This window comes from Vulpes lagopus, chromosome X, assembly GCF_018345385.1.
Source record: "Vulpes lagopus strain Blue_001 chromosome X, ASM1834538v1, whole genome shotgun sequence".
In the NCBI taxonomy this organism is placed as follows: domain Eukaryota; kingdom Metazoa; phylum Chordata; class Mammalia; order Carnivora; family Canidae; genus Vulpes; species Vulpes lagopus.
In genome coordinates, this window is record NC_054848.1 from 1876123 (window position 1) to 2020301 (window position 144179).

At 48.0% G+C, this 144179-nt stretch overlaps 1 protein-coding gene across 1 annotated transcript; it reads right to left on the reverse strand.

The window, feature by feature from the left end:
• Positions 1-30204: 30204 nt before the first annotated feature.
• Positions 30205-104443, reverse strand: PRKX (protein kinase X-linked). Its single transcript, XM_041741260.1, has 9 exons — positions 104096-104443; positions 73867-74035; positions 61980-62243; positions 50736-50855; positions 44467-44562; positions 41022-41079; positions 38940-39017; positions 37182-37329; positions 30205-34908 (listed from the first exon to the last, which is right to left on the reverse strand). The coding sequence occupies exons 1-8, from the start codon at positions 104259-104261 to the stop codon at positions 37204-37206; spliced, it is 1077 nt and encodes a 358-aa protein (XP_041597194.1). The 5' UTR covers positions 104262-104443; the 3' UTR covers positions 30205-34908; positions 37182-37203.
• Between the last annotated feature and the right edge of the window lie 39736 nt (positions 104444-144179).

A 144179-nucleotide genomic window follows, 5' to 3' on the forward strand; every position in this document is an offset into this window, starting at 1 on the left:
CAGAGGTAAGATAACTTCCCGTTTGTTGAGAACGCCCCACAAGACGAGCAAGCCTAGACTGCTTCTTCCTTCGATGGCATAAGAGAACGTCTTCTCTTCCTTTTAAAAAGTGGTATTGTATGCTGGTGAGCACAGTAACCATGAAATCTCCCCTCCTAACAAATTGTTAGGTGTGTAACGTAGTAGTGTTGACTACGGGCAGCAAATCTCAAACTCAATTTTCTTCCTAGTGTCTCAAAAGTTGGGCGTTTGGAAATCTCATGAAAAGGCCACCAAGGATCCTGTGTTTGAGGTCATCTGGAGCCTGCTTTTCCTGTCTGTGAAAAGCCCAACAAAAACCCAAATGGCATCTTTTATGGCAGCCCTCTCCCAGCTGCATTAATTCTGTATTAGGCACTATGACATTCTTTGCATATAAATGTAGAGAGAGAAAACAATTTTATTGCTCTTATTTTACAGAGAAGTGGTTTGCAGAAAGGAGTGATTTTGCTCACCAGGCGACACTCGGAAATGTCTGGAGATATTTCTGGTTGTGGAAATGGGGGTGTAGGGGATGCTCCCTGCATGTGGTGGGTGGAGACGAAGGATGCCGCTCTGCACCCTATGGTGCACAGGATGTCCCGCCTTAGAGAGCGAGCTGGTCCAAAATGTCAGCATCCCCAGGGCTGAGAAATGCTGAACTAAAGAATATGCACAAATAACTGGAGCATTGGTGTGCACAGAACCAGCTGTAAGACCTGCTTTCTTCTCTTAAGTGCATGTCATGCTCAGACAGACAGCACAGATTTCCCTGCAAATGCATCTGAATTCTGAAGATTTCAAAGTAGGAGCTGGATATCCAAAAGCAAGAAGAACAGGATCATGAAGAGCTGCATGCATTCCCCTGTTGATTGCGGCATTATCTACGACAGCCAAGATACGGAAGCAAGTATCCAAGTATCCATCGACTGATGAATGGATAAAGTTATGTGGTGTAGATACGTAAAAATGGAATATTATTCACACATAAGAAAGGAATGCAATCTTGCCTTTTGCAACAATGTGGACGGAGCTAGAAGGTATGATGCTAAGTGAAATAAGTCCATCAGAGAAAGACAGATGCCATATGATTTCAGTCCTATGAGGAATTTACGAAACAAAACAAATGAACAAAGAAAAAAATAAGAGCCAAATGAAAAACAGACTCTTAACTCTGCAGACCACAGTACAGTGATGGTCACCAGAGGGGACGTGGGGGTTGGGGACATAGGTGATGGGGATGAAGGTGTGCACCTGCCGTGATGAGCATCAGGGTGATGTCTGGAAGGGGTGAATTACTCTACGGTACACCTGAAACTAATATTGCATCTCTATGTTAAGTAGCTGGAATTTAAAAATAAATAAATGAAGAGGAAATAAAGTAGGGGCAAAAGAAAGAAAGAAGGTGAACGTGTATACCTACAAAGCGACATCACTGAGCCATGAGAAGGAAAGACGTCCTTCCATTTGCCCCAACATGGATGCGCCTTGAGAGCATTATGCTTAGAGAACTCAGAGAAACACAAACACTGTATGATCTCGCTTTTATGTGGACTCTAAGCAAAACTCAACTTGTAAAAACACAGTAATTACCATGGGCTGAGCATAGATGTTGGCCGAAGGGTACACATTTGCAACTAGTAGATAAGTCAGTCCTGGAGATCCTGGAGTTCCGATGCATAGGATCAGGATTACGGACAATTTTAGAGTCTCAGGAGCACACCTGCTAAGACACTACATCCTAATTCTTCCCTCCATAAGCAACAAATGACCGTTCTGTGACGTGATGGAGGTCCTGGCGCAGGCGAGGAGGCCGATCATACATGATACACACGTATCATTGAATCAACACGTTTCACACTTGAAATGAACAATGTTGTCTGTCATTGACTTTGCAATTTATTTTTTTGAAGCAGGGGTTGGCAAGGAGAGCTTTGTCACCCCAGTCAGGTGGCCCGCCTGGAATTTTAGGGAAGCTGAGGTGTGGTGCATGCCGGGCAGCAGGTTCCTTTTTAGAGAAACATCGTTGTTCATAGACATTGACCTGTTCATGGCAGGTCCCTCCGAGCCAGGCAGGTCCCCAACACGTTCCAGAAGAGACTTGGAGCTTCTCACCAAGACCCCTTCTGTCTGTCTCATTGGGAACAGCTTGGGGTCTGTCATTGGTTCCAACTCATGGGACTGTCCAGCAATGTCTCTCCACTTTGTACTGCCTTTGACTGACCTCAGGTCCTTATCTCATCATACCTGACCTCAGGTTGGTATCTCATCATACCCAACCTTAGGTTGGTTCTCCAAAAGCCAATTCACCAGCGGATCAAATCCTAGAAATGGTCCATTTTAGTGACTTACCAAAAACATGTTCATGGGGCCCCCAGGGAAGCCAGAGCTGTGGGCTGGGCTGCGTGCTGACTCACCTCCTCGTCTGCCTTTCCATCCATCCATCCATCCATCCATCCATCCATCCTATCTACCTATCCATCCACCCATGCATGTACCCATGCATGAATGCATCTATCCATCCTATCTATCATCTATCTATCTATCTATCTATCTATCTATCTATCTATCTATCCATACATCCATCCACCCATCTATTCTTATCTATTCATCCACCTATTCTCTATCTATCCATCTACTCTTTATCTATCATGTATCCATCCATTCACTCATCCATCTATGCATCCATGCACCTATTCTTTTATCTGTGTATCTATCCATCCATCCTATCAATCTATCTCTTGTCTATGGATCTATGTACTCATTCTATCAATCTATCATCTATCTATATATCTCTGTCCATCATCCTGTCAATCTGTGTATCTCTTACCTATCATCTATCTATGCATTCATTCATGCATGTATTATCTATGTATCTATCATCTAGCTAACTGATATATATCACCTACCTATGTATCTATATCTGTGTATCTAGCAACTACTTATTCTAACTAATCTCATTCATATTTTGTATTACGATCTATCTACTCTTACCTACTTATTATTATATATTAATAGATACATAGATGATAGAGAAGTAGATAGATATTTGCAAATACAGAGTATTTAAGGTGAAACACTTTTGGGGGATAAAGTGGGTACCTTGGTAAATACAGAAATTGCTGTTTCAGGAATTAGCATTCTGTGATGGGCCTGATTCCTTTCATATTGGCTCTCCACATCGAAGCGCACGTAGGGGTCATCTGTGGGGACAGCCTGCCTTGGGCCCTCCACCTTCTTCTTTCTCCAACAGCCCAGAGCCCCTGTTGTCTGAGCCTCGGCCAGCTCCTGAGGTTCATTATGTCCACTGTGAATTCTGGTCAGTTGTCTATCCCATGCACACACATGCACAACCATGGGCACCCAGAGGTTCTCCTCACCCTGTTTCTCCCCATCCCTGACCCATGCTGAAACCAGGACCAAGTGATACACATAACTCAGTAACTGAATGGATGACTCAGTTTCTCTTACGGCTGCCATGGATGGATTTTTAACTCCGGAGACCCAATACACAATAGGAGGAGAGTTTGTTTCCAGCTCCAGAAGGCAGCTGAAAGGACATGGTGAAAGGCGACCTACTCCTGAAATCCCCTTTTGCATAATGTGCAATAAAACTGACATCCCGGAGAGTAACTGTGGCCAGACTTTCTCCCATTGTGGTTCCAATGCATCTGGTCCTATTTCAGGGCAAAGGAAGTTAAATGGACTTCAATCTGATGCTGCGTGGCACACATCTGCAGACATCCAGGCACCCCTGGAGAGTTTTTCTGGTATTTGCAGGTGGTGGGGGGGACCAGTGCTGTGTCTCCCATCCAGCAGCTCCCCACACTGACTCATGTAGAAAGAACTGCATGTAAACTTCTGTGTTCTCCTTAATGTGTTCACTTCCGACCTTCTTACTGAAAGCAACGTGACTAAATGTTCCTGAAAAATCATCACCACGTTTAAATCATATACATCTTGCAAGTACCTCCCTACACCAAGATGCAGAAGGTCAGCATTATCGATGGACTATTTAGCTGTTTTTGAAATGTTTTAATGAGGTTAAATATGATAATAGGATTGGTAGGAAAATCAATGTATCATGTAAAATTGAATCTTACATACATTGACAAAAAAAAAAAAAAGGCGGGAGGCATTTTCTGCAATGCCAGAGAGTTGAAATCTGATTTTCTCCTAAAAAGAAAGAGGGTTGAGAAATTTTTTTTCCAAGTTTAGAAACCATTCAAACTTCATGAATTTGCTGTTTTGATCATAATTTAAATCTTTTCCAGATTTCCACCCTTAGGGGAAAAAATATGGCTTCATGTTTTTAGCACAGAAAGATCAAAATAGTATATTAAATACTCTCAGAAGACTTATTGTACATATAAAAAATATTCACTGAGTTAATATAAAATAAATCAGAAACAGGCTGATTCTCCTTTAGATTACACAAGTATTGAAGCATTAAGAAGATGAGGGATAAAAACTAGATCATTGAATAAAATACCAATTACCCAAACAGAAACATTTAAAGATCTCAATTACAGTTCAGAGTTGCTACTAAAACTCCCAACTCGACTCAAAACGTTCTGTGCAAATAAATGACATCATGTCTGCACACAAGGTGGGGCCTTGACCCTGTAGGTTTTCAGGGCTTTGTTGGAAATTCCAGCAAAGGGGTAATGGTTGAATGGAATGGGTTATGGATGAGGCAGTAAAGACTTACTGCCTCCAAGTCAACTGACCGGCAAACAAAACCCTGTCTGAAACAGGTAAATTGCTTCCACTGTGTCCAACTTTGCCTTTTCTGGGGGAATTTCCCTCAGAAGCCCAAGCTGACCGTGGCCCATGGCCACAATGTAAGCCATGTAGGAAGAATATATCCTCCAGGAGTACATTCCAGCTAAAACCAGCGACCACCTGGTTTTACAGACTCCCCATTACAGCATGTCCCTTCTAGCCCCGCAGACAACCATGAACTTCTCCACCATGTTATATTCATTATAAAATATACGTGAAAGCTTCTACATCTCCATGAAATAAGCTGTTTGCTCATTAAGGACCCATGTCACTTATCTATCGCTGCATAACAAACAACCCCAATACTTGGTAGCTAGGAACGATCGCCATCTTGTTTGCTCACATTTCTGTGGGTCAGAGATTTAGCCTGGGCCCCACTGGGTGGTCCTTTTGCTGTCTAGTCTAGAGTTTGTCATGTGGCAGCAAGCAGTCACCTGGCAGCTTAACCAAAAGGATGGGTGGATGAGCTCAGCTGGGGCCCACTCACATGTATGGCTAGTGGTGCTGCTGTCCCATGGTTGCTCATCTCAAAAGCTATGTTGGCTTCTTCACGTGGAGGTCTCAGCATTCTAGGTTAATGGCCGGGACCACCCGGTAGCTGTGGGAGTAAACTGGCTTCAGACCATCCAGTGTCATGCAAACCAACCTGACAATGGCAGCTGCATGTGTAACCCCACACAAGACCAATGGAAGGACTTTCCAATGGATCCCGGCCCAAGTAGCTGATTCATAGAATTATTAGCAGGGACACTTGGGTGGCTCAGTTGGTTAAGCATCTGGCCCCTGATTTCAGCTCAGGTCCTGGAATAGAGCCCCGCGTTGGGCTCGGCACTCAGGGTGGAGTCTCTCCCTTGTCCCCCTGACCCTCGCTTAGTAGTGCATCCTCCTCTAAAATATACAAATAAATATTTTTTAAGAAGAATTATGAGCAAATACTATGTTTGTCATAGCGAAGCATCAAACGTAAAGTTGACTTGACATGTGGCAGAAAATAACTGGCCCAGAGAGTGTTTGCTGGGGGAGGCCGTTCCTATAACAAGACCTAAAAACATCCTGTATTGGCTTGGAAAGTGAGTGGCGAACAGAGTTTGGAAAAATCATGCTGAAATGGCTCCTGGAAGCCAGACAAAGAAATGATTGCCTATGGTACGTGGTGAAGAAAGAGCACCGACAGCAGCTGGCAGTAACTTCGGAGATAAAGATGTGCCTCAAAAATATCAGATTTGGAGAAGGTCGGGCTTTTCAACCTGAGCACTCTTGACATCTGGGGTCAGAAAATTCTCTGTGTCCAGGGGCTGTTACGTGTGCTAGAGGATTTTTAGCTGCATTCCTGGCTTCTGCCCAGGAGAGTCAATCCAGTGGCCATGAGTATAGAACGTGGCGCCTCTATGTGAGCGAGCTGGTGCTGTGCGGATTTAAGTAACTGGCCCACCATCACCCATACAGCAAGCTGTACGGCCGCTGTAGCCAATGACTCTCAATTCCAGAGGTTAGGAGTCTGGGAAAGATCTCCCTGTACTAACATCCAGGTGTGTGCAGGACTGCGTACGTCCTGCAGGCTCCACTATAGAGTCCATTCCCAATCCAATCCTTGGCTCACGGCCCTCCCTCCATCGTCAAAGCTAGCAATGGTGGATTAAGTGTTTCTCAGACAGAGTTAGTATGATCTGCCCTTGATGTTGAAAGATCCCTGTGCTCACGCGGACCCACCTGGATAACCTAGGCTCCTCTCCCGATGTGAAAGGTCAGCACATTAACAACCTTCATTCCATCTGCAACTTTAATCCCTCCCCCCCGCCCCGACCCTGTAAGCAAAAATATTCACAAGTCCTGGAAATTGGGATGTGGGCACCTTTGTTGGGGAAACCATCGTTCTACCTACGATAAAAGCAAAGGGGTGGAATAAATACCAGGGACACAAGAACAGGAGAGCAACAGAGTGCTGTCTTGTCAGAAAGGTGAACGTTTTTTAAAAACAAAAAATAAGGGAGACTCTTAGCCCTGCCTGGGAAGCCCTGTGTCCCAGGAGTCACGCTGAAGACACAGTGGAACCTTTGGTTTTTCCATTAAAATTTGGGCAGCTCTAATCATGCCAACCTTATTAATTTACAATTGTCGGGATGCTTGGGTGGTTCAGTGGTTGAGCATCTCCCTTCAGCTCAGGGCGTGATCCCAGGGTCCTGGGATTGTGTCCCACATCGGGCCCCCCACAGGGAGCCTGCCTCTCCCTCTACCTGTGTCCCTGCCTCTCTCTCTGTGTCTCTCATGAATAAATAAATAAAATCTTTTTAAAAAACCCATAGATTTATAATTGTCATAAATATAAAGGCACGTGGTTCGCCATGAGGAGTTTTCTCCAGACACTCATTCTAGTCTAGATTTTAGTGTATCTTCTGTAGATCTTCTTGACTCTCACGTGCATCATGCCACAAACAGGGAGAAAGATCTCATCATGAAATCTAACAAAAAAAAAAAAAAAACCTCCCACATGGCCCTTGAAAGAGAAAAGAGAAGGAATATCTTGTATTTTGTCGACAGAAACAGGGATTTCTCTCCCGGAGGCTAGAGGTAAGGCTGCCCCACAAAGAGCCTCCATGCAGCAGGGTAGGATCCAGTGGCTGCCACACGCAATATTCCCTGTCTGGGCTCATGTGTTGGGGGTGGTGTGCATATGTTTAATGAGTTAGGTCATCTCTGTCTATAGTTGGACCCATTTTGTGGGCTATAAACAGGCTCCCCATAAGCTTCCACCATGTGAAAGTTCATTTCTGCAGTGGAAGCAAATTTTAAAAATGGAAGTGCAAGGAATGGATGCATCTGGGCACCACGTGTCTAGAAGAATGTTCTTCGATACGGTTTATGTTGTACATGGCTGCAGTTGGTGTCGCTTGTAGGGCTGTCTGTACTGTTACCCCCGTGCACATAGGGCTTCAGAGTCTGGAGAAAGAGGCAGAAGGGACCACTCCAAGTGGTAGGTGATATGTAGGACACACCATGGCAGCTAAAGAGAGGGTTTTCCTGGGAAGAGAACCCAAGAAATGCCTATGGAGGAGCATCCAACAATGCCTGGCATTGAAAATTGGGTTTAATTTGTCCACAAGGACAAATGGAGAAGCAACAGTATGCATGATGGATTCACGGTGTGAACCAAGCAAGGCATGAGGCAGGTGCACAGAAAAACATTTAATTTGGGTGCTGCAGAGGGTAGGTTACTAGAACAATAATTCGGTAATGATAATTGTAATTCCTGTAGGAAGGGACCCATTGGCAAGGCCTTTGTCCACTAAGGCTAAGAGGCATGTGCCCCATTTTGTTGAAAAACGATGGCCACTGAAGCGTTATCAGCTGAACCCGTGATGTGACCACGTGAACTTCCAAAAAATTAACCCCTTTCCAATGTTTCTGGCACCCGTGTTTTTACATATTAATTCTACACTGGATGTTTACATGTAGTAGGTGGGTTTTGCTTTGTCTTGTGTTTTGACCTCTGCTGGATCTCTTCTGGATGCATGAGACACCGTGTGAAGGAGGCATGCGGTGGCCGCACATCCGGGTCTATGCGGACAGTGTTGTGGGTAAGCGTCATCCTTATGACACTGTGAGGTTCCCCCAAGCGTTTTACGACCGATGCCTATATTCCTAGACAGAATTAGGGGAACGTTTCACCTTTTTTTTTTTTTTATTAATTTTATTTATTTATGATAGTCATACAGAGAGAAAGAGAGAGGCAGAGACACAGGCGGAGGGAGAAGCAGGCTCCATGCGCCGGGAGCTGATGTGGGATTCGATCCCGGGTCTCCAGGATCGCGCCCTGGGCCAAAGGCAGGCGCCAAACCGCTGCGCCACCCAGGGATCCCAACGTTTCACCTTTTGCTGAGATTTTTCTTGGTTCTATTTGTGGCTCTCGAAAGTTATGCAAATATACTCAATTCTATCATTTTAGGGCAAACCAGACTGCAAAGCCACAACTGGAGCCCACGCGATGTCAACTGCAAGTGGCTAGTCCAGGCCCTGCAGGAGGCCTGCCCATATGATCGCACAACTGCCTTCCAGATTGGTGTGTTTGTGAGTCAGTGCATGCATGGCTGGAAATGGGGGCCACTTGTCCTGCATCAGATGCATGTTGCATGCCCCGGGATGTGGAGAATCAGCAGGACGTGTTCTCCGTGAGCTGAGGGGATGTGTCCCCGCACAGCCGTGCTGCGGTTCTGATCGCCACGTCATGAGTCTCGTGGGCCAGCACCTCAAGCAGTGGAGCAGGACGGTTTAGCACACATCCTCCAGCACAACTGGGCTCTCATGGAAATGCTAATGGAAGGCAACACTACTTGCAACAAATCTCCCCTTTCCAACAATATAAGGCCATGTTTGGGTCCACCGTCCCTTTGGAAATCCTTGCCCCCCTTCTGTGTGAGTAGACCAGATAGACCAGCCCCAAAGGCATGCTCTACAGATCACAGGTGTAAAAACTCCCTAAGTATCGGCTTTGAAAAAAATACATTTTTATTTTTATTTTTTTTAAAAGATTTTATTTATTTATTCATGATAGAGAGAGAGAGAGAGAGAGAGAGAGAGAGGCAGAGATACAGGCAGAGGGAGAAGCAGGCTCCATGCAGGGAGCCCAACATGGGATTCGATCCCGGGTCTCCAGGATCGCGCCCTGGGCCAAAGGCAGGAGCTAAACCGCTGTGCCACCCAGGGATCCCAAAAATACATTTTTAATACTTAAAATCTTTAACGATTAAAAGTTTTCCCATAAATAAATAAATAAATAAATAAATAAATAAATATCTTCCCCCAAATGTTGCCTTCTCAAAAGAATGCAGACATGCACTGCTATTGCAAAGTCACTGAGGTCTTCCTTCTCTGAAACAAGGATTATCGATACCGAGTTTGTGGGACCCCAACTACACACGGCCACTAGGACCGTTTTAGGGAACCTTACTCCGTGTCCATAAGGTATCTAGCCATGTGCACTTCTTCCTGCAGAGGAGAGCCCACAGGTCCTGGGGCGCTGGATGCATTGCCGGGTCCTGTGGCATCGTGGGGAGACTCCAGCGGGCTGGGGGCCCTCATGGTGTGGCCGGTGGGGGAACAGATGGTGTGAGTCAAGCCACCCCCGGGACACAAACCACACAGAGAAAAGTGGGGGAAAGACTTGAAATCAGCGTCAGATACTGGGTCTACTTCCATATGGCCTTCGTCCTTCCGCGAGACGCGTTTACAATGAAGTCAGCAGGATGGCTTTTCCTGGACGAACCACACCTAAGATTGCACAGTGATGACCATCGTCCAGCGACTTGCAAGGCACAGCTGTTTGCGGTTAAGGAGGCACCACATTGACACACCCGGAATCCTCTTCCAAGGGCTCCATTCTTGCAGTGGATTTTCCCAGGGTTAGGGGCCAGTCTTTATTTTAACACCCCAGCCCATAAAGGTCACTGAATTTGACATCCAAACTTACATTTATATTGGAGCAATTTGGAGAAGGAAGAAAAGGAAAGAAAAAAAAAAAAAAGAACATTCTTCCAAAACAAAACAAAACAAAAAATTGTTTTTGGTTTTCTTCTTTCCTTAGCAAACTGTCGTTGCCGAAGTGATTTTACTTCTTGTTTTCGTTAGCGTCAGCAACTTTTACCCAGAAGGATCTCATCAAAAACATGCCGTATTTCTCTCTTGAGTAAGAGGGGAATCCTCTCTCGAGGATAAAGGGGAGTATTCTGTTTCTTTTCTCTGTTGTTTACGATTATTGAGGAAAGTTGTGTTTTCTAAGTTGCCTATGCAGAGGAAAATCATCTTTGCCTCTCATCACACCTTGAACACAGGGTAGGATTAACGCAAGGACAGAAAGCAACGTCATGTATATACACACATATATATACACACGAGGGGACATTTGTAAAGAAATACAAATCAAGTGCTCGTTAAATTGGACATGTGAGATGGGGTCAAGTGCACAGATGCTCCAAGGATTGCACAGAGCAGAATGCAAGAACTTTACCAAAATGCTGAGGAATCTATAGCATGGGGAGCTTGGCAGAAAAAGCTCACATGGAGGGGTCACCACAAAGGTGGACACAAGGACTGAGCAGGGTCCCGTGAGCACTCACAAAGCTGCAGGCTGCCAGCGTGGGGTCCACTTTCTAAACAAAGGCAACTCCGGCCCACAAAGCTTCCTTTCCAACCACATCTGCAAACAAGGGTCAAAGTGCCTGTCCACAGAGGGACTTCTGAAGGAGGAGAAGAGACGGCTCTTTCTGAAGCGCGTCTACTGCAAAAAACATGACAAATACTCTGAAATCGGGACAGTGCGTGCAGACACAAACAGCCAGGCCGATGAAGGGATTGGTCCTCAGGACACAGCCAAGCTCCTATCACAACCTGCAAAACATCAACTCCGAGAAGCAGAAGGCAAGGTCGGCGGCGGCAAATTTCAGAGGAAACGGCGAAGGTCCAAGAAAGTGGTGTGTGGTGGTGGTTTTGTTCTCATAGATAGAACAGACCCGGCTGAGCCGTAGAAGATTCATGGCGTCCAAGAAGACAAGCCTAGCCAACCAAAAGAAATCCCAGAAGGAAAAGTCGGGGAGCAACTTTGGGAGTTGACACCAAAGACCTGAGTCAACGGTTGAAAGAGGCCCATTGAATTTAAAGAAATCGCAGATATTCCGGTAACCCCGAACCTTAATTCAAATGACTAAAGTAACCACAACGAAAAAGCCATAGACAAAACATACGTAGAGTTATAAAATAATCAAAACAAACAGAATTTTAAAATAGTAAGCTATGCCTCAGGTATGAGCGTGTCTCACTAAACCTTGGGGTGTGAATGTTAAGACCTGGAGTTGTGTGCTAAGTCACATACGATAGGTTCCGAAAGAGAGTTTGCGTGCTCCAGTGCTGGCTGGAGGTTGCCATTTTATAATCTACATTGCATATTATTATGCAATAATAATTATTGCAATTATTATTTTTAATTAATTATTATTGCAATTATTATGACTTCTAATATAATAATGGAATATAAAATAATAACACAGAGTTATAATGCATAATTGCAATTTTTAAAAAGATTTTCTTTATTTATCCATGAGAGACACCCAGAGAGGCAGAGACACAGGCACAAGGAGAAGCAGGTTCCCTGCGGGAAGCCCAATGTGGGACTCAACCCCAGGACCCCGGGATCACGCCCTGAGCCAAAGGTGGATGCTCAACCACTGAGCCACCCGGGTGTCCTAACTAAATTTCTATAATGCAAAATTTGTTGGTAAACTCGAAGTTAAATGCTCTGGAGGCCACATATACACCCTGGAATGTCCTCTGTCGCACATATGACTGGATCATAATCTCCAATCCAACCACCTGCCTCCTCAAATTTGGCAGATGCTCAGCCCCTTCCCCCAAGCGCATCCCTTGTTCTTCTGTTTCCTCCGTGCCCTGGGTTTTCTCTCCCCCCTTGGCTTCTTCTGTCAGGATCTCCCTGTACCTCCTGAGCTGGTAAGCCCAGGGCCAGCAGAGCGAGCAGCAAGGGGAACAAAGATAAATGTAGGATTTGTACCCCAGTGTCTATGTCAGAAAATGCACAAGGAAGGTGCTAACACGTCCTGTAGAATCAAACCTAAGGGTTTGTACCATGAGTCCGATGTCCGGTGTTGGCTGTCCCCTCATCTCCCCGTGCTCTCCTCACAAGAGCACACACAGATCTCATGCAGGAGGCATGATGAGGAACAACAGGAAGGATGTTATGGGGGCTCTGCCCACTGGTAATATGAAGCAGAAACAGCGGTGGGGTGGCATCCCAAGGGACAGGAATCTGGACAAGACACAACTCAGAGCATGCAACCACCAATGCCGCCAACCTGCACCTCCAGAAATTCTCAGAAACACAGCAAAGAGCACCAAGAACCAAAGTCTTTCTATTTGGGTTTCCAATGGGAAGACGACGTCCCATGTGTGGGGAGCTCAGAGCACCTGCATGAGGCTCCTCAAGACCCCATCTGATGGGCTCCCTTCCTGGGCTCTGCAGAGGACTTCCAGATGACACCATGTGTCGTGTAAGCCACTCACGGACCCTACTCTCCTCTTCGGCCACCTCCTCTCGCACACCAGAAGCCATCCTCAACAAGAGTGATTGTGGCCCCCTCTTCCAGAGGATGGAGGGTGTATGGGGGGGCAACACCTACAGATGTTTTTATGAATGGCACAACTGGGAATCCTACTGGCATCTGTTGAGTGGACACCAGGCACGCTGCCCAACACCCCACAGTGCACAGGACACCCTCTCATAAACAGGGGTCCAGTCCCCAACGGTTGTGCCAAAATGGGGAAATCCTAAATGAAATCCATCATGGCGCCTCAACTTCCAACATCTCTTTGGTTCTTCCATGTTTCCCCATTCCTGTGGGTTTTCCTGCCCAAATTCCAGTTATTCATATATATTTGTTGCTGATATTCTTACTTAGACCTGTGTACCAAGAGGTTACTTGATTGTGGGTTTTACAGCCACCACCACACGTGGCAAGATCTCCCCTTGTTAACATCAATCTTCATTTTCACCCACATCCTCACTCTCGGCACAGCAACCCACATCCCCCGACCCCACCCTGTGCAATCTGTCTCACATCTGCCCTTAACTATCCCTGTGGCTTGTAAAGTACGCCGCATTGCATTGCCCTGCAAGTATGTGTTTTTCATTTGTATGAATAGCACTGTGCTATAAATCGCATGCTGTTTCTGAAACACTCAACAAAAATTTTTAAGACCTAATCATGTTGCCGAATTTCCGACTATTCTGCTGTACATCTCCAGGCGGCATGCGTTTACCATATTTTATGAACTTTACGTGCTGATGGCTACTCTAAGCCACCCTCGATTTCTTAAAGGCATGTGTAATACGCTAGATGTGTCACTTAGGTCCTTCTGTAGGAATTTCTCCGGGATATACACCTAATAACGGATATTGCTGGGTCATGAGTTATCTGCTTCCTTAGCAAAAATCCAAAGTCTGGCTGGAACGCTCTTCACAATGGCAATCCCAATCCTGATCACCATCAGGGCAGGAAAGCTCCCATTTTCTCACACTCTGGAGACAACCAGGTGTGTTCTTGTTTTATGTAGTTTACGATCCCAAAGCATACAAAAATGCCTCTTGCTGTTGCTTTAATTTGCAATTCCCTGATCATGGATAGTCATTTGTTAACAGGGTTTATTTTTTTGTTTTGCATTCCCTATTCTTGTCCGGTACTCATTTCCAGATGTTTTTGTGATTCATTTGTGCTCCTGCAGAGGAGAATTCCTTTTTTAAAAAAAAAATTCGATTTCCTAAATAATTTTTTCCATCCTTTCAATGATTCATTAAACTTGTCCATGATGCCCTTGACTCAAAGCCTTTGTTTCAATGGAGTAAAGTTCCTATTATAATTTTTGCTTTCAGGATGAAAGACATCTTTGTCCACTCCAAGGCCAAAAGGACATTCTCCTGTATTTCATTTTACTTTACTTGATCATCAATATGTAAGAATTTAATCTACGTAGAGGTCATTTTGATGCACTGAGAAGGCATCAGTTTTGCCTAGTTTTGTCTTCCTTCATATAATGAACCAGTTTCTCAAACACTGTCTTTCTAGCAATTTCCCCTTTTCCCTATTAATGCACAAAGTCCTACTTCTCAAGTGTTAAAGGGACATAATGAGAAGGTGCTAATTTGGAGGAATTCCCCTGTGTCCCATTTTTCTTGGGCCACCCCAATACCAGTGCCTACATGTTCTTGCTGCTTTGGCATATAGGGACACCATACTTGTGGGACAAATCCCCACTCTGTGTTTTCCCCACGATGGACCTGGCTTGTCTCAGGTGTGTTTTTCCATGTCCTTAAACTAGTTTAACCATCGCTCACATGTCGGTATCTTCCTTGGTAGCATATTTGGATTATATGTTGATTTGGGAAAGAATGTTCTTTATGGCAGGTTGGGGGTGCCCCAGAAGGACAGCATGAGAAATAAGCCATGTGTGGGTACATTGTTATGGTGAGTGGTCCCAGGTAGATGAAGAACAGAAGGAGCAAAGGAAAGGAGGAAACTATAGTATCAGGATACATTACAGGTTTGCCCATCACCATGACGGGGTCCCTTTGGGGTGGGACATCCTGCAGAATGTAATGGTTTCCACCATGGATTGTACACTTTCTGCCAAATCCAGGTATTTCCTCCTTCCTTTAGTCTCACCCTATCCCACCTGGTCCCTTTCTTAGACAATGGTCTGGATGTAGCGCACACCACTGAATAGATGAATAGAGAGTTCGGGTAGTTTTAGTTGCCTTTCCCTACAAATCTCCCCTACATCACCAAGTACTGCACGTAACCACACTAAACATGACTTTTTAGCTTTTTAATTTTTATTTATTTTTTAAAAGACTTTATTCATTTATTCATGAGAGATACAGAGAGAGAGAGAAGCAGACACACAGGCAGAGGGAGAAGCATGCAGGGAGCCCAACGTGGGATTCGATCCCGGGTCTCCAGGATCACACCCTGAACTAAAGGCAGGCGCTAAACCGCTGAGCCATCCAGGGATTCCCTTTTTAGCTTTTATAAATCACTCTGAAATCCTACATCTTCCTCCAATACATGAACCTAAGGCCTAGGGCATGTTGTCTCCCCTACACTATTCCAAAAACAGCACAAAGATGTAATCTTACTACTACCGTCCCCCTCCAACTAAAGAGGTTCTGAGTAGCTTGTTTTATAAGCATGGCCTTGGCCACAATGGCATCAGCTAAGACCCGAAAAGGAACAGACAGAAAAAGAAAAGCCAGAGCAGAAGGTGACATCCACTGAATTACGGTGGGTAACCCCTCCCACATCTACACTCACGTCTTCCTCAGTAGGATTCACTGATTCCACCTCTTCTCTCTTACGTATACACCTGTTGCCAACACACAGCTGTCTGTGTCTCTAGCACCCAAAACCACCTGGGCACCTTTTAATGTTCCTGTCATCTCCCTCTTTCCTTCGTTCCTCTCCTGTTTCCTTCCTCCATGACCCCACATTGATGAGCCTTCTGATACCTCAGTTGTTTTACAGCTCAAGGCCCCACCTGCCAGTAAAATATTGTACATGAATACTCCAAAACTCAGTGTCCTCTGGCCCAGAAATAGCATAAATCTAAGGTAACCCAAAGAAGGATTTGTACCATCATCACTGGTCCAAACGTTTCTCTTGTTAATGAAAACCATGTCTGTGTGTTGGAGCCACGTAAACCAGAGGTCTCCGTGGTGATCGTAAGAAGGGACATAGTGTGGCTTGTCTTTTCTCTTTCCTAGAATCTCAATAAAAACTCAGTTGTCCTCAATACTCTGCGGATGCACAGGTTGTTATTTGTTGCGACCACTTCATCTGCAACGCACGTTTCGCACACACTTCCTGCCTCATGTGCTATTTCTGCCAGCGCCGGTGCATGCCCACTGAGTCTGCAGAAACCATGCTGGGTGTTTGTCTCAAGCAAAAACAACTTCTCTGAAAGCAGGTACGCCTTTCTCACCTGGGCTACGCTCGGGTTAAATCTAGACTTCTGCCTTCCAGGTCATTGTTTTACCAAAACAAAATGTCACAGCCGCTGGGAAGCCATTGAATTTATTAATTCAAAATGCTTTCCTTTGCTCAGAGAAATAAAGCCCCACCTGTATAAATAGGAGATGGCCAGGAAAGAACTGTTTACTTATTGTCGTAAAGCCTTAAAGATGGTAGGAAGTGAGTGTCGTGTTTATTTTCTCAACACAGATTCATATTTCAATCCACAGCAATGGCAGGATGAGTGCGAGCACTTCAACTGATAGGGGTATAATGAAACATTTACTAAATTGCACAGAATATAGTGTCTGGTAGTTACTCTACTCAATGCCAGAATCATTAAGGGTCCCAAGTGGGCAAGCACGATATGCTTGCAGAGAATGACCAGCTCTTGCAGAAATATAAGTCCAATATATCTTTTTTCTCCAGCATTAAGAGCTTTGCCAAATCTGGGATAAAAGCCAACCCAAAGAGTTTCGCATTGTTAGCAAAAGAACTATTAGGGCATCCTGGGTAGCTTGACGTATGGTGTCATTTTTCAGGCGTTTTTATAGTGCAGCTTGTTTTCCTGCCAATCCCTTCTCTTTAATGAATGACTCTTAAGTCTCGTATTTGTTAAGATTTGTTTTCTTTAAGTCCATCTTATTTAGGCTTCTTTCTGAGTAAAAGCATACGGGGATCACAGGATAACTGTCCATCTGTCGCAAACAATTTGCAACAATGTCCCTTGTGGATGGCTGCTGGTTTAGTGCACAAGAATATGGGGAGCCCACGAGTACCAGTATGTCCCAAATTTTATATGAGACATACTTACCCTTTCCACTAATACATTAACCAGTTAATTTAGAATTTGGGGAGAATGGTGAATGATTTTTATGTATAAGTAAAAGTTTGGGGGGAAAAAGTAATTTTTACAATATAAGTATGTTCCATGTAAATTTGGGATATACTTTTACTTAAAAATCATCCACTATTTTCAAGTAAAAGTAAATAAATTTCTAAGAATGAGTAACTTTTAAAGTAGAAGTATGTCCCACATTTCCATTCAAATGTGGGACATCTACTTTAATATTATTCACGATTTACCCAAATTTAAATTTAAGTTGGGACATACTGGTACTTAAGAAGTTAATCATTATTTAACCAAAATTCAAATAGAACAGTATGTCTAGAAAAGGATGTCTCAAAATTCAAATAGAACAGAGCTCCCTATATTTCATCTGGCAAAGTTACATTTATGAAAGCTGAAAGTACTGCTTTTTTGTTGTTGTTGTTGTTTAAGAAGCAGATGATATTATAGAAATACCAGCGCGGTGTTGGGAGAAATACTTGAACATTGTTCTTCTGAAGCTACATTTGGAATTCAGACATTACGTTGTCTTAACTCTACGTCACTCCCCATCAGGGACATTCTGCTCCACAGGGAGGATTAAAAGTCCATGCCAGTCACCAAAAGTGTGACCATCTCATTGTGCAATATGACATTCAGCCACTGAAATTCTCTAGGATAAAGCTCACGAAGAGAAAGAGGATTAAAAAAAAAATCTCCTAAGGTGGCAAATGGCTGATCTCATGTGTTTGCACTTAGGTCAAGCCCTACACTCCTGATACCTCCTTTCCTAACCCCTCCCTGCTTTGTATTGCCCTGGAAACTTCTTCCCAAGCTTGTCTCAGGCAAGAGCAGGCTCAGGGCCCCACTGTGTTCCATCATCAAAAGATAAAACTCATTGAAAACTCACAGACTAGACCTTAAAAACAAACCCGGTCCTATCCCCACTGATTTAAATTGTGGAAACTGCTATTGGTTCTCTACAATTGGATAAGGGGGCTCATCTGGTTCCCAGCACCATCATGGAGCTCGAGACATTTTCGGAGAGGGTGATTCTGTAGGTGTTGCACATACGCATTGTTTGAAAAAACAGGAAGCAGGGTAAAGAAGCTTCGTGTCTCCTATATTATTCAACAATCTGTTGTTTTTCATTGAATAAAGTTCTAGAAAGTTTGGCCTCCCGATGAGCGTCCAAAGCTCATGTGTTCTGCAGAGGCAAAGAGCCCTGTTGGACTCTGTGCATTGTGGAGGCTCTGGACGCTGGGAGAAATTCTGGATTCTCACTTGTTTGGCAGACCTGAGCTAGAAACAAATTCAGTCTGGAAAACATGCCCAACAATACCCCTACCTGAGTGGTTCCCATGGGATGATATAAGAGAGAAGGATGTGGAGGCCAACTGGTTCCCAGTGAGCCTGGTCGGCACCACTGCCCATTCAGAGCAGATATATGTGAGGAACCAAAGTGGCCAGGGGTCGGCTTGACACAAGCCAGGCACAAATAAGAGTTATATCCATTGTTTCCCCATGTCCTTGGATCCAAACAGACCTTAAATTACTTTTCAGCAGATTTCTGTGGTGGGTCAAGGAAATGGAATAAGATACGTCTACTCGGTTCTCAACAGAAATGGTGGAAATTGCTTTTGGCATTAGAAGGGCCAGCCTTTTGGAACTCTAACCAATGATAAATAGCAGATTCTTGAATAATGTAGGCAACACAAGGCTTATTAACTCTTTGTGTGTATGTGTGACTTGCTAAGAATATAATCGTTAATGGGAAAAATGTGGTTTCTGCCTTTACAGGCCTCCAAAGCATTGGAAAGCCACCACTGAAGAGGCATTCTAGGCGACTATAGGATCTACCGTTGATGTTGAGACTATTTATTTACATCCCGTTGTGCTAGCACAGTTCGGGTCTCTGTGCGTCACCTTCCATGTTTACTGTTTCCCATCCATTCGTGACCGCTGAACAGAGAAGAGAACTGCACAGACGGGCACGTTTGACCTCATCAAAGATGATGCATCAAAGACGCTGTCAGGGACTGTCCAGAACGAGGCTCAGCCCATTCTGTGAGTGGCTCAATACTACCCGGTTGGAGTTGTGCAAATGGTCTCCGAGCTGTGAAGTGGCTCAGCAGTACTTGGCTCTCAAATAAAGCTGAAAATATGGACCCATTTTCTAATGCTAGATGGAACACTGATATTTGTGCAAATCAGGGAATATTAACTCAGAGTTGAATGTGGTTTTTTTACCCTTGATTACAGCTGTTGGCCTTCGTTGAAGGAGGTATACAACAGAGAATAGCCTGAAGCCCCAACACGTGTGGATTTTTATCTCCAATCTCGGTTGCATGGCCCAAATACTACAAAAATAAGAACGCATGGTTTAAGCAATGTGTGAAGACTTGCCATGGGACTGAAATAGATTTTTAATTTTTTTTTTATTTTTTAAAAAAATTTTAAGTAGGCTCCATGTCCAACATGGGGCTTGACTTCACAACCCTGAGACCCTGAGATCAAGACTCGTATGTTCTACTGACTGAGCCGGCAGGGGCGTCCTGACCTAAAACATATTTTAGAAACAAATAATGCTTTCAACTTCTGGCACCTTTCTGCAATAAATTAAAACACATGAGTTTGTCAGATGCCATAGGCACCACCCTATAACCCCAAAATAGATTCTGAAATAATCTGGCTGGAGGCGTTTATGAAATAATGAGCAGACTTTAGATCTGATAGCCGTCTTAAAAAAAAAAAAAAAGAAACCATGAAAACATGCAAATAACGACTATTCTTCCTCTAATGAGCCAAAATTAAAAAGTACATGGCTCCCGATAACCTGTAATTACCTGGTTGGCAGAAGGAAAAAAATGTTGCCAAACAGACACTCAGAATGCATAATTATGTGGATGGAATGTTGGCATAACTGTAATTTTCCAATTACTCGAACTTAAGGGCACTCCTCTACCTGCTTCTGAGAAGTGTAATGAATTGTTTCCCGGCGGTTTCCTTTGGCGTGTGTGATCGCAATGCCTTACACACGGCTGCACCTGCCCCGTGGGGGACACCACGGCTGTTGGGAGTGGGGGTTCGACTTAAGTCTTTAATCATGGGGCTCGTGAACAGCACATGAACTGCTACATGTATAGAGGGAGCCAACATGACCACGGCGAGGGATGTGTAGAGCGCAAGATGTCACCTCCGGAAACGCCCCAGACGCACGGGTCTGCCCAGGTGGCCACTCACACCACAGATGGTGACTGCATTGAACTTGGCTTTGTTGTCAAAGTCCAAACAATGAAGCGGTAACAGAGAATTCCCTCCACTGCCACCTGGTCTGAATGTAGACTTCCCAACCCTTTCTATGGCTCTGAGTCCCACAGATGCATGCTGAGAAATGCAGGTGTGTCTTTTTTAAAACACCCCACAAGCAGGCACACTGTATCCAGAATTTGGCAAGTCGCTTTTTCACATGTCCACGTCATAGAAATCTTCCACTGACCCAAAAGAGTGGTCTTTCCACGTTGTGTCTTCTTTTTTATTTTAACCACGACAGCTTATTCTGCATATTGGACGCACTGTGGTTTAGTTTCAAATACTGCCCTAATTCGGTGGTTATTTCTGAAGCCACCGTATCCTTGTTTTCATTAGTTTCTTAGTACTTGCCATAGAGAGCAGTAAAACAAACCAAAGGATCTGATAATCCCGCCACAGAGAAATTTCTGTTGCCCTTTTGTTTCAAGAAGTGTTGTGTGCCCACGGCAAGAAAACTCAAGCGTTTGGATGTAATCTCTTCATCATACTTGTTTTGCAAATAGAAGTTGGTAAGAAAAGATAACCAATAGGAGTAGCAGACAACATAAATAAAGATTTCACACACTTAAAAGCAACATGTAAAAGTAACATATAAGAGATGGTCATCTTGGTTCATTTAAAAATGCCACAAATAAAAAAAAAAAGCCACAAATTAAGGTGAAATAATTTTTGCCTCCAAAATTGGTCCCCCAAACCCCCCATTTTTTTAAGTATGCTATTCTATCAATGATCTGGGGAAAACCCTTTTAAAAAAAGAGATCAGTTGAGGGGAAAGAAAAGGAATATTTTCTGAATATTTTCTGAAGAGCAGAGGCCTTGTCAATGCTTCCCTGTCCTCCAGGGGACACTAAACCCATCCAGGACCCCTGCCCCTTCTAGCACTTTTACTTCTAGTGCTGGCTTGTTCCAACTCTTGAAAACGAGACTGTGCAGTCTTGCAGGATTGTTGGAGCCAAACTGTTGCCAACCTGCAATCAATCATGGCAGAGATGAGTATTTACACTACAGAAATGGGTAAAAGCTGCAAATCTGGGCATTATTTCCCCCCCAGGGAAACTGGCTGACCAGCACATTGCTACCATAGACCTTCTACACTGATCTAGCCCTGCAACGGAGTTTCAAGCGGGCGTTGATAATGTTGTGTCTGCAAGGCACAAAGTGGTTTTCACAGTGCGATCAGGATGCTGGTGGTGGTATGTGGACATGCCCAAAAATCAATGTGGAGTGGAAATCTGGAATACCTCTACGGAAATAAATTCTTTTTTTTTTAAGATTTTATTTATTTATTCATGAGAGACACAGAGAGAGATACAGAGACACAGGCAGAGGGAGAAGCAGCTCCCTGCGGGGAGTCTGATCCCAGGATTCACAATCTGAGCCGAAGGCAGATGCTCAACCCCTGAGCCACCCAGGCGTCCTGAGAAAAAAATTCTCAGCTACCAGGAGGTTCTGAAAGTAAGCTAGGAGACCCAAAAGCATAAACATAAATTGAGGAGACACATGCCTTCCACCATCAGCTTCTGCTTAGACACAACGCCGAGGGGTAAATCTGGAAATAGGAACATTTGCAATGCGGAAACTCAGCCCACTGCAACCGCCCTGTTGTTCAGAACAATTGCCAAGGACAATAACATTCTCCAGAAAATGTGCTAATTTACTTTCTGTCTTTTTTTTTTTTTAAGATTTCATTTATTTATTTCAGAGAGAAAAAGTGCACACACAGAGGGAAAGGGAGAAGCAGACTCCCTGCTGAGCAGGGATCTCGACTCCATGCTCCATCTCAGGACCCTGAGATCATGACCTGAGCCGAAGGCAGACATTTAACAGCTCAGGCACCACCCAGGTGCCCCTCTACTAATTTACTTTCAAATGCTATAGTGACATGGGCAAAGGCACCTCCCAATGCTACACACAGACTGCACTCAAGATATAAAGCGGCTGGCAATAAAAAATGAAATTAATAAAAGTTTTATTTGGCATTCTTAACCAAAAATAACAAGCAAGCCCCCTGGTAGGGGATCATTGGCCAAGTTCAGAAGTGGAAGGAATGGTGAAGAGTGATTTATAATGACTTCTTTATAACATTGGCTCCACAACGGGACTCCACTTGAGAGCGTGTATTTCAAGAAACGAGAAGCTAACTACAGGGTTGACAGACTCACAGAAGCAAACAGAGTCTGGAGTCAGCCTTGGGTACAGTGGGAAGCTGGAATGTGGAAAACAGCGAGTATTCTATAAACAGGGAAAAAAACAGACTCAGGAAAAAGCAGGGAAAAGGGAAAAAAAAAAAGAGCCAAAGGAAAGGTCCTGTGGCAGGAGTTGCTGTAGGATGTTCTTTTTTTTTTTTTTTTTTTTTTTGCTGTAGGATGTTCTAAATGAGTAAAGAGGCTGGGGAATTTGGATCTGAGTGACCAGAGAAGACAAACAGGGAGTCTGACTCGCTGGAGAGCAGATCACGGACAGCTTTCCACATGTTGTGAGGATATCGTCTTTTGCTTGGAGTGCAATGGGGAACCATTCCAGGGTCTTGAGCAGAAAGACATGCACGGAAAGTTGCCATCACTAATGAGTAAATGGGAGTGCAGGGCAGCTAACTCACCTGCCCCCTTGGCTCCAAGGAGATGCAAACCTGGACTCAAACCCACGTCTCTGACTAATAAGTCTCAGGTTCATCCAACCACCCAGCCTGACTCCTTCTGCTTCTGATTCCCCACACTGGTCTCATAAATATTTTCAGTTCTGCAAGAGATCTAACATTGGTGATATTTAGCAGGAAGTCCAAGGTGGAATCAGAGGTAGGAAATAGCATCCACCGAAAACCACCTTTTGCATGCCCACTGTGAAATGGAGATTCCACGTGAGGATCTTCCACACGGCTTTTCGTCCTACTTAGTTCCTTGCCCGGGGCACTTTCTATCTCCACAGATGGACGTCTCATTGCACAAACGTGTTTGCAATTTTTCTACCTGGTGTCTCTAGTTCCATCCAACTGGAAGGCTGCACGGGTCAAGCTCACCCACTCGGACTGGTGCGTCAACACGACACGTCCTAGCCTTCAAAGTGTTAGGATTCAGACTCTTGCTCTGGCATCAAGATCTTGTTGTAAACGTTGAAGGGAAGCAACTTTCTCTCTTTGCTTTGCTTTTTTAGCAACCCTCAAATGCTCCCCAATATCAAATATTCTCAAGATCGTGGTTTTCCAAAAACTCCAGTCAAGACATGGGCAGAAGACACGAACAGACATTTATCTAAAGGAAGACCTACATGTGGCCAACAGATACATGAAAAAATGCTCCACATCACTTATCATCAGGAAAACACAAATCAAAACCACAATGAGATTATGATGCATTGTTTGCAAAGAAGTCATTTTTATTTGCTTTGAAATACTTCCTCTTTAATAGTCACCTTGGTTGCAAAAATATGCGCATTTCCTCGTGTTGGAAGCAAGTAAAGCAGAAGCAGAGCAGGGCTCTTGCTGTAACTGAGCCCCAAAACGAAACCCAAGAGCCAACTGTGTGTAGCGAGGGGCTGACCTTAACAATAGACTTATTGGAAGCTCTGGAGGTAAAACCAGTGAAAGGTGAGGGTAAAATCAGGAAACTTTAGGGTTTCTTTAGGGAAATCCCAGGGTTTCTCTATGAGATCCACAGCCTCTGTCATTAGCCAAGAGTATTTTTTAATAGGAAGTCTGAGCAAAAACAATAGAAAAGTCTTATCTATGGTTTCATATAGTTTAAGACAATTGTAGAGTCTACCTGGCAATGATCAAAATAGATATTGATAAAGTCTTGTGAATTTATACGTGGCTAAGTAGGTTTTATTTCTGTGCTATGCTTAAGATGTAGGTGCACGGTCTAGAACTATACTATTATTCCTTAATAGTACATTATTTACAATATTAATTAATTAAATATTATGCTACATATATAATACTGAAAACTGTTTTTAAATAATTAATTTTAAATATTCAATATTACCAGTTTGAGGAGTGAATTGAGTGCCTAAGAGAAAGCAGGAATGAACAAATGACCAAACAAGAGAAAGAAACAAAGAAACAAAGATTTTTAAGAAGTGGGTTATCCCCATGTATGTTGCTTGGCTAGAAACTAAATCTACTTCTGTAATGGAACTCTACCATGACGATTATTCATCATTACTTAAAGAATATTTTTTAAAGATTTTATTTATTTACTCATGGAAGACACAGAGAGAGACAGAGAGAGAGAGAGGCAGAGACACAGGCAGAGGGAGAAGCAGGCTCCATGCAGGAAGCCCGATGTGGGACTCGATCCTGGGTCTCCAGGATCACTCCATGGGCTGAAGGCGGTGCTAGACTGCTGAGCCACCTGGGCTGCCCTAAAGAATTTTTTTAAAAGATTTATGTATTCATTTTAGAGAAGGAGGGAGGAGCAGAGGGAGAGAAAGAATCTCAAACAGACTCCGTGCTGAGTCTGAAGCCTGACACGAGACTCAATCTCATGACCCTGAGACTGTGACCTGAGCTGAAATCAAGACTGGGACACTCAACCCACTGAACCCCCCAGGAGCCCCTTAAAGAATGTTCTTAAGGTCAAGTTTCAGTGAAGACCAATGGATAGAAAAGAAGAATCACCAAATGAGATCAAAGAAGGAAAATAAAAGTACGGGCTTCAGATACAGTTGGATGGATAGTATTTTAGGGTCTTCACCACTGACCAGGATGGGCTGGATTCCTAAGCCACAAAATCCAAACCTCTGCTTTGAAATAGTTAAGAGAAACACATGGAAAGCTGTCAGTACCTCTTTCTCCTTGGAAAAAAGAACACACCAGGGTATCAAGAACTCTAAACCCCTTTGCAGATCCTCAACAAGGATTAGGGTAGGTTTGTGCAGGGGCTTGCTGCCCCCATCTACAGCTGCCAACAGATGACAAAGATATTCCACCGTTAGGAAGGGAAATCTGTCCAACTGGATTCCCAAAGCAGACTGTAAAACGTAATGGCAATATCCAACGACCATGGCAATTTTGACCCAAAGTTGTAAAAAAAAAAAAAAAAAGAGAGGAAAAAAATGTAAAAAGCTGGACCAACTTTCTGTCAAAGTCCAAATTTACAGAGATTAGGAATAAGAGTTTCAGAAAAGAAAATATTACATAATGACGGACCATTAATAACTGCCCTGTAAGATGCTCATATATTGGCCAGAAGGCTGGAGTGTGCCATATGGGATAATGGGAATGAAAAATAAAATGGATTCCAGTTTTTGATTCAGAGATGTCATAGGAAAGGTTTCTTCTCCACCCCGGTTGGCTTTCAATCCCTCCTTAATCACCAATACTAAGCTCCAATTTAACATGGAAAAGTAGAGATTCAGAGCAGGCAACTATGGTTCGCGTAGGAAACTATTTTTCTAACTCTAAGCAAGATGCAAGAGTGGGTCATACATTCAATTTGGTGGGTTCCCAGTAGTCCTAAAAATAATGATTTTAGATAAAACGATTCTCTATTTAGACATGAATAAAGATGTATTTGAGAACACTATTTCTACAGTATTAGTATCAGAAGTTAGAAGTGTCTTGCTTGCTCACCTCTGGCTTCAGGTGTGTTTGTGTGTGTGGTTTCTGGATAGTTCTGCCCAATACACCACAGTGAGGGTTTGAAAATCATGGCTCAGAGGATCTCGTGTTAAGCCCCAATGATGTTTAAGATTGTATTCTGTGCCTACAAGTTAAAAAAGAAAAGATTAAAAAAAAACCGAAAAGATAAGAAACAAGTGTTGGCAAGGATGTGGAGAAAAAGGAGCCCCCTCGTGCACTGTTGGTGGGAATGCAAAGTGGTATAGCCGCTCCAGCATGGGGGTTCCTCAAAAAGTTAAAAATACAATTACCATATAATTCAGTGATTCCACTACTGGCTATTTACCCCAAGAAAACAAAGCACAAATGCAAAAAATATATATATATACCTGTATGTTTATGGCAGCATTTACATACAAGAGTCAGGATACGGAAACAACCCAAGTGTCCATCCATAGATGAATGGATAAAGAAGAGGTGGTGTCTGTATACAACGGAGCATTACTCAGCCATCAGGAAGGAGGAGATCTTGCCATCTGAGAGAACGTGGACGGACCTAGAAGTCCATTTCACGTATGTTAAGGGAAATAAGTCCGACACAGAAAAATACTGCAACTGCACTCGTATGTGGAATTTAAATAGGTAAATAATGAAACAACCCCAAAAATGCAGAAAGAGGCCCATAAAAGCAGAGAATTCACTGGTGGTTGCCAGAGAGGAAGGTAGGAGATGGATAAAATGGGAGAAAGGGAGTGGAAGAAACAGGTGTGCAGCTATGGAGTAGGTCACGGGGATAAAAGGTACAGCCCGGGGAATATAGTCAAAGGTATTGCAATAGCGTTGCACGGGGAACGGATGGTACTTACACATGTGGCGACCACCATAGCGTTAATGTACAGACAAGTCGAAGCGCTACTTTGTACACCAGAACGTAATATAACATTGTGTGTCAACTATCCTCAAATACATTAAAAAAAAAAAAAAAAGATTAGATCCTGAAAGAAGCACAGATTTCCCAAATTCGATCTGCAGAGGCGGTTCCCCTTTGGAACGGGGATGGTGTACAGTTGGGTTGGAGAGACAAAGGAACCCAAAAGAAAAGAAAATGCATCTAACCATCTGCCGACGGCGACATGGGTATTTCCGGGCATTATGACGCATCCCTCGTCGTGCCAAATTTGCCGCCCATCCTGGCCTTTCAGACATCTGGGCCATTATTCATCCTCAGCAGAAGTCGGCACAGTGCAGAATAACCGCAAGAACTCCGTTTTCTGCAGGGCAGGTGACCTTTGTCCACTTCGCAGTTACTGGACTGACCTCGCATCTTCATCTTTGCCTTTTGTGGCGCTCCCCCGACCCCTTTTCCAAGGCCCTGATTTTAAGCAGCCTGCACACAGATTCTGATTCATTATGAAGAATTGTTTTCCAGCCAGTGGCTTTCTGAGACATTGCTCCCCAGGGTGCCGTAAGGGCTGACTTTGCACCGGGCTCGGAGCCAGATGCTTATAACGAGATACGAAAGCCCGAGTCTTTTCTCCATTATGTCCTTGAGAACTAAGATCGTTTCGGGTGAAATTCAAGACCCGGGTGGGCAGGTCCCCGCGTTGGCCAATTTTTGGCTGGAGGACACAGAGAGAGATGGGGAGTTGTTGCTCGTTGGGCATGAAGTCCGGGTTCTGCGAGATGATTATGTTTCAGAGATGTGCCGCCCCCAACCGGGCCTGTAGCTAGCTACCCCGGAAAGTGCGCTGAACATTCTGTTGACAGCAGATTTCCTATCATGTGTTCTTTACCATCATCATCATCATAATAATAAAAGTTCATCTCAGCTTATAACCTCAGAGGGTTTATAAGATGGTTTCTTGCATGCACTTCTGGAAGGCGATTTGCCTGTTAAAACAGACGCTCATATCGGCGGACCCAGTAGGGCTTAAGTAGATGATAGTTTTCTGCCTAAAGCAAAAGCAAAGCATCTAACTTCAAATTCTCCCAAGAATAGTCACTGTAGGTCTACAGTGTTCAAGTTTTGTGCAACGTTTTCATCAGAGGGAACACAGAGAATCTGGTTCTTTGGTTTCTTTAACGAGGGTCTTGTTCATTTTTTACAGAAATGTCACATGGTTCCTCGGAGTGAGCAGGAACCAGATGGAGCTTAAAGCTGGGCTGGGCGATGGATTCACAGGGAGGCCTCCAAGGAAGAACTGAGTCTTTTGCGGGCTCACTTCTGCGATCTCTAAAGTGGACAGACACCAGCCTTTGCAGGGTTTGTAAGTGCTGGAGGAATGGCTGGATCATGTGACAGCCCCATCTTTAGTTTTTTGAGGAGCCTCCATACAGTTTTTCCAGAGCAGCTGCGCCAGAGTGCATTCCCGCCAACCGTGCCCGAGGGTTCCGATTTCTTCCCATCCGCGCCAACACCTGCTGTCCTCTCTCGTCTCTTTGATGACGGCCATTCTAACAAGGGTGACGGGACATCTCACTGTGGTTTCAGTTTGCATTTCAACGAGACACCTGCACCTCCATGTTCACAAGAGCCACGATATGCCAAAAATGAGTGAGTGGATAAAGAAGATTGGTTACATACATACAAATGTCTTCCTTAACGTTTTGGGGACAAGGTTATGAGATTTTTTTTTAAATAAAAATGCAAAAGGAGGGATCCCTGGGTGGCGCAGCGGTTTGGCGCCTGCCTTTGGCCCGGGGCGCGATCCTGGAGACCCGGGATCGAATCCCACGTCGGGCTCCCGGTGCATGGAGCCTGCTTCTCCCTCTGCCTATGTCTCTGCTTCTCTCTCTCTCACTGTGTGCCTATCATAAAATAAATAAAATTAAAAAAAAAATGCAAAAGGATGGTGGCTTCCAAGGAAGTAAGAGACCTGCATGAACAGAATATGTGCTTTGAAAAAAAAAAAAAAAAAGGAAAAACCCTATGAAAGCATCTAAAAAGGGCAAGGACATACTCCCCGGATAATTTCTCTCTGTCCTTCAAGAACCCTCTGGTTTTCCCCCCAAAATACATGCACATAAACACTACGCCGTCTCCCAAACCACAATGTCACCACATAAGCACCTACTCTACAGAAATTCTGGAGCATTCCTTGCTCACGAGGTTTGGAATGAGACCCTGTAGTTTTTCCTGAAAGACTCCCTTTTCCAAGGGGTTTCCATGAGGAGGGGAGGACAAGCTCCATCAGCAGGTGAACAGGCTCCTGTGTGACCATCTGTTTGTTGAGATGTTCTGCTACGTGGCTGCAGCAAGTGCAGTCACCATTACTACTGATTCCGGGTTGACCTGAGTGACGAAGGCAGGACTTTTTGGCAAGCAGCAGGTGGTTTGCGGAGCCAGGTGTCAAGCTAGGTGAGTAAAGAGAACGTGCATTATGAACGTGCAAACAACCTATTTATTGATAATGATAATGGCAGCACATTTTTAACTCGCTGCAAAGGCGATATGCCAGGTCACCCTTGGGCACTAGATGAGAATCTGGCCAAGGATGGCCTGAGCAACAAATTCGGCCCCTGACCTGTGTTTTTGTTTTAATAAAACTTTATTGGAACACAGCACGTTCATTTACAGATTGTCTAGGGAAGCTTTTGTGCTGAGACCTGGTGTGTCCTGCAACATTGAAAAAAATGACACAATAATAACATATTGTGTATCATATACTTGAAACTTGCTTAGAAGAAAGAATTTAAAAGTTCTCAGCACAGGGCACCTGGGCGGCTCTGTGGCTGAACATCTGCCTTGGCTCAGGTCCCGGGATCGAGTTTCACATCAGGTTCCCCACAGGGAGCCTGCTTCTCCCTCTGCTTATGTCTCTCATGAATAAATAAAAAACATCCTAAAAAAAAAAACAAATTCTCATCAGAAAAAAAAATATGTTTACGACTCTATGTCATAAACATAGAGATAGATTGTGATAGATTTGATAGATTCTGACTACGTTTATGGTGGTGATCGTTTTGCAATATACAGAGATATCCAATCATTATTGTACGTCCAAAACTAATAGATCATGTCAATTATACCAATAGAAAACTAGAAATTAAATTTAAAAAGAGACACTGCTGACTCTTGAACTAGATGAACCCAGAAAAGCTTGCCCTGTAACCAAAGAAGCAGACCTGAATCAAGTGTCTTAAAAGATACAAAGTTTTTATTAAACAAACCTGGAATGAATAGTATTATTACATAAATTAGGCAGCAGTAAAATTTTCCTAGGGTATATATATATACAAATCACAGTGATTTTCATTGTGCAAGAATTGAAAGAATTAGCAAGACTTTTTTTTTTTTTTTCCACGAGAAGCTGGGATGACCCCACAGGGCTCCCAGTGCTGGCTCGCCGGGGCGCACCGCACCTGCAAAGGCACTCCATCTCGCATCTGCGGCATCCCACGGCCACCCGGGGGCCCCCGACACGTGCACGGGTGACCCGGCCAGGCTGCCCGTAGCACAGCGCAAGGAAGAAGGAAGCTACGACCTCTCTGCAGAGCTGAAAAACCATCTCAGAGGACGAGACGCCCTGAGTGTCAGAAGGCTTGAAATCCCATCTGCTAACACACACACACACACACACACACACACACACACACACACGCGTAATGACTTTTCCTTTAAGTTAACAGTCGTGTCCACCAGGGAAGAGCCAACGAAAGCGTCACAGAATGCGTTACAACATGACAATTGACAGGAAACCGTTACAGCACGTTTGCCTTTGACTGTGTAGGACCTTCCCTTGGATGCAAGCCCATGGGGTCTGCAAAGCAAACTTGACAGGGAAACGTGACGCTTGGTGATATCACCCCTCCTGCACTCCACCCCAACCAAGACACACATGCACACGCGCACACACACATCAAACTACCCCAATACATTATTGACACAACCGTTCATGTGCTTGTCTTCTCGGTTTTGGTAAGTGGACATCGTCCACTGACGGTGAAGCAAAGACAAGGCCTTCTCATCTCCGTAAGAAACGGGGACACGCGGTACAATACCCAGGACCTGCCCAACGCCGATAAAACCCACACTCTCGGTGGATGGACCTCCGGGAAAAAGAACTCAGGCATCATCACATTCTAAATCTGCACCGCGGGACCGTCAGGGGCTTCTGAGAATGTACATCATTTGAGGATGTCAAATCAATTGGTTGGGGGAACAACAACAACAAAAATCCAACCAAGTATTTTTCCTGCACTACAGTAACCAAGAAATGGCAGAACAAGAATGTCGATGTTGTCGTGGGATTGGACGCAGACTGAAGCACTCCCTGGGGCGGGCAACCCTCAGTGCTTAGCGAGTGGGGGCTCTGGGGTCTTCAGTTTATGGCATGGAGCCATAGTTTCACAGTTAAATTGGTCCAAGATCTAGAGGCAGCGTAGGTCATACACAGAAATGGCAAACGCATCCCACACATCCCACGTTCACGCGACGGCCCAGCGGTACCAGCGATCCTGTCGTTGGTGACCAGGGTATGAGTCCTTGAGTGCAGAGCACAGAACGAAACAGAACACTGTACCAGGTGCTCACGGACAGATGGGTGGCGGGTGGTGGGAAGAGGATGTGAGCCGGGCACATCCATCGATCTCCTTGCCGGGCTTTCTTGCGACGCATCGACAGGTCAACAGCAGAAATCGCGCTGTGCTCATTGCCGCAGCAGATACGTTTCTGCCCAGCAGGACCCTCACGTATGTTCTGCAAGAGCTGGAAGTCGCCCAACGCAAATGGAGGATATGCTGTACGGCCCGTGGTGATTTAATTTCCTTCTTAGCTCTGCAGACCGTGTGTCCAACCGGGTTAGTGACAATCCCCTCGGAAAAACAACACCCGCCCCAACACACTTCTTCGCAAAACATGCGTTTCCTGAGGAATTTCTTTTTAATGGTACGTGTATTTGAGGAAAATATTGCCAACTCATAAAATTGCATAGAACAAAAGGAGTCTGTAGTTTTTCCCCCATGCGAATTTTGCGAATATTTCCATGACGTTTCTTCCCGTGACTTCTGCGCACGGATGTTTGACCAGATAACCTGAAAACTGAAGTGTCCCCACCCGAATAAAGTATTTCTCAATTATATACGGTGAGGGTCCCATGTGTTTGGGACTCATTTTGACTGAATCAGTCTTTGCATTACGTCACTCAGTGTAATTTAACAGTCCAGCCACGGGCAGTTAACACACGGCATGTGCCACTTTGAATATTGAAATGGCAAAGACTGAGTTTAACACCATCTGGTATTCTTGGAATCCCCTTTAATTTTTAATTTGTTCTGCATGGCGGATGGCTGATGACAATGTTTTTAAAGAACTGTGTGATCTGTGCATTCCAATGTTGGCGTTTTGTGTGTCTGTGTGTGTGCGTATCTGTCCAAAATTAAGGCAATGTATTTCATGCTTCCTTGAGGCTATTTTCATATCCTATATTAAAACCGGGACAGTGAGAATTAAACCTGAAAATATGCGTATGGGTCAATGTGTATCTATGTACAACGTTTTACCGTGTTCAAGAAAGGTGTTTCATTTACTTTAATTTTTTGAAGCGCGGGGCTCCAAGATAATAATAATTTACTTTTACAAGTCAGAGGACACGAGATCTTTGCTTTCCCTCATGGGTTTGTATCTCAGTGCATAGGTCACTTTGCTGACTTAGCCTTGAAAGAGCCAATGATCAGTTAAGAAACTTCATGGTGAACGTATAGCTGGTTCTGGCACCCGACTTAATGCAAACGGCACGGGCACTGCTCAGTACAGGCTAAAAAACACTGTTCTGTTGGAACATCCAGAAAGCACGCCTTGTGAAAATAATTTTTCTTTGAATTATACATTATAAAGAGTTTATTTTACTAAATCTTGTCGTCACTCTGATCTTACTGGATTTGGATTTGAAGAGCAGCTCATGCATGAGAAAGGAGGAGATACCGAGTGGCTTCGATTTCAGGGTCTTGTAAAGCTTGGATGACTGCACGTGTTCATCACCTCATCTCCCAGCACACAGAGCCCCGGCCTTCCAACTTGAGAGCAGTGTCTGCTCAAAGCTGCTAAACGACTGGATGGCCATCGACATTTTGCTGCTTAAACCTACGTGTGACTCTCCCCCACGGCGGCTCTCTGCTTCCGTAGATGTGCTTGCAGAAGAGAGGTAGGAAAGCTCACACGGAAAGAAAAGGCCTTCCCAGGCCCGGCATTGGAAAACAACGTGTATGATGGTGAAGAATCCACGAGGTGACTCAAGAACGTGGGAGCTGGGGACACCTTGAGAGGGTCCCCACTCTTTCTTCTCCTGCATCCAAGTGCACCAACACATCTCCCAGGGCATGCGCATGCTGACTTTTCCGGACCCAGCATGGAAGAAGAAAGGGTATGCAAAGGGTCTTGGAGGTCTGTGTGGGTGTCCCTCTGCAGTTGTTGAAGGGTCTGGTGCCTACTAGAAAGTCATCCTTGACACCTACTACCAGGCACGTCACAGGTGTGAGCAGCTCTGTTTGTCCAGCTGAGTCATGGTGAGCAGAGAATGGGCCACCTCTTGAGATTCACACAGCAAAGTTCAGAATGAGGAAGAGAAGCACAAGACAGAAGCCAATGGATCATGGACAGCACGGACCTCTTGTCTGTGCACCGTTTTCTGGGAAGACCCACATCTAGCAACACGCTCCCTGGAGCCCGGTCCACAACTACCTTTCATTAAGTCAATCCCAAGGGGAAAACACAGTGCAGGGTGCTCTCCGTGGTATCTTCACGATCAGGTCCAGAGAGGAAAACACAGAATCCCAGCCCTGAGAAGTCTCTACAGGGCCGCCCTACCTATGGTAAGACCAGAGTGTGCAAACTAGTCAAACGCTCTCAAACTGAACATTTATGGGGACAGGAACAAGAGAGGTTAATTTTAACTACGCTGAGAGCTTACATCCTATAGCTCATTCGTGTCTTACTTTTTCCCACAGTGAAAGTTAGAAGAAAACCTTGGCATGAAGGTCATCCATGCCACTGAGGCAACACGGAAAGTCATTTGTTAGCTTCTGCATTTTGTTGAAGCTAGAACTCAACTGGATTTTAAGAGGAAGCCACCCGTCCCCTACCCTCACAATGGAATGTGAAATTTTTGGATATAATGCAGGAAATTTCTGAACTGCGTTCAATTCCTTGAAGAACGTTAATGGCTATTGGCTATTCTCAGACTCAAATTCGAATTGATAGGTCCTCCTCTTCCCCTTTTGGCTTCAAGACCTAAAGTCACTAGACATGAAGTACTAAAGACATGGGATGTGGACCACCCCACGATGTTTTCTCCACAAACTACAAAACGCACATGAGATGATAAAAAATACAACACGTCCTATCTCTTGCAGCTATTGTCGCCAAGAAACACGGATCTGGAAAGGGCAATTTGGAAAATAATCATAGGCTCTGCTGAGTATGAAGATTTACATCACGGCACAATTCCTGTGCACCAGTCAAATGGTCTTTTTACACCCGCACACACACGCACACGCACGCACACGCCACCTGTGGTTATAACTGAACGTGCTCCATTTAAACTTATAAAGTTAAGTCTATGAGGAAAACCAAGATATCACAGTAGGTTCATCACACTAAGAGATAAGAGAAAATCTACAACGAAACAATTTTCCAAAATGTCCTACTGTGCAGTAGATTTCCAGTTGCTTAAAGATGCTTAATTTCCAGTTGCTTAAATAATGCCAGGTCCATGACTTTGTACGGATCTCCAGTCTCTTTATATACATCCTGACGTACAGAATTCGGAAATGTCTTTATCCCACGGACATGACCCTTTTTCAGGACTCGTGTGCAGCTCTTTGTCCCCGGCAGGCTTCAAGCCATCCTGTGTGCCACATGACATAAGAGAAAGGATTTTGTTAGTTTTCAGAATGACAGGGTACGTTTTGTCATAATCATACTCGTAACTCAAAAATGACTCAATAAAACACACACACAAGAAGAAACTTTCCATTGAAATTCTTGCAAAGACCCACAAGCAGGAATTCCAAGGGATAGGAGATGCTTAATAAAATAATTAAGCTGTGGGGCGCCTGGGTGGTGCACCGAGTTTAGCATCCGACTCTTGATTTCAGATTTTGGGATCGTTAGATTGAGCCCTACATCGGGCTTCACAGTCAGTGAGGGGTGTCCTTGAGAGTCTTTGTCCTTCTCCCTCTGCTCTTCTCTAAATAAGTAAATAAATCTCTAATAAAAAATTAAGCAGTATTTTAATGGTGGGTCTCAAATGTGGTATGATGGCATCATGCATATGACTATCCCATGCTCATCTATGCTAAGAGAAGACATTAGGTGGATTGCACAAGCAAAACCAGGTTCTGCTCGATGTGCTTCGCTGCAGACCCTTCCAGCTCGACAGAAAACATTCCATTATGAAGCCAAATAAAAGCCAAAGTGTGAGGTCTTTCCATGCCAGGTGTGCTAACAGCATGCTCCAAGGGCTGGAAAGATGTGAGAATTCACTTTCCAAAGACAAGTGTCTTTCCCTCCTTGGCTCTGGAGGGCAGTGATGAAGCTGCACTTGTGTCTCATCACTGGGAGACATTTTTGCTTCATGAAGGAATATCCTCCTGCACGGGCGGTTGCCCCTGGGCACTTGGTGCTGAAAACTCAGGGCTTTGTGTGTCATCCCTCGACCCCACCACCGTGTACAAAACGCTGAGAACACATGAAAATGTTAACATGTCCTGCTGCTTGAGGGTGAGACTGGGATCCAATGTTGTGGAATAAACAGATCAGGGAAATGACTTCTTGATACCCCAAGGTTCGCCAAGGAGGTCATCGCAGTGTCCCCACCACTGACCCAAGTACGTCCACAATGATTCCAGGTGCAAAAAAATGCCGTTTGTGCATCTGTTCCCAAGGACATGCCCCACCTGGAGGAAGTTATTCCTATGTGCAGAAATGAGCTTTAAGAAAGGTAGCTGGACCAGCTGGAGGCATGATTCTCAACCGTGAATAGAAAACTATCCATTGAATACACGACAAAACCCATCGGACAGCAGCTCTGTGTTTCCCTAAGTCAACTGAACAGTGTGTCTTTTACAAAAAGGCCCCAGCCTCTGACTATCAATGATGAGTCTTCCACTAGAAAGCAATCCACATCTTCCAATCATTGGAATATGCCTGAATGAAAGTAATTCATAAAATATTATGGGCAAATCACTCAAAATTGAAGCAAGCGAACAGAACACACACAAAAAAACAAAACCAAGCTCAGAAGCATCTTTTATCTTTAAAACTCATGAACTGGACTTCACTAGCTTTACAGAAATTGGAAAAGCTAAAAAGAGTCTTCATTTTAAGAGAACCTCAGGAGAACGATGATTATGTGTTGAAAAGACTAAAACCCATCGAGCAGATGTCTTCCTTTGTCATCCACACAGCCATCTCTTTCTCTTATTAATTTTTTTCTTCTATGTTTTAACTTTTAGGCAGGTTTCCTCTCAGTATTGGTGTGGCCATACCAGCCCAGAGCAGGGTTCTGGTGGCACCATGCCTCCCTCCCCACCAAGGCTCTATAGTGCTTTCGTCTGCACATGGTATTGACCAATTATTTCTCCCACTCCTCATAAGCGCTGTTGGGGAGATAAACACAGGAAAAAGCAAGAAAAGTCACGGGTAGACATATCATCGGCAATATGCTCACGAGAAGGAAAACCTGATTTAGGTGGTATATATAACCAAGCTCCTCATGGAATGGGAGTAACTGAAAGATCTTTACTACCCACATTGAAAAATCCTTCAAAGCCATACGTAGATGCCAGACACATAGAGTCATAGACTTTAAAAGGTTCAAAGAAATGAGAGACTCAAAAATCCATTGTTTTCAACGTCCAATCGAGCTTAGAAAATTCCATACAAGGTGTTCCTGGGCAGCATGAGGCCGGAGGCAATGCTGTCTTGGCCATACTGCCCACCGTGAGTAACACACTCCGGAGCGTTGATGAGGCTGCCGCCAAGAAGGCCTCCATCTTGCTCTGCCCCACTGCTCCTGTCCCAGTGGATGAGGAAAGCACCACTTGGCCAACGCAACATCCCCTTGACATGGGGACACTCAACCTCCCTGATGCGTAATTATTGAAACAAAAGATATACCTTCCAGATGTGGGTCCTGCCCTCAGAAATTCTTGAAGACTTCCAAGTCTTTTGGAGACACTGGAGGGGCCGTGTTCCAGTCATTCTCGGGGTATGCTTCAAAGTTGGAGGTATCACCCTCGCCGCACAGCTTGGGCACGATGGGGGGCTGCGGGACCAGGGCAAGACAGAAAGGCACAGTTAGGAAGCAATGTTGCTTCCAACGTTGCACACCTGGGTGGGACGTGCATCCCTTCATGTCTATGCCTTTACATAAAAGTGGAAATGATGGGGGGGGGGCACAAAAAGCCAAAGCTGAATTCCCTTGGTTTATGAACGTGGAAAGCTTTGAATCAGAGACACTGCAAATAAAGTATCCGTCAATGGTGCAGGATGAGGAATGAAGGAACGAAGGATGGTAGCCAACACTTGCTTTTTTTTTTAGACTTGAGACCCACCCAGATGACCTGTGAATGCAGATTCCCAGGCCTTCCCAGGGCTCAGTGATTCTGATGTAGCTAGTCCAGCAACCAGGGTTTGGAAAATCCCAGAAACATGTCAAGAACAACGGGTGCCAGTTTTAGTATCACTGACCCAAGCCTCAATCCTGCATCAGTAATACGAGGTCACTGGCATTGACAAAGAGGTTGGCCAAAGTTTCCCATAGAGGGCCAGTCAGGAAATATTTTTGATTTTGCAGGCTGTCAAATTTCTGTGGGGACTACTCAGCTCTGCCTCGATGGGGGGAAAGCAGCCTCAGACGACATGTAAATGAATGGAGGTGGCCACATGCTAATAAAACTTTATTTATAAAAATTAGCAAGGGGCTTTGGGAGGAAATAGAACAAGGGAGTAATTCTTGGTAATACAGACCTCCTAATATAGATTCGGTTTTTAAACAATGAAAATGTATTATTTATTCAATTAAAAAAATAAATCATTTAATACAAAAAAAATATTTAAAAGTTAAAAGCAGCTTACTGAGACATTAGTGGTCCAGGCTGAACCCAAGATTCTGGGCTAGGGGCTCAGAAAGGCATTAGCATTTCTCAAGTCTTCCCACTGACTCTAAAAAGTGCAAGGTTGAGAACGTCACTATTGACGACTCCTGTCAAAAATAAATTTCAGTTCCGGGTCGCCTGGGTGACTTAGTCGGTCAAGCAGCCAACTCTTGATTTGAGCTCAGGTCACTATCTCAGGGTCATGAGTTCGAGGTTCAAAGCACGTCCCTTGATTGGCTCCACACTCACTGGGGAGTCGGCTTGAGATTCTCCCTCTCTCTGCCTCTCACCCCACTCATGCGCACACACTCTTCTTCTAAAATAAATAAATAAATACATCTTTTAAAATATATTTATATTTACATAGTCCGTTCAAAGAACGGTGATCTAGAAAGCATTCTCCATCTAATCCACCACCATCACTGCACGCTATCTGTAACTGCTGGATGAACACCTAATCTGTGTTATGTCATCTATCATTCCCCATTAGAAGTTGGTGGGATGGGACTTTTCCCGGTCATAGTTCCAGTGAGGGACAGAGCCAAGTCTAAAAAAAAATCTGATGGAAAAAACTGGTTACCTCTAGATGTTTCTGTAGCACTAAGATTTCCTCTAAAAAGGGATCTTGGATTATTGATGATTTGAGATGATCAGTTGTATTCCCCAAATTAATTATGCAACAGCCATAAATAAATGAGTCACAGAGTCAGGCTCTGCCCCTCGCTGAAGACAGGTAAAGGATGCCGAGTCACCCGTCGCCCGCGAACGTATGTTGTACCTTCAGTTTCCTTTGTGGGACCGCCTCCCAATCCACAGTTCGGAACCACCGGTGTCGCTTCACGTCATCTGCTCCATTCTTCAAAAGAAACAGGCATCATCAGGAGACAGAATTTTCATGGGACAGCAAAGAAAATATTCCAGGTAATCTCTACCTTACTTATTATAGCACAAAAAAAGAAAAAAAAAAAAAGAAGAAGAAAAGAAAAAGAAAAAAGAAAAAAGGGCTATGTTTTGATTAATTAATTACCCCTAGGCTGTGAGCTAGGGGGAGATGTATAAGTGAAGGAAACGAAGCTGTTTGTGTTCAGTTTGCTTTCATTCATAGTAGAAACAAATCCGGTCATTACTACCATGAACTGCATATAAGGGTAAGACTACGGCTCAGGCTCCTGAGATAAAACGAGACAGACACATGGTCATTTCTGCATCTGCCACCTATTTTCATGTGGACCGTTTTCTTTGATATTTAGAGTCCTCATCATATAGACATGGAAACCAAGGTTCAGTAAATGATATAATTGGCTCAGGGCTGCGAAGCTAGTCAGTCACATGAGTAGGACTCAAATCCACGATGTGCAACTTTAGAGATGGTAACAGCTACCCAGCAGTACCTTCCAGTTACATTATCAGTATATTCGCGTCACAGTGATGATGTGTTGGGGTCTGTCTGCTTCATTCTCAAGTGTGATGCCAACCGCCCACTTGCAGGGGGCAGTGGCATCATGGTCTCTGAAAATCCTTCCCAAGTGTTCAGCCTCTGACTCTACCCTTCTTCCCCGTTTTTATGGCCCTTGGAGTGACTTTTTTAATCGATTAAATGTTGGGAGTTTTTAAGATAGAAACACATGAATTCTGTGACACAGGAAGAAGCCAATGGATCTGAATGTAACATTAAGTTTGTGAAATATCTCCTGGAACCTGTGAAGAACTTATTTGGAAATAGGGTGTTTGCAAATGTAAGTGAAGGGTCTGAGATGAGCTTGTCCTGGACGAGGGTGGCCCTACATCCAAAGACAGGGGTCCTTGTAAGACACAGAAGAGGAGCCGCAGGCACGGAGGAGTCACATGAGGATGGAGGCAGAGATGGGAGGGATGTGGCCACCAGCCCAGGGACGCTTAGGGCCCCAGACGCTGGAAGAGGCAGGCGGGACCCACTCTGGAGCTCCTGCCCTGGACCTCAGGGGTCCTGCCCAACTTGGATCTCAGACTCTGGTCCTTTGTTATAGCAGCTACAAAACACGCATATGAGCTATCATACCGTTTATGCAACCATCCTTAAATATATTCCCGTCCACATGAGAAGTCTGTGAAAATCATACATGACGTACACATTCTCAAATGATTCATTCACACACAAACGTGCATACCCATGTTTATGGCACTATTCATAACAACCCAAGTGTCCATCAACAGATGGGTAAGCACGACGGGCTCCACCCATGGAGTAGGACACTGCCATGAAAAGGAACGAAGCTCTGACACCTGCTACCATGTGGACGGACCCTGAAAACGTGATGCTCAGTATGAGGAGCCACACATAACACGTTTCCTTAAAAAAAAAAAAAAGTTTCCTTATGGTGTAATTCATTTCCGTGAAAGCCCAGAAGAGGAATTCCACAGAGACAGAAAGTAGGAGGGCAGGAGGGACGGAAGGATCGGGTAACAATACCTAAGGCTATGGGATTTCTTTTTGACATGAAGGAAATGTTGTTTAACATCGACTGTGGGGATGCTTGCACAACTCTGCAAACGTGTTAAAGCCGTTGGCCTGCACCCTTTCAATGGGGATGTGATTTATTTGTAGGTCAATAATGTGATTTGAAAAATCTAAATAAATAAGCAAAATACTGATGTCGTTCAGATCATCGGTGAGTTGTTTAATCGTTTGGAGAGAAGAGGGGATGACCGGTTGGATAGACCCAGTTGGATTTCGCCTACCCAGACCCCGAGAGAACCCGAGATTGGAAATTTGGCCCATAATTAAACACGATCACCGTGACTTTGTTTCTATAAATAGGAATGTATGGTGCCAGGTAATGAGTGTGTCTAGCGGGTGATACACATGGAAACAGACACTGACCTTCATGTTTCCGAGGCGCCTGGTTCTGTCAACAACAAGCAATTTCCTAATGAGGTCTCTGTTTGGAGGAAGGAGACAAGAAGAAGACGCGTCTTGATACGGACCCAAGCAAACACAGCATGTCAACAGCAATAAAATCCACCCAGCACGTTATGCATTTGGAGAGAGGATCGATTTTTCACTTTGCCTCTGCATTTTCCAGCAATTGTTTCTTCACCAATACTGGTTTCTAAATAATTTACCCAAAGCTGGGTTGGCTACACAGAGGGACAGAGCGAAGGGGGAAAGGTGCATTAAATCTTTGGGCAGAAAATGAGCCTTTCAATAGGACACGCGGGAAGATTATGTGCCCGCCCCGAGCGTGGCGACATTTCACTTAAGATACACCTATGAGGCTGTCCCCAAAGGGAAGACATCTGCTTTTCACAAAGTAAATGGCCACGCTCTGCCCTAAGGGTCTACTTATTTATGGGATCCTGGCTGTACGCTGCTTGCTCTCCCACAGCATACAAACGTCTGTGAGTCCCCTGAACTCTGCGGTTCCACTCAATTCTTCCTCCTAAATAGCAGGCCGTGTCGGAATACAGGCCAATTAGGATCAGGCCAGGCCTATTAGGATTTGACGTTTAAGATGAGCGTCAAGACTTTCAGAAGACAGGCTACTTGTAAGAATAAAAGGTAAGGAAATAAAAAGAGTGTGTGAGTGTGTGTTTGTGCATTTGCACATAATCTATTGGATGTATTATGTATCATAATCTCTAGACACTTCAAATAGAAACTGAAATCCCTCAGGCCAATCGAAAGACCCATGGCCCCGCCTCAAAAAGACCCATGACATGACTTCTCATAATTCAGATATACCATGTGCCCCGGGGTCAGGTGCACACACCCAGACTCACCCCATGGCACAGGCATGGGCTGTGAAGGCAGGAAGGCTGAGATCTCAAGGCTCGTGACGATAGATGTGAAGGTCCAGGGTCCCAAGACCCTTGGGTGCCTCATGTCTAGACTGTGAATCACCAAGCACCACTCTCCTCAAACAATCCCAAATAAATGCATTTTTTTTTCTCCTTCTCTTTCCCTACTATTTGCACTCCTGCTGGCCATGTCAGGGCATATACTTAAAGCTGTCCATACTGGGGTTGTAAATAAATGAAATTTTACTTAAAATATAAAATCACAGTCTTACAAGACTTTATGGTCCCGAAAACAAAGGTTATGGGAGTAAAGGGGTCGTCCCATATGGCAAAGCCACGTAGGAACTCTGGAAGTGTGTGAACTCTGGACGTGCCTGGAATCCTGGGATGGGCTCCGTGTCCGCTGGCGATCCCCCGGTTCACGGAGCCTGAAATTCTACATCGTGTTCACCCCCTGCCTGGCTTGTCTCCGACCGCTCCGAGACACGGAGAAACACTGGTTAGGTATTTGTTCTACCGCCATGGCAACAAGTCCTAAAGCTTTTCTGTCCTTTCAACTGTTTAGTGCCTGTAAATAATGTCAGAGTCAATGGAAAGAGACATGTGCCTGGGCAGGAAGGTGACACAGTCAGACGCCAAGCTCGTGTGAGCCAACAACAGGGGCCCGTGAGAAACGGAGTCACAATTCTGCCGTCATGGCGCCCAACGGCAATGGTCTGGATATGCGAGGCTCATCAGGGTCCTGCTTCTCAGCCAACTCACGGAGACCTACCGGATTGTGTGAAACAGTCAAGTTTTCTCAACCGCCATCTGTAGTCAGCGATGCACCCAAGGGTCCCCGCTCACGTTACCCGGGGCAAGCGCAGCAACAGCAACATCTAAGCCACACGTGTGTACTGTGGCCTAGATCCCACCAGGGTGCGTCCATACCAAGGAAGCAGAGGTCTACGCCCCCCTACCTGCCCCAAGATTAATCCAGAATTTCAGGGCTCAATGGTAACCGCCAGCTGGCAGATCCGCCAATGGACATAGGTAGATTTTAATCCAAGCAAACCACTGGGAAATTGTTGGCATATACACGAGTAAATGTTTAAAAAGTCCACATGACATCATGTCACTCAACTCTAATTGGATTTGGACTCCGGGGGGTGAAATGCTCTATAATATTTTTCATTTCTTTCTAGAGAAAATAAGCTTTGGACTGCTTCATCTCCCTTTGCACCTCGCCATCTTGCCATTCACCGGACAAGTGCCCTCCCTTCCGGATGCTTCCTTTTTTTTTTTTTTTTTGGATGCTTCTTTTTAAATGGAATCTCCTTCCCTTGCTCGTCTTCTAAAACTTGCCTGGTGTGTCAAACAACACAATTTTGGCCCAAGCAACCCCGAGAGACACTGCCTTCTCCTTGGACGGTGAGCCTCTGGGTGGAGCAAAACGGCCTCTACCACAAGGAAAAGCAACCAGATGCAGCCAGTGGTCCCAGCAGCTGACCCAGTGTCATGAAATAAGTTTTCTCTGGACTCGCCTCCTACAGGTGGCTTTAAAACATAGCAAAGGGGGCACCTGGGTGGCTCAGTGGTTGAGCATCTGCGTTTGGCTCAGATCGTGATCCTGAGGTCTTGGGATCGAGTCCTGCATCAGGCTCCCCACAGGGATCCTGCTTCTCTCTCTGCCTATGTCTCTGCCTCTCTCTCTGTGTCTCTCTTGAATAAGCTATTTTTTAAAAAAAAATAAGTAAATAAAAATAAAAAATAGCAAAAGGAGAAAAGTTTCGTTGTTGAGTGAACAAAATGACCCCACTTGGGATCAGCAGGGCTTGGTACACCCAGCACGTCACCTGGGAAATGCACTGAAAGAACGAGAAACCATGGAGAAAGAAAAAAAAAATGTCTACCAGGTGACCAGATGGACGAAGATAACTAGACCGCCAAACGCATCCTTAAATTTTAAAAACTTTAGGTTTTCTCCCCACTGTCACCACAAATGTAATGAACTGTGTACCCTACGCTAACATTGAAACCATCGAGAAGTTCTCATAGCAGGTGTTCATCAGTCCCCATGTCAGCATGAAAAAGGAATTTAAGAATGAAAATAATTTAAGACGGAGGAAAAAGATAGACCTGCTAAAGCCATCAACCTTCCTGCCAAATGCAAAACTAGTGAGAGGGGGCGGGGAGGAGGGGATGGGGGTGGGGGACGGACCCTTTTCATCAAATAGCCAAACGGCTCTCTTACTAAATATGATTAACAGATGCCTTGATTGGCTAATTGTAAATGTCATTTCTCTCAAAAGGCATAAAATCTGGCCAAGAGTCACGAAAACGTTAAGTCTCATTACCGTAGAATAACGACAACCTCTTCCCTTTCTGTGGAAAGGTGATGGCCCAAAAGACGAGAGGCACAGCGCGGTCAGAAGGTGATATACCGTCCCACTCGGCAGACGCCTGCCCTGTGATGTCTGGTCCGTGATTTTAAAAATAAACACCCCCCCCCCCTCCGCCCTGGGTGAGGAGGGAAATGGTTTACTTACTTCACACTGAAATCCAAATGTCTGGGGAAATCTATTTTGCCTGCAAGAATTTTTTGGTAAATGCCAAATGGGTTGTCATCAAAAAACGGAGGAAACCTGTAAGAAAAATAAACATCTATTTTTAGTGGAGAGTAAGCATGGAAAAATCTCTGCCTCGCAGCGAGTACTATTTCCGCTCCAAGCGGGCAAGGCATTCAAAACCTCACCCCCTTCAGACCACGAATAAAGTTCTTTATATTCTTTTTTTTTTTTTTAAGTTCTTTATATTCTTCATCCGTACGGCAGAATGGAGTATCTAGCAGGTGCTTAGGAAATGTGAGCAGATCAAACGGAAGAGGACGGGTAACACTGCGCCCTATTTTCCTTTTATTTTTTGGTTCAAGTAGACTACACCTCTATAGCAGCCAGCCTCCAAATCTCCATTCACATAGGTAGCATTAGGGAGCTGGGTGAGGGCAAGGCTGCTTCCTAAATTCTACCTTTTAGGCCACAAAGATCCAGCAAACTGCAGCCGGCACCCCGGTTTCGTAAATAAAGCTTTATTGGCAACACGGCTGTGCTCATTCACTTACGTATCGTCGTCTACGGCAGAGTTATCATAAATAAAGATCGTAGTCCTGGCACGGAAACCAACAGGCGTACCTTCTCTACTATCTTGAAATACAAGAAAAAAAATCTGAAATACGCTAAATAAGAAATATACTCAAAACTGCAAAGAGCAAAAAAAGGAAGAGAGAAGAAGAAGAAGAAGAAAGAAGAAGAAGAAGAAGAAGAAGAAGAAGAAGAAGAAGAAGAAGAAGAAGAAGAAGAAGAAGAAGAAGAAGAAGAAGAAGAAGAAGAAGAAGAAGAAGAAGAAGGAGGAGGAGGAGGAGGAGGAGGAGGAGGAGGAGGAGGAGGAGGAGGAGGAGGAGGAGGAGGAGAAGGAGGAGGAGGAGGAGGAGAAGGAGGAGAAGAAGAAGGAGAAGGAGAAGGAGGAGAAGAAGAAGGAGAAGAAGGAGAAGAAGGAGAAGGAGAAGAAGAAGAAGGAGAAGGAGAAGAAGGAGAAGAAGGAGAAGGAGAAGAAGAAGGAGAAGAGGAGGAAGAAGAAGAAGAAAATATAGAAGTAAATCAATAAATATACGCCAGGGACCTACCTATGCGCCCTGAGGCACACGTTGTACTTTTGATATTTGCTTGGAGGGATGAGGGCAAAGAATCGCAACTCAAAAGGATACTGCTAATTGAATGCTTTAGAAGTAGAACTGAAATAAGCCCTGGAAATAGGTTATAAAATGGAGTTTTTGTGGGGCACCTGGGTGGCTTGGTCCGTTAAGTGTCCGACTCTTGATATTAGCTCAGGTCACGATCTCAGGGTCGTGAGATCTCGCCCCAAGTAGGGCTCCACGCTCAGCACAGCCTGCTCAATATTCTCTCTCTCTTCTTGTGCTCTAACCATATAAAATCTTAAAAAAAAAAAAAACCCAACATAGAGTTTTCATATGACATCTTGATGGAAGATGGCAACTTTCAATAGGCAAAAAAAAAAAATTCCAGTTGATTTCAAATCAATTTCTAAATAAATAAATAAATAAATAAATAAATAACGAGAATATGGGGAGTGGAATGGTGGACTTCAAAAAGATATATCCATGTTCTCACCCTGACAGTCTGTGAACCTCAGCTTCTTTGGAGAAAGAGTCTTTGCAGACGTAACTAAGTGAAAGATCCTGGGATGAGCTCATCCTGGAACAGGACGGCCCTACAACCAACGATAGGGGTGCTTGTAAGAGACCCAAGAGGAGACGCAGACGCAGAGGAGGAGCCCCATGAGGACGGAGGCGGAGACGGAGGGATGCGGCCACCAGCCCTGGGGACGCCTGGGGCCCCAGACGCTGGAAGAGGAGCTCAGATGTCTGGTCTCCAGAGCTGGGACAGGATGGATTCGTATTGTGAGCCACCGTGTTTTTAGCCATTTGTCCTGTCCATATGAAGTCTACACACACCGTACAAAGAAGTAAATGTGAAATGCGCCACGTGTGACAAAGGCGCACCACAACCTTCTTCTCGCGTGACATTTCAGCTCCTCAGGGACACACTTTGGTGTGAGCAGAGGCTCGGTGCTGAGAAGGCCGCAGCCGGATCTCTGAGCCACTGCATATTCGGGTTCCGTCACTACAACTTACTTTGGCCACTGGTGCTTGTAGAGCTACGAGCTACCGCGTCCTGAGAACGTGCCCAGGCCAGGCTGGAGAGGAAAGGTCTCTATGGACACAGAGACTCATCCGGTCCTCGCTGACCGGCTACACCTTCACGTTCATAGCTCCCGAGTCAACCGTCCCGGGTGGACCAGATGCCCTTTCCAGCAACGGCTGGGGGAGTCGGGACTCCTTTCTCGGGTAGCGGCTCCACCTGAGGACGCCCGGCCGTGTGATCTCATTGGGGAAATGGGCACGCTCACAAACGGCACGTTAAACACCAGGAGGGAGTGTGTCATCCATCCCTACCAACATTTATGGACAATTATTAAACAAAGTGTTCTCAGGAAGCAGGCGTTACAGGACTGTATCATGGGGAAGGTATGTGAGCAGTAGTTTAACGAGTGGAAAAAAATGATAATAAATGAGCAGCACCAAACCTTGCCCGAAGGAAGGAACGGAGGGAACGGGGATCTGAGAACGAGCCGTGCCGCAGGCCTGCGGAAAGCACCCTGAGAAATCCTCCAATCGGTCTGGGGTCCAACACAATACTTCCAGTCCTTAATTAAGCTCTGAGTGCGAGTTACGTAAGGAACCTAAAGCTGTCTACGGTGCCAGCAGCGCTCCGAAGGACCATCTGCTCACTGGCATGAAGGAAGGTCAAGAGTTTCCTCTTCCAGCTTCATGCCAGTTTTGCTGCTTTTCCCATCATCTCCCCGTGATGGCTTTCACATATCCGCTCTACCCACCTACACCTTCCAGTAGGACGGAATTGTCCAGAAAGAGGCCCCACGGTCGTGGTAACGTCATGCTCCTGAGCACAGTCCTGGACAACCACAGGAAGGACTGGCCCTGGAAGGCGGGCACTTTGGACGTGGGTTTGAGGAAAAGAAGAAAGCGTTCTTGGACAGAAAACAGAACGGAGAGGTGGCACCAGTTCTGGGCATTTGACTTCTTCCTCAAAGAACCCCTTCCCTGGTACGTGCGCACAAAACGTGAAATGTGTCCCTCAGAAACAGTGCCCAGGGCAAAGAGCCAGGCCGTGCAAGGGTTGGGGGCAGAGCAGAGAGTAGGAAAGAGTCCCAGGGGCACCTGTTGCAAGCGTGACGGCCGTGATGCTCACTCTCATGGGAACCCTGGGGCTCCACAAGTCTCTTTCAGGAGCTTCGTGAGACCTTTCCTTCTGACTACAGGTCTGAATGTGGATGCATTTATTTTTTATACACCTCCAGCAACCGCGGTCTGGTTGGCGTGTGTGCAGGACACCTCCAGCTGCTGCCAGGGAAACGTCCCAAGGGCAGGAGGGGAAGCAGCTGGAGGGGACATCAAGGAAATTCAGAAGTGGTCCAGGGGGCCGCTGAGTGTGGCAGGAATGGAGAGAGAGTCAAGGAACTCACAGGAAGGATCGACTAGGCTTGGGGGACGTGCACGCTCTCGAGTCTCTCAAGAAATCCCTCCAGGAAGCCTGGACCCCCTCCTACTGGAAACGTGAAAAAGGGAAATACGTTCCAGTGAACACACGGGGCCCTGCCTCGTAAGAAATGCAAAGGTCAGGTCATGGGGTTTTGGTTGCGAGTGAGTTTTAACGATTCATCATCAATTATTCTGGAAACAGAGCCTCATGATATATTAGATACTATTTATCTTAAATGCTATGGCTAGAAGAAATGTGCGAAAATTCTAGTAGAATATTAGAAATATCCTATTTCCTAATGTTCTAATACAGCCTTTCTAATATTTGAATGGATTATATCCTAAAAATATTCTAATCATTTTAATAATTGCTTTTACAAGGTAATCCTAATATATTTACTCCATCCTAATATTATACTCTAATTTAATTAGATTTTATTCTATTTTAATTCCGATATTTTGTTATATTCTACCAATATTATTTTTCAAACTTGTATTTGCTAATAATATCTCACATTATTCTATATGTAGAATATATTTACTAGAACCGTACCCCAGTAATACCAAGAAAACAGGGCAGCCCGGGTGGCTCAGCGGTTTAGCGCCGCCTTCAGCCCAGGGTGTGATCCTGGAGACCCGGGATCGAGTCCCACATCAGGCTCCTGCTGACGAGCAGAGGAGCCTGCTTCTCTCTCTGCCTGGATCTCTGCCTCTCTCTCTGTGTGTTTCTCATGAATAAATAAATAAAATCTTAAAAAAAAAAAAAAAAAAACACGAGAAAACAGAGCCAGGGAACCTCAGCCACGAAGCCCTGGCCGCCAGGGTTCATTTACCGTTAATCAATGCTGACCTCTAGTGGTCAATAACATTAAGGAAGGGAAATGTGCTGCTGGGCACGCGACGGGACTCGCCTGAATGCGGGCACATAAATATTCACAACTGTGGTATCTTCTCCACAGATGGACAATGCCTGATTCATTTTAACCTTCCGTTCTCCTTGGGATTTCACGGGCTGGGGTGTCTATAAAAAATCTGGTTCCATGTGATTTGCTAGACACGCTGGGTTAAGAGTAATGGAAAATACAAGAGAACAGATAGATGATGAATGGACAGATGGATGGATAGATACATAGACAGGTAGACAGAATAGATACATGATAGATAGATGGGGGAGTGGGTGGTTAAGTAGACATAAGGATAGATGGATGGATGCATGGATGAATGGATGGATGATGGACAGATGGATCAATAAATATACAGACAGACAGGTGCACAGAATAGATATGATAGATGGGAGAGTGGGTGGAAGGATGGATAGATAGATGGTGGATAAGTAGATATAGGGATGGATGGATGGATGGATGGATGGATGGATGGACAGGTGGATGGATAAATATATGGACAGACATGTAGACAGGATACATGATACATGGGTGACTGGGTAGATGGATGGATAGACGGATGGATAGATAGATGGTGGATGGGTAGATAAGTACATAGATATAGGGATAGACGGATGGATGGGTAGATAGAAAGGATGGATGGATGGATGGATGGATGGATGGATAGACAAGCAGAGACAAGAAACAGACATGATGGATGCCTGAATGGATGGATGGATGGATGGGCAGATGGATCAACAAATATACAGACAGACAGGTACACAGAATAGATATGATAGATGGGAGAGTGGGTGGATGGATGGATAGATAGATGGTGATTAAGTAGATATAGGGATAGATGGATGGATGGATGGATGGACAGGTGGATGGATAAATATATAGACAGACATGTAGACAGAATAGATACATGATATAGATGGGTGAGTGGGTAGATGAATGGATAGACGGATGGATAGATGGTGGATGGGTAGATAAGTACATACATATAGGGATAGATGGATGGATGGACAGAAAGGATGGAGGGATGGATGGAAAGACAAGTAGAGAGAATAAACAGACACGATGGATGCGTGGAGGGATGGATGGATGGATGGATGGATGGATGGATGGATGGGCAGATAGGTAGGTAGGTAGGTGATGGATGGATGGATAGAAGGATCGATGGATGGACAAATGGATGGACAAGGAGAAAGGCAGATGGATGGACTGATATGATAGATATAGAGAGGTGATAAGAGACGACAGACACAGATGAGAGCTAACATGATAGATGCACGGGTAGAGAGTTAATAAATAGAGAGAAAAATAAATACACATTTTCACAACACTCCATTCTGGCCACACCCTCAGCGCACAAACACGTCTGTTTCCATCATTCTTTCCAACTGAAAGGGAAGATTTCTGGGCAAACCCTCTGCTCCTGCCCTGCAGGGAATCAGGTGTGGAAGGGAATGTGGCTTCGGGTCCAACTGGGAATAAGCTCGGAGCGTCTACCAAGCTCGGCAGCGGGAAAGAAGTGAGCTGAAGGAGGTCACACAAGAGGAGGACAGGAGGAGGCAGCGGGCGTCCCTCGCACGCAGGTGCCTGTGGGCTGCCCCGTCCGAGAAGGGCGTTCCCGCCACAGGGCCAGGAGGAGTCCCCACGTCCACGACCTCTACACGAGGGAGGCTTGGGAGAGGAACATCCCGCGTGTGCGGTGCCTCCCGGTGCCACGGGAACGCGCGGTTCTAGGAGCACAGGACGGAGGCCCACGCTGATCCTCCACGGGGGCCCTACTCACCCCGAGTGCATCTCAAATATCAGGATGCCGAGCGCCCACCAGTCGACGGCCCTCCCGTGGCCTTTGCTCTGGATGACTTCGGGGGCCAGGTACTCGGGCGTTCCACAGAGGGTCCACGTCCTGGGGACAGAGAAGGGCGCACACACGTTAGCGGTGCTTGGCGAGCGCACGGCCCGGGAGCGCTGAACATGATGACGACATCGGTGACCACATGGCGCCCGCCGCTCCCGTGGACACGCGTGGGGACATACGCGGACGTGGCCGCAGAGGGCATGTGCCCTTACAAACAGCCGTTAACCCCAACAACCGAAGGCACGTCCTTGCCCTCACCGCCGCCCGCCGTTGCTGCTGCTCACCACTGTTGCTCCAACGCAAAAACGCCGCATGACCCGCTTTCCTACGAAACGACATGGAAAGTCACGCAAGCGCCCACCCACAGGACCCCTCAAGGAGCTACGCGTCTGCTCCACGCGGAAGGCAGGTCCGTCCTCCGGAGCAAAGGCGAAAAAGCTACTGCCGATGTCCTGCCCACCTGCTCTGCAAAGCGTGGGCGTTTGCTGCGATACTGCAGGTTCCTGGTCATTTTAATCTCACCGGTGGCTCCTAGAATCCGTATGTGAAGGGACATAGTTGGTGTTTCAAGGGGGAAGGGGGCTTTTGGAGGGTTGTTTCTGCAGAGGAGCTGAGACTTGCCCAAAAGGTAGCTTGTAGCCTAGAAGACAGCAGGCTGTGAGCAGGGGATGCTGAGCGCCCCCAAACCGGACCAGCTTGGATGCTGGAGCTTCTCGTGGTCGGCTGTGCCGGGTTTTACTCTGGTCACCCCTCGCTGTGCTCGCTCTCACATCTTTCCCCCAACAGGTGAAAATGCACTGCCTTTCCTCTTGTCCTCGCAAGAGAATTCTCCTTATACCGAAAAAAGAGGCACCATGTTTAATCAAAATTCACAGATGTGTCACGTTTCTGCTGAGATCTCCAAATTTTATGCTCTACGGAAAAACGCAAGACCGAGTTTCTTCATTTTCTCCTGGTGTACATGCCTCAGCATGCAGGGTTTTGGTATGAAAAGTCATCTGTATAAAATATTTTTTTTTTAAAAAAAGGTACAGAATTGGGGCACCTGAGTGGTTCACCGGTTGAGCGTCTGCCTTTGGCTCAGGTCATGAGCCCGACATCCCAGGATCGAGTCCCACGTCGGGCTCCCCGCATGGAGCCTGCTTCTCCCTCTGCCTGTGTCTCTACCTCTCTGTGTCTCTCATGAATAATTAAGTAAAATCTTAAAAAAAAAAAAAAAAAGTACACACTTCCAGGTAGAGATGACTGAGTCTTGAGATGGAATAAGACTATTTCACGTTTGAAGTCTACCGAGAGGACAGACCTCCGTGTCCTCACCGTCCGGAAAGAATGGGAGCCAGGTGAGACGATGGGAGGTGTCCGTTCACTTGGGTGTGGTAATCCCACCCTGACCTGTAGTAAATCACGCTATATACCTTCTAAAATCCATACTGTACCTCATAAATACAATTCTTATTTGTTGATCATACCTTATTATGGGTGCAATAAAAAAAAAAACATAAGGACACGGACACGCACGGAGGGAAGACCCGTGGGGGCACAGGGATGGTGTCTACACTCTGGGAACCGCATGAGGTCACCTGAAGCCAGGCCGGAGGCTCAGAGCAGACCCTTCTCTTGGGAGCCTTTGTGGGACCAGAGCCCTGCAAGCACCTCATTCTGGAGCTCTGGCGTCGAGAATCGCGGGAGAGTACCGTTGCCCGAAGCTCCTTGTCGGGTGCTGCTGCGGGACCCTGGGAAGGGCACGGACTGCGCACGCCACCACGCACACGCCTCTCCCTCCGCCTGGAGCACCTGCGGGCTCGGCCGCACACGTTCTGTATGGAACCTGAGCGAACCGACAGCGGGGAATGTGGAAATACAACCCTGGAGGCCAAGAGGACCCCCACGCCGGCCTCTTTAGTGACTGCCCAGGCCGTGGCCCGCTGACACTCTAAGGACACAGGACGTCGGGTCTCTAAGGTGGGCAGCGGCGGCTCAGAGAGGCTGCTACGGGGCTTCCGTGAGCGCCAAGTTGGGACCCTCCTTCTGGGTTTGCTCCCTGGTTACCAGGAAAGAAACGGTCAAACGTGGAGACCACCCCATACCCGTCGGGACGGCCGTTAAAAACCCAGGAGCGTCGGCGAGGACGTGGAGGACAGGGATCCCTTGGGCACTGCAAGGGGATGAGCAAAGGAAACCAAGGCGGGGGGTGAGGAGCTACTGGCACACCCACGGTCAGGCCAGCGTGACTCACAATGGCCAAGAGGCAGGTGCCACCCAAGTGCCCATCAGCGGGCGAATGGATAAAGGAAACGCAGTCCCTTCACACAATGGACCATGATTCAGCCTGAAAAAGGCAAAACCCTGTAACACCTGCTACCACATGGGTGAACCTCGAGGACACGATGCTGAGTGACTGAAGCCAGACCCAGGAAGACAAACACTGTATGATGTCACATGTATGGAGCCCCCAGAGCAGGGAAAGGCAGAGACAGAGGGCAGGTGGCAGCGCCAGGGGCTGGGGGAGGCCAGTGAACAGGGACAAAGTGTCCCTTGGGGAGGATGCCGAGTTCTGCAGGTGGATGGTGCATCTAGTGAACCGTGAGCCTGAAAACGGTGAAGACGGTCAATTTTATCCTAAGCACCTTTTGCAACAATCTTTATAAAAAGTGCAGAGACCGAGGAGACCGGGCGGAGAGGGGTGTCCTCCAAGGAAGAGAGATGCAAGAAGCGTCCGATGAAGTGGCGGGAAGGCAAGCGGGATCTCAGCAGAGGCTGGGCAGAGGCTGGGTTTGGAAAGGGCCTGGGAAATTGTGACCAGAGAGAGAGACAGCTGCGTGCGGTTGGCGCTCTCCCGCCAGGGAGTGTCGCGTGCGGTTCTCCACTTGGCACCTGACACCCCGGGCACACCTGCAGGCCACCTGTGCCCATCTTGCCAACTCAGGGGGGCCCTTCATGCTGGAGGCCCCAGCCGGTGGCGCGCCCAGGGTTGCCTGAAGCTGGCTGGAAATCGAGTTCCTAGCTCCTATTAGAAGCAGGTGGAGGTGGCCGCAGGTCACCGTAGGCATCAGGTACATCAGTTCTCCACTTGCGTTTGGGAAGGTGAGTGTCTTGCAAGCCCCGTCCTCGGGTCAGGGGCACAGGCGGAAGGCTGTTATGACGTTCCAGTTCCTAAGCTGCGTCGGGTAGCCCGATGCTTCTTCCTTCCTGCAAACGGCCCCCAGTGCTGCGTGGACGTGCAGCGAGGTGCGGGTGGCTACAAGGCTTCGGGCTGCGGGGGACACGGGAAGGTGAGACGACCAGCCCCGGGCGTTATTCAGAGCCCGCGGCGCAGCCTGTGAATTATCCATGCGGCCGGTCTTATCTCCTCCTGCTCACTCAGCTCACGGAGAGCAGGCAAGGTGACACCAGTCTGCTCACTGCTACCAGCACCACCGTGACGGGGTAGGAGACCGCATGAACCAGAGAGGGACGGGACTCTGCAAGGGACGTACGTCCACATGCTGGTGTGTTCTGAACCTCCCATTGCCTCCTGGGGCGTCTGTCCAGCGGTGAACCGTGTTCCTCCAAAAGTCCTAAACCCCAGAGCCTACGAATGTGATCTTATTTGGAAACAGGGTCTCACAGATGTAATTAAGATGACGTCATACTGGGTCAAGATGCTAACCCAGTAACTGGTGTCCCTGTAAGGAGACAGGGGACAGAGACCTCTCTGCACACTGCGAGGCCATCCAAAGGTCAGCAGGAATCCTCATCCAGGCCCCAAGCTGTCCGGCACGCAGACCTTGGACTTCCAGCCCCCAGACCTGTGACAAATCAATGCCTATAAGGTTGTCAATCCTCTCAGATTAGAACCCCACGCTCCTGACCTCGTGGAACCTCAATTACCTCTCCAAAGCACTATCTCCAAATACGGTCACCTTGGGAGGGTTGAAGCTTCAACACAGGAATTTTGGAGGGACGGAATTCAGCCCATAGCAGCGGTGATGATGGTGATGCTGGTAATGGTGATGCTGGTGATGACAGTGCTGATGGTGGTGATGGTGGTGATGGCGATGATGAAGCTGGTGGTGATGGTGATGATGGTGATCATGATGGTGATGGTGGTGGTGAGGGTAATGGTGAGGATGGTGATGATGGTGATGATGCTGGTTAGGTTGGTGATGGTGGTGGTGGTGATGGTTGATACTGATGATGGAGAGGATAAAGTCGGAAGCACCTTATGTCTACTCAATGCTTCCTATGTGCCAGGAACTCTCCTAAGGATGTAGTTCCCAATGAGCAGATCCACCCATTCTTACAATCCTACAGAGTGGGAACAATTCTCACTTCACTGATGGCTCGTCTCTTCACTCCTAATCCCTCCTCTAAGGGACTTCCATTAATAGAGGCTGAGGGTGAAAATGAAGGTGTGGGGTCGATGAACACTGCTGCAAAGCACAAGCAGACAGGCTGCGTTGAGGACAGCGTGGCGAAATGGCCCTGGCTACTTCTATTCGACTTCTGACTCCACAATTTGAGTACATCAGGTACCTCGTATATGGGAATTCGACTGGGTCTGGCTCCTTTCAGTCGCGGTAATTGCTCTCAAGGTTCAGTGATGCTGTGGTTTTCTTATTTTTTGCAGCTGAACAACCATCCACGGTATGACTATACCTTCTGGTCAGTTTTAACCAGTTCAGCACATGGTCTTAGTTCAGGGGTCAGTAAACTTTCTGTGGAAATGGCCAGGTGGAGAATATATTGAAAAGATAATATAATTTCATTGTGTAGAAAGTAAACTGGAATTAAGAGGTATGCACTGGGGCAGCCCGGGGGGCTCAGCGGTTCAGCACCTGCCTTCAGTCCAGGGCATGATCCTGGAGACCTGGGATCTAGTCCCACGTCGGGCTCCCTGCATGGAGCCTGCTTCTCCCTCTGCCTGTGTCTCTGCCTCTCTCTCTCTCTCTCTCTCTCTCATGAATAAATAAATAAAATTTTTTTAAAAAAGAGGTATGGGGGATCCCTGGGTGGCGCAGCGGTTTGGCACCTGCCTTTGGCCCAGGGCGCGATCCTGGAGACCCGGGATCGAATCCCACGTTGGGCTCCCGGTGCATGGAGCCTGCTTCTTCCTCTGCCTGTGTCTCTGCCTCTCTCTCTCTCTGTGACTGTCATAAATAAATAAAAATTTAAAAAAATAAAAAATAAATAAATAAATAAAAAAGAGGTATGCACTGCTGTCCACAACAGCCAAAGTATGGAAAGAGCCCAGATGCCCACTGACAGACAAATGGATAAAGAAGATGTGGTCTATATATGCAATGCAATATTACTCAGCCATCAAAAAGAATGAAAGCTCGCCATTTGCAATGACATGGATGCAACAGAAGGTGTTATGCTAAGTGAAACAAATCACTCAAGAAAGACAAATACCATATGATTCCACTCAGATGTGGAATTTGAGAAAGAAAACTGATGAACGTAGGGGAAGGGAGAATAAAATAGGATGAAACCAGAGAGGGAGGCAAACCATGAGGGTCTCTTAGCTCTAGGGAACAAACTGAGGGTCGCTGGAGGGGAGGGGAGTGGAGGGATGGGGTACCTGGGTGATGGGCAAGAAGGAGGGCACATGATGTGATGAGCGCTGCCGGTGATACGCAACTGCTGAGTCACTAAATTCTACCCCTGAAACTAAAAATACACTGTATGTTAATTAAATTGAATTTATTTTTTTTTTTTAAAGTGTGCATTGCCAAGCACCACTCTCTTGGTCTACGTACTCCTAAGACCCTCACTTATTTTATTTATTTATTTATTTATTTATTTATTTATTTATTCCCTCACTTATTTTATAAATAAAGTTTTATTGGCACACAGCACAATTCATTCATTTACATATTGTCTCTGGCCATCTGGTCTCTGCTGCGGACACAGGACTCTGCTCCTGTAGCATGAGAGCTGCTGTAGACAAGACGTAAACAAACTATGCGAACATGTTCTAATAAAACTTTATTTATAAAAACACAAGCGGTGGGCCAGATCTCACGGGCCTCTGTGTGCTGAGTCCTGGTGTAGAGAAAAGAACTAGAGAGAGGGATGGATTTCAAAGCCGGGCTTTCATCTAACACTCAAGCTTTTATGGTTTCAGTTTTCATTTCCCTGAAACAGAAGCCCTCACCAGTTTCACAGTTAGTTGAGCTTCACCTCTGGCTGGTTTTCTAACAGGTTAACACATTGCAACCCACACCTCAGGCCAGAACATTTCAACTCCAGGGTCACGTACCCAGATCAGCTGTGTGCAACACAGCAAGCACTTGCTGCTGCGAATCAGTGCAATAGGTAGGTGAGAGCTTTAGGGTAAGCAAAGAGGAACAAGAATAATTCACAAAAGATATGTAAGAACTCATGGTCTTAAATACAACTAGTAAGGTCTGGAGTCATTGTTTGCTCTTCTGTTTAAAATAAAAATGTATATTTTTAATTCTGTCCCCCCCGCAGAATTCTCTTAGAAGCAATGAAACCCCCACAGCAAAGGGTATCCCTGGGGTGGGGGGAGTTTTTAAATTACTATTTCCCACCAAAAGGGTCCAGAGTTCCTTAAAGAAGTGGCTGACAGCAGGGTAGAGAGGAGACGTGAACAGGGATCCGGGGGGATTTTCTCTAGTCAATGAAAGCAAGGACGTTCTCCAAGCCAGTGAGATTCTGGTAAAAGGGTACAGAGGGCAGCTTGAAGGGGCCATTGTTGCTTATTTAATTATTTATTTATTTTTAAGATTTTATTTATTTATTCACGAGAGACACAGAGAGAGAGAGGCAGAGGGAGAAGCAGGCTCCATGCAGGGAGCCCGATGCAGAACTCGATCCCAGAACACGCCCTGAACCAAAGGCAGATGCTCAACTGCTGAGCCACCCCGGTGCCCCTGTTGCTTTTTTAATTGAGACAAAATTCACAGAACATAAAATCTGCCATTTTACTTTTTAATTTTTTTTAAGTTTATCTCTTTTTTAAAGTAATCTCTATATCCAACAAGAGGCTCAAACTCATGACCCTGAGTTGAAGGGCTGCACTCTTCCAGCTGAGCCAGGCAGGCACCCTGAAATTTCCCATTTTAAAGCAAGCAAAGATAAGCTTTACAGAGAAGAAAAAGACATTTTTCAGACATGGGGGAAATCTGAATATTCACTGGGTCTTCAATGATCTTAAAGAATTTTTCCTTTTATTCTGTAAGATGTGATAATGGCACAGATGTTATTTTATTTTAAATCATTATTTGTTAGAGAGAGCGTGGTATGCACTTGCTTTAAAAATAATACAATGGAAAAAAATAAAAATAATACAAGGAACAAAAATGTGGGAGAGGCAAAAAGTCAAGTGAGGTGACAAAGCTTTGATGCCTACTGAATCTGGGCTTTAAGGTAAATTCTTCTCTCTGCTTTTGTGGCTGTTTGGGAATATTAAGTAACAATTGCAAAAAAATGGCTACAACGTTATTTATCCCTAGCAAGAAGCTAGGCATGAAAATCCAAAGGACAGTATTCAATGTTACCTTTAAATTTTAAAAACTGAAATAGAATAACTAAATGAAATGTATTGGTATTTTTGTTTTAATCATTTTAGAAAATGAAAAATAATAATCCTAGGAGCACCTGGGTGGCTCAGTTGGTTAAGCGTCTGCCTTCGGCTCAGTTCATGATCTCAGGGTCCTGGAATCGAGTGCCCCATCGGGATCCCTGCTCAGAAGGGAGTCTGCTTCTTTCTCTGCCCCTCCCCTGTTCATGCCCGTCCTCTCTCTCCAAAATACATAAAATCTTAAAAAAAAAAAAAGGATCCTAGTGTCCCTTATTCTGTTACACAGTCTACCTGCATAACAGAATGTGTGTGTGCCAATCACTTTCATACAATGAAAGGAAATATCACTGTAATTACACAAGAGTTCCGTAAGATTACGGTAGAAGAGGAAAAATCCATCCATTATTGAGAACCTAAGGAAAGCATGAAAACTGCAGTCACCGTGAGCCAGCGAGCATACAATTCGATTCGTACGTTAAGAAGAATTCCGCAGCACCTCATTGTATGTCACGCCGTAAAAAAAAAAAAAAAAAAAAAATAGGAGAAACATGCTTTCCTGAATTACGTGTTCCTAAACATTATTGAGGATGAAGCTCTGTTTGGCTCCATGTCGTTTGGTGATCCCTGGGGACATTTCTTTCCATATTTGAGCAAAAGTCAGGTCAGCTGTCTGAATGCTGAACTGGAAGACAGACCATGAGCACCATGTCACCAGAGCTGGCCCAGAAGGGAAATACCTCATCCAGCAAACCAACAAAAACACGTAGAAAAACATAAAGGGGGAGAAATGATTTTGCAATCTAAGCCCATGACTAAAAACATAAACATCTTTGAAAAAGCAACGTATCAAAAAATAAGATAAAATGAAAAAACTTTTTAGAAGCAACATACCATGATGGTAATGAGGCCTTCTTTTCCAAAATTCAACATCCTAAGTATGTTAATTGCTTGATGTAGAAAGCCACCAACATGCATTTAATCTGCTGGGTTAACGGCAGAGGAACATGGCTACCCAAACTTAAAATCAAGTGAATTTGTGGAATATTTGATGTGTAGTTGGCTTGAACCAGACTTCCAAATAAAATGACTTAGAAGAGACGCCTGAGTGGCTCAGTGGTTGAGCGTCTGCCGTCGGCTCAGGGCGTGATTCTGGGTCCTGGGATCGAGTCGCGCATCGGGCTCCCTGCATGGACCCTGCTTCTCCCTCTGCCTGTGTCTCTGCCTCTCTCTCTGTGTCTCTCATGAATAAATAAATAAAATCCTTTTTATAAATAAATAAATAAATAAATAGACTTAAAAAAAATAAAGTAAATGTACCATATACCACATGCTGTCAATAGGGGGCAGCCTCCATGTTATAAAATCCAATTATTCTGTTAATAGGGTCTTCATAGGTCTATGCGAAAGTACTTCATTTTTATGTGCTTTATTCTTAGATATGACATAGAATTATATAAGGGAAAATCAGATTGAATTTAACTGCATCACAAAGTGTTCCTGGGATGGCCCCTTTCTTAATAACTGTCAGAGAAGAATCGTTTACTGCAAAACTGCATCCTCCACACAATCAAGTTTCTCATAAATGCAGATGTTTCCATAATACAAGGAATAGAATTATCATGTTAGCCAATCCCACATTATCAAGAAATGGAACAATACAAGTGTATTGTCTTTCTCTTTTAAGTTGTTATTTTTAAGTAATCTCTATACCCAGCGTGGGGCTCAAAGTCACGACCCTGAGACCAAGACCAAAGCTGAGATCAAGAGTTAGATGCTTAGGGACGCCTGGGTGGCTCAGCAGCGGAGCATCTGCCTTTGGCTCAAGGTGTGACCCCGGGGTCCAGGGATCGAGTCCCACATCAGGCTCCCTGCATGGAGCCTGCTTCTCCCTCTGCCTGTGTCTGTGCCTTTCTCTCTGTGTCTCTCATGAATAAATAAATAAAATCTTTTTTAAAAATCTAGAATCATATTCAAAAGCAAATCTTTAGACACCAAGAGAAGCAGGACTTCTGGCTTATATGCATGGGATTGAAAATATTAAGGTTTCCCTGTATTGTCTATGTAAGGGCTGCATTGTTCCTAATGGAGGGAATATATGCTCCTTGTAAACCGTGGCCCCGAAAGACCCACGAACATCAACACACACCAGCTGTGCAAGCACACCAGCCTCACGGAAGCTGGATGCTGTATTTTTATACATTATATATCGCATAATTGCACATATTGGCTGTAAATGTTTTCCCAGGGAAATGAGGCACTCTCGACCATCGGGCGGAGTACGCTAAAAAGGCGTTTTACGCCCAACTCCATTAGGATTTCATTTTATAGGGCTGCTCTTGATGAGATCGATGCCGGTGCAAAGGAGGCTGAGAATGTTTGTTCCGGTGAGTGGGCCATTAGAGACCTAAGGACAGAACTCAGCTGACACATAAATACTTGGCACAGCGGATATCCCGTGCCTTCATTTCCACTGGAAAACACTGGAACTGATTATCTACTTGCTCAGCCAGAGGACTTTCTCCTTGTTTGGTTACCGTCAGAAATAAAAACCAAGATACGAAGTCATTTTCAAAAGACCCCAAGGTGACCTTGTGCATCGTCCCTTCTTGTCAAAGATGATGAACTGATCATGTGCACCTCCACCCCCTCCCAAAAGGCAACAGTGAATGACAGAAAGGAAGCTCTCAAAAGCTTAAAGCATGGGGCGCCCAGGGGTTCTGTCGATGAAGCATTTGCCTTGAGCTCAGGTCATGACCTCAGGGTCCTGGGATCAAGTCTCACATGCTTGGCAGGGAGTCTGCTTCTCCCTCTCCTCCTGCAACTCCCTCCTGCTCGTGCTCTCTAACTCTTGTTCTTTCTCTTAAATAAATAAAATCTTAAAAAAAAAAAAAAGTATGACGCATGAGGATTCAGAGGGGACAAGCAAAATTTTGGAAGGTGCCCCAGGGGTTGGGTCCAAAAAACAGAACAGTCCGACCTGCGTATTATAAGTGGTTTTCAGCGAAGAGAGGAAATGAGCTGAGGGGAAGAGGAGAGAGCTCCTTGATGCACAATATACACACACGTATAATCCCGATAAAAAGAGTAAGTAACGGGAGATATACCACCGCACACCTGCTGGCGGCTAGTAATGAAAAGGCAGGACGTGAGAGGTGTTGGCGAGGATGTGCAGAAAGGGGAGCCCTCGTGCGCGGCTGGTGGGAACGCACGCTGGTGCAGCCGCTCTGGAGAAAAGTGTAGAGGTTCCTCAAAAGAGTTAAAAATAGAGCTACCCTACAACCCAGCAACTCCACATCTGGCTATTTATGGGAAGAAGATGAAGACGCTACCTTAAATACACACTTGCCTCCCCATATTCCCACCCGAGTGTCCACTGACAGATGAACGGATAGAGAATGTGTCTCTACGTGCAATGGGCTATCTCATGCGTCCTGGAAAGAGCAGATCGCGCCATCTGCGGCAACCTGGATGGACCTTGAGGCCATTATGTCAAGGAAGAGGAGTCGGGCACGGAAAGTCAAACAGGGCACGACCCCACTTCCACGTGGAATCCCCAAACAACCCAACTGGCGGGAACAGGGGGCCGAAGGGTGGCTGCCGGACACGGCGGCAGTGAGGGGCGGGGGGCAGTGACCACTTACTTGTCTACCAATTTCTTGGCGAAACCGAAGTCGGTGAGCTTGATGTGACCCTCCCTGTCCAGCAGAATGTTCTCGGGCTTCAAGTCCCTGTAGACAATTTCCTTGGAATGCAGGTACTCAATGGCACAGATGATCTCTGCCGAGTAGAAGAGCCCCGTGCTGCTGGAGAAGCGGCCGCGGTTGCGCAGGTAGCTGAAGAGCTCGCCGCCCGGCACGAACTCCATCAGCATGTAGAGGAAGCGCTCGTCGTGGCACGTCCAGAACCTGCGGGACAGCAGCGCGGAGGGGAGAGCTGAGCCGCGGAGCCACACCAACAGGCGTCAGCTAGACACAGGGCACAGCGTGGGTAAGGGGGGGCATCACGGATGTCGCGTACACAGACGGGAGATGCTCATTCAAACAGGTGCCAAATACGCAGATGGGCGGATGTTAGAACCGGCGAGACATAGATGTGAACAGATGGGCTGTGACGTGTATAGACACACGTTCAGGGGCAGCTGGGTTTGTAGGCAGAGGGGCCCCTGGGTGGCTCAGTGGTTGAGCATCTGCCTGCAGCTCAGGTCATGATCCCAGACTCCTGGGATCGAGTCCCACATCGGGCTCCCTGCTCAGCGGGGAGTCTGCTTCTGCCTCTACCCCTCAACCCCTCTTGGGTTCTCTCTCACACATATAAATAGTAAATAAATAAATAAAAATAAATAAATAAATAAATAAATAAATAAATAAATAAATAAATATTTTTTAAAAAAGAAAAATAAATAAAATTCAAAAAATAAAAAAATAAAAAGATTTGTGTCTAGGCACACGTTACGGTTCAGGTGGATGTTAACATGCGTGTAGATACCCGTCAGGGTGTAGGTATCCTGGGAAATGCACCAGGGTCTCAGAACGGACAAGAGTAAATACCATGTTTTCATAACACGTTGGCCAAGAGGATGAACTGGGCCCCCCAAGATCGTATGTGGAACCCCGAACCCCCAGGATTTCACAATGGGATTATATTAGGAGAAAAGGTGTTTGAAAAAGGGATTAAGGTACAATGAGGTCAGTAGGGTGGGTTCTGATCACATAGGAGTGGGGTCCTTATAGGAAGAGGAGATGAAGACACAAACTCGCACAGACGGATGATCACGTGAGGACACGGGGAGAACATGGGGTCTCCATGCCAGAAGGCCTCAGGGGGAACCAGCCTCGGCCCTGCCTGGATCTCAGGCTCCCGGCCTCCAGGACTATGGGACCTATGTGTTGTTTAAGGCCTGTGATCTGTGGGATTTGTCTTGGCAGCTGAAGGAAACTCATACACACTGGACACATCTTTAGGGGATCATACCCAGTTCGGCCACCCAGCACTGTAATCAAGACCAAAAAACGTAGAGTAGGTGAAGACCATGCCTCCCAAACACCTGCCGGGAAAAGGTGGCCAGTAAAAATGTCCAACGTAAGATTTCTAAGCAGTGATGGATAGGAGACTTCCCGAGAGAGTCAGAAGCGCATCCTCCTTACGAAGGCGGTCCCGAGCTCTGTTACTGGAAGGAGAGGTGGTGATGGGGAAGCCAGGGGGTGGAGGGGGAGACAAAAGACGCCAGGTCCCGACTGTATTGCAGAAGTCTTGGCTGAAGGAAATGAAACAAACCCGTAGGGGGATCGGCAGTGATGGAGGAAAAATGTTTTCTCGTCGAGGAGACGTGGGGAGAAGAGAAACGAGCTTTGGAAGCACGGACTGCGTTTCTGAGAAGATGTAGGAAGCAGAAGCACGCGCTTGGTACCATCCCGGCTATGAGACGACCCCCCGTGAAAGCCACCCCACAGGATGGGGGTGCCCAGGTCGACGTTAACTACGGCCACACTATGCTGTCAACGCCGCAAGGCTTCTGGGATCAGGACAGTCTGGTGCTTCCCTGCAGAGCTGACTCCCCATGAGCTGCGTCCATCTGGGCTTCACCAGAAGTACACTTAGGCCCCAGAGAACCGTCCATCCATCCTCGCAGGAGGATGCTCAGGGCACCTGCTGTACCAGAGGGTCTCACCTGCTGGGGTGGGCCATCCCAATAAAGTAAAATAAAGACAAAGCATTGGGGGGCACAGTTTGCCATGACATGAAGACGGGCTCAAGGGGAAATCATAAAGGGATAATATGCAGAGGTCAGGACACTGTGACACGGGACGCGAGAGAGGACAAAAAATCCCAACCGCAGAAAAGAAAAACTCTGCTATGTCCAAGGAAAGCATTTTAAGAAAGAATGCTTAGTTTGTTCATCACGGTGTTTACGTGCCAGCAAAACCCGGGCTGTACGCACAAAAGGCTCTCCCGAAACGCACGTGGAAACGTGCAGAGCCTTTGCGGTGAGCACGCCGTTCGGGGGGGGGGGCGCGTACCCACACACGGGCTTTGCACAAATGCCGTGCTCTCTCCCAGCTGCTGCGAGCAAGGCAACCCCGGGGCTCGTAGGAGGCCCCTGTTTTCACTTACTGAAAGCTCTGATTTCTGTGTCTTGCTTCCCCTTCTGGTCTCTTGTAGCTCAGAAGGCTCAAGACTGGCAGTATTGAGGCATGAACGGGTACAGGAAGCAGGAACAGTGTTTTGGGGTTTTTCGTTGCTATGGTCATTTCCTGGAGAAATCTTTTACGGTTACATGACTCACTAGCTAGCTATACTCTTTGTATCACTTAAAGCCCAGAGGAGGGTTTTCTTTCAGCCACATGCTCCACTCCTCGATTAATATGGCAGGAACATTCCTTCCCGTGATGCTTCCATATAAACGCTGAGTATTTCAAATGCATATGGCGGCCACACTGGGCTTTCATGGGGGAGCGTGGACTCCAACAACGACGTCAGCACTCTGGTGGGGTAGTATCGCCTAAGGTCCACATAACCCCGGAGTGCTGAGCTTTTACAATGAACCTCTCTCTCTATGTAGTAAGCTGGTGATGTTCTGGGTTTCTCTGGAATGGGATGAGTAGCATATTTAGGTGGAACTCACCAGAAAACGTGTTCCAGAACGTCGGGGCAGCCCTGAGCCCTTGCAAAGTCCCCAAATGGTCAAAGTTTTCCAAGTCAGAGCATTACCATTTTCCACAACCTTGTTGAACTCCATTGAAACGACAGGAAACTATGCAAAACCCTATGTCCCTACCACTCAAATGCATTATGGCCGTGCATGCACTCGCACAACACACACACACACCACCTAGTATGCCCCCATTCTTTAGATATATTCTATACCCACTCCTATTGCTCCACAGCCTGGGTAATAATCTACACAGATCCCTACTCAGCTCTTGAGAACAATGCATCTGCCGTGTCCCAAAGCAACCTAATTTCACCCTCCAAAGGCGTCGGAGATAATTCACAATGGGGGAGATTAGAACAGGGCCCATCCAGAGTCCAAGGTAAGAAAGGAAACAGAACTTTCAGCATCCAGCCAAGTGGAATGTGTCAATCCCCAAGACAGTTTGGGGGGAGATCAGGAGATTCAGGCCGATCTCAGAGTCTACCACCTGGGTGCCAGATGAGTTGTAATTTCGTCCGTGGATAGGCTGAGATATAGATAAGCACATAAAAGTTAGGATTTAAAGTCAATCATCCTGCTGCCAATTCCAACACGTGTTGCTCTTTTTCCCCCACGCCACCAAGTCGTTCTGTGACACCAGCTGGGTGTCCTACGGTTTAACTCAATTCTGACACTGTATACACCTGGAGACAACAGGCGATCCCACAGGGTAAGGGTTAAGCCCTACAACACGCCCCTCAACGCATGCACTTCAGATGCCGATCACAAGTCCAGGTCCTGTGCTTCTGATAGAGCTGCTATAAGGCAGAGGTTCCAAACACTCCTCCTTGGGTTCCATTAAGCTGGAGGAGGGCCTCACAGAGCTCAGAGCAACACCGGGTTGATCGCCGGGTTATCACAGAGACATAACTCAGGAACAGCCGGATGGAAGAGATGCAGGAGAAGCTTCCGAGCCTGCTCCAGGTGTACCAGTCTTCCCAAATCTCCCCAAATTCACCATCCTCGAAGCTCCCCAATTCTGTCCTTCTGTGGTATCATGGAGGCTTCATCACGTAGGCAAGGATGATTAAATCATTGGCCACAGGATTAATTCAGCCTCCAGCCCCTCTGCCCTCCCCGCCGCCGATCTACTGTGGGGCCAAGAATTCCAATCTCCCAATTACAGGATTGGTTCCCTTGGCAACCAGCCGGGCCCCAGGGTGTTGTCCAAAGTCACCTCTTTCACATAACAAAAGCCACCTTTGTCTCTCTTATCACTGAGGAAATTCCAAGGGTTTTAGGAGCTCAGTGCCAGGGATGAAGAGCAAACATGCATTTCTTACAAATCACAACATCACGGTGGCAAATGTCACACACACAAACGGCTGAGTGCGGAGAACTAGACCGGTACTTATTTGTTACACATTTGTTGCACATTCGTTGCACGGATCTCTCAATAAAATCAAACAAAGCATCAACCACAACCCTAAAATAGACTCTATATCAAGCAGGCTGTCCATTCTACGGACACACACATCACATGCATGTGCATGGGTCACCAGCACCCTTGAGAAACAGTGGTTTTCAAATAAAGGGACTGCACAAGGAATCAAAAACCGAGACTATGGGGCAGCCCGGGTGGCTCAGCGGTTTAGCACCTGCCTTCGGCCCAGGGCATGATCCTAGAGACCCAGGATGGAGTCCCGTGTCGGGCTCCCTGCATGGAGCCTGCTTCTCCCTCTGCCTGTGTCTCTGCCCCTCCCTCTCTCCCTCTGTGTGTGTGGGGGGGTTTCTCATGAATAAATAAAAATAAAATCTTAAAAAAAAAAAAAAAAGAGAGAGACTATGAAGAAAAAAACAAATTCCTGAGGGTCCCTGGTTCCTTGGCCTTTCTTCAAGCTAAATAAATATCCTAAGGGAGAAAAAATTCCATGGGCACAAATTTACATTAATAAGACTTTTCTTACATGGAAAGAATGTGAAACGTGTTGCGTGTTATTAATAAAAGCCAAAGTATTCAAAGAGGTGCTGAGACGTTACTATTCTGGAAACATCTGAGGCACTAAGTCATCACTTGGGGCTTGTGGGTGGGGCAGAGGAGTCTAGGCGGCCACAGATGAAATAAAATCTGACTTAAGAAAATGAGAAACAAAGGACTAAAGGCGTCAGTCAGTGCGCTAATTAATTCATTCCCATTCATTGCAGGACTCTGCCCCTGGCGCTGAGTCTATAAACAACAAAACTGCAAGGGGGCAAGAGAAGGAAGCAGGTTTGTCATGAGTGGTATGACAGAAGGAGGCATTTCTGGATCTCAAGCCCAGTATATATTAGAGTCTTGCTTGAGCACCAGGGATCAGAAACTAAGGAAACACAATCCACCTCCACACTCACTTGCACTTTGCTTCATTTACGGATAAATTTTGACCAAGGACCCCCTGTGTGCAAGGCAACAAGCTGGGTACACAGCCCGGCAAGGGGCAGCTCTTGTGCTGACCAGTCCTGAGCCCTGTGGCCTAAGGAGAAACACAGAATGGCAGTGGGGAGTCAAGAAAGCTGGAGGGCAGGCCCTGCAGACAGGATGCACCTGTGGTCAAAGCAGGCTGGGCGTGGGACACTTAAGAAGGTGGGAAATAGAGGCACCAGGCAAACACTGAGATGTGGCAAAGAGCCTGCACTGTATACTACGCACAAAGGACACCCCTCCATGGGATCACACTGCACACGCTGGCACAGGCCAGGGCTCAAGTCAGAAGGAAGCTCCAACCTGGTATCCAGAGTGGACACTGAGAAGAAAGTGGGGCATGTGATGAGCTGCAGTAGCTTCTGTGAAGATGCCACTGAACTGGACAGATCTGGAGATGTGGAGCAGAACTGGAGAGGGCAGGGCCCCGGGCTGGAGTGAACACAGGAGCAAAGAAAAGCAGATGAAAAATGGTGCCCGGGGGGGCTGGAAGGACCATCTAGGGAAGTCGAAAGGAAGAAATGACTGGGGATAAGAGGCCAGGAGGAAGGTCAAAAATTCGTGTTTGGACAGAAGGACCGTGAACTGCCTGGGAGGCATCTGAGCAGGACAGACCAGGAGCAAGTGGGCCTCAAACATCCAGCTCAAGGGGGCAACAGGGGGGAAGCAAGCAGCATGGCTTAGCTGGAGTCGCCAAGTCCAAAATTGGAAGCAAGGTGGTCGTGGTGATGAGAGCAGGATTTCTGGAGCACACGCACACCCGTGCACACACTTGCTCCAACACCAACATCCCAAATGTGTCCTCCCAAAAACCCCCACAAGGGATCCCAGTGAAGGTGGGATGGAAACAGAGGGAAGGTATAAAATAAAGAGCAGGTGCATACACACTTTAAGGACACAACGATCCGTCTCAGACTGTGCATGGGATGACCTGGTCATGAGGGAGGGTGGGAAGAAGACAGGAGAGTCCTGCGTGAAGCAAGCTGAACAAGGAAAGGAAAAGCAACAAGAGAAAATCTTAAATCCCACCACCAACGGGAGGGAGATAGAATTCGAGACTGAAAATGCACTGGAGCAGTTAGAGCGGGGACTTGGACAGATACTTGCACACCGCGTGGTCCTCATCGTGTTAGTATGAGAGCCCGGATGTGGAAGCAATCCAAGTGTCTGGGGGTGGACGGATGGTTGGATGGATGGATGGATGGATGGATGGATGGAAAAATGCATGAGTATGGGGAGATGGATAGATAAGTGGATGGATAAGTGGGTGGATGGATGGATGGATGCATGATGATGGAGAAATGGATGGATGGGTAGGTGGATGGATGATGATGATGATGGAAGAATAGATGAATCAGTGGATGGATGTGGATGGATGGATGTATAGGTGGGTGGGTAGATGAATGGATGGGCAGATGGATGGATGGATAAATAACTGGATGCACTGATGGATGCATGGGTGGCTAGACAGCATGTGGCCCATGCATAGAATGGAATACGAGTCACCCTTGAAAAGAATGTTCTGCACCTGCTTCAATGTGAATGGACCCTGGGGACGGGGCTGAGTGACGTGAGCTAGACACAGAGGGACAGATGCTGACTGATTCCACGTATATGGGGTCCCTACACGAATCACGTGCATAGAGTCAGAGATGGTGGGGTCAAGGGCTGTGGTGATGGGAATGGGGAGTTACAGCTGCATGGGGTCTAGAGCTTCAGTTTGGGATGATGGAAAGCGCTGGACATAACGGCTGCACAACAGCGTGAATGTGTCGATGCCACTGAGCTGCCCACTTACAAACAGGTGAGACGGCCAACTGTAGGTTTGGGATGAGAGGAGAAAATTAAACTTTTTAAGTGCATTCAAGAGTACGTGTGAACCTACGAAGAGCAAGAAAAGAAACAGGCCGTAGTTTACGGTGACAAGGAACACACAGGACGGTCCGACTCTGGGCCCCCCGGTCCCTGACCTCTGTGCAGAGTAATGGTTTCTGCTGTTAACACCGAGCACTGTCTCTCCCTTTGCAATGTCTGTGGCGGGGCTTGTCCTCGAAGGTGTTAATTGACTGGAAACGCAAGCTCGCTCATTTAAGGAGTCTCCTAATTTCTCCTGGGGCTATGGTAAGGGTGCGCCTCTGCCCTAAACCATGAGCGCGAGAGACCGCCTGCGCGTGTCACCCTATCTGTTCTTGCTCAGCTCTTTGTGCAACCTGAGGCTCTGGAATGTTCCTTCTCCTTTCCGATCTGGCTCCGTGGCAACCAGCCCTGCCCCAAGGCACCCTTGGCAACAGGGGAACAGCTCCACCAATGACGTGAGCACGGGCAAAGGGACAGGGACAGCAGACCCAAGGTGGTGGACATGGACACCTATCGTAGCCTAAAGCACAGGCCTGGCTCTGCTCACGTGCAGTGGGCCACCCCGGGCAGGGGCCTGCTGTGGGGTCCGCAGCCGATCATCACTGATGGAGTAATCAAGATCTTGGCTTAGAGGCTGGGCCCAGAAGGGCGAGCAGGACCACATGCACGGCCACCTAGAGGTGCGTGGAAGGGGCCCGAAAGATGTCAGCAGGGAGGGAATACGGAGGAGCCACCCGGAAAACAGACCAGATCAAACTCCCCAGTCCTGTGAAGGTGCAAACATTCGGGGATCCACACGGACTCGCATGACAACACATTTGTCGAGGGCTGGAGACAGGAGCAGGGGTTTCTGGCCATGATGTTTGCCCGGGCTCTGGACTCCGTGGCTGCAGGCAACATGTCCTGCTTCGTTACGCAGCCCGGGTGACCTGCACCCTGTTACGTTGGGTTCTCCCAATGCCCTATGAGGGAATGCTCTGCTCTTCTGCTCAAGCTCTCTTGTGCTTTTGCCCCTTGTGACACTTAGTTTGATGGATCAACTGCTCTACGCCCTGGTGCCCGGACATGGGGTCTAACAGGAGTCTCGACGTTGCTGGGAAGGTATAGATATTTGGATGTGACTGACATCTACTGTCAATCGGCTTTAGGAGAAGCACATGATCCTCCATAATGTGGGTGGACCTCGTCTAGTCGGTTGAGAGCCGTAAGGGAAAAAAATGTAGGCAACTGGGGGGCTGAGTTGGTGAAGCATCTGCCTTTGGTTCAAGTCCTGATGTCAGGGTCCTGGGATCGAGCCCCACATCGGGCTCCCTGCTCAGCAGGAAGTATTCTCTCTCTCTCTCTCTCAAAAATTAATAAAATGTCAAACAACAAGTATCCATCTACACATCATTTATCTATGTACCAGTGTCTCATCTATCTACCCACCCTGTGTGCTTTCCTTTGGTCCATCCATGCATCCATCCATCCATGCATGCATCCATCCACCCATCCATCCATCCACCCATCCATCCATCCATCCATGCATCCATCCATCTATCCATGCATACATCCACCCATCCATCCATCCATCCATCCATCCATCCATCCATCCATACACCCATCCATCCATCCATGCATCCATGCATCCATCCATGCATCCATCCATGCATACATCCACCCATCCATCCATCCACCCATCCATCCACCCACCCATCCATGCATCCATGCATCCATCCATGCATCCATCCATCCATCCATCCATGCATACATCCACCCATCCATCCACTCACCCATCCATGCATCCATCCATCCATCCATGCATACATCCACCCATCCATCCATCCACCCATCCATCCACCCATCCATCCACCCATCCATCCATCCATCCATGCATCCAGTGTACCCACTATGGATGTATCTATGCAGCTTCCATCAAACCTATGTATTGCTACCTATTGTCTACCTATTGCTCAAGCGCAGAGGTCTGCAACTGAGGACTCTTTCACCCCCTATGACGTTATTTTGTCTAGGTCCAAATATAAACATTTTTGGTTGTCCCCACTGGAGACAGCCTGCTAGTGGCAGTGAGTGGGAAGAGCATGCGGAGGCCGTAAACTTTCCTACATGATGCAGAGCTGCCCCACCAGAGAGAATGATGCCAAGGTGGAGAACCCGTGTCCTGAGGTCAAACAGCTCTGGGACACCAGCAATTCCTGTTCACCCAAAGGGCAAGGAGCAGGCATGGAGAGGCTGGTGTTTGGGCACACCCCAAGCCTCTGTCCCAGGGAAGTCTTGGCTTTGCATCCCAGACAATTACTCAGCTCTTCTAAAATTATCCCCACGGGCTGAGCTGGCCTTCGGAACGGCTCCATCCCCGAAAAGAACATGTTCTCCAATGTGCATTTAATGAGAGCCCTGGCATCTTCTCAAAAATACAACAGCACCAGTTCGCATACTGAACTTACGATAATACCCCCGGCGAATTTGCCAAGTCGCTCAGCGGCAGCTTCTACCTCCAAATAATCGTTGTCCAGCTCAATACCTGGGATCATCAGCGTTCCTCGTGGCCTCAGGAAATGCCAGCAAGACCCCATCTTTCCAGAGAGTACGGGAAGCAGATGTTGGGGGAGGTGACCCCGGCGCACAGCTGGGGGATTAAATGCACTCCTCACAGATGGTCTTTTCCCACAAAAAATGTGCCCTTCATCATGTGGCCCGAAACACCCTGTGGCCCCCATCCAGATACAATGTGGTCTCCGTCCTATGTTCACAGAACTTCCAAGACTGATTCCACTCGCTTTTATACACAGTGTTTGGGCCCATCTGATCACTTAAGTGAGGATGCACAGAAAAAAACAACTGCTCAAAGTACATTATACTAAGGTCCACGTGCTCTGGGGGATCTACACTTAGCAAGTCACTGAGTAGGTGTTACAGCTGAATTATATCCCCCAAAATTCACGTGTTGAAGCCCTAACCTCAGGACCTCAGCATGGGACTGTGTTTGGAGGTGGGGTCTTTAGAGAGGGGATGAAGGTATAATGAGGTCAGTAGGGTGGGCCCTGATCCCGTAGGACTGAGGTCCTTAGAAGAAGAGGGGATGAGGACACAGACACGCACGGAGGGACGACCACGTGAGGACACGGGGAGAGCACGGCGTCTAGTATGTGATATAACTTGGGTCCCTATCGGAAAACGAGGAACAGCAAACTACAGAACGTTGGCTTGAGACCCCCCCTGCCTTTGGAAGGAACCCGAGATGTGTGATGACCCTTTGGCCGTATCATAAGGGAGCCCACATCTCCCGGGGACAACTCTGACTTAACATCCTAGCGAGCTAAGGCTCACTTTGGCAGCACATCTACTAAAAACCCTAGCGTGTGAAAGTCCACGTCCGGGACTGCTATCTTGCTTCATCCGAGAGGCATGACTAGAAGCTTTCCTTAATTCCAGAGGGAAATCTACGTGCATTACTTTCTCTGAACGTTGTTCTACCTCGGACCGAATGAGAGACTCACACCCGGTGCGTGAGCGGCTCTGAGTCCCCAAATCACTGGCTACTTTTGTGACTATGACTTGAACTATGAGATGCTACTGACCCCTCTGTATCGGCACGAAATCACCCGCAGCTCAATAAACTCAGGAAAATAAAACAAAAAAAATATTTTTTTGAAAATCAACCAATGGGGATCCCTGGGTGGCTCGGTGGTTTAGCACTGCCTTTAGCCCAGGGTATGATCCTGGAGACCCAGGATCGAGTCCCACATCAGGCTCCCTGCATGGAGCCTGCTTCTCCCTCTGCCTGTGTCTTTGCCTCTCTCTCTCTGGGTCTCTCATTAATAAATAAATAAAATCTTTAAAAAAAATAAAAGTAAGTCAGCTGATTCCTTTCTCCCCCTCGTTACACACACAACAGGTCCCTACCCTGGGTAAGACACCATTTGGAGGAGTCGAGATGCACAGGAAATGTTCCAGAGCCGTGACGGGGTGCTCCTGTCTCTACAGGTGCATCAGAGAAGGGCTGGGGTTGGCCAGGTGTGAGGGGGCCCGGGGGGGACACAGAGGCATTGCAGGGGGGGTGGCCTGTGACAGGTGAGGAAGGGACAACGAGAAGGAATGAGAACAAGATGGCGGAGGGGAGACATGGACACAGGTTGGGAGGCCACCACGTCCAAGAAGGGGAAAGAGAGGCATCTCCGTGCATCCCGTGTCTGGCACCTGGGGGTGGGCCGGTCTTAGCATCCCCCAGCAAGAGCATGGGCAGACAGGGATGTCTTCGTTCGGTGCAGGGCACCCCCAACTGGAGATACGCAGCTGTCCCCTGGAACCCCAAGGAGCATCCTGCATGAATGAGGTTGAGCAGGGACTGTGGCCCTGATGGGGATGAGGGGAACAGAGTGTCCGGCTGGGCCGTGCATGCCCCTTTGCATGTCCTGCTTGCCCAGGGCCCCAGGGTCCGCACTGGTCCCAACAGCACCAGTTTCTCCAGAGCCCGGGCCAGCCTGAGTTTCCGCCGTGAGCTCATTCCACCCAACCTGGGCTCTCAGAGACGGAATGACCAAACGACCAAGACTCGGCCATGTGGGGAAGGACTCACAGCTTGACCAGGAACGGATGGCTGACTTCCTTGAGCACCGACTTCTCATTGTGGACATGCTGCTCCTGCTTCAGGCGGATGACGTCGGGGATGCTCATCACCTTCAGGGCGAAGAAGTGCTTGGCCGCCTTATCCTTGACCAGCTGCACCCGTCCGAATGTCCCGGTGCCTGGAGTGGGGGGAGACAGCACAAGACTTACCCAACGCAACGCGTCCGCTCCAGCAGCTCCCGACCCCAGCAGGCGGCGGGTGACAATATTTTCAAGAAACTCTGTTCTGGAAGTTTCAGGCGAGGGCTGGTGTGATGCAGGCGTCAACAAAGACAACCACCTGCCTCTGCAATGTCCTTCAACTGGAGGGGAAGCTGGCCACCGATTCTACGAATGGGTCGTTGTGGAGAGCACAAGGACGGGAGTGATGGAAAAGGGCGGGAATGACTGGTGGCCCTGGTTCTTCAACCAGTCTTTCCTTTTCACGATTTAGGTATCGAGCACACCATGCTCACCAAAAAGGCTCTTTAACACGCGAACCCCTGCTAAAAGCACTGGGTCTTTACTTTAAAATGTGCTACAGAATGGAATCTGGGGTATATACCAACAGGATCTGGGAACATAGACCTACACGGGTAGGAGGGAAAAGGGTAGAGGCTGAGACCACAGTGAAATTTAAAAGTTGCAACCATAACACACATGCAAGGAAATCAAACTATGTTTTGTACCCCGCTGGGACGTTTCCAACCCAAATGCATCCTCTTCCTCCACCGCCGGGCTTTCCTACTCCTCTGAGCCTGTGTGGAGGGCACGATGCCCGCCGTCCACCCCTCACCCAGGTTGGCAGCCACTGAATGCAAATAGGAGAGCAACGACCCCAAGGAATTTTATCTGTGGCCAGAGAAGACGTAAAGTACAGGAACACCGAATGGAAATCTGTACACGTGAGCCTCAGGTCCCTGGTGCCCAAGGAGCTTATAAAGGGCACCCGGGCTTTCCGTCACCATGTAGGCAGCTGCACAGGAAGGGGTCTTCCCAGGGATGAAAGCACACAAAACGCTCAACACTTGGAGTTCTCTGGTTGGAAAGCTGGCAATGAACGTCCTAGGAGGGAGAAAGGACTCCAGAAGAGCTGGAGAAGGAGAAGGGCCCTGGGCTCCCCCCAACACAAGCCCACGGCCACGGATGTCCTTTCCTTCTTGCGCAGCGTTTGGACCTGGGCACAGTAATGTGAGACACAGCACCACGTCACAGCCAAGCCAAAACACCTTGTTTTAGGGATTTCTATAAATGAGGGTTGCCGAGCTGTGAAATAAATCTCTAAAAAAAAAAAAATTAAAAAAATTTAAAAAAAAAAATTTAAAAAAAAAATTAAAAAAAAATAAAAATAAAAAAATAAAAATAAAATAAATAAATAAATAAATAAAAATTTAAAAAATAAAATAATAAGTAAAAAAATAAAATTAAATTAAAAAAATATAAATAAATAAAAAAATAAAAAATAAAATAAAATAAAATAAATCTCCTCGCCACCGGGGGTAGGGTGGAGGGCGGGAAGGAGGACACCAGGAGTCCACCTTGGCTTAGAAGTGGATTGTGGATCTTTTAACTGTAGGAAAAGCAGAGAGGGAGGCGCGAAAACCCAGAAAAGTCAGTGTCGTGCAAGGAGGAGCGAGTGACGAGGGACGGTAGGCACAGTCGCAAGGGGGATTCTCAGTAGAAGGTCATTCGGAAGCACACAAAGAATCGTAAGGGGGTGAGGCAGGGTGTTGGGATGGAATCCAGTCAAAACTAGGAGGCGTGGTGGGGGCAGTGGGGAGACCGTAAAGAGGGTGAACGGGCCAAGCTTCGGGGTCCCCATGCAGATATTGACGTTTCCGCTAGGTGAGGTGTCCACAGCAGGGACCCCGACATCCGTTACCAGGTTTGGCTTATATTTGATCAAACACATGCCCCGTCGGGCTTCTACTGTCATCTCCCCAGCAGGACGGGTGGAGGGGAGCACACCACAGAAGTCCTGCCACGTCGTCACATCCTCACGAGGGAAAGAAGGCCTTGTGCCTGGCTCGCTCTTCCTGATATCTTGCTCCACTGCCCCCCGAGAAGGAGCCCCTTTGTCACTGGACTGCACTCACTAGATCATCCTCTGACTTTTCGGCCCTCATGTTTGACCCGCAATGGGATGTTCCTGAGCCTACATGAAAGACAACCCAACTATGACTCCGGTTTTTCCACGTGTCTGTCTGCAACGCCTTCCAAGCTCTCTCGGAGTAGCATCAGCGGTACGGACACAGAAATCCAAATGGGTTACTTATGTCCGGCAGCCAAAACCTGAGCTACCCGGGGAGGACATGGGCAGGCCCTGGATGCCACAATCAGATTGGGGGACCGCACAGGTCAACAGTCTTGTTCAAGGCACAAAGAAGCAGCACACTGCAATTTTCAGCTCGGACCACATAAATGCACAGAACACACGACAACATTAGCGGTGTTGGTCATAAGTCATCAAGGTGGTGGACGGAATATGGGCAAAACGAACACAGATCTCACCACTTGGTGTTGGGAGGCTCACCAATACACACTCCCAGCTCTCAATAACCCCTTCCAGAAAGTAGAAATCTCCTTTTTTTTTTTTTTTTTACTATTGTTGCAGGTAAGGATAGCCATCAGGCCCTCCTCTGCCCAATAAGACACACAACGGATTACTAGTCAGCCATAAAAAAAAGAAACATAAGGTTCCCACCATTTGCAATAATATGGATGGGCCTTGACGTCATTATGCTGAGTGAAATAAGTCAGACAAAGGCAAAGAAAGTATGATCTCTCTTGTATGTGGACTCTGAATAGGGAAAAAAAAAAAAAAAAAACTCAGGAAATTTCAGATTTCTGGTTACCAGAGACGGGGCATGGGATTACAACAAATGGATGAAAAATAAATAAATAAATAAAATTTAAAAAAATTGAAAAAAAAGAACAAATGGATGAAGATGGTCAAAAGGTACAAAATTCCAGTTGTACGATAATTAAGTCCTGGGGCTGGGTTACCAAACAACGTGATCACCACAGTTAATGGCTTTACGACATATTTCAAAGTTGCTGAAAGAGTGAATCCTATAAGTTCTCATTACAAGAAAAGGATGTCAACTACGCTGTGGTAATAATTCCAAAATACATGTATTTGTCATTACGTTGTTCACCTTACACTTAACACAGTGCTGTCAGCAGTATCTCAGTACAACTGAAAAAAAAAAAAATGGGGCAGCCCGGGTGGCTCAGCGGTTTAGCGCCGCCTTCCGCCCAGGGCGTGATCCTGGAGACCCGGGATCGAGTCCCACCTGGGGCTCCCTGCATGGAGCCTGCTTCTCCCTCTGCCTGTGTCTCTGCCTCTCTCTCTAATGTCTCTCTCAGTCTCTCATGAATAACTGAAGAAAATCTTTAAAAAATAATAATAAAGTAAAAAAAAAAATCTTGACCCCCCCCACAGGGTTTAAATAAAATGACACATGCAAAGCACAGCACACAGCATCTCAATCAAGGTGATGAATGAATTTTCCATCAGAGTAAAATCAAAGTCAGCCTCACAAATGTTCTGTGCGGTGGTGGTGACGTAATGCTATGCGTTTGCAAATAAGGCATCAACCCGAACGCCTAGAATGGATGCATTGTGTTGTGTGTAAACTATACCTCCAGGACATTAACCGCCACTCCCCCAAATTAGGCTGAGATAGATTTTTCTTAAGTAGGCTCCATTAAATAGATTCTCTGCTCCCCATGTGAAATATCACGGATTGCAAGTCCACTTGGCAAATCAGGTCACAAAAGAGGACACGTGGCATTGGAATGACCACCTAGAACCAGAAAGGCCCGGGGTGCACAAAGCTCTCCTCCTTAGAGAACCACGGGGGAAAGGTGCACTGTGAGTGCAGCCGCGACAAAAACGCTCCAGTCAACACACCAACTTCCAAAATATCGGACACTGCCGTTTTTATTTTCATTTTTTTTTAATATAAATATGTTGAAACTGAACGGCAACAAGTTCTGCAGATCAAGTATCTTTTACATCCGTTTGTGATTAATCCCTGGGCACCCGTTAGTTGGTTCAATGTGCAGGTGGATGAATTCATGGATAAGCCAACGACCAAGTCCACATAATGGAAGTAGCAGCAGAACGTCTCTGGCCTACACCAATGCACGTCCTTTGGTAAATGTGGGCGACGTTAGAGAAACCCACGGAGATGGAGAAGCAGGAGTGACAACAAGATTAAATCCCAGGGTGGCCCCTCAGTCCCGTGTTCCCCATGGCATAAGCACCTTGGGCCCTAAGTACGTCAGATGTCACAGGGAATGCCATAGAGAGCATTTAAAGCAGCTCCATATATTTGTAAAACAAACTATATAAAGTACCTCCACCGTGATCCGAATAAGGTCCACACAGCTGTTTACAGGATCACAGAGAAGCCAGTTCCTGGTTTCATGGATCTCCTTTGATGATGGAAGGTATGATCCCTGGGGGAGGGCGCATGGGGACCCTCCTGTCTATTTTACGTCTTCTGACTCCTAAATTATTAACAGCCACACGAGCTCATGTAAAAATTTTAGAGAAATCATCTCTATCTTACACCCTAGTGCACTATCCTATGTTACCATCTTCAAGAAGCGGGATTACAGGGAGCATGGGTGGCGCAGTTGTTGAGTATCCAACTCTTGGTTTCGGCTCAGATCACGATCTCAGGGCTGTGAGGTCATGCCCCACAGCGGGCTCTGTGCTTAGAGCACAGTCCGCAGTCTGCTTGGGATTCTCTCTCTCCCCCTCTGCCCCTCCCCTTTTTTTAAAAAAAATAAGTTTTTTTTTTTTTTTTTTTTTAATTCAGAGAGAGAGAGAGAGACTGAGAGGCAGAGACACCGTCAGAGGGAGAAGCGGGCTCCATGCAGGGAGCCTGACGCGGGACTCGATCCTGGGTCTCCAAGTTCATGCCCCGGGCTGCAGGCGGCGCTAAACCGGGGGTGCCCTGCCCCTCCCCTTAATCATGCACACCCTCTCTCTGCAAATAAATTTCTTAAATCTTAAAAAAAAAAAAAGAAGTAGATGAAAAAGTGTATAGCCTAAGTCCACCGATGTAGGATTTGACCACAGCTATTTTGCTAACAGCATCTGTAAGAAGGTCTCTGGCTCCAAAGGCATCTGTTCCGTCTGATGACTTGGAGGTCCAGTGACTGTCAAAGGTGACTGGAGCAGGTCACCTGCCTCCCTTTCTCTTACCTGAGCCTACCTTCCGTTTGCCATCATTAAAAAATAAAGGAAAAAAGAAAATAGGAGAGACAGGATCCCAAGCCAGTTGCTATGACTCTTTCCCTCCTGGATAGTTTCCTCTAGGTTACTTTAATTTTCGTTAACTTTTATTTTAGTTGTTTTTTTTTTTTTCCACGACACATTCAGTCTACTGCTAAATTTAGTTTAATAAATTCACTGTTTTCTTGACAGCAGCAAAAAAGAGGTATTTCCTGTAGTTTCCTATAAAAAGACTCCTCATGATGTCCTTACCACTGTCCCTGTAAAGTTTTTTTTTTTTTTGTGAAGATTTTATTTATTTATTATTCATGAGAGAGAGAGAGAGAGGCAGAGACCCAGGCAGAGGGGAAGTGGGCTCCATGCAGGGAGCCCGATGTGGGACTTGATTCTGGGACCGCGGGATCACGCCCTGAGCTCAAGGGAGATGCTCAACCACTGAGTCACCCGGGCTGCCCCTTCCTGTTAAGTTTTTAAGCAAATGCCATGACAGGTCCATCCTCGCCGGTGTCCCTGAGCCTGACAAGAGTGCTGCTAAGTGCAAAAATGAAGAAAATAGAACGAAATGAAATTCTGTCCCCTGCTCACACTGCACACTCCCGGGGACAGAACTGTGCCTCTCGCCAGCCTCCCTTCATGCAGTTTCCCCACAGACGGGCGCCCCACCATGCCTTCCGCTCTACATGGACAACTACAAACAGACACACACGAACCACAACACACCACGGGACAAAGAGTGCATTGAAATCTAGCACAGGATTTTAAATACCTCATCCACCACCTCCCCTTTTAAATGTTGTGGAGGAGAACAAAGAAGAATAAGGAAAAGGCAATAATAGATCCCAAGAGGAACTAAAGAACCCCTGGCAGGCCAACCCACACAGATAAGAGCGAGCCACCTCCAGCTGCAATTATATAAAAGTATTCACAGGTAAACAAATAAGGAGCTGAAGGCATTTCTATTTAAACAAAACAGAGATGTGGCGCCTGGGTGGTTGAGTCTGTTTAACGTCTGACTCTTGATTTCACCCCAGGTCTTGATCTCAGGGTCATGAGTGCAAGCCCTACATTGGGTTCCATGCTGGGCCCAGTGCTTAAAAAAATATAAAGGTTAAAAAGTAAACATAGACAAAGACAGGCAGGGATACTGCGTTTGATTTGAATGTGTCTGTATTCAGGACTTCCACCTCCTCCCCAAAGGCACACCCAAAATATAAAATCCCACTTCATTTATTTGTTTAATCTGGATATAAGAATAGGGCTTTATTCTGTGCCAGGGAATGGACTCTGACTGGGTCACAAAAAAAAAAAAAAAAAAAAAAACTGTGTTCCTTGATCCCAGGGCAAGAAGAGTCACAAAAGGAGTTAATGACAGGGGATCCCTGATGACTCAGTAGTTGAGCTCCTGCCTTCAGCCCAGGGCGTGATCCTGGAGTCCCGGAATCGAGTCCCACATCAGGCGGCCTGCGTGGAGCTTGTTTCTCCCTCTCCCTGTGTCTCGGCCTCTCCTCTCTTTCTCTCTCTGTGTCTCTCATGAATAAATAAATAAAATCTTAAGAAAAAAAAGGAGTTAATGAGAGATGCAGTCAGATGATAGCTACTCAGGTCCACAGATAGATGATGGATGGATGGATGGATGGATGATAGATGGTTGGATAGATAGATGGATAGATGCAAAGATGGATGGACAGATGGACAGGTAAATGAATAGATGGATGGATAGATGGAGAGGTGGTTGATGGATAGGTGGGTAGATGGATGGACGGAGAGATGGACAGGTAGATGGATGGATAGATGGAAAGGTGGATGATGGATAGGTGGGTAGACGGATGGACGGAGAGATGGACAGATAAATGAAGAGATAGATGGAGAGATGGTTTGATGGATGGATGCATAGATGGAGAGATGGATGCATAGACAGATGGATGGACAGATGGAGAGATGGATGGATGATGATGGATGGATAGATGGATATGATAAATGAGACAGATAATAGATGAATGAATGGAAAGAAAGATAATAGCTGATGGATGGATGGATGGATGGATGGATGGATGGATAGAGACAGACACATAGACAAACATATAGAGGATAGGCAGATGATTAACATACAGATGGTTGATATACATACGATAGATGAGACACACGATGGACGGATGGGGTGGGTGAATGGACAGAAAGACAAGCTAACTGGTAAATAGGTAAATAGATCATAGATGACTGATACATACATTGACAGATAACATAATGAGATAATAATGATAATAATGAGATAATTATCTCAATAATGAGATAAATGAGATAGGTGAGAGATAGATAGGTGGACGGACGTGTAGAAAGATGTTAACTTACAGACAGACACAGAGATACTAACTTACTTGTTAAGCCTATTTCCCAAACAGAAAATAAAACTTCATCAAAATGCATCTGGCAATAACCCGTCATTTCTGACTTTGTGTCCTAACAGCCACATTGGGACAGCAAAACGACTCCCGAGCGTTACGGCACGCCTAGGAGAAGTATCCTGGGACTCAGGGTCTGTTGCTTCCCCGAGAGAAGGGTTCATGTTTCCATCACGTTGACGGCCATCGGAGCAGGGGCAGAGAGCCCAGTCGGTGCAGAGGACACGTGCTCTGGGTGGGCACAGCCTTTAGACGCTTAACCACACGGAGCCACGGAGAGGATTAAACTCACCCTGGTCTCAGGCCTGACATGCACTCTAGGCTCCACCAATCCTCCAGGGTCTGGATGCCACCTCATCTCACCTGTCATCTGACGAAGGTCACAATTTTGACCCGGGAGCATCCCATGTGCAAAAATAAACCAGTGGAAGACAGAGCCCGTGTCCACCCCATCCTGGAATGGCCTGCACCCAGCACTGCATGCACGTGCGGAATAACAACATCCAAACAACAGCTCTTACAAAATACCAGCTGCCACTGGTGGGAGGGGAAGTGAGAATTGCTCCTGACACGCAAGGACGACACAGCCATGTCTGAGTCAAAGACCCATGTTGTTTGCCATCAACCCCGTCCTGCTCCTCTTCCTAACCTGGGGTGTCTCCTGAATTAGGATGCTCAGTGTGCTCTCGCACGGGCATCCCAGATGTGACGGAAACAGGGCAGGCACGTGCCAGGGGAGGGAGGGAGCGTGCAGGAGGTCTCGTCCCCCCGAAATGCACGGGAGAGAACAGCCAACAGGCCAGTGGTGGGTGGAGCAGAGCTTCCTAGCGGGCCTGCAGCGATGCAGGGAGAGGCGCACGCACATGGTAGTGCATGTCTTCCTCATGCACAGGGCAGGTGTGGGAAAGCACACTTCTAAGGAGGCACCCCCAGAAGTGAGCGGAGCCCCCACGCCTGACCCATTGGTGGGTCGGCCACCATGCTCCACCCTGGGTTTCCAGGGAACACGTTCCTTCCTCATCCTTCCACACGGCGTGGCATACTAAGGCACACAGGGTGACACGGGCGGTCTGTATTGAGGCGTACTGAGCACAGACCTTCTTGGGTGACCCCCTACGACGGGGTCTGGACTATGCTTCAGATCCAAGACTGCTGAGGATCAGACGTCCGTGTCCATGGACACAGATGCAGCAGTTGTGCATGACAAGGACTTGGAGGAAAATGATACACTCCTGAGTCACCAGGTGCTCTAGGTAAGGTGGTCTGAAGGAATTCAGGGGACTCATAACAGGAGGCTCTTGGACGCAGGTGAGTAACCCGGACACCCTGAGAAATCTGGGGCAAGCGGGGCCCCTTCCCACCAGCATACACCACACGCGCCAGGTGTTGCCAAGCACCCACCTATACCTGGAACCCCCGGCGGAAACCTCTCAGGGATCACTTCTCTCCTCCACCCAGCTCATGCATAGACTTTCTATCTCCCGAACTGTCTGGATGGGAGAAATTAGCTCAAAAAGCTTTTAAAGCAAATGAAAAACAGGCGATTCCTAAGGAGGCCAACAGGATGCACTCTGCTGGTCATTAAAACATCTGTCCTCTCTTCATCGTCATAGTTGCTGTTGAGAAGGACGTCTCCAGAAAGATCCAGGACGCTACAATGGGTCCTGCGGGGTCACGGGAGAGGACAGATGCGGGACAAAAGGAGATGCATTTCACAGTTATGATTTTCACGATTTTTTTAGTGTGTGAACTATGGAAATGTTTCATGTCCATAATAGCAGAGTTTGTATGAAATGGATCGGTTAAGCGAAATGGATGCATTAAGTAATCATTGCAAAATACAGCTGACCCTTGGGAGGGTTAGGGGTGCCGACGCCCCATACTGTCGAAAATCTGCGTGTAACTTTTCATGCCCCCAAAACGTATCTACTAAAAAGCCTACTGTTGACCCGAATCCTTAGTTATAACGATGGGTTCACACATGGTTTATATGTTTTACGTATCACTTACTATATTCTTACCATGAAGTAAGCTACAGGAAAGAAAACGTGACGAATAAAATCGTAGAGAAAACACATTTACGGTGCCGTATTGCATTTTTCGTAAAAAAAATAATAATAACGAAGACCGTGTATAAGTGACCCCGCGGAGTTCAAACCCGTGTTGTGCAAGAGTCGACTGTAATCACTGCATCACAATGCATGAATTTATCATTGTGAAACTCACTTGTTAAAAAAAAAAAAAAAAAAAACTCACTTGTTCTCTCTGGCATGTCCCCCTCCTGGTAATATCAGCAAAGATGATAAGCTACAACGTATGAAATAATAAAAGTCTAAAGCATTCAATTCTCCTTCAAATAGCCGAGTTTTAAAGTTATTGTTGGACTCAAGTATAGTCAGATTTCTCTTTTATGGGGAAAAAAGCCTTAAAAAAAATATGTGCTAATTCTGTGATTTAACATAAAACACGGAACTGGACCCTTGGAATCATATGGCCCGTGAACTACATCTCAATAAGCAAGCGTTACCGACAAAAAGTGTGCTTTGCATAATCTTGTGAAGATTCTTTTTTTAACCTGGAATATTTACTTCAAAGATCAGCTGAAAAGACTGGACCCAGTTCCACTCAGCCCTGGCTGGGGAGGGAGGGTTGTTTTGGGAGTCTGCTGGTCTAGACAGCTCTTTGTGTTTTTGTTTTGTTTTGTTTTTTTTAAACAAGTAACTCCCTCAAAATTGTGCTGAGTCAGGCAATATTCGATTTCACATTATGCTATTTTAAAAGATAAAAATGGAACAGACGTTTTGGAAACACCACTCTCCTGTTTGCAAATTTTTGACTGAATTATCCTCTCCCCCATCAAAGATGCAGAAACGATAACCACGAAGGGAAAAGAAACACAGGAAGTTCCCACCCGCCCCCAGCACTAGCAAATGTCCCACAAGGGAAATGCCTGGAATTCCTGGCTCGGGGTTGGTGTTTCTATAAGCATAAGTATCTGTAGCTCTGAATGTCCTTCGGGTGAGTCTTCATCGAGAACAAAGGTTGGTCTTCACACGTTCCCAATAAAAGGCAGCCAGGATACCACACAGCCCTAAAAACTGCATCCAGGGAGAGATGGAATGTGTCACAGTAACCCCTGAAATGCCCCCAAAATGAACTGCCCTTCAGATGAGGGTTTCTCAACCTCTGCACTGCTGACACGTGAGGCTGGAGGACTCACTGCAGGGCGTTGAGCAGCGTCCCTGGTCTCCACCCACCACACGCCAGGTTTGGCAACCCCACACCCGATTGTCACGACCGAAAATATCCCCTGACGTCGTCGGATGTCCATGGAGGAGCAGAAACACCGTTGGTTGAAAACCACTGCCAGCTGATTGATAGATGATAGATATACAGATGATTGATGACTGATTCATGATTGAGGATAGATGATGGATGGATGGATGGATGGATGGATGGATGGACACGCAGATGGGAGAGAATCTCTCCCACTAAGGCAGAGTATCCTCCACTCTGGCACAGCTGGCATCTAGGGTGGATCTGATGGGGCATCTGGGCACCTACCGGCGGGTGCTGAGCACCATCCCTCATCTGCATCCACCAGATGCCCTCATCACGGACCCCACATCTAGCTGTGACAATCAGTAATGCCCAGACATTGCCAAGTGTCCAGAATCAGCCCCCGTTAAGAATCACCACCATCGGGATGCCTGGGTGGCTCAACGGTTGAGCATCTGCCTTCAACTCAGGGCGTGATCCCGGGTCTGGGGATTGAGTCCCACATCGGGCTCCCCACAGGGAGCCTGCTTCTCCCTCTGCCTGTGTCTCTGCCTCTATGTATCTCTCATTAATACATGAATAAAATCTTTTAAAAAATAAAAAGAAGAAGAACCATGACCGCATGGAGCAAGCACTGCCCAGTAGAACTTTCTGTGGGGCAGGAACCTTTCACATCCTCTGTCCGATGGAGTAGGCTCACATTCATGGGGCAGGGGGAAGGGGGGGTTACTGAGGCTGTAAAATGCAGCTCCTGAGACGGGCTAGTGAGACAATACTATTCCCCTATTCCACGTGGCCAACGGCTACCATATTGGACAGCTTTAAAGTTCCACCAATTCAGCTCACACTCCATTCTTGTATCAAGTGACAACTGCCAAGTTAGAAATAACCAGAAAACTCCATCTTTGACCACAAAGGATTTAGGTAGTCAGGGGGGATGAATGCGACGTCAGTCTCTGAATGAAGACCATGTCAATACAATGAGGTTCGGCATCCTGTCTCCCCCGCTCTCAGTATTTTACCGTGTGTCAGGTGCTCTCCACAACCGAAGCCGCAATGAACAACATAAGGCTGGTTCCTGCGTTCACGGGGTTTAGCTACCATCGGACCAGAAAGGTAGACAGCAACCACTAATTATAATAGCTATAATAACGTTGGTGAGCTCATTTGGGTTTAAGGAGCTTATTCAGGTTTGATGACTCGATGAGAAGAAAAGAATGGAAAGAATGGAACTTGCCTTGGTGTAAGGGTCAGAAGAAGACACGTCCTTTAGAAGAAGTCAGGTTTCAAACAGAAACTAGAAATTGGGGCAGATGGAAGGCTATATTGGAGGGCAACTGGAAAGAAGGCCAGAGCCACCCAGAGAACCCGGATTTCGGAGGATGGAAGAAAACACCAGAGAGGACAGCAAGAGAAGGAAGGGATTGCAAAACCTTGGAGTGAGCTCTTCCTGCCGAGGGCAGCAGGAAATCACACGATGACACCGGGAAGTACCTGTGTGGCTCTGGGTTCTGCAGGCTTTTGTTTTGCTTCAAGGATGTCCCTGTCCTTGGAGAAGCCGGTGGGAGGAACAGCCAGGGTAGAGTGGATGCCCTGACACAAACCAAGACAGACGCCAGAGCCAAGGGTGACAAGCAGGACTGACAGGGAGATGCACAGCCAAGAGGATGAGCAGAGAGGGAGCCAGGAGAGGGAGGGTGGGCAAGACCGCAGGGTGGGGGCACGTGTAGGCATCTGCAAGACAGCGAGGACACCAACACAGACCAGAAACCCTGGCAGGTGTGCGAGGGGTCTGCAGAGTTGTGTTGTTTGGGGAAAGAAGGTCCAACACTTCCATGTGGCACCCTGTGGACGTGTTGAGGATGGAGGGTGGAGTGGGTTGAACTGTGTCCCCATGTCGTGACCCCTAGTCCTGAGAACATGGAATTATTTGGAAACAGGGTCTTTGTAACCAAGGCAAAGATCTCAAGAAGAGGTCATCGTGCATGAGGGTGGCCCTAAATCCAATGGCAGGTGTCCTTGGATGACAATGGGCTTCCTAGATTTCAGGGAGACATGAAACGGGGAGACGTGGGCCCCCCTCCACTCCCAACAGGCATTGCTTTGGAGACACGCCTCCCAATGCTCACTCAAGGGAAAGGTCTAGACCTGAGCTGTGCACCTGGAAGCCAGCAGCTCCACAGTGATAAGTCAAGTCTCAATCATGAACAAGATCACCCTTTGATTAGGGGGAACTTTGTTCTTTAACGATTCAAATTTTCAGCTATCTTCTCGAAACCTGTTTCTCTTTCACTGTCACATCCTATTTTTGTGGATGGGAACAGCAGCTTCTCAAACTTCTCTGAAAACAACTCAAACTAAGACTTTTTTTTTTCTTTTTAACTGTTTCCCGTGTTCCTCTTTTCGCATTAGTCAGTTTCGGGGGTGGGGGTGGGGCTGAGTTACCGGCTTTTCCTGGGATCACACGTCTTGACTTCTCTTGACGCCTCGCACAGTGTAACCCGCTGATAACCATCGGGTGTGTGGCCTCTTCCCGTGTAAGAAGGAGGCGGAGAGCAGAGAGGGTGACTCAGAGGGTTTCCGTGTGTGTGAGTGGGGCCAGGGGCTCTCACAGCGAGAGCCTCAGGACGGCTCCAGGCTGGGCCCCCAGGAGCTGCGTGCTCCCTCCCCACTTCTGTTTACCCAAACTCGGCACTGAACATCTGCGCTCGGATCCCCAGTTCCTCCTCGGCACCTTGATTACAGTCTGAACACCCTGACCTTTTCTTAGAGTTATTTGTAGACCAAGCTTCTTGGAAATGGAAACTACATCCCCCAAATCAGCCCTGCAGTTCTCTGCACAAGGGACGTGCTAATGACCGCTTTCCGAGCAGCCTAAATCGTGCCTTGGCACAGTGAACCCAGACCCACGTAGCGGTGGGGGCAACCACACTTGCAAGGGAGCAATGCAATTAGTAGGACTCAATTCTGAACAAAGCGACCACTTCGCTTGGGTGGAGTAAGATGAAAAACAAACACCCAAGCTGCGTGCTTGGGGCACAGTGAGGCATTTCATTCTCTGCAGACTCGCTGGGGGCGCAGGCCTCATCACGAACCCGTCGCTGTGGGTGCTCAATCGAGATCCTCCGAGACCGGGTCTCTGGTTTAGGAGAGCAGATCTCAAACTCCCTGATCTCAAGACTTCTTTGGGCCAGACCTTCAGAAACAGATGGAGGAGGGTAACCAGTGTCTGTTTGCTTGTGGGCGTCGCTCTCTGGAGAGATAGTAACCATATTAGCAAGGAAAACAGAAATGTCTAAAACACGAGAGTGAGCAAGTTCACCCCGCTCATGGTCAGGGGTCATACGGTCACGGCTCAGGGAGCCTCCGGAAAGCACCACACGCCCAGGCAAGGGGGAGAGAGAGAAGATGACAAATTCTATTTCATGGTACCATGAACCTAGGCATGGCCCCACGGATTCCCCAGAAGGTTCTCCGGGAACCCCGTAGGTCCCCGGGCCCCAGGAGGAGAGCTGCTTTGGTCTCGGTGATGTTCTCACTCTGGGAACCCATCTTGCAACCAATAGGTTCTTCCAAGAGGCGTTAATGGAGTATTTTGCACGTGGCACCATTTTGCAAATATGAAGGGTCTGTATTTGGTAGAAAGGCTTCCATTTGGGGCTCTTAAGGGTTACCGCTTCCATTTGGGGCTCCTAAGGTTACCACCACGTTTCCTCCAGGACTGAAGGCACCACTGGACAACATGATGAAAATGAGCTTCCCCCCAACCAAGTCCCCATCTCCAGAGACATCCAGTTCCCATCACACAAGCCTCCTTCCCAAATGACTACGGCGCTCCTGCGTCTTCCCCCAAGAGGCTCCGGGAGGGAAGGGGTCTGGGGACCCCAAGGAGGAATGTGAGATTATCCCCCGTGTCCCTCAATGAGGGTAAGAATCAATCACTCATCTTCACACGATGGAGGTGAGCCAGAGACGTGGCAAGCACGTGGCGTCCCAACATCAACTGAGAAGACAAGGAGAGGGTCCGTGTGCTACATCCCCTGCTGGAGCCACCCAGCCTGTTCTCTACCTCAGCCACATCTTCACGCCAGCCCGATGGCAGCAGCTCCATGACAAGCCAGACCCGTTTGAAAGAACCACTACCCGCCGCCCGTGTGCAAAGTGAAGTTCAACGCCGTAAAAAAAGAAGGTCAACACCGCTGCTTTCTGCACCACTGAGCGATCCCTTGGCCGAACTGCTAATTTTATAAAAAGCCTGCTTTACATTTTTCTATCGCCGCGTGATGCTCGTTACAGGTCACGAGTCTTTTCTATGCTACGGATTAAGGCGTCTGGAATCCCAACCGTGGTGCGTGAGGCTGTTTCTAGAACAAAGACATTCCAGAGAAACAATCTACAAACCAGCTTTCGGAGCAGATCAGGGGACGAGCTGTTCTGCTCACTCATCAAGAACACTGGGCACCAAAGCTTTCGAATGGGAGGTTGCTTTCCTGTCACACAATGTGGCGGTCCGGTCAGGCTCAGGTCTCAAAATATGTGCCAAAACCTCAGGAATCATAGTGTTTTCAAGCGCCAGGAGGGCTGCCACCCAATCACCAACCTCCCCCCCGCCCCAAAATAAAGTCCTTTCATTCTATACGGGTGTGTGCACACCTGTGTATGCTTCATTCACTACTGGGTGCACATATCTCGCGGGCCCGTGAAGGCAAAAAGGGAAGCACGCCACAGAACAAAGAAGTAGGTCTGCAGCTTCCCGAAGGTCGGGAACCCTCACCTGATGATGCAGGAGGGGAAGAATCCAGACCACAGGGATGCTTGGGTGGCTCAGCGGTTGAACATCTGCCTTTGTCCCAGGGCATGATCCCAGGGTCCTGCATCCCTGCAGGGAGCCTGCTTCTCCCTCTGCCTGTGTCTCTGCCTCTCTCTGTGTCTCTCATGAATAAATACATAAAATCTTTAAAAAAAAAAAATGCAGAGCGCACAGCCACCTGCAAACTTTCCCACTGATGCTCTGCCGAGAGCATCCCAAGCTCTGCGTGCTAGTCTGTAGTCAATGCCTAGACTGCACTCAATCTGCATTGCAGCATGACTCAGCTTCTCCTTTTGAAGGAAGACAAGCCTCCTGGAACCCAGAGCAGTGGTCCCAAAAGGCAGCGCATTCAGGGGCGACGCACTTCTGGAGCAGGTGGCTGCTGCCTTGTGTTCTTCACACTCACTTCCGGGCCTAGTTGGGCAAGGAAGAAGCAATCGAGGTGGGGATGGCGCGGAGGATGAGGGGAGCTGGAGCTGCATGAGCACCAGCTGGGACAGATGAAGCGTGAAGCCCACAAGACAGCACCACAACTTACGAGACTCAACAGGCCACAAGCTTACAATGGAGCAGATTCTGAACTCCCAACATGAGGCAGGGCGCCACTGGGCTGGCCCGTAGGTGGTCTGAATGCAGGAAAGGATGGTCATTTCCTAGTTTTCCCCGGGTTTCAGTGTTGTTTCTTCCCCGGCTCTAGGCCACACTCAACGCGGCAGCCCGGAATCATGCTCAAAATAAGACAATTAAGAAAAAAAAAAAAAACAGTGAAGAACATAGTATACCTACAGAGGAGCAAGTAACAGAAACCCAAACAGAAGAACACATGTAAAAATCAGAGCCACCAAGGAAGCTGAAAACTCAACAAAAGCCTGTAGGAGGAAAAGTCGGGGAAAGAAATACCAGACAGGCAAGCAGAACAAAGAGCAAAACTGAAAACAGAAATCAATGAAATGGAAAACAGAAAATGGACAGAAGGGAAAGAAAAAAAAAATCAAACAAATCAGACACTGGTTGTTTGACAGGATCAACACCACGGATGCTCCCGAATCTGTCATCGAAATAAAATACTGAAGTGTTTCGGGATGGAGCAAAGAGAAGCCTTCGTAAGTGGCATCAGCTGATGACCATTATACCTGGGTATCCAGGGAATAGGCCGTCATTACCGGTTTTATTTATTTTTTAGTCTTTTTTTGTTGTTGTTTAAGATTTTATGTATTCATGAGAGACACAGAGAGAGAGAGAGGCAGAGACACAGGCAGAGGGAGAAGCAGGCTCCATGCAGGGAGCCCGACGTGGGACTCGATCCCGGGTCTCCAGGATCACACCCTGGGCTGCAGGCGGCACTAAACCGCTGAGCCACCCGGGGCTGCCCACTGGTTTTATTTCTCTATGGGCTCTTATCTTTTTATTTTTTTTTATCTTAAGGTGTGATGGTAACGGAATTCATCGCCCAAGAAGAGGGTATTCAAGACAGTTGGCCTTCTTAACACCCGTGCTGGATTTTCCGATCTCTGCAGAATGATCTCCTCTGGATTCATCCCCAAGCATTCAGCTGGCTCAGTATCCTCGTGAGGGGTGGCCCCACGACACGCCCACAACATGAGCACACACGGCCACCCGCGTGCACGCTCCGGGCACAGGCCCAGGCCCGCTCCTGGTGGCCCTCCCCACATTCAGCTCCCGGGGGTGGTGGGGGTGCCCAGGCATTACAAAGAGCTTCTTTCTCCAGAGCCCGAGCTCTTGCCCAGCCACACCCAGCCCCACATCTGTGCAGCCCTTTGTTCTGTGGAGTGGCTCCCAACATAATGATCTAACGAGATGAAATCATCCACCAAATTAATTGTCAACTACTTTAAAAGACCTCTCTGGGGGTTGCCCTGTGAACCTCTTTGATGAGCTGCTTCATCAAACCGACCACCTCAAGACCATGACCATAGGGATCCCTGGGTGGCGCAGCGGTTTGGCGCCTGCCTTTGGCCCAGGGCGCGATCCTGGAGACCCGGGATCGAGTCCCACATCAGGCTCCCGGTGCATGGAGCCTGCTTCTCCCTCCGCCTGTGTCTCTGCCTCTCTCTCTCTCTCTCTCTGTGACTATCATAAATAAATAAAAATTTAAAAAAAAAAAAAAGACCATGACCATAATGCCTGCTCGTGACACCTGCCCAAGACCAGGAGGCAGAGGGGGGTGTGATCACCTGGTGGTGGGACCCAGTGCACGTCAGCAGGGAGGCTGTGGGACGGTTTCCTTCTTCCGTTACCTGCTGGGGAAACCAGTATGGATTTCCAAGGGGGCAAGGGGGGCTAATCGAAGCCACCACGGAAGACACTGTAGCCAAGGTTAGTGTCGCTGTCAAATGTGAAACTGCCCAGTGAAGCCGAGTCCGGGATGCCCAGGGTCTAGCCTTGGCAGGCTGTCTGCATCCAGAGGGTTGGGGAAGTGCAAAGAGATGTCGGGAAGGTCCCTGGAGGCCCGAGCTAAGGGCCTGGAAGGATTGCCCAGAGGTGGCCTATAGGAAACTCCCCCATGGGGACATGGAGGATGCAAAGGGCTGGGGGCAGGTCACACACTGTGAATCTGCGCTCAGCCTCCTCAGGGCACGTAGGGAGCAGGAGCAGCTGAGCCACAGGAGGAAGGAATCTGGTCCCTGGAATGCACCACGTCTTCTCCTACTCGACGGTACTGCAAATGCCAACTGGACTCGTATGCGAGTGCCCCGGCGGTGAAGCAAATCCGGTCCAGCCCGCCCGGCATACAATCGGAAGTTCCTCCCCATGAGGAGCTCCCAGAATTACCTGCTTCGAGGGTTTCCTTGTGTCAGTTTTATTATTCTTGCACACGCTATCTCGGAAACAAGAGCTGCCAAGTTCACTACACAAAAAAGTGCCTGTTATCGAGATAATCTACAAGCTCAAGAGTCCTTGCAAACAGTCCTGTGTCTGTGTTCCTTATCTCGCTCCTCTAGGTGGATATGAGCTCTGCTTCCGGGGTGCCATGTGGCAACCCCGACGGAGGGTCACGGCCGCCTGTCTGGCTGTGCATCCGGGGCCGGACGCAAGCCTCCTTCCGGAAGGTAAGGCTGTGTCACCCCAGCTGTGAGCAATCCCATCCCGGGGGCTCCTTGCAACAGGAGACCTGGATCTGCTCACCCAGCACAGCGGACGGGTTGCAGAGACGTGGCGACGAGTCCTCATACAGGGTTCCAGCCCGGCAGGGGAGGGCGCAGGTGTGAGCAGGTCACTTCACTCCCTTAACCCCTTGTCTCCCACTTCTGTCTGTGTCGGTCTCTCTCACGCACACACACTCACACCCAACTTTCAGCCACGCCCATGGCTAATCAGAGCTAGCATCCGTTCTCCAGATGGAAGAGCTTTTTACTGCTAATGCCTTGTCCGTTGACAGAAGTCAACGCAGCTGGAGAAGGACACGGGGCACACAAGCTGGAGCGCAGCCCGCGTCACCCACCCGACCCCACCCCATCCCGCCCCCGTCTTTTTTTTTTTTTTTTTATGATAGTCACAGAGAGAGAGAGAGAGAGGCAGAGACACAGGCAGAGGGAGAAGCAGGCTCCATGCACCGGGAGCCCAATGTGGGATTCGATCCCGGGTCTCCAGGATGGCGCCCTGGGCCAAAGGCAGGCGCCGAACCGCTGCACCACCCAGGGATCCCCCGCCCCTGTCTTAATGCCACTTCTAAAGCGAGGCATGCACAGCACATGACAGAGAGCAGGTGCCATCGACAGAATAACGGGCGCCTTCTCCTCAAAGGCGTGAACATCCCAATCCCCAGACCACGTGAGGACGTTAATGTACATGGCAAAGGGGAAACTGAGTTTCCAGGTGCTAATTACAGATGCTAAGTAGTTGACTTGAAATAAGGAGATGATCCTTGGTGATGTACATGGGTCCTTCCAAGTGTTAAGAGAGAGGTGGGGGAGAAAGAACCAGAGACATGGCCTCATGAGAAGGATCTGACCCAACTGCTGTCCTAGAGGATGGGTGAAGGCATCCTAAGTCATAGAGGGCCGGCAGCATCTAGAAGATTCAAGGAAAGACTCTCCCTTGGAGCCTCCAAAAGGGAACGCAGCCCTCCTAACCCTTCTTATTAACCCATCAACACCCACCTTCATGCTCCTAACCTGCAGAGTTGTGGGGCTTTAAAAATGTGTGTTGTTTTAAGCCACTAAGTGAGGGGTGATGTGTTAGAGCAGCCGTCGGAGACCAAGATGGGGAGAAAGTCCATGAGAGAGATCATAGCAGGAGACAAGGAAAGGTGACCTCGCAGTGGGCTCCCTCGGGGACCCTGCCCTGCACCCTGATTCCCTAACTCAGGAGCTAGCACAGGTGCAGGACTGGGGTGGGAGGGGAAGATGCTCAGCAGCCTCAAGACACGCACACCCAGTAAAGTTCAGGTCTACGAAACGGAATAAACTCCAAATCTAAGCAAATAACACCACCACCCGTCCCTGAAATGATGAGCCTGCATCATGCCTGGGAACTGATGGTCGTGATGGTGATGGTGATGGTGATGGTGATGGTGATGGTGAGGACGATGAGGGCGATGCCGGCTGTGGCGAGACGTGCTTACTTCCTGGTTGATGCACAAAGGACAGGAGACACAAGTGCTCAAGGCTGAAGCTCGCCACTCTCCCCAAAGGCCGGAATAAAACACAACACACACCTGCCAAGCGCTATGGAGAAGCACATCCCGGGTGAAGGACCACCTCCACCACTGGGGGGGGGGTCTCAGCCTTTCGCTGACCCCTCCTCAAGGACTGTGTGGGGAAATGCAGGGTCGTGGAGCCAGGACCACACGCACCTTGGAACTATGCCTCATTTAGTGAACCCGGAGACCAGAGCAGGGCTTCTGTCCCAATCACTCAAGCCAGGAACCTGAGCCCCAACCCCATGCACCATGTTGGTTCTTAAATGCTCAGAGCCCCGTCCCCCTGGAAGGATAAGAAAGGAGGGTCATGAAACAGGGGTGAGACATAGGGACAGAGAAAAGATCAGAGGACACTTGCCTTGTTTAGTGACTTCTACATGGGTGTTGGGTTTTGGTTTGGGGTCACAGGAAAGTGTTAGAAGTGGGCGGTGATGATGGTCGCACAACAGTATGAGTTACTTAATGCCACTCAATTGGTAACAACGGTGAATTCTACGTGGTATCAGTACAATGAAAATATTCTGGGGCAGCCTGGGTGGCTTAGGGGTTTAGAGTCGCCTTCAGCCCAGTGTGGGATCCTGGAGACCCGGGATCGAGTCCCACGTCGGGCTCCCTGCATGGAGCCTGCTTCTCCCTCTGCCTGTGTCTCTGCCTCTCTCTCTCTGTCTCTCATGAATAAATAAATAAAATCTTAAAAAAATATTCTTTAAAAAATCAAATAGCATTAGAGTTGGTGGGGCTGTCCCTCCACCCAGAATGGTCACTGGAGGTGACTTCCCAAGACACAGAGGGACCAGGATGCACATACACCACGTCACACAGACATCACAGCAGATGGGATGGAGGGTCGCCCTTCTCGGTGGGGCATGAAGGCGATAGATCCACGTGGTGCACCAGGAAAGCCGCCGACACATACGGCCTCCCAGAACCAGGAGCTGCACCCAGCATGGCTCCCCTGTGCAGGGGCTATGCCTTTTCGAGGGATAAAGAATACCCCCCCTCCCACACACAATTTGGTGAAAGGTGCTACTTGAGTGAACGAAGAACCTTGAGAGCAGTTGCACTCTGCTGGGCACCACTTAAATGCGAGTCTTGACACCTGTAGGTGACGGTTACAAATGAGCAAAGGGAAAGAAGGGGTGGTTGGTGGGTGGTGATGCACAGGAGGAAGGCAGGTGGAGGTGTTGCCAGGATGAGCAGAGGTGGTCCTTACACTAGTACCATAGTCTTCTGTGCTTGGTCAAAAAGGATCCTGCTTTCGGCCCTCCAAGCTGGTCAGCGAAATGCACCTGGGGTGACCCTACTGGGTCTTGGCACTACTGGGTCTTGGCAGCTCCCAGGGCACGGAGGTAGCATCCATGCATTCAAAGTCTTACAGGTGTAATGGGCTGAACTGCGTCCCTCCCTCACAGAAAATAACGTTGACGTCCCGATCTCCAGGACCTCCAGACTGTATCTGGAGATGGATTCCTTAAGGTAAAGTGGTGAAGGTAGAACGAGGTCACTGGGGTGTGGCCTGATCCCACAGGGCCGGTGTCCTCACACGGAGAGGAGATTAAGACACAGTCACGCACAGACGGAAGACCGTGGGACGACACAGGGAGAAGATGGTGTCTCCACACCAAGCAGAGAGGCGTCGGGAGGAACCAGCCCTGGCCACGCCTGGATCTTGAACTTGCAGCCTCCAGGAGTGGGAGACAATAAATGTCTACTGTTGAAGCCGCCCCATCTCTGGTACTTTGTTTCTCCGAGCGAACCCACAGAACAGGCTACACCCAGTGTAGTCTCATCCATTCCATGAAATACTGGTCATAAAAAAGGATGAAGTCCTGACACATACTTACTCTACGGATGAAACTCAAAACATCATCCCGGACGAAGAAACCAGTTGAAAAAAAGGCCCTGTACTGTAGGATCCCACTTATAGGAAATGTCCAGAAGGGGCAAATCCATAGAGACAGAGTATAGATGGGTGGTTGCCAAGGGCAAAGGGAAAGGGGAGCAGCGGGTGATTGCTTAACAGGTACAGGGCATTCTTTGGGGGCTGATGCAAGTGTTGGATACAAGGGATGCTCGCATATGGTGGATGTGCTAAATGTCCCTGAACTGTTCACCGTAAAACACATTTTACGGGGGCGCCTGGGTGGCTCGGCGGTTGAGCTTCTGCCTTCAGCTCAAGCCATGACTTTGGGGTCCGGGGATGGAGTCCCACATCGGGGTCCCCGCAGGGAACCCTCCGCCTGTGTCTCTGCCTCTCTCTCTCTCTGTGTCTCATGAATAAATAAGTAAAAATCTTTTTTAAAAAATCAAATAATGATTTTACATTACGTGAATTTCCATGAAAAAGCGTCACGGGCGTCAGAAGGGATGGTGACGGTAGACAGAATGCCAGAGATTGTAGATAAGCGGTAGGATGTGGGTGGGGGTGTTGAAGGGAAGGTGCTGATGAAGGTGGTGGTGGTGGTGGTGATGATGGGGTTGGTGAGCAAGATGGGAGGAACCGGAAGGATGTTGAACAGGGAGTAGTGATGAAGGTGGTGATGAGGATCATGATGATGGGATTCGTGACAATGGCCGTGGTGGTCATGACGGCCATGATGATGATGCTGGTGCTGGTGATAAAGACGGGTAGAAAGTGGTAAGACATGGGCAGGTGCTGACCAGAAGGCCGTGACAAAGGGGGTGATGACGACGATGATGATGGGGTTGGCGATGGTGGTGATGGTGGTCACGGTCATCACGGTGACGATGGTGATAATGATGATGGTGACCGTGATGACGATGATGCTTAAGATGATCAAGATGGTAGAGGAGGTCAAGTGTGGGCAAGTGACAGCGTGAGGCATTGATAAAGGTGACGGTGACCGTGTTATCTTCTCTCCCAAACATGACCCCATCCAGAGCCTTCCTTGTGCCGCCCAATGGTAGAGTCAACTTCCCGTTGATGCAACCCGCAAACCTTGGGGTCGCCCATGACTGTTGCCTAAGTCTCTGTTATAGACGCAACGTGTGTGCGTGTCCCCGCAACACTCATGCCTTGAAGGCCTACATCCCAGTGACTGTGTATGGACGTGAACCTCTCAGGAGGTAATAAAGGTGAAATGAGGTCACGGGGAGGCGCCCTCATCTAACAGACCACCTACAAGTGTCCTCGCAAGAAGAGGCACCAGGGAACGCGCCATCTGTCCTCCGTGCGCTTGCACCCAGCTGAGGACACACCACAGGCCCTGCAGGGCAGCTCTTGCGCCTTCGTTTCTCGCTTGCTCTGCCCCACGCCAGCCACGGCGACCTTCCCAGAGCTTCTAGAACATGTCCAGTGGGCTCCGAGGCTGCCGTGCGGCTCACGTTCCAGAGCAGCAGCAGCAGCACCGGAACCTTATGAGGCATCCAGAGTCTCCGCACCACCACCCTCTCCAGGTAGGAGTCAGAACGTCTCCAGGGTCGGGGGTGGCCGTGCGTGTTCCCAGCAGCCCTCTAGGGGATGCTGAGGCTGCTCAGGGTTGACAACCAGCCACTCTGCCCATGGCTCGCCCTCTCCTCATCAACCTCGGGCCCTATCAGCGTGCCCCTACCCGCCCTCCGCTCCGACCCCCACCAGGCTGCTCCATTCTCCCCCAGACTTCCGACGGCCTTCGAACCAACCAGCAACTGGACATGTCGCACGTGGTACCCACCGTCCCATAGGGGACGTCAAGTGGAGAAGCAGAGCCCCGTGCGCAGTACCCTAGAGCGTCCCGCAGCCAGAGAGCAACCTGGCGGGCAGTGGCTGCTCAGCGATGTGCGGCGTGAGCGGGGACAACCGCCGACCGACTGCCCGGGGCCCAGGGGTCTCCCAATGTAGGCGACTTAACGGCTTTCCGGGGGCCAAATGGGGACGCGCCAAGCGGCCTGCGTACAGGAGAGGAAACAACAGATGGAGGCATAACACACATGCACAGGACGTCCCCGGGGCCCTGCGCTCCTGGGGGAAGGCAGGACACCTGCCCAAAGACGTGCAGCTGCAGAACAGCCCCACAGACGTGTCTGCCCCCCATGGGGCGCCTCATTCCAGGGCAAGAGGTGGGAGCACCGTGGGTGAGGAGGAGGAGGACACAAGGCAGCAGCGCAGGGCCGGGCCGCCCACAGGGTGCACACGGCGCGGAGACGGATGGCAAGCAGCCCCCCAGGGGTGGGCATCCTTGCAAAATCAGGGACTCGCCTCTACTGTGCCTGGCACCCAGGCGGCTCCGTGCATTAGGCGCCTGCCGCTGGTTCAGGTCGTGACCTCAGGGTCTGCAATCGAGCCCCATGTGGGCTCTCCGGCTCCCTCTGCCCGTTGCTCCACCTGCTTGTGCTCCCTCTTGCTCTCTCTCCCTGTCAAATAAAGGCGTTCGGAAAGGAAGAATGAACACCGGACGTCAAGGCTCAGAGGGTTAAAAGAGGAAAAAAAGAACCGAAAAGGCGAGTCTTCACATGGCGTGGCGGGTTGTGACACCGTGGTGGCTTGAAGAACCTCGGGGGAAATACAAAGGGAACCAGCCCCACGGTGTCGCTCCCGGAGCAAAGGTGGTTTTCTGAGAATTGGTGACACATTAATCTCTCCGAGAGAACACGGCGGTTAGGAGCGTCGCCGCGCACCCAGCCACCAACGCTGCTGGCACGCAGGGCACGTCTGTGGCACACGTCGCCCCTGCCCGTTTCCTCCAAGGACAAAAGCGGCCTCCCAGGTTGTCCCCAGCCGTGGAGGAACTGGCCCAGGTCGCACACTGGGGAGCACCCTCACGGTGCACTGTCCTCACCTGCGTGGGTGACCCAAGTGAGGACAAGGTGGGTGGCCCTGCACAGACATGGGGACTGGAGTGGGACGTCACACCCGCACATGCCTGTGGACTGGATGTCTACACCCACACCCCACCCCACCCCCGGTTTCACATGATGAAGCACCTGCTCCCGATATAAAGGGACGGACATTTGCATGCGGAGCTCTGGGACGTCAGCAGGATGAGGTCATGAGAATGGGGTGCCCTGCGATGAAATGGGTCCCCATTTGACCCCCGGCGTGCCCTACGTCCCTGCCCGCCTCAGGAGCACACAGCAGGACGGTGGCCCCCTACCAACCAGGCAGAGCGCTCATCAGAACCCATCCCTGCTGGCGTCCTGACCCCACACCCTGACCCCAGAGCTGTGAAACTCTGTTGTGTAGGAGCCACCCCGTCCGGGTGTACGAGCCACGGCAGCCCAACGTCGAGCCTGATTCAACATGGCACCCCTTGGTCCATCCTGGATTTGCGAGAGAGTGACAAGGTGACGCGGACCCGGGGTGCAGGCCTCGCCCGGCTGCTCGCTGTGCAGGAAGCGGATGGGTGCGAGGGAGCAGAAGCAGAGGCAGCAGAAGAGCAAGTTGGGGCTGTGTCCCATCCTCGAGCGGGAGGCCACGGATGCCCATGAACCCTTGGGAGACCAGATGTCCGAGATGCAGGTGGGCTGGACCCACCAGAGGTAGGTTGAGGCAGAGACTTGCTCCCTCCGGAGGCTCCGGGGAGGGTCCCTCCTGCCTCTTCCGGCGTCTGCGGCTGCAGGCGTCCCTGAGCTGGTGTCCGCGTCCCTCCCGCGTCTGCCTCCATCCTCACCCGTGTCCTTGGGTTGAAGCTCATCCTATGCAACGGACTTGACCTCAATCCTTAACTAACTGCCTCTCCAAAGAGTCTATCTCCAAATCGGGTCCCATCTGCAGTTCTGAGAGGGAGGACACGAATTGGGGTGGGAGGGACCCTACCCCCAGGACACTGGCGGTCGTGTGCATGTGTTGGCTCATCACGGGCTCCTGCGTGTTGCCTATTTTTTATTCCCACTTTGGCCCCATCTGGCTTCCCCATCCCCTTTTTTCTCCACCCCTTTGAGCAAGGAAACGTGGGCTCTGCATCTCCTCATTTCTCCCTTCCCATTGGACCCTCACGCCCTTGGACATGCCAGAGAGAAGGAAGCAGCACTCGTGGGGATGCAGCACACAGAACCGGTAACTCCGTGGAGACACGAAGCACATTCCGGGTCACCGGGGGCTGCGGACGGGGCATGCGGGGTGACCGCTCGTGGGGACGGGACCTCCTCTGGGCCACGACGAGGACGTTTTGGACGTCGATGGAGGCGGTGGTCGCACAACTTTCTAAAGGAACAACACGCAGCTGGAGGGCCTCACTGAAAAGCCGTTTGCTTCCTTGGACATGAGTTTTCTAATGTGCAGGACGTCTGCACTCGGGGATACGCTTTTTTCCCCCCAAATACATCTGATTTCTGAAGCTCCTGGAACGCCGTCGAATGGAAACCACTGCTCCCGTGCGCTTGCAGGTTCCGAGCCCGTGAAGGGCGGACCGGATCCAAGGGTGATCTCAAGTTTCTGTGCATTGGGAAGGAACCACCGGCTTCCATTGCTATGTCTACACGGCACACAGGGCTGCTCATTTATGGGCACAGCCCGACGACAGTGAGTCCGATTCCAGTCCTTCTGGAGGTGGATATTTGAGGATAAATAAGAGCCCGGGTCAGAAGGAGTGAAATCGGGCCGATGTCGGGGGTCGAGGACCTCAGCAGAAAATCCCGTAGGTACGGAGGGAACTGCAAATACTGAGTATTTCAGAACGAACCGTCTATATGACCAGTTATTGGTTACGGAAGGGCTCCTCGACCCTGAGGAAATACGACTGCGTGACGCACGACGATGGATACCTGACAGGTGTCAAGCACAGGCTACTAGCCTGAGCAGAGGGACGTCGTTCTGTCCCCGATGAGGGGGCGTCCGCTGCCAAATAAATGCACATGGTAACGCTGCACAGCAGGGCGCCCAGGTGCACAGCACAAGCTCCAAGCACAGGGTGGCCCAAATCGGGGAGCGATGGACGCGGCCTGTGCGGCGTCAGGAGGACGAGTGTGCAGACGGGGACGTCGTGGTTCCCGCCCTGCGCCAGGAGGTCACCACGGAGGCACGCGAGCGTGGATTCCGGGATCCCCTGCGCGCCCATAATGACTTCAGAACATATTATTAGGACCTTTAACAGCGTCTTGTCCGTCATCAGCAGACGGACCCAAGCGCCGCCCCAGGAACCCGAAACGCAGAGAAGCGGGTTGCGAACCAGCTCCTGCGGCTCCCAGCCCACGGTTCCCGAACCAGGAAATGATCCTTAACCGAGACACGCCCCGAAGTCACTTCCCTGCTCTGACAGGGGCCTTCACCTGTCGTCGCAGCCAGGCCGGCCGGGATTCCTACCCCACCCACGGGCGCCCTGGCACAGGGGAGCCACCGAGACCACCCGACCCCGCTCCCCGCCTAGGACCTGGGCCTCCCGGGCCCCGTGGAGTCGCCGGGCACCGTGCAGCCGGGTCAGCAGGCCCGAGCCTGCGTGTGCACCTGCTGCGTCCCACCCGCACAACCGCATCGGCCTCGGGGCGGGCGCCAGCGGGACTCGGCTGTCCTGCCCAGCGTCCAGGTGGAGGTGTGGGGTGAAAGGCACAGGAGCGCACGCATGGGTGACGAACAGACAAGTGTCGCAAGCGCACGCACACGGGTGAAATGCAAATGCGCACGTGTGAGCAGCGTGGTCTTGGAGCCAGCCATGTCCTGCTGCCACAGATCCTTCAGGAAAAAAGCGTCCGGACCCCCGGGAGCAAGTAGGAGGGGGGACCCCGTGGGTCAGACACGGGGCAGGATCAGCTCGGGAGGCAGATTAGTCTCCTGGGCTAACTGCTTGTGGTAAACTTGGATCAGTATTGAAGAAAAGGCTGGGATAAAATACGGCGGAAAAGGTCACCAGAGGGGCGCCTGGGTGGCTCCGTGGGTGAGCATCTTGGGGTCTCGGGATCGAGTCCTGCACAGGCTCCCTGCACGGAGCCTGCTTCTCCCTCTGCCTGTGTCTCTGCCTCTCTCTGTGTGTCTCTCATGAATAAATAAATAAAATATTAAGAAAAGAAAATATCGTCAGAGCTGCAGAGCCGTGCACACACACACACACACACACACACACACACACACACACGTGCACGCATACGTACCTGGGTCTACCTCCCTCTCTCACACACACACCTGCACCCTGCAGGTCCGAGCAGGTGAACCTGTGCACTCCGGCCCTCCCTTCACACCCTGGAAGCCCACAGGAAGTTCTCCTTGCACAAACAGCATCCTCTTCATCAAGGGAGACGAATGACACGTGGAAGGAAGGACTCGCCCTCCCCCGCGGGCCCCTCTCAGCTCCCAGGGGCGGTGACATTCTATTTTTAAGGACAAGATGACTGACTGGCTGGCCTGCCCGGGCCCCCTGGGGCAGCGCCCACGGGGCAGCGCCCACGGGGCCCCACGTGACTGCAGAACCAGAATAGGTGGCGGCGCCTCCCACCCGCCTGCCCCCACCCCTCCGGCCACCTGGCCCCCCGCCCCGGCACCTACGACAATACACCCGTGTGTGTGCCCAAGACAAATACAATCGGCGGTGCTGCGTGCCAAGGGACGGCGGGTCCTGCACCAACTTTCCATTGTTCGCTGCTGGTGTTTCCACCTCGTCCTGGGGCCACCGCACGGGCTGGGTTTGTGTCCCACCCTGCCGTCCTGCGGAGCGCAGCCAGCTTTTCAGGGAGCCCGTGTTGGTGGGGGGGGGGTGCTAGGCAGACAGACACCGAGACAGGGACACAGCAGGAGGAGGAGGGTGACGGGGAAACAGAAACAGAGAAGCCCACAGAGGCACAGAGGTGCCCCCGCCCCTCGTCTTCCCCAGTGAGGTCTCCTGCAGACCCGCCCCCAGCCAGCTGCACCCCTGCAGGCACACCCCCCTGAAAAAGAGAAGTGTCCCTGTGCACTGGGGGTTGGTTACCGGCCGCCTGGCTGCGCCTGGGGTCTGAGTAAACCCTAGGCCGTGACCGTGAGCCCGGCTTCCTGCTGCCCTGCCCAGCTTCCTCCTTTGCAAAAGAGGGGGTCGGGGACCGGGAAGCCCCCCCCCCAGGGACAGCCCTGCCCTGCCCTGCCCCTCCGGGCTGTGCAGCGGGTCCCCTTCCCTATGTGTGTTTCTGGCCCCAAAATCCCGTCCGACCCGGAACCGGGTTGGCAACAAAGAGCTGCTGAGAAGCCACGGCAGGTTGTGCCCACATTCGGAACGGAGTGCCCACCTGGGGTGCGGCTCTGGGGGGATTCAGGGTGGAGGGTGCAGGCAGGGGGCAGGGGGCCGGACACTACGATCGCTGATGTCCCAGCGTGAGCAGCTTCGAAAGCGGAGGACAAAAGGAAAGCAGTGTGTGATTTTTTTTTAAAAAAATGCCAACTTTCAGACGCCCGGGAGGAGCAGCCCGCAGAGTGTTGGGAGATGGGTCCTGTATGGGGAACGCTGCCCCCCCCCGTCCGTGCGCCCCCCGGGGGACGCCCGGACACCTGCCTCGCCAAGCGCGGGGTGAGGTCTGCAGTGTCCGGGAGCGCACGGGGAGTGTGGGCAGGAGGAGCAGGGCAGGTGCCTCTAGGGGCCCCCAGGGCGGGCAGGGCGGGTCCCCAGTACGAAGTGGCCCCCCTCCCCCTGGAAGTTGGAGCGCGTCCGGGGCGCACAGAGAGCACAGACAGGGCTGGGGGCGCAGGGCAGTTGCACCCCAGGAGACTCCAGGGGCGACGGGCGTTGGGGAGGGTGTCGCGGGCCGGGGAGGGCGGTGAGCGTGCGCGCAGCGGAGCCCCCAAGGTGCGGGGGCGCAGCCCGGCCCCTGGGGGTCCCCCGGAGCCGCCGGGCCCCGCGCGGGCAGGCGGCCCTTTGTCTGCCGCTGCGCCCCTGCGGCCCGCGCCCCGCGCGCCCCACTCACCCACGGTGGCCAGCGTGTCGAAGTCCTGCAGGCGGTAGGCGGGCGGCTCTGGCGAGGGCGCCTCGGGGCTCGGGCAGGGCAAGGGCGCGCCGTCGGGGGCCTCGGCTGCGCGCTCCGGGGGCGCGGGGCCCGGCGCGGCCGCCTTGGCCAGCCCGGGCGCCTCCATGGGGGCGCGCTCCAGCCCGGGGGGCGCGCGGGGCCGGGCTTCCCGGGACGCAGCCTCGGAGGGCGGCGCGGCGGCGGCGGCATCAGCGGCGCCCACCCATGCGCGCCCCCCGCGGCCCGGCGCGACTGTCGGAGCGGCGGGGACAATGGCGGGGCGCGGGGCGGCGCTCGGTGCAGCCGCTGCAGCCGGTGGGAGTCGCCCGCGGCCTCGGGGGGCGGGCCCGGGGGCGCGCTGGGCGGGGGCAGGGGCGGGCGCGGGGGCGCGGCCCGGGCAGGCTGGGGCGTTCATCCCCCGGCCGCCGCCGCTGCGTGCGCGCTGCTGGGGGGCCGGGCGGACGCGGCCGGGGCGGGGCCGTGCGCTCTCCCGCCCGCCGACCCGGGAGTCGCCGGCCCCCGCCAACACCCGCGCGCTCCGCCCCCGGATCCCGGAGGGCGGCGTGGAGGAGGCGGCCGCGCCCCCCCGCGCGCTCCCGGGGCGCCCCGCTGAGGGAGGGGGGTCCCCGCCCAGCCAGGCCGGACACCGCGCTCTCCGCGCCCCCGCCCTGAAGGCCGGGAGGCGGGGCGCGCTGGCCACCAGGAGGGCGTGGCTGCAACTAAAGTAAAGTCCAAAAAAAAAAAAAAAGAAAGAAAGAAAGAAAAACATCCAGTGAACCGGGAGCGAAACGCGCACGGGCCCGGCAGCCGGGTGTAGCCAACAAAAACCCGGGCGGGGTCACCTTCCTGGTCTCCGCGGGGTGCGCGCAGGGGGCACGGTGATGCCAACATGCCATTTGGGGAGGGGCGCACGGGCACCCCTCCCGCTGGATCCCTGACGCTTCCCAAACACCCCTGATCCAGGGCGACCCCTCCAGCGCACCTTGCTCGGAGTCCACGACTTCCCCCAAACGCTCATGCTTCCAACCAAAGACCAGCAGACGCAGGTTTAAGATGCAGGACCGCGGCCCCCTCCCCGAAAGGCAGCGCGCGCAGCTCGGTGGGCCACCGTTTTTCGACACACACACCCAGTTTGGATGAGAAACGCAGGACGCCCCAGATGCATTCGAATTCCCGCCGCTCCCGCCGTGTAAGCACGCCCCAGCCCGTGTCGGGTGTACTCACACCAGAGATGACCAATGCGTATCTGACACTGGAATGTAACTGGACGTCCCGTGTGTTATCGGGCCACCCTGTCCCCGGGCATCCGGTGGACATGCAGGCTGCAAAGGGTTGGCCCTTCCCAGCTGCTGGCCCGGGGACCACACTTTAAGCTGCTGGAGGACACATGGCCTCCCACATCGCCTCCCTCCTCCTTCAGAGGCGGCTCAGGGACTCAGCCCTTGGAGAGGGTGTCCTGCCCCTGAGTCCTGGGGTTGGCGACGGGGCGGCCTGCCCAGAAGGCTACACCGCCTCAAAATCACAGCTGAAGTGTGTGATTGCAGACACCAGGCCGTGTGTGCCGACCAACGGGGAGGGGGCCACAGGAAACGGGAAGGGGGCTCTGGGTGCGGTCCTCGGGCCTCTGGGCTTCAGCCTGGGCCCACGCGCCTGTGCTCATGGTGGGTGGCATGTTCCCCGGGCATTAGGCCTGCAGTCTGTGCTTGTTGCCAAATCCTGAGCTGGAATGCAAAAAATGCGTGCCCTGAGCAGGCCCCGTGCTCCGCGCTGGAACAAGGAGGCGCTCTGGCCACCAGGCCCTGTGTGGCCCTGTCCTGCTGAGCCACTGGGGAAGGGGGACTCCCCCCCACACCGCCTAGGCCCCGGGGGTATGTCCACGGCTCCCTTACCACCCTGATGCTACTAGGTAACTCTCTTGTTGGTCAAGCCGAGGTCAAGTAGGGACGTGCTTCCCCTTGCCATTGCACCCAGGCAGAGAAGGTTACAGAGAAACTCAGCATTAAAGTCGGGGTTGCTGAGCTGACGGGACTGACGCCTTCCTCCCCCACCCCTGAGACTAACCACATACCTGCCTCTTCCTATAAATATCCTGGGCAGGTGTCGCAACCTGGCCTACAAAGCAGCTTTCATCTGGAAGGATCATAAACATTCCTCAGGAACCGCAGCCTATGACTTGGAAGACAGAACTGAAAAGTCCGTGTCAGGCAGGCGTCATAGGGGCATGCACTGAGCTCTGCGATGCGGAAAGAGGAGGGTCTGCGTCGCCCCAGAGGGAACCATCAGGTCAGCACCGTGATCGGCGCAGGTGTCGATGGAGGCAAGAGACACACAAGTTGTGGTCCGTGAAGGTCCGCGGGAATGGATGTGCGTGGTTCAGCTGGAAGGCGAGTGGGTGTATTCGTATATATGCAGGCCCACGAGTGTGTGCGTATGTTGTACGTAGAAATACATCCACACACACATACGTATGTACAAGCGTATGTGCAAATATATATACAAAACATTATATATCCAAAAATATAACATATATGCTATATATTATATATAAAATATTCAAAATGTTATATATACACATACATGTATCTATGTGTGTACATGTGAGTGTACAGATGCTGAGTTAAAACTAAAAAGTATACTGTGCAAGCTTTACAATTGATACATATTTTATATAATATATGTGTTATATTGTAATATATTCCAGAATACATATTCTAATACATTTTATTTTACAATTGATACATATTTTATGTAATATATGTCATATTGTAATATATTACAGAATATATATTTTATTTGACAATTGATACATACTTTATATATGTGTCATATTGTAATATATTCTAGAATATATATTCTAATACATTTTGTTTTACAATTGACACATATTTTATGTAATATATGTGTTATATTGTAATATATTACAGAATATATATTCTAATACATTTTATTCTGTATATTCTAAAAAGCATGTTCACCTGCCTTCACAGACTTTACAACCTAAGCATAATTAAAATATTAGATAAATATAGTCTGTATTATACCATAACATTCTGTAATATATTCTAACATTTTATTATATATATTTTAATAAGTTTTATTATAAATCCTAATATATATTCCAAAAGACATGTTCAGCTGCCTTTAGACTTTACAGCTACATATATAATGTGAGATATATATTATATACTATATTGTAACATTCTTTAATACATATCAATATATTTTAATATATTTTTCATGAATTCTAACATATCTTCTAAACAACATGTTCAACTGCCTTTAGACTACACTTTACACATATATTAGATATGTATTATATATTATATTCTAACATTCTGTAATATATTCTGATATGTTTTCTTATAAATTTTAATGTATATTCTCAGACATGTTCACACGCCTTCACAGACTCTACAACTTATGTATAATTAAAATATTAGATAAATATAGTCTATATCATACTATAACATTGTGTGATACATTCTAACATTATACATATTTTAATAAGTTTTATTATAAATCCTAATATATATATTCTAAAAGACACGTTCACCTGCCTTCAAAGACTTTACAACTTATGTATAATTAAAATTTTAGACAAACATAGTCTATATTATACTATAACATTTTGTAATATATTCTAACATGTATATTTTAATGTTTTATTTTAAATCCTAATATATATATTCTAAAAGACATGTTCAGCTGCCCTTAGACTTTACACCTACATATACAATGTGAGATACATATTATAGACTATATTGTAACATTCTTTAATATTTGTTAATATATTTTAATATATTTTTATGAGTTCTAACATATATATTCTAAAAGACATGTTCAGCTGCCTTTAGACTACACTTTACACACATATTGGATACATATTATATATTACATTCTATAATATATTCTAATATGTTTTCTTATAAATTTTAATGTATATTCCAAAAGACAGGTTCAGCTGCCTTCAGACTTTACAATTCATGTATATAAATATTAGACATCTATATTATATTCTAACATTCTGTAATGCGTATTCTAACATATTTATCAATTCTGACATATAGTTCATGTATATAATATTAGACATCTATATTATATTCTAACACTCTGTAGTGTGTATTCTAATATATTTAATTATAAATTCTGACGAATAGATTGTAAAAGAAAAATCCGTGTCAGGCAGGCGTTAGAGGGGCATTACCACCTTCAGGCCACGGTGAGCTGCCTTACAGACATTACAATTTATAAGGATATATTTGCATATGAAAAAATGAACATATATATATTTTTTTAATTTTATTTATTTGAGAGCGAGAGCACATGAGCAGCAGGTGGGCAGAGGCAGAGGGAGAGGCAGGTGCTCCGCGGAGCAGGGCGCCCGATGCGGGGCTGGGTCCCAAGACCCTGGGATCGTGACCTGAGCTGCAGGCAGGTGCTTTGCCAACAGAACCACGCAGGTGCCTCTACCTACCGCGCGCTGAATACTTGCCCCAGTACTGCCTCACGGGCAGATAAACCCGTTCTTGGGAATGCGCGTGGTGGCTTTCCATACATCCATACGTTGGAAGAGGCCTGCTCAGGGCTTCTGGAAAGACATCCTTCCAATCGGACTCGGCCCGGGAGGCCATGCTTCCTCACTGGATGCCCGAGGTTCTGTCCGCTTAGGATTTGGTCTCTGGGGGCGTGCGGGACATTCTCTGGGGTGTTCAGCTGCCCGATGAGGGCTTCCGATTTCACGGCTTCCATCTCCCCGGATCCACCTAACACCCTGCCCGCCTGTGCGCTAGGAACAGAACGGGGCGGCGTCCCGTGGTCCGTGTATTGTTCCCGGTTCCTCGGATGCGCGGTGCAAGGCCCGTTATCCGGGCTGGGGGGCCTCGCTGCAGAGCCCATGAGCGCCGTCTTACCAAGGGCTGCCCCCGAGGCTGAGCAGCGCGCTCCGTTCCTGGCTGAGCAGCCGTGGCCTTTGCTTTCCTCCCGGTCACGGCCGGGGCACGTGGGGTGGAAATTCCCGGTGACCTTGCTGGTGGGCCACCCTCGCCCACCGGGCTGGGCACCCTGGCCTCCAAGTCATCAGAGGGGACGAGACGTATTTTATAATTATATGTGCAGCCACCGGCCTCCAGGGCTCGCTCGGTGGGAGTGGGGCTGAGTCACCGCCGTGCACAGCCTGCGGGCACCCGGGGACCGTGTGTTGGCACCTGGCTCTGCACAGGCATTTCATGCGCATGGAACCCGTCTTCCAAACAGCTCCGACCTCCCTGGTTTCAGCAATGCCCTGACCCAACACGTGTGTTCCAACCAGGTGAGGCCGACCTCGAAATGCCCCGTCTGGTGACGGAGAGCAAGTTTTCACCATGGAGACACCACACACGCAGCTGGCTCCCTGGGTGGGGACGTCGCGAGTTCCAAATGTGCTCACAGCAATTAAGTCATCCCGGGGTAGAAACATGAGTAGTCAAATAATTGCAGATTTTAAGTAACATCAGTGAGTCATCAACCCGTAAAATCAAGCAAACCTCTCAGGCTCTCTCTCTCTCTCTCTCTCTCTCTCTCTCTCTCTCCCCCCAAATTCGAGTTTGAAAATCTGAACACATCACAAGGCAGACGGACGTGCTTGTTCGTGCGTGGAGCCCTGACTGCTAAAAATAAGGCTGCAGAACGTGCCTATTTACTCTGAGGCTTTTCTTGAGTGATTTCAAAGGAAACCATATAGGAATCAATGCCCGGGCCAGGCCAGCCTGTAATTAGACTTTGCTGAGTTTACGCTTCACCCAGAATATGCGTTGAGAGCTGTTGGTCCTCAGATGCTGGAGAGGTTTATGGAAAACCTAAGCGGTGACACTGCATGCTCGCAGCCGCACCATGCTTTGCAAAATGCAAACAGACGCCCTGACCTTATCACTTGGGTCAGATAAGCTTTTCCACTTCTTTTTTGCTCCTGGGCTAGTTAGTCTCTGAAGCTTTTAAGTAACTCAAGACTCTGACACAGTAACATGAGAGAAATTGTCTCAAATAGAGTTGTGTGTGTCTCCAGCCAGAGTAAATAATACAGTGGTATCAAACGGTTATCTGGTTTGGATTAAATGCTACTTAGATGCTCACCTTGTAGTGCCTTTGAAAATACCAGGAAGCCATCACAGGAAAAAAAAAAAAGAAAGAAAGAAAGAAAAGAAAATGAAAATGAAAATAAATTCCAGGAAGAGTAGGCGTAAAGGGGAGATAAAAATCAAAAACGGTAAAACTCGGAGAAAATCCCAGGGCTAGGTTTTCAAATAAAAACGTGTGGTTGGAGAAGGATGTTGTAAGCTTGTCAGAAATAGAACCACGGGGGTAAAGAGATGAATAGATCCGACTACCCAAAAATTTAAGAAAGTCATGGAAATATCAAGGAAATTAAAATGCACTGAACGGGAAATGTGCAGGGCGCATAAAACAAACTGCTATCTGGTCGGAGGGCATTAATGCACAATTAATACTCAAAAAAAGGGCATAGCTGTGGGTCATTCACAGAGGTAGAAACAAATATTGTTAATAAGTAGGAAGCAAAGAAATGTATCAAACACCAAAGTGGCAGGTGTCTCGTTTTTTTTGTTGTTGTTGTAGTTGTTGTTGTTGTTATTGTTTTTTTAATCCAGCTAATTTTACAAAGAAGAGCTACTCCACACAGACAAGATAATTCTTACACACTTTTCCCAGTGACGTGCATTCAAGAGAGGCCTTTGGGGTCTAGACACGGTCAGATGTTTCGAGCGTGTCCTTTTATACCTGTGAGTTTATTTTTCAAAGCTAAATTTTGGAGAACTTTGACAGCTCTGCGATCAAGGTTAGCTAATGATCGTGGGCTAAATAGTGTCCCCCGAAATTCGCAGGCCGAAGCCCTCACCCCCAGGATTTGAGGGTAGGGCTGTGTTTGGAGGTGGGGTCTTTAAAGGGGGTATTAGGGGGAAATGAGGGCTGTGGGGTGGACTCTGATCCCACAGGAAGGAGGCACGGGTGCCAACGAGGACCAAGCCAGACCATCTGGTTGGAGGAGCCCAAGGAGGGGACACGTTCAGGCCCGCTAACCGGGATCTCACCATCCACAGGCGTTCTGGGTTGAATTGTGTCTCCAAGTTTGTATAAAGGAGTCGTCAGCTTCCAGGACCTCAGAATGGAACTACATTTTGGTATAGGGGCTGGAAAGAGGGGATATAAGGTAAAATGAAGTCAGTAGGGTGAGCCCTGATCCTATAGGACTGGGGTCCTTGTAAGAAGAGGAGGTGAGGGGCACCCTGGGTGGCTCAGCGGTTTAGTGCCTCCTTCAGCCCAGGGTGTGATCCTGGAGACCCAGGATCAAGTCCCACGTCGGGCTCCCTTCATGGAGCCTGCTTCTCCCTCTGCCTGTGTCTCTGCCTCTCTCTGTCTCTGTGTCTCTCATGAATAAATAAATAAAGTCTTAAAAAAAAAAAAGAGAGAAGAGGAGGTGAGGACAAATGCAAATATTATCACACACTCTGATCTTCGTTATCTAACAAAACGACCTGTAAAAAATAGAATAAAATAAGGTAGGACAATATCAAAAAGGTTGTGCGTAGATTATGAAAGTCTTTTATTTTTATTTTGCATTTCACATATTTTCTGGTAAGGAGGAAGCGGACCTCAGAGCACAAGAACTGATTATTTCCTAAGGAGATGCAAGTGGAGAGGCGTGGAAACCAGTGTTTGTGAACTGACCGATCGGCTTGAGAGTGATGTCAGGTCCTGCAGGGAAGCCGTGGTTGTAATTTCATCTTCATTTCCAGGATGCAGGAATGAGAACGTGTGCGGGGGCTTATCTACCAGCCAGATAGTTTCACTTAGTCACGAGTCCTTATCGGGGCGAGACTCATAAGGAGGAAACGTGACGAGTCGTGAGGGATGTGAGGGAGTCAGGGCCACCGACGGACTCAGGCCTTGACCTTGGTGGAGAAAACCTTGGCTACTCCTGACCCAGGAGAACCAGCATGAGAGCCAGGATTCCAAAATCGAGTAAAGGAGACTCATCCCTCACATGGGAACTAGGTTTTCCTGGGATAAAGCCAGGATGTTAAAAATAGTTTTGTGCCGCAGCAGATAAGATCTCCAGGGGCGCGTTTCTCCGGAGACCAGAGCGCACCTGCCGTCTCCATGCGGTGGAGAGAGCACGGCCTACCCAGTAAGTGTCATGCATGCACCCGCGTGGCCATTTAAAGTCCCTAAAAAGGGGTATTCCTTCTTCACGCCTTCATGGGCAATTAAATTCTGCGTGTGTCAAGACGCGTGTGTAAAAATAAAATCACAAAGTGTTTCACGAAAACGCAGACTATAAAAGTCTAATCATTTGAAAAGTATAATAAGTGCATTTATAAGATATATCTAGTTTGTGCTCTACATAATTTATTAAAAATATGCATCATATATTGTATGTATTATTATATATTTTATAGATTATAGATTAGTATAAAATATTATACAACTCTGCTGCAATGAACCGTATATATTTGTATACATATATTTTATATTGCAATATATATATTTTGTGTATACATTTAGAAAACTCTCATTTCTAAGAAACTGTACAGGAAAGGCATATTTGTGATTGTGTTGTCTAGGAACAATAGATTCATGTTTTTATATAGGCATAAATGTATGTACAAAATATATATATTGCAATATAAAATATATGTATACATAGTAGACGAATGTGTAGAAACATGTATAAACCTAAGTGTTTGAACATATATACAAATACCTACAAACCTAAATATGTATAAAGCCACGTGTACACATGCTTGTCTCTATTAGCTTGTGTGCGTGTGTATAGATATTTCTGTGTGCGTTCATAATCATTTAAAGTACACATAATTTAAAAGTACGTAAGCTAATTTTTAAAAATGTATTTACTTATTCATGAGAGACACGGAGAGAGAGGCAGAGACACAGGCAGAGGGAGAAGCAGGCTCCTGCGGGGAGCCCGATGTGGGACTTGATCCTGGCGACCCCTCGCGGGAAGGTTCTTGGAGAAGACGGTTCATTGCAGCAGAGTTTCAAATAGCAAAAGCTGGCAGTAAGCTGAATCCACCAAGCGGGGTGCCGGTGGAGATCCTACCATGTGCCAGGCGCTCCCAACGTGGACATTTGGATGAACCAGGAGTAAGGAGACCGAGATCCTCCCATCTCCTAGGGCTCAGATCCCACTGGTGAGCACTGGACAGTGAACATTAAGAGTCAGTAAGAGAATGTCATGTCCTGGCTGCTAGAGCAGAAATAGCAAAGCAGGAGTGTCACGGGGAGGGGAACGTTTGGAACACAATAATTAACCTGTTTTCTCTACATACATATAATTACAAGTATATAAGTATATGCTCATATTTTATATCACATAATATGTATGTGTGTGCAGAGGTGTGGCATTATTTACACAGAGATGTGAGTGCATGTGTGCACATCTAGTAGGTCTTACAAATGGGGTGGGATTTGAAGGAGGAGTTGAAAGAGGGACGGGGTTGTGAGTTCCAGCCCCACGTTGGGTGTAGACATTACTGATTACTTAAAAATAAAATCTTGAGGGATCCCTGGGTGGCTCAGCGGTTTGGCACCTGCCTTTGGCCCAGTACGTGATCCTGGAGTCCCGGACCGAATCCCACATTGGGCTCCCGGCATGGAGCCTGCTTCTCCCTCTGCCTGTGTCTCTGCCTCTCTCTCTCTCTCTCTTTCTCTGTGTCTCTCATGAATAAATAAAATTGTAAAGAAAAAGAGATAAAATCTTGCAAAAAAATTCAGAATGCCCAGTGAAATGTGAATTTCAGATAGACAATGTATATGTATATTATAAATAACATATCTGTGATATATAATACATTATATATTAATCATATTATATTGTAATATATTACATAATGTATATTACATAATGTAATATATTACATTAATGCATGATTAATATTATATATATATAATATATTGCACTTTGTATTATATATTTTATATATTATAGATTAGTATAAAATATGTGTGCATATTTTAGGCTAAATGCCAAGTGAATTTCAATTTCAGATGAACAACACATAATTGTTTTAATATAACTATGTCTCATTCTGTATTGGGGATGTACTCACACTCAACACCCAGCTGAATTTGAATTTTAAATAAACAATGAATAATTCTTTCATTCTACATGTCTCTCATGCAGTATTTGGGACATACTCAGACTAGGCACCCAGTTGAATTTGAATTCGAATGTATGGCCCATGCGACCTTTGGGATATAACTATGCTGAATCTCGAGATGAATTTTGAATTTCAGATCAACAACAAATCATTACTTATTATAAGTACGTCCTGCTTAATATTTGGGATACATTTATGCTATAATCAACTAGTTGACGGGGAGCAGAGACAGGTGGACGTGGGAACCGTCTGTGCATGGTGTTCTGTACTTCTGAAACCCGAAACTGCTCCAGGCAATGACGTCTATTTATTTTACACAATAAAAAATAAATTGAGGCATGTCTTTCCAAGAGACCATGACATAGCCATAGAAGTTACATATAAATGAAGGTGATCTGTACATCTGTATTTGTGGGAAAAATCTCAGAGTAATACTGATAAGGAACGCCTTGCCTCAGATGATGTACTTGAGCGATGCAAAAGCATATGGTATTCTCGGGGTTCAGGTGTGCTCTTCATGGACCATCCAGAAGGGATCCTGAAACACAGGGCTGTGCAGTGAGGAGGGTAAACCAATTTGGGGGGGGGAGGGATCACATTACCTCACCTGTGCTCAGTTCGGCTTTCTTTCTTTCTTTTTTTTTTCACAAGATTTAAAAAAAAAAAAAATTCGAGAGACACAGAGACAGAGGCAGAGGGAGAAGCAGGCTCCATGCAGGCAGCCCAACGCGGGAGTCGATCCCGGGACTCCAGAATCATGCCCTGAGCTGAAGGTAGGCGCTAAACCGCTGAGCCCCCTGGGCCACCCTCAGTTCGGCTTTCTGAACAGGAGATGTTCTTTATATCAGTTGTTAAAATACGTTAATTGAAACAATAAAATACAATAGAACACGATACGATAAAATAAAAGTAAACTATGCTAAAACGAAATGAAACAAAGCACAACAGAAACTAAACTAAAAACCAAATAAAACAAAACTAAATAAAAACAAAACAAAAATGAAGCAAAACAGAATAAAATAAAATAAAACGAAACAAAATAAAATAATGAAATAAAACAACCTAAAGTAGGGCAGATGAATTGTCTTGGCTGCCTGAAGCAGCAAGGTCATGTGTCGGGGTACCCCGCCTGGGGCCAACTCCAAGACGCGTCAAGGCCCTACATGAGGTGGGGCCCCCGGGAGGAGGCGGGGAGAGGAAAAGCGGCTCAGAGGGCGCCCCAGCCTGGCCGCTGGCGCTGTCACCTGTTTCCCCAAGAGGCCTTCGGTGCCCCACAGGGCCGACGGCAACCCTAACCCCGAAATTCCGTGCAAATTCCACGCAGACACACAGCCAGGACTTGTTCCCTCTGCTCCTACAGTTCGGTCTGCATTTGCAGAGCTGACGGAGGCCGAACAAGCAAAGGGAACCCGACATCCGAAAATGAAGCACCTGTAGAGAACTACATATGCCCACATGTGACGGATGGAAAGGTCTCCCCGCTCCAATTTTTTATGGCTTCTTGGGTATAATTAGACCAACCCACGCGGGGCTAAAGATTATGGGTAATGACCATGTCATGCCACTAATTACTGTTTATTTATTATTGAATTTATAAGGACAGTTCTGGTTGTGGGACGATGCCTTGAGATGTGTAAGGAAGAGGAAGAAGAAACCGCGCTGGTGATGTATTCCAGGGAACGTTCTCGGCTGGTTCTAAAGATAATGCCCAGCGTCGCTCTTGAGTAAGAGTGTGAAGGACGCAACACTTTGTTTCCACCAGGTTGGATCTGGGGCTGAGGCTGGGGATCAGGAAGCTCACCTGGTACAGCCTTTGACTTGTGGAGGTTTTGTTGGTTCATGCTTGAGCCACAGGATAAGAACTGTGTCCTGGAACATGTCAGGTGCTCGTTGGGAAATAGGCTCTGCAGGGGCTCCTTTCACACGCTTGTTTCAGGGTGGGGTGGGGGGCATGGAGCACTGGAAAGCGGAGTCTTGGTTGATTTGACGCACTCTGACTCTTCCCCTGAATGTGTTCCATTGGTGAGTACAAGTGACATGTGCTCAAGGCAAGGAAGAAGAACCTTGGCCCACCTCCCGGACTTCTCAAAGCCACGGACACCCGGACTTTTGCCAACCGATGGCCAACCCCACCCCCACCACTTCCTGCCTCGGATAGCGGACAAACCCCTAAGCGTGTTGCACCTGACCTTGCTGTGAAAAGAAGGCGTGGCTTGAGGTTTAGGGATTTGGGAGGTATTTCCTTGTTTTTAGGCATTAAAAACACACTTTTAAAGAAAACACGTTTGTTTACTCAGAAATTCATTAACAGTTGTTTAGGGACTTGCTATAGTATTTCTCACATAGGATAGGTAGTAGATGAGCTTATGATCCATGTGTATTTAATGCGTCGCGCTGAATATTTACTCTCCAGTCGTTAGGCCCAAGGTCCCTCAAACTTGACACTATTGACATTTGGGGATAGATAGTTCTTTGTCGTAGGGGGTGCCTGTGTGTTGTAGGGTTTTGAGCAGCATCCCTGGTGTCCACACAGCAGATGCCAGAAGCATCTCCCTACTCCCAGTTGTGATGACCAAAAATGTCTCCTGGCATTACCAGATGGCCTGTGGACATGAAAGGGCATGTCCCCTGGTTGAGAACCACTGTCTTAGCACAATTTGTGAATTATATTCAATACAGATCATACATATAATTTATATGAGTGAGTGAGTATACACGTGTGTTTGGATACATGATAGATATAATGAATGGATAGATAGATATGATGGATGGATGGATGGATGGATGGATGGATGGATGATGGATGATGGATGGATGATGGATGGATGGAAAGGCATATATGATGGATGGATAGATGTGATGGATGGATGGAGATGGATGGATGGATAGATGGATGATGGATGATGGATGGATGGGTACATGGATGGATGATGGATGGATGGATAGATATAATGGATGGATAGATATGATGGATGGATGGATGGATAGAAGGATGATGGATAATGGATGGATGGATAGATATAATGGATGGATAGATATGATGGATGGATGGATGGATGGATAGAAGGATGATGGATAATGGATGGATGGATGGATGGATGGATGGATGGATGATGGATGATGGATGGATATAATGGATAGATAGATGGTTACACAGATGGATAGATAGATAGGCAAGATGGATGGATAGATGAATGGATGGATAGAATGATATGATAGATGGAAAGATAGACATGATACATGGATAGATAGATATGATGGGTGGATGATGCATGGATAGATGTGGTGGATAGATATTATGGATGGAGAGATGCATAGATATGATATATGGTTAGATATGATGGATGGATATATGGAAGGATGTGATGGATAGATAGATAGATAGATAGATAGATAGATAGATAGATATGATGAGTAGATGGGTATGGACGTCATTGAGAGGGAAAGTCAACTTCATCCCATGGAACTGTGGTCTTGTCTATGGAGTGAGACTCCACTAGGATCATGTGTCCAGTGCCTGCCTCCTGGGTGTTGAGATGGTTTGTATCTGCATCCTTGGTGGCTACTCACAGGATTGCTTATCTCAGTGTGGCACAGGTGGAAACATCTATTCATTCTTGTTCATCTGCCTTTTATTGACGTAGAGGTCTTTCCAACACAGGGACATGAAACAAATTGAAAGAGAGTCTCCAAATCCTATGAATAAAGCCACATTGCTGTTTATATTCATTTAATATTTTGTTTAAACATTTTTTTTTTAAAGGAAGAATCACTGGGGCATCTGGGTGGCCCAGTCAGCTGAGAGTCTGCCTTCGGCTCAGGTCATGCTCTTGGGGCCCTGGGGTGGAGCCCCTGCATCTGTGTGGCTGCAGGCTTAGCGGGGAGCCTGCATGTCCCTCCGCCCCTGCCTCTCCCTCCTACTCTCGCTTTCTCTGGCCGTCTCTCAAATAAATAGATAAAATCTTAAAAAAAGAAAAAAAAGAAAGAAAGAAAGGAAGAAGCAGAAGGCTTTCAAGTTCCGCATTGGATAATGGTTATTATGTTGATCATTGCAATAAAGCACTTTTCGGTTATAAAACAATGTATAATTGAAGTCTGCGCCATTTAAGTGGACCTCTATTAAGACGTGGGTGAGTGAGGTGGGTGGTGTGGTCGCTGTGGAATTAACCACTAAAATTAAGACTCCCTCCTTGACTGGGGAAGATCGAATTGAGACATACTGCCATTTTAACCCCGAGTTGAGGCTTTATCCTCTCAATTTTTCTGAGATTATTGTGATTCCAGTATTCATTCTGCCATTTCTTCGATATTCTTAAAACACGCTCTTATTTTTGTTAACTTGAAGAAACATTAATCGCCCCATGGAGGCTGTGTTCCAGGTCATGTGGATGATGCGGATGTGATGTTCCAGCCCAGCCCTCCAGTTAACTATTGATTAAACAGAACCAATATTAACGGCTCTCCCTAGAAACGCAATTATTGGAAAATGATTGCATTTTTAAAAGCCGGGTTGCCAGATTAAGAGAGTCCTTCCCATTCTGAACTTGCGAAGAATGATATTCATGAAATAATGGACTTTTATGAAAATGTTCTCCCCGTACTGAAATGATATCTTTTCCTTGAAAGTGTATTTGGTCTCTTCAGTAAAACGGTCTGGAACTAATATTTCTTTTCTGGGAATTTTTAAAGCTCATTCAAATTATTTAATAGGCATGAGACTATTTAGGGAAACATTCTGTGATGTCACGAGGCGGCATGACTATTTTTGCATAGAGCAATACATCTGTGAGCTCTGCTCAGACGCACTTACCATATTACAAAAAAACATATTTCCCAACCCAAATGCATTTCCCAAAGTGCGGCTTGGATGTGTGAGCGGGGTAAAATGTTTCCGACAAATCAGGCGGCCAAGAAAGGAAACGTGGAAGCTGTGCACGCTTACGCATGGGACGTCCCAAGTATTTCTGTGCGTTCCGTTTGGAAGGCGTCTCCCGGGTGCCCTGTTGTGTCTGTCTTCTGGCAACCCGTAGGGGAAATTGCACAAATGTTTTATCTCTGGACGCGAAGATCTAAGGCAGGGCGCTTACTGCAGGTGGCTCATTTCCCCTGATTTGGTGCGTGTGAAATCGCTGCTGGCCTCAGCGCTAAGAACCCTGCGGTGGGCGGGCCTGCTGCGGGTGTCCTGTGCACCCTACCAGGCCAAGCCAAGTCTCTGGTCTTCACCCACCGGGTGCCAGAAAGATCCCTCCCCTATAGCTATGACACCCCCCCCACCCCGCCCTGCCCCTATATCTCCAGACACTACCAGTGTCCCTGGGAGCAGAGCGGCCCCGGGGCTGTGGATCACCGCTCTGGAGAGGTGAGGATCCCATACAAAGTATCTGGAAACCATCAACTGGGATCGTAGTGGGCTACCCAGGTGCTGCAGGGCAGGTTTCCGAGCTTCCGGCTGGGCTCCTGTATCCTGCGTGGGTCTCCAGGCCGCGGATATTGGGGGCGTGCTTCTGCAAGGAAGAAAACCCCAAGACCCAAATGAGTGCTTGGGCCGAGTCACCCAAGTGGGGCTCTTGTGCCTCAGCTGCCCGCGGGCTCCCCGTGTCCCAGGTATTAAGTCTTAACTGGTCACTGGGGAGCGAACGCTGTGATCCACAGCACTGAGGGCATCTGTCCCGGGGCCCTCTGCACCTGCCCAACCAAGGCACATGAGGGGGTGCACCTCAAATGCCCCCGCCTTCCCCCTACGGGACGGTGACCTTGCCCAACACAGTTATTATTTATTTTGCTAACATGCTGGGGCCCCACTGCCCGACGTCCCAAGCGTTCTATGTGGTCCAACCTCTTGGGCCTCCCTCTGCTCTCCGGGTGGGACGCTGCCTCGTGGGGGAGCAGCGTCATCAAGCCAGCGTTGGCTCAGCTGGGTGTGTGTCCTTGAACACGCGGCTTGGGGCACCCAGTGGGGGCAAAGGAGGGCCGCCGAGGCGGACAGCCGCACCCACAACCCCGTTAGTGCTTCGCCATGGCCCGGACCGTGTTTAAACCCAGCATCACGGAGCTGCTGTACGTGCTACACCTGCCGCTCTAAGTCTGGTGCCGTGTCCTACGTGTGCGGGCCGGGGCTTCCCCGGCCACCAGCTCTCGGACAGCAGCTGAGCGTCCACCGGGCACCTTGGGCGTGCAGATGGGCTCAGAGCCCGCAGCGGAACGGGCACGGTCCTGCGTCTTGAGGCAGCACACGGGATCGGGGGCTCCCATGACCCCCTCTCGGGGTTCCATCCGTTGTGCCGAGTGACTCAGGGAAACTCGTTCACCCCGTGAGATTACCTACAAGGGAACAAAGGACATTAGGATAACCAGTGAAGTGCTGGATGAAGAGACTGGCAGAGTGAGGTCTCCAACAAAGAGCTTCTGTCGTCCGGGACCTTGGGGTCGGGCACAGAGTCAGGGGACAGTGTCCCATTGTCCTGGAAGTTCTCAAAACCTGTCCTTTTGGGGTTTTATGGAGGCTTCAATGTGGAGGTACAATTGCTGAAATCGTTGGCCACTGGGGAATGGGCTCAGCCTGCATCCCTCCCCCGGCCCATGCAATGGAAACTTCCATCCCTTTAATCTTGGGGTTGGTTTCCCGGGCAACTAGCCCGCGGGCCCGCCCTTAGGGGCATTCCACAAGTCCCCTTATTCACATGACAAAAGACACCTTCCTATCTCCTCATTTACAAATTCCTAGGGTTTCAGGAGATCTGTGCCAGATGCAGGGGTTGGGGCGGGGAGGGGCGTGGGGACCCAAAGGCCTCTGTTTCTCGAGTCACAACATCAAACCACATGAACGGAGTCAAGGATTGGGAACCACGACCCAGCCTCCGCCTGTCACCTGGCAGCGCTCCCTATTTACTGATCAAACACGAGTAAGAACCAGCAAAGACAAAGCTCCAAAGTCCGGGAACGAGGGCACGACTTAGAGGGGGAAACGCAGTCATGTGGGAAACGCCGGGGAAGGTGCGTTTCTGGCCTACGGTGCGTTTCCCAGGCTATTTTTAAGTCTCCCTACAGCTTTCCTGGTAAACTGCTTTATGGAGATGTATTTCACGGACCTTGCAGGTCACCTGTTCAAAGTGACCGAGGGACTGGGGTTTAGCACCTTCACAGATGTGAGGAACCATCAGCGCAGCCCAATTGGGATAGTTGAAAAAGAAACGCCGCGTGCCCGAGCCCCCACGCCCCCCTCCGAAGCCCCACCAGCCCTAAGCAGCCCTTAGTCTGCGTCCTGTTTTCATCGACTTTCCTGTTCTGGACTTTCGGACGACGAGACATCTGTCGTACATGGTATTTGGCGACTTGCTGTGTCTCCCCAAGCGTCATGGTTTCAAGGCTCATACGTGTTTGTAGCAGGTGACACAATGCGGCTCCTCTTTGCGGCTGAGGACTATTCCATTGTATGCACGGGCCACGCGGTGCCTGTCCATCCACCCGTGGAGGACGCTGCGGTGGTTTCCACCTTTTGACGCCTGGGAATCATCCGCTAGGAGCACGGGTGGACAGGTGTGTGCGTGAACCCGTCTTTCCATTTCCGTTGGGTTGACACCTGGGAGTAGAAGTGATCGCAGCGTGATGGATTACCAATCTTTCCTATGACGCTCTGGGAGCCTTCCTATGACCTTTTGCCCCTTGCAGAATTGGAAGAAGAAAGGGTCAAGAAGCGATGCCGATAAAATCTATCTCAGTGGCAATGGGGCACTGCCGGCTTTGAGCCCCGGCGTCCTGAGGGACAGGACTAATCCCTCTTGTCTGGGGGATGTGGTGCTCTGGGGGGCATCTTAATAGAACACCTGATTCCTTCCGTTGTGCACCTGCCAGTGTGTCGAGGAAAGAAGAAGGAAAAGGCAGGGGTCGCATTTGTGGAGACTGAGAAAGGGAGTCTGGGCATCCAGGAAGGGCAGGGGGTGCAGAAGGTGGTCCCAGGTGTGAGTTCTAGGTGTGGGTCGCGGAGGTGACTTACCCATGTGGTTCCAGGTGTGCATTCCAGGTGTGAGTTCTAGATGTGGGTTGCAGGTGTGGTTTAATGTGTGGGTCGCAGATCTGACACATGTGGTTCCAGATGTGTATTCCAGGTGTGAGTTATAGGTATAGGTCTCAGGTATGAGCTATTTTTGTGGTTCCAGGTGTGTATTCCAGGTGTGAGTTCTAGGTGTGATTTGCAGGTCTGAGTTCTAGGTGTGGGTTGCACGTATGGTTTGATGAGTGGGTGGCAGATCTGACTTACACATGTGGTTCCAGGTGTGCATTCCAGGCGCGGATTACAGGTGTGGGTCACAGGTATGAGTTATGCATGTAGTTCCAGGGGTGCATTCCAGGTGTGAGCTCTAGGTGTGGGTTGCAGGTGTGTTTTGATGTGTGGGTGGCAGATCTGACTTATACATGTGGTTCCAGGTGTGCATTCCAGGTGTGAGTTACAGGTGTGGGTCACAGGTATGAGTTATGCATGTAGTTCCAGGGGTGCATTCCAGGTGTGAGCTCTAGGTGTGGGTTGCAGGTGTGTTTTGATGTGTGGGTGGCAGATCTGACTTATACATGTGGTTCCAGGTGTGCATTCCAGGTGTGAGTTACAGGTGTGGGTCACAGGTATGAGTTATGCATGTAGTTCCAGGGGTGCATTCCAGGTGTGAGTTCTAGATGTGGGTTGCAGGTGTGGTTTGATGTGTGGGTGGCAGATCTGACTTACACATGTGGTTCCAGGTGTGCATTCCAGGCCCGGGTTACAGGTGTGGGTCACAGGTATGAGTTATGCATGTGGTTCCAGGTGTGCATTCTAGGTGTGGGTCGCAGGTATGAGCTATTTTTGTGGTTCCAGGTCTGTGTTACAGGTGTGAGTTCTAGGTGTGGGTTGCAGGTGTGGTTTGATGTGTGGGTCACAGATCTGACTTACACGTGTGGTTCCAGGTGTGCATTCCAGGTGCGAGTTACAGGTGTGGGTCACAGGTAGGAGTTATACATGTAGTTCCAGGTGTGTATTCCAGGTGTGAGCTCCAGGTGTGCATTCCAGGTGTGAGTTGTAGGTGTGGGCTGCAGGTGTGGTTGACGTGTGGGCCGCAGGTATGAGTTACACGTGTGTCTCCAGGCGTGTGCGTTACAGGTGTGCTTCCAGATGTGAGCGCCATGCCATGGGGCAAAGGCCCCGCTTCACCAACGGCAACTCAGAAATCAAGAAGCTGTCCGTTGGCTCAGACTTCCCAGCGGCGTGGCTTCCGTTCCTGCCTCCACAAGTCCGCCGCCGCGTGTCCGCCTTTGCTGGTGAATCTGGCCCAGACCGGGTGCGTGTGCGTCCAGGACGCTGCTCGGTGGAACTGCTGTGGGCTCCACCCCGCTCCCCGTCCTTTCCCGAGGTTCAGAAGGAGCCGCGCGCTCCGAAGTCAACACGGCCGCAGGGATCCACGCCGACAGCGAAGGGGCGTGGGTGCACGGGGGGCAAAGGCAAGCGTTGAGGAACAGCCCCGCGCACCAGGCCCCGAGCCCCTGCAGGGAATGCGGTGCTTCCGTGGGCTCCACGGCGCGAACCAGGGACGGCGGTTCTCACCTTGCTGTCCAGCCGGGAGTGGGTGCTCGGGTCACCTGTCGCCTCGAGAGCCGCTGACAGGTCTGGGTCGTGTCTTTCCAGCCTCCAAACAACACTAAGCGGGTTATTACTCCGCATCCCTGCAAACGAGCAGTTTGATTTAAGGTCGTGAGCAGTTTTTAATCCCAATTTCGGATTCATTTGGAAGCAATGTTTGTTTCTTGTCCACAAAGGAGCCGCTCCCTGAACCCATCAGACCCGAGCATGGCGCATGGGTGGCCCGTCCTTCTGGTGATATGCCTGCCTCGGTGCAGTGACCCGGGTGTCTCCAGTTCTGGGTCATGCACTCATGCTCCTGCCTTGAAGTCAGGGCCCCCCGGGCGGGGCAGGCTCGGGTTCCACTCTGCTTCCCTCCCTCCCGGGACTTCCCAACTGTTCCTGCTGCAGGCAAACACCTGGGAGCTTGTTAAAAATAGCCGCACCCCAGGCTAATTCAAATTCCGAAGAAGTGGGGTGAGGGCCAGGCTGCCCTGTTTATTTAACGAGCTCCCCGGGTGATTCTGAGGCACAGGGACGCGTTAGAAGCCGCCAAATCAGGCCATCTGCTGTGCTGCTGTGGGTTTCGGTTTTGGGAATACTTCACCATGGAAGGAGCTTCTGGAATAATGGTGTGCCCTTGGGTCACCGACGTCTTGTGTACTCAAACGACAGCGGTTCCTCTCTCGAGGGTACGTTACAGGCTGAATTGGGCGCCCACCCACCACTCCCGCCCGAATTTTCTCTGTTGACGTCCCAACCTGCAGTACGCAGAAGGTTGAGACCTTATTTGGAAATAGGGTCATTGCAGATGAAATACGTTAGGATGAGGTCATCTGGGCCTCCCCTCATGCAACGGGACTGGTGATCCACAGGGATCCCTCTTCACAAGGCGCAGCCCATGTGAAGATGAAGGAGGAGACGCCCGGCAGGGGAGGGGGATGCATGTGCAAGCCTAGGTGCGCCGAAGGTGCTCTGCAAACCAGCAGCAGCTCTCCCGCCGGCCTGCGTCGTCTGGGGCCCCAGGCGTCCCTCCCGCGTCCGCCTCCATCCTCACGGCCTCCTCCCCTGCATCTGTGTCCCCTCCTCCGTGGCTTCCAAGTATGCCTGTCGTTGGATGTAGGGCCCCCTGGTCCAGGAAGCTCATGTCAAGATCCTTCCCTTATTTGCATCTGCAAACACCCTGTTTCCAAATAAGTTTGTATCGCCAGGTTCCCGGTGGACGCACGCTTTGAGGTGCACCCACTCAACCTCCACCGCAGGCTTCTGCAGGCCGCGCCCCAGCTCTTGCATGTTTCTGCCAACGAGGCCGCACACGCCCCCCTGCAGCGCGTCTCCAGGAAAACGCGCGGCCGCTGCCTCAAGCTGACCCAAGTCCAACCCTACGTCCTTGACAATTTGGCGACTTTACCTGCACCCGAGCCAACGAGCCAATGTGCAAAAGGCTCACACGAGACTCTTCCCTCTGCCGAGTGTTTGTCCCTGCCCGTGGTTTGCAGGGACGGGCTCTGGGGACCGCAACGACCTTCCTTGACTTTGAAAGGCCTCTGCGCTTGGGAGGAGCGCTGCCGCCCACCGCGGGGGGAGGCTTTATTTAGTATCTACATTTTCCGGAGAATCGTGTCACCCCGCCAAGCAATTACACGGTTGTAATACAGATTTCGATGGTTGCTATAATTATGCCAACAGTCTGATCCAAGTGCATAATAAAAGTGCCATTACCAGTCTAATGACTATATAATCAGAGTTTTTTGCACATAAAAGGGAGCCCATTCTTTGCCGGGGAAAGGAATTTGTGGTGTTTCCCCTGCACCAGCACCAGCATTACAGTGTTGTTTGAATGCCTTGTTGTGGGGGGGAAGAGGGGTTTCCGTTTGTTTGGGTTGGGTTCTGGCTTTTGGCTTAGGGTCCTGTGCGCTGCTGTATCGACGGGCAGAGTGGAGTGTGGACGGGAAGCTGGGCTCTGGCGCAGGTGCGGTCCCCGCTACAACCGGCCTGAGTAGGACGGGCCCTGCAGGGTCCTGTAGGACCCGGCCGGTTTCCGCTCCCCGGCTCAGTACCTAATGCAGTGTTGACAAAGACCTAAAGTGGGGGCAAGCAGTACATAAATGCACGGCAAGCGACAAGCCAATGCTTCCACGAGAGACTGGACGGGTACCCCCAGAAGATGCCAGCCCGGCCCTGGAGGCTGTCTCGCCCTCCCTCCTGGAGGCCGGCCCTGCAGGTATGGGTGCTTGGGCCACAGGAGCCTCCCTGGGCTCCGGCAGCCCCAGGGATTCACAAGAACTTCCCAGGGAGCCGGCGCCCTGCGTCCGCTCCGTCCCGGCTACGCGCTGCCCCACTGGCCTCCCTTCGAAGCCAGCACGGCCCCTGCACCCCGGCCAATTCCCACTTGGAGTGTCTACCCGCTTGGGTCCTGATGGTGCAAGAAGAGTCTCTTGGGGCACTTGGCTGAGCGGCGACAGACACTCTGAGTGTGCATCTGAAGGCCCCACGGCCTCCTGCCCGCTTCCTTGTCCCCGCAAGGGGCTCGGTCGGGGCATCTCCTCCCTTCTACCACCTCCCTTGCACGGATGTTTCCCCAAAAGCGTCACACAGGGTCCTGGCCCTTCTTGCCAAACGCACCCGCAGACAAGGTCTGAGAATAGCGTGGCCTCCACGTGGGACAAGTGGTTATCTCTTATCCCCGACGTGCCTCGTGTTGACCGAGACTATCGCGCTTCCCAGGGAACATCTTCAAGGTCCACCTTCGGCTGCCGGGTGCGCGCGTCACCTGTGTGCAGGAGCCACATGAGACACAAGGAAGCAACAGAGCCAGAACCAAAATAAAATTAAAAAATAGTGACACTTATTGAATAAAATTAATTGATTTTATGATTTTTAAATTTTATTTATTCATGAGAGACACAGAGCGAGCGAGCGAGAGAGACAGAGAGGCAGAGACACAGACAGAGGGAGAAGCAGCCTGATGTAGGACTCGATCCCAGGACCCCGGGATGATATTATTTGCAAATGGTATTTCCTATATGTATATATAGAAATGAAAACAATTTTGAGATAAAACAGAATTATTAAGAGTTAACTGTCCTTTCTATATGGACCATAATAAAGTCCATTTCCTTTTAATATAGCAGCACAAGAATATTTAGTATAATATAATTATATATATTATATATCACAATATGTAATCTAATAGTATTATATTATTGTAACATATGATATATTACAATATTAATATATAATATGTAACTATGATATATCAGAATATACGTAATATAATAATATATAATATGTAACTATAATATATAGTATATTACAGTGTATTATATAATATAGAACATAACATATTGCATATTAAAATATACAATAATATACAATATAGTTATTACAATATATACTATTTAACTATAATAGATTATATCACAATATTTAATATAAAATTAGATCATCTGTGTCTATAATATATTGCTCTATATAATATATAATATGTAATTAAAATATTATTTTATATATTACACATATTATTATATAATTAATTGATATAATAAAAATATGCAATTTATAATGTCAGTAATGGGATTACTCTACCAAAAGAAATGCCAGAAGAAATGAAAAAAACCCACAAAGCTCTTCATATAATGTCCTGCTGACAGGCGTCACTAAAGAATACCATTCGAGAAAACTTACATATTCAAAGTTTGAAAAATTCAGTAGCATGAAGATGCATGAGGGACACTGAGGGACACTCTCTCTGTCATTTTAACCACAGTTTTTTAGAAACATTTTTTGCAAAGCTTGACAACCTGCCTTTAAAATTTATATGCAGGGGCACCTGGCTGGCTCAGTCGGTAGGGCATGGAACTCTTGATCTCAGGGTCCTGAGTTTGAGCCCCCCGTTGGGTGTAGAGTTGACTTTAAAAATAAAAAATCTTTAAAATACATAAAAAATTTTAATTTATATGCAAATAGGCAATACTGCTGATGTAAGTTTGAGGAAGTAAAATCAGGTGGAGACTATTCCTGCCAATATCAGGTTTCCTTCCAAGAAGTAGGATGACTATAGAGTAGCATGGTGGCTGGGATTGAAGACTGGAGGCATTTGGTGTGTGACTGGTCCAAGCCAAAGTAATGATCTGTTCAATATGGTGCTCGGACAATGGGTTATCCAGAGGGAGCAAAACCCAGCTTTAAAGTTCTAAGCTAAAAAAAAAAAAAGCTAAAAAAAAAAAAAAGTTCTAAGCTATCCAAGTTAAGCAGTTAGGTATGGAAAACTAAACTTAAGCCCTTTTATTTTATTTTATTTTTTTTATTTTTTAATTTATTTATGATAGGCACACAGTGAGAGAGAGAGAGGCAGAGACACAGGCAGAGGGAGAAGCAGGCTCCATGCACCGGGAGCCCGATGTGGGATTCGATCCCGGGTCTCCAGGATCGCGCCCTGGGCCAAAGGCAGGCGCCAAACCGCTGCGCCACCCAGGGATCCCAAGCCCTTTTATTTATTAAAAAATATTTTAAAAAATATTTCATTCATTTATTTGAGAAGGAGAGACAGAGCACCCAGAAGGAGAGAGGCAGAGGGAGAAGTAGACTATCCGGTGAGCAGGGAGCCTGATGGGGTGTTCGATCCCAGGACCCTGAGATCGTGCCCTGAGCCAAAGGCAGACGCTCAACTGACTGAGTCACCCAACTGCCCCCAAACTTAAACCCTTTTAGGAGAATACGTGAGCATCACAGTAATGACATTGTGTGAACGCCAGATCTCTTCACCCCAGAGACAACCCAAGCAGAAACCACCGAGCAGAGACTGATGCAGTTGACTCCATGAAAGCCAAGAAATTGCGTCAAGACTCCAGTAAAAGAATGGGACCATGCGGCATAGGCTGGGAGACTGCATTTGCTACGAAGGACCCACAGAAGGTTAGTGTCCACGGTACATAAAGAACTCCTCCCTCGGGGCCCAACTTGGAAAGACCACACAGTTGTAGAAAAATGTGTGAGAGCCTCCAGGGGCATTTCAAAGAAGAGGAAATCGAACTCACAATGGAACAAGTAGGAGCGGCTCAGTGAGTGGCAGTCAGGGGATGAGAAATTAAAACCACATTTGCCATCAAAGAGTAGCAGAGCTGGGCACGCACGTGGGGGAGGGTGGTAACTCTCAGACTCCTGTAGATGTGGACGTTGGTGAAGCTACTTGGGGAAACCATGTGGCACTACTTAGGAAAGATGAACTATTCTGCTGGCGACTTCCCCTAAAAAAGCCTTCCAAGGGAACCCTACACACAAAAAAACCTCACGGCATCAATGTCCATAGTAGCAAAGGATGGAAAACCATCCAAATGGTCATCAAGAGGGGGGGAAAAAGGTTGTTTAAGTAAAGCACGTGATATCCAGACATTGGAGTAACAGTAAAGACAAGTCGTGACATTAAGAACAAATGAAGACCAAAAAAATGGAATTAATGCAATAGGGCTAAGTCCTTCAACAATGTAATTGTCACAGTGTTGGAGATTGTCACGTGGCCGGAGAGAACATGCAGCCTGAGGACACTTATTGAAAGGTAAAAAGCATCCGCACAGTATGGACTGTAGATTCACGACGAGGCCCACGTGAGGAAACCGTACGCAAAACCGATGAATGATGAACGTGAATTCAGGATCTATTATCCTTGAGGGTTTGGGAAGGACCCACAAGAAGCTTAGGACGTACGGGGTGTGTGCTTTGCTTTCTCCCTGTTGGCTATTTCTTAGAAATATGGTCCACTCCGTGTTGCACGGAAGGAAAAGGATCCCATGCACGTGACCGCCTTATACCACGTGGCGAGCGTTTTGCCAGCGACTCTGCACATCGGGGCCGTGCAGCAGGAGCCCGGCCAGGACTGAGCACGGGAGCAGGCCAGATGTGGACACATCAGTGGAGAAAAAACTTCAGAAAAATGGTGATTCGTGGCAGAAGAGGTCGAGAGGTGACTTTCTCTCTCTCTCTCTGTCATGATCTAAGTAACACGTCCCACATGCGACCGGACATCTGTCAAGGGTGTTGAGTTTGATCTTTCTCTAGGCAAGATGTCAACTCGACTTCATGTCACACCCGTAAAGCTCCCCTAAAAATATCTCAGCTTTGGGAATGTGAAAACAATTCGTTGCTTGTGTGACAAGTGCACGTTTGCAGTAGTTCTGTGGGTTAATGAGATAAACTAAATTTCAGCGACTATCCCAAATGGGGCGAGTTCTGTAGTCTTGGGGGAACATGGGTCCTGAACATTAAAGCCCGGAGAGAGCACTTCCAATAGGATATGACTTTAAAGAGATCATCGGTCGCCTGCCTAAGTCCTTCCTATTTCTTTGTACATACTCAGGGTTGAAAATTGACTTTATGGAGTAAAAATAATAATAAAAAAAAAGTGAATTCATTTTTCCCTCTTCCCTTCCCCCAATCTGGTTCCCTTTCTCAATGTTAAAAGCAAAACACCAAAAAATGCACATTTCTGTTCAATCCTCCAGAATCCTAACTCAGAGGTGATCTATCTCTGCCTTTCTTCTGTGTCTGTGTGTGGTTTTTTTTTCTTTCTTTTCTTTTCTTTTTTTTTTTTTTTTTTTTTTTTTGGAGCAGTAACTACCACTTCCTGTTGACATGGCCGTTATCAGATCTTTCAAATTTGAACCTTTCTCTCCTTATCTTTGCCTCTGTGTCCTGGGTAGGATGGCAAGGGGGGGGGGCGCCCCTGTGCTCGCTCCCCATCCCCCTCCCCTGGGTTTCTCCTTAGACTGTAACATGCCCTGAGCGTCGCGTGCATGGGCATTGCTGAGATAACAGGAATATGGTCACGTGACCATCGGCAGGCGCATCTGCTTCCCTCCATGGAAACATGCACCTGGGGCCTCCGGCTCTTGGTCCTGGTAGAAGGAGGCACACACTCCACCATCTTCACCAGCTGCCCCTTGATGGTAAAAACGTTGACCTGTGGTGTAGACACAGCTGGCACTTGCGCTCATGGAGCTCACCACCTACATTGAGGACGGAGAGGGGTGGGTGCAGTTCTATCCCGCTGCACTAAGTACTGCTCCCAGGTAGGAACAGGGTCCCAGCACTCCCTTCAGGGAGCACCCAAGGGATCCATCAGATGCAGAATGGGCCGGATGGCACCTGCCTGGTACCGTGAGGACTCCATCAGATGTGGAGGGAGCCAGATGGCCCCTGCTCGGGGTGGCATCCGTCCCATCTGTGTCCCCAGGAGGAATGAACACGGTGACATTTCAAATACCGCAAAAAGCTCTAAGAAACGATGGTAATCTTTCACTTCTTTTGCAATATCACCACTTTTCATTTTTTCTCTTTTTTGGTATTTACTCCTCGTCTCCCCAAATTCTTTGTAGGCACTTCAGAGAGGAAATTAAACACACACACACACACACACACACACACACACACACACACACACGTAGGATCCACGCCCAGTGTAGAGCGACTTGAGCTGGAGGCAAACATTGAACCGACTGAGCCCCCCAGGTGCCGCAACACTGTTTCTATGGCAAATTTCAAAACATCTGCATGGGATGGATTGTGTCCTTCCGGGGCTGTGGGGTGGGAGCCTGTGCTTGAGCTGCCTGGGGTGGGAGCCACCTGGACATCTCTTCACCACCTGTGCCAGGAAGCACCTAACTTCCAGTCTGTCCCTCGGGATGGGCCCCATGAGCCTACCTTCAAATCCTTTGATTCTGGAACATTTTCTCAGACTATCCCATCCATCATTCCCATCCTGTGCTTTCTTTCTCTCTCTCTGTCTCTCTCTCTCTCTCTTTTTTTTTTCCCCGAATCTCCTATTTTTCAGATGTCAGACCAACTAGATGTATCTTCTTTCCCATTTTCTGTCTTTTTGTGTTACTTCTTTCTTTTCATTCCTGGATGAGTTGTGTATTTGTCATTCTTTATCATCCACACATGGTATTAATGCCTAGTTTTTGCCTTGCCTTGTATATTCTGAGAGCTCTTCCTTGCACTCCAATTTTTTTTTATACTGTCCGATTCGTATTTCATAACAAATGGCTTGTCTTAATTCTCTGAGAATTATATGTTTTATTTGAAGCTTCTTCTGTTCCTGCCTTGTGTCTTAAATGCCTGGCGATTCCTGGCTATTTATTCTTGGGCCAGAGCCTCCCTGCATGTGCAAGGATGGTGACCTGTGGACAAGAGTACTTGGTGACAACTTACACACCTGATCATTTCTGGGGGAGGGTTTCATATTTTCCCATCTCTGGAACTTTCCTCTTAGGTCTGTAACTTCCTCATGGAGGAACTCATAACAGAAATGTTTTCTGGATGCCCAGTAGGAGTAGTGGATGGAACATTTCAACATACAACATGCAAACTTCCTTTCTCTTTTTTTTTTATTAGGGGAAATTCATAACATAAAATTAACCATTGTAAAGTGAGCAATTCAGGGGGGAATTTAGTACAAATTAGTACAGTTAGTGTTGGGCAGCTACCGTCTCTGTGGCTCCAGAAAATTTCTATTGCTCAAAAAAACTGGGGTTTTAAACTCATTTAAATAATTGCTCCCTGTTCCCCTGATTCTTCTAACGACTAATTACTTTCTCACTCTATGAATTTTGTGGATGTTTCTTTTTATTTTTTTAAAGATTTATTTATTTATTTTTGAGAGAGAGAGAGATTGAGAACAGGAGCAGGGGGAGGAACAGAGGGAAAGAACACTCCCCACTGAACATGGAGCTGATTTGAGGCTCCATCTCAGGACCCTCAGTTCATGACCTGAGCTGAAATCAAGAATAGGACATTTAACTGAGTGGGCACCCCAGGACCCCCTCTGGATGCTTCATATAAATGGATTCACACTCTCTGCTCTCGTGTGTCTGGCTCCTGTCATGGAGCGTTGTGTTTTCAAGGTCCGTTCATGGGGTAGCAGGTGTCAGAGCTTTGTTCCTCTTCATGGCGGGCTCATATTCCATTCATGGAGGGACCATATTGTGCTTATCCTTTCATCCACTGATGGACACTTGGGTTGCTTCCACTTCAAGCCTGTTGGGTATAAGGCTGCCCCAAATATAGGTGCATCTGTACTTGAGTCCCCGTCTTCCATGATTTGGGGGTATCAACCCAGGAGTGGTGGGCTTCCATCCCTTGTCCTTATCTCCAGCAGAGTATCTCACCTTTGCCCTCAGCTCTTCCTGGTGTCCCTGAATATGTCCTTGCCCATTTGTCCTTGATTCCAAAGAACACATTCTATGGAGTTTGCCGAAGTTGGAAAGACGTGTTCGCCTGGCTGCAAGGAGCGTGATAGGGTTTTCATGCAAATCTCCTGCTTTCCATCCAGGCTCTGTCTGCAATTTATGTGATTTCCCTTGCTTCTTGTTGGCTTCTAGGTTTTAGAATATGGAGGGAGACCAATGAAGGGAGAGAGAGCCAGAATAAATGACTGTATTAACCCAATCATATTTAACAGCAACTCCCAATTATTCTGTTTATAAACCTTTATTTCCCACCACTTCCCGTAGTGGAAATGGTCAAGGCTAGTGCAAGGTTATGCACACCCGAGCATCGGCAAGCCCAGTGCCTGACATCAGAGATCAGAGCGTTTTTCCTTAGGGGGATGGGCATCATCCATCCAATGTCAGACTTAATTTGCATCCAGAAGTCCTAATACTGCTCCTACTCCTCCAGAGGCGCCACGGAGAAAAGAAGAGGAAGGAAACCCAGGTTGCCTGTACGTGTGAGGGAAGAGGGGATAGATGACTTCACAGGAGACTGTCTTAAAATATTGCAAAGGATGAGAATACCCAAGGGTCTGCAACTCCAGAAGAGGGAAGGGCACTTGAGCATGAAGGATACAGAGAAGCCCTAGGATAACAGGCAGCAAGAGTCAAAGGCTCATGCAGAGGGTGGAGAAACAAAAACGGAATTGCACTTAGGCACAGAGGCTCTGGAAATCCCAAATCGACAGGAAATGCTGTCAGCACTTTGAGGGGAAATACCCGGGGCTACCATCAGCTCAACAGTGCTAGCAGGGGCTCAAGGCTGGCGGTCTCTTGGATACAGAATGCCTGCCTCAGGGCAGTACGTCCCATGCATTATTGCTCAGAATGTACTGGAAAAAACAGTCTAAGAAAACACAGAGGAAACATAGGGGAGATGCCGTAGTCGGGAAGCAGAGTAGCCACCATGGGAGAGAGAGGTTGGAGGGTTTTCAGGGGAATTCTCAGAATGGCAAAACTAACGCCCCATGCTCAGCGACTGGGGGATTTCATGCAATGCATATAGCTGTATGATATAATAAATTACACAACATAATACAAAATCGTGTATTACAGGACATATTAATATATTCCTATTTTCCAGCCAGAGGAAGTGAGTCATGGGGAGACTGTCATGTGTTGGAGCTCTCACAAGAGGCTGCCAGGATCCAGACCCATGCCATTTGGGGATGGAAGTTCCCCAAAGGACAGCTGTGGGGACATCTTAAAAAGCATAAATCCACATGGACCAGGGGTCAGAGGGTCTCGGGAAGCTGTGTTGAAAACACCCCATAGAGATCCTGATGCGCTTGTGTGTTTAGAAGGGGTTAGCAGTACTATAGTAAGTCCGGAATGATGGTAAGAGAGGCAAGCAGAAAAAAAAAAAAAGGCAATGAATAACAATACTGATTAAAAGCAAAAGTGCTGGGGCACCAGGCTGGCTTAGTGGGTGGAGAATGTGAGTCTTGACTTTGGAGTCGTGAGTTCGAGCTTCACCCTGGGAATGGAACCTACTTAAAAAAATGAAATAAAATAAAAACAGAAGCACTAAAAGCATAAAAAAAAATTATAGGGCGTTAGCAAAGACTGTGATGTAGTTATATCAGGAAGGTGGATTCTAAGTGTGTACGTGCATGTGTGTGTGTGTCTTGCACACATGCTAGATTAAATAGCATTCGGGTAAGAAACCAAAAACCATCATCTACCAAACAGGAAGCCAATAGACCCCACCTACACCTAACAAAAAAGAAGAGATCTCTGAGCCAATATGTTATTTCAGAACATAAGACAAAGACCAGAAAAAGCTAAAAATAAAAAAAAAAAAAGAGAGAATGTTAACATAGAAGAAGAGAAGACATCCACTGGGGTCCTCTTTAATTTTTTGGACTTTATACAGATTCTAGGGTCACCTGGGTGGCTCAGTGGTTGAGTGTTTGCCTTCAGCTCAGGGTGTGATCCTGGGATCCTGGGATCGAGTCCCCCATCGGGGTCCCTTCTCTGTGGGGAGCCTGCTTCTCCCTCTGCCTGTGTCTCTGCCTCTGTGTGTCTCTCATGAAAAAATAAATAACATGTAAAAAAAAAAAGAGGAGATCCTAAGGAGACATCCAGGAATGCTGATATCTCTCTGACGGGGGTTCCAGGAGGAGAGCAGGACCATGTGCTGGGGAAAGTGTACTTAATCCCTAACTCTGACTCCTCAATAGGTGATGATTTTCCTTCCTTCCTTCCTCCCTTCCTTCCTTCCTTCCTTCCTTCCTTCCTTCCTTCCTTCCTTCCTCCCTTCCTCCCTTCCTTCCTTCCTTCCTTCCTTCCTTCCTTCCTTCCTTCCTTCCTTCCTTCCTTCCTTCCACAGCAAAGTCAAATAGTCTAGGCCTCTCACTATCACCCAAGACTGGATCCTGTGGGGGGAAAATTGTCCCAACTCTATGCAAATACATAGTAACTGACTTATGTTTCCCCCCATCTTGTCGCCAAGCACAGTGAGTTGTTTCTGGCATGCTCATGCGTGATGGGTGTGGTTTTCATGCTGACTCATACCTGGCCTGCTTTCCATGCTCAATGATTTTAAGTGTTTCACTTCTTCTCAAGGACAAATCTGCTAAGATCATGAAGAGAAGCCATGTGGTTTTAGGCCCCACCTTTGAGCTAAAATGCCCTGGGGACATTTGAGGGGAAGTTTCAGGGAGACACTAAGAACATAGTGAGATGTATGTCCTGTCCATTTTTAATACTTTTTGGTTTTTTTTTAAGATTTTATTTATTTATTCATGGGAGACACACAGAGAGAGAGAGAGAAAGAGAGAGAGAGAGAGAGAGAGGCAGAGACACAGGCAGAGAGAGAAGCAGGCTCCACGCAGGGAGCCCGACATGGGACTGGATCCCGGGTCTCCAGGATCACGGCCTGAGCTGAAGGCAGCGCTAAACCTCTGAGCCACCCGGGCTGCCCCATTTTTAATATAAGGGGTGTATGTCTGTGAGAGAAGGAAATGCTTCAAGGTAATGAGCACGGGAATGGGACAGTCTTGGAAATGTTGTCATGGGTCTCTGCTCGGATATGTTGAGGGCGGTAAGATGCATAGATGAGTCATCCAGGCTTAGAAATTCACCTTCCTCGGGTTGGGTTATTGGTTCAATGTCAATGGAATGGCTCTAAAAGATGTTTCTCTGTTCAAGGAATCATGGTCCAGTGACTGTACAGTCCCTAGGTGGTGTTCATCCTGGAAGACCAGGTTGTAATAAATAATAGTAATAATAATATAATGATGATGATGATGATGATGATGATGATGAAACTGATAATGGCAGGTGGTGCTTACAGAGTTCATCCTGGGCACATCCCAGGCCCCAGCCTCTAAGCACCATACACCTGCAGGACGTGGCCACCTGTTTCTGACCACAGCAGAACAACTTGGAACATAGGAATCCAGCCCATGCAGACCCTCCCTCAGTATTTCCTATGTGTGTGTGTGTGTGTGTGTGTGTGTGTGTGTGTGTGTGTGTTTCCCTAAAGACATGACCTGTGCCACTTTTGGAGACAAGCACTGCCTTTAGATTGTGGCCAAAGCTGTCTGGGCATGTGCCCCTAAGAGACAGATCTACAGGGAACCTTAGCAGGTTCAGTGCTGTTAGGCAGAGAGTTGATGGAAATTATGGAAAAAGCCTGTGCAATGGTGGTCATTTATGGTATGGATGAAACTGCTTCACTTTCTAGGCCTTTCTTGTCTAGTTTCCTGCACTTTGGTCTGGGCTTTTTTGTTTGTTACTTAGAAGTGAGGGTCAATGGAAAGAGTTTAAACCAAATGTGTTCGTTTTGTAATCGTTCTGGCAAATGCTAAGGAATAGAGGTGCAAATAAAGGAATGGAGCGGGGCTTTCAGATTTCCCATGCACCGTATTTCTATAAATTGTCATAGTTTTATGCACACACACATACTCACACAAATGTAACGTTCTACCTATCCATCCATCCTTCCACCATCTATTCATCCTACATTCATCCACCCATTCATCTATCCATTTATCCGTCCATCCACCCATCCATCATTTATCCATCCATCAACCCATCCACCTACCTATCTATCCATCCATCCATCCACCCATCCATCCACTCACCTATCCATCTATCTTTCCATCTATCTATCATCATCCATATCCATCCATCCATCCATCCATCCATTTATGAATCCATCTATCCATCCATCCATCCATCCATCCATTTATCAATCCATCCATCCATCAACCCATGCACCTACTCATGCATTATCCATCCAACCATCCATCCATCCATCCATCCATCCATCCATCCATCCATCCATCCTTTATGCTGCATATATATGTGTATTTGGAAGACAAAATTAAGTTTAATATTTCTTTCCTTCTGCTCCTTCACCACTGATCCTGAAAATCTGCCCTGCTTTCCCCAGCTCCTGCCCCCAAAGATGCATTCCCAGCCTCTCATGCGACGGGAAAGAGCATCAAGATTTCCATTTAAGGAGATGTTCTCTTCTTCAAGGCAGATGTGGTCATAAACATTGTTTATTGTTTATTATTATTTTTTATTGAATGTTTAGATTTTCATCAGACTTTCAGGGTTAGGAAAACTGGCCTTGGAATCCAACCACTCTGGGGTTAGATTCTCATCATGTCTGTGTAAGAAACCCTGATTGTTGTGAAACTGGCGCAAGATCCTTTACGTAAAATGCTTATCACAACGTTTGCAATTGAGTGGGTCACCAATGATGAGCACTATAAAAAATGACAGTAATTAACAGTAGATTTTCTTATGTTTGGTACACTGAAAAGAAATAATAACAAATTTTATATTTGGAACACTGTTTAATAATAGTGAATTTTACGCCTGGTACATTGTATAATAATAATGATGATAGTAAATTTTATATCTCGTACACTGCATAATAGTAATCATGTATTTTACATATGGTACCTAGGAAATAATAGCAATTTACCAGTCTAAATCTATAAATAAATGTTAATAATAAGCCATTGAGGTGTATTTATGATATGATTTCTGGATTTTTTTGCAGTTGTGTATGTAACCTAATATAAACCAATCCTGTTTTGCTGGGTGTTGCAGAATTTGGCATCATTTCTGGTCAGTTGTGGGGAAAACATTGAAAAAAAAAAATCTCCCACTGATTTGCAGATGAGCACGAAGAGTGGTGGGAATGTCAGATTATATCAAATGTGATCATCTAGAGTATTCTGTTGCTCGGATCAGCTGTGAGCTCCTTCCTGTTTTTTTAAGAAATGTTTTTAAAGACATTTTTAACAAATGTTAATTAGCATAGGTTATCTACTTTGAGTTTCACAACTGTGGATATTATTGGTTGGTTTTCCCGGTTTCAGAGCTCCTGAATGTCACTGAAACCCACATTTCGCTTATGTGTGGTGATAAAGGAGACTGATTAAACGCTATCTAGTCATTTTAGATAAATACCCTTTGTGTGTGTGTGTGTGTGTGTGTGTGTGTGTGTGTGTGTGTTTTAAGTATTTTGTCATTCTTGGAGAGGAAAAAAAATAAAAAAAAATAATTTAAAAAAATAGATTTTTTTTTTAAACAATAGGAAACACCATTTAGGAAATTTAAGGATGTTGTGCCCTGAGCACATTTTCTTTTAAAGTTCATGGAGACTTTAATGTAAAAAAAAAAAAAAAAAGTGGATAATATTTAGAAGTACCAGCATTTGCAGAAAATTAATGTATTTGCTAAGAGATACCCCTTTTAGGATATCTTAGGATATCAGTTCCCTTGGACGTTGGCCTCTAACTTTTGAATATCCAATGTGTCTTTGTCTTTACTGTGTCTTTGTCTTTACTGAGGCGTGATTGACATATAATGCTCTATTAGTTCTGCGTGTATAGCATGACGATGTGATATTTGTGCATATTGAGAAGTGATAAAAAAAAAGAGAGAGAAGTGATCACCTTAGTAAACGTAGAGAACATCCATCAGCACCCATAGTGACGATTTTCTCTTTCTTGCGATGATCCAATACGTTCATTTCATCATGAACGGCCCATGAGGGCAAAAGAAAGGACCTTCCTAACAAATCTCCAGAGCGAGAGGATTATTTTTATTTTTTAAAGCTTTATCTGACTTTTACACGTAAGACCCATTATTTTTGGGTGGCGATTTGGGTTTCTAGGAACACCGAGCAGAAAGTATGGAGAGTTTACATATGCCCTGTGTCTTCCTACATATGCCCAGTTCACTCTGTTTCTAAACTCTTGCATTGCTGTGGTACATTCGTTACAATTGACGAGCTCATATTCTGCCCCGTTATTAACTAAAGTCCCTCGGTGACTCTAGGGTTCACTCTTTCTCTTGTGTATCCCATGAATTCCCAAAAAGTGAGTCTTTCCATCATCTGCCACCATCACTGTATCCTACAAAGAACAGTTCTGATGTCCTGTGCTCCATTTTTTTTTTTTTTTTTTGAATCCGTCCTTTGATCCCCAGGAGCCGTGGCAATCATGGATTTTCTACTCTCTAGTTTTAGCTTTGCTTTTAACACTCTATTTTAAAATTTTTTCTTTAAATCTATACAAAAGTGCCCATGAAGCTAAGGCATGTTCTCGGAATGTTGAGTGGGATGATCTGGTTCCTTAAATCAGTAACATCCCTACGCCCTGGGAGGGAGAACAGGAAATACACAGTGTGTGCCGGGGCGTGCATGCATGCATGCCCCTGCCTTTGTTGGGACAGGACGCTCGCTGCCTTCTCGTTGAGGCAGACCTTGGGCTCTTTGCCCAGTGTTGACATTTGTGCCAACGCAGCAGATGGAAATCCTGGCCTTTGCACCAGCCCTGCTGGGCCCAGGTCTGTTGTTGGGGCTGTCACGCCCTCGCGGCATATTGAAATCACACACGACTCCCCCACACAGTCGGGATAAATATGTGGAGACAAAGGGTGGATGTGCTGGTGTCTCGTACTCCTGCTTTTCAAGCGCACGAGGCAGGGCTTTTTAAAATGCTCTATGCGCGCGCGTGTGTTTTAATTGAGGTGAGGTCCACGCAATGTGTGACTCACTGTTTTCACAGGTGCCGCTCAGGGGCATTTAGCACACTCTCTGCAAGATGAGCTACTTGGGAATGGGACAAATATGAGAACTATTTCTGTTTATTTTATTGACCAAACAGGAGGAGCACAGCCTTGTGGATAGGAAACATACTAATGAACAACGATCCCTGTGTGCCTATGGGATGCGTGCTGGCGAGTGTTGTAAGATGAGAATAATCACAAAAATGGGACTGCCATGCCTCTGAACTTTGGACCTCACAGAGTCCTCACTTCCTTTTTCTGTCAGGCAGACTTGAAATTTCTCATTTTTGCTTGGGGTCCCACCCATGCCCACACCTTATTTTTCACTATGAAGGATTTTCCTACTTCCATATTTTCTATTTCAGCGAAGATTTTTGGAGGCATGAGCATTAAACGTATAGCCCAGCCTGACCCACCTCTGCACCTGCTTTACAAACACAGAACACTGTGGATTTTTGACTGGTAATGTGGGGCTTTTTGTGAGATATTTAATTTGAATTCTATAGGGGGAAGAAAATCTAACAAGAAGACCGAAGGCTGCTTGACATTAATTAGGATAATAATGTTTTCTGAACAAAATGCAATCATCTGACCTTCCCAGGGGCAAGCGGTGAGGCAGTGTAGGTGTGTGCACATGCCCATATGCATGTCTGTGTGTGAGCCTCTGTGTGTGTGTGTGCATTCCTGTATTGGTGCACGGCATGCATATCGTCATGTACTCACATACATGCATGTGGTGTGTGTGCATGCTGTCTGTGTGCAAGTGTGGTGTGTGATGACTGAGTATTTATGTGTGCATCTGTGACATGCATGTGTGGATTGTGGCATATACGTGCATTTGTGCCATATGCACGTCTATGCACATCTGTTGTATGTGCCATATGCTTGTGCGTGTGGTGTGCACATATGTATGCAGAATGGGGGATCTATGTGTGTCTGCACATATGTTGGTGAATGCACATGTGTAGTGTGCAGGTACATCGTGTGGTATGCCTGCACAATTGCGTGTGTTGGCGGCTGACCGATGCTGGATGTATAAGAGAATTTAGAGGTCACTTGTCTAATGAGGTTGTTTTAGTCCAACACAAGCCTTGACATAGTCTCTTCAGGAAGAATGCCTGGTCTTTTTGACGTCCCCGTCTCGTCCCTCAGTGACATCTGGGCTCTGATGGGGGGTTTCGATGCCTTCCAGGAAGTGGGGCCGAGGAGTGTGGGTTACCAGGTGCTGTCAGTGGCTGTCCCAGGTCTGCCTGTCGATGTTCCAGGACTTTCAGGGAGCTGCTGGCACTCTCAGCTGATGTCAGTGGCTGGTGAACAACGTGGTCTGGCCACGGGCAGATGGCACTTCTGGCTCCGATTGTACCAGAGTTGCACCCTCTGGCGAGTCCCTGCAATACCTTCCACCCCATCCTGGTGCAGTCTGTCCTGTCCCATGACCTGGCTCTGGTGTCATGCTGCTCCTCCAAAGGGGGGCTGCAGCTTTTTTCTGTGGCTTACCCCTTGCCATCTGCACCATGAAGGACCCTAGTGAGGCCAAGATGGGGGTGGGAGGAACTGTGTCCTCTCTCTGCCGAGCAAGTCTGACCACTCAAGGGCAGATGGGAGCTGTGAATAAGCCCAGACCCGCGTTTCTCTCTGGGAGCCAAGGAACTGATTGCTGTTTTCAAGGGTGCCCCATCATCTGGGAGATTTGCTCCCCTTTGCAAAGAACCAGCCCGTATAGGAGCCAGAGCTGCATGACCAAAGGACATCCCACCCTGGAGGAGAAAAAAACAACAAAGCAGAGAAAGCAAATGAATTCGGATTGAAATCCTGGCTAGTTCAGATACTCTGGAAGGCACCGTAGCCTCCTCTGCCTCAGTTTCCTTGTCTCTGCAAAGCAGGATGTTTGTGTCACTGTCACAGGGATGGAGGGCCCAGTGAGGGACCACACTGAGTGGACTCTCAGGACTCACATGTGTGAGCATTTTAATGCACTGATGGCTAATGGTGGGTTGGACGCTGGGCGTTGGCCCATAGGAACAGCTCGTGGAAGGTGCCAGAGGCTCCTTTGTTTGAGAGTGAGATCTAGGTGACTTTGTCTATAGTGGGCACTTGCAAACGTCTGGAGACAGTGCTGGCAGTCACAACTGGTGCAGGTGTGGACACCTGGCATCTGGTGGAGGAAGACTGTGGACACTGCTCAGCATCTGACGGTGGCCAGGACATCCCCACCTCAGACTGTCATCCAGCATGTCAGTTCGTGCTGAGGCTGAGAACACCTGACATGGCATGAGGGGCTCTAGCTATCATCCATCTTTCATATCTACCTATCTCATCTATCCATCCACTCACTCATCCATCCATCCATCCATTCTATCCTCTATCATCTCTCTATCCATCATGCATTAATTCAATCAATCAATCAATCAATCATCATCTACCCCTCCAGTCATTCATCCACCCTTCTATTCTATCATCCATCTGTCTATCCATCTGTCATCTATCCATCAATCCAACCATCTATTCTGTGTATGTATCTGTGTATCTATCTACCATCTATGCACCCATCCATCCACCATCCATCCAACTATCCATTCTGTGTATCTCTCTACATGTCTATCATCTCTCTCTTTATGTTATTTTACGTTATATATTCTTTTATGAACATTCTTAATGTGTATATATATTTATAAACATAAAAGAAGGTATGCAGAGACACATATATGTAAGGATTCCCTTATATGTTTATATGTACTACATATATACGTATTATAAGTGTATATACGACTCTGAATCAGCAATAACATAATGCGTGTGTGTGTGTCCATCTATATGTAGGGACACTCATTCTTTTGTTTGTTTGTTTGTTTGTTTTTAGGAAGCTTTACGCCCAACATGGGGCTTGAACTCATGACCCTGATATCAAGAGTTGCATGCTCTTCCGACTGAACCAGCCAGGCCTCCCCCAAGACTCGTCTTTTGTTTGTATACATGCATTTTCCATGTAAGCTACACACATATATGCAGATTGAAGAATGTGTACAAAGGAATATATATATATTACATACACGCACATCCCATATGGATCTCAGTGATAGTATGCGTGTCTGTGTTCATGCCTGGCTGCTGCTTCGAATCCATAGGAAAACAGTCTCCATGTTCTCATTTATGAGCAAGATAACAAGCACACACAAAGACAAAACTCAGTTCCTTATCTGAAGTTTGTTCCTGGTGTACTGGGCTGTTTCTGTTATACTTCTTTGTATCTAGTGTGCTCCTGGACACTCAGTACTAACTCAAATAATTATTGCTGGCATGAGAAAATTAAAAAATGAAGGGTGTCTACTATTTTTTAAAGGGGGGGGGATCCCTAGGTGGCACAGTGGTTTGGTGCCTGCCTTTGGCCCAGGGCGCGATCCTGGAGACCCGGGATCGAATCCCACGTTGGGCTCCTGGTGCATGGAGCCTGCTTCTCCCTCTGCCTATGTCTCTGCCTCTCTGTCTCTCTCTCTCTCTCTGTGACTATCATAAGTAAAAATAAATAAATAAATAAATAAATAAATAAATAAATAGGATTTGGCAGTCAGGAGTGGTATAGACTACTATCCACTGGATCTTGTTATTATGGATGATTTTCTGTTGATTCTGGTCTGCTGTGCCTTAGCTGTGCCTGTGGGCTAGTTTAGGGATGCAACAGGTCTGTCAAGGAGGCTCATCGATTTGGGGGTGATCATTATAGAAAAGGGACCAGTCAAGTGGCATCTTTGGTGCCAAACAACCTCAATGCATAAGACTCAAGGTCCTAGAAAGGAGGGAATGTAGCAAGAGCCTGAGACACACGGCAGGGAGTCACCCATTTGCTGACAGATGAGGTTCACACAGAGAGGCATGCGTGCTTCAGTGGCATCATCCCATCCTGAAGGTGGAGACTCACTGGGAGGACGGGGAGCCTGGGCTGGGCTGATGGACTTGCCTTCAGCACAAGCCAAGGAGATGTCTGT

Excerpts from the sequence above, each read along its gene's own strand:
- PRKX (XM_041741260.1), bottom strand. The coding sequence starts at position 104,261 with ATGGAGGCGCCCGGGCTGGCCAAGGCGGCCGCGCCGGGCCCCGCGCCC. Across the intron at positions 74,036-104,095 it reads CGACACGCTGGCCACCGTGG|GCACCGGGACATTCGGACGG; the intron begins GTGAGTGGGGCG and ends CCCCCACTCCAG. Across the intron at positions 41,080-44,466 it reads CATTTGGATTTCAGTGTGAA|AGACCTCATTAGGAAATTGC; the intron begins GTAAGTAAACCA and ends TCCTCCAAACAG.